This window comes from Prionailurus bengalensis, chromosome B1 (assembly GCF_016509475.1).
Source record: "Prionailurus bengalensis isolate Pbe53 chromosome B1, Fcat_Pben_1.1_paternal_pri, whole genome shotgun sequence".
NCBI lineage: Eukaryota > Metazoa > Chordata > Mammalia > Carnivora > Felidae > Prionailurus > Prionailurus bengalensis.
In genome coordinates, this window is record NC_057344.1 from 138,499,447 (window position 1) to 138,621,342 (window position 121,896).

Consider the following 121,896-nt stretch of genomic DNA (forward strand, 5'->3'; position numbering starts at 1 on the left):
CAAACAAAGTCGTATTCCGAGGTTTCATACGGACTTGAATATTTGGGGGACACCATTCATCCCCCACACGGCATGTGATGAAGACATATGGCTGTCCCATGTAAGATGCATTATGGTCCCTCATCCTGTGATAGCCCAAAACAAAATATTTGAGTCTCCTCTTACCAAGTCCAACGTAGTTTCCCTCCATACTTCCCCCTAGGAATGTCTGCTTACTTTCTGGGGTAGGGCAGGATGTTTCTGACATCATCCAGGACCCAGGGAGGATAATCCAGTCTCCCGAGAATCATGGAGACTATGGTCTGGATTTAGCCACTTCACAGTGTGAAGTTTGACCTAAGAGTTAGCCACCAGACGGCCCCATTTTGTAAGGGCAGCATTCACACAGCCACTTCCTGAGCACATGCCTGTCTCCTAAGGAACTGCCCTAGCATAGACTCAGGTTTTCATACTTACGGGCCTAGAGTGATCACTGGCACTTGTTCACACAGTACACAACACACTACCAGTCCTACTTCTTTCCACACTCAAGGTGATTTCATTTCATTAAAGACCCTTTGCCTTAACCTGACCATGAGCCTCAGGCCAGGGCCCTCGCAATCTACCCCAAAAGATTTCTCTAATGTTGAGTTTCAGGGATAAGTTATTGGAGTCCTGTCAGTTTCCCTTCAGAAGACCCCTGGGCTCCTTGGGCAAATGAGAGCACCTCCTTCCTGGAACGATTTGCACTAGGAGGCACTGAGAGAGATACCTGGGCTCAGTCACACAAAATGTACTGTCCTTCCCTCAGGCAACAGCTGCCCGACTGCCTTCGTACATTTCAGAACAAGTTAAGGACTACTAAATAATTCTTCCCGTAAAAAGGAAAGTATGTGTCAGGAGGCTGGTGTTCTCCTATAGACCTAGAGGTATCTGGCATAATTTTAATGTCCCCCCCCCCCAACTACCATCACCATGTGCTGCTTTTGAAAGTTAGCATCACATCATAATTTGCATACCACCCTCTCACAGAGATATACTATAACTTAGTTAACTGTTCCCATATTTTGATACATTTAAGGTGATTTCCCATCCTTAAATAACTTGGCTAAAAATCCCCATCCTCTTAATGAGTATTTATTATGCATTTTCAGGTGTCAGTCAATATTTTTGGCCCAAAGAGTCCAAAGGTCTTGTTTCTGAGGAGCTCACACTTTTGTGACAGAGAAGGAAGACAGGAAACCATTAAATGTGAAATGTATGCCCTCATAATTACAATGAAGAGAAATAAGGCGGAGCAAGGTGGTGGAGTCACAAGGGTTGCTATTCCAGATGGGATGAGTGGGAGGGGCCTTATCGAAAAGCTGGTTATGATACACGTGCCCATTCTGGTGAACTGGATCGGTTCTTTAAAAAGCACAGCAACATTCACATGAAGGTCTGTCTTTTTTGTTTTTATTGCTTGCTGGTTTCCTAACTGCATCACATATGAATATAAATAAATTGGAGATCTTTCCATTAAGTGAGAGCACCACTTACATCAACATGAGTGCAGTTTGCACCCGCAAATAATGAATAAACTGGATTTAAAAGGTAATGGCTGCTCAAAAAACTACGATTAGTATTATGTCTAGTTGATGAAATATGGTGAGTGGCCAGATGAAAGGAGACATAGAAAGCTATGAAAAGCAGCCGCCAAACCATGTTCAGTTTTGATATGACTGCATCTATTTGTAACCTATTCTTTTTTCTGAAGCGATTTGACGCCCTTTGCCCTTCAATAGTTTTGTCAACAAAATTGGTGCCAAATGAAGACCAGAAGAACTACCCAGACTCTAAAGTGAGTCTTTCACAACTTATTACAACTTACTTACTAAAAAGACCCACTCTGCCTTCAAAATGCTGTCTTGGATATCACATACTTAAATGTTTTTGTTACACTAACAACCAAGCTCTTCACCATTTTATACTTTAGTTCGGTCATGCTGCAACATTTTAAGTAACCAGATGTTTAAATGTTCTGCACTTAATTTTATTTTCATTTGTTTTGTTTGTTTGTTGTTTTTGAGAGAGAGAGAGAGAGAGAGAAATTGTGTGCAAGCGGGGAGGGGGCAGAGAGAGAGAGAGAGAGAGGGAGAAAGAGAACTTTAAGCAGGCCCCACACCCAGTGCAGAACTCAATCTCATTACCATGAGATCATGACCTGAGCCGAAACCAAGAGTCGTATGCTTAACTGACTGACCCACCCAGGTGCCTTCCTGCACTTAATTTTTAAAGTGTGTGTGTGTGTGTGTTCTGGTTATTGTCTAGTGTCGTGTAACAAATAACCCCAAAACTTCAGGGCTTAAAACAGCAATCATTTTACTGTGCTCACTTCCTGTGTAATAGGAATTTGGGCACGGTTTTGACTGGACAGTTCTTATGCCATTTGGTGCGACGACTACATCATTCGGTAGTATGCACCGAGGCTGTCACGGGGGTGGGTTGGCAGGTCCAGAAGAGCTTCATTCACGTGCTTGACTCCTTGGTGGGGAAGACTGCCAGCACAGAGCCAAACACAAGGCTAGAACCCGTGAACTGCAAGATCATGACCTGAGCCAAAACCAAGGGTCAGTCGCTTAACTCAGGCACCCCAACCTATATTATTTTAAATCAAACCCCAAACATATATTAGTTCATCCATTAATGCTAAGTTGTAAAGTGACATGATGAACAAATGACAGAACAACTTTTAGAGGGAAAATCTATTCATTTCAAAGGCTTTTCTTTTGTTAGTACCAAGTTGTTCTCACCTCTTAGAAGATGCCTTCTTGGGGCGCCTGGGTGGTTCAGTTCATTAAGCATCGACTCTTGATTTTGGCTCAGGTCATTTTCTCACAGTTTCATGAGTTCGAGCCCCGGGACAGGCTCTGCTCTGACCGCACTGAGCCTGCTCAAGATTCTCTCTCTCTGTCTGCCCCTCTCTCCCACTTGCGCTCTCTCTGTCTCTCTCAAAATAAATAAATAAACATTTAAAAAAAAGAAGATGATGACTTCCTTCCAAGAAATCACTAAGTATTTGAACAGCAAAGAGCGTCCACTTTCCTATGTAGCTTCTGATGAGACACGAACTGGACGAGGAGTCGGGAGACCTGGGTTAGTGTCTCAGCCACTGACCAGCTATGTGATAGTAGCTAAGTTGTACTGACTCCTCACTTGCAAGTCCACCTCCATCATTTCCATTCTGTTGTTATTCCTATTTTACAGATAGGCTTGGGAAGGGTCAGCAACCTGCCCAGGATCAAAGAATGGCAGAGGTAGAATCTTACCCAAATCATTTTGAGGCTCCATTTTCTCCTCCATCCGATGGAGTCCCAAATCCAACCTGTTTCATTGAAGAATAATATATTAAATGCTCAACAAACCTCTCTGAAAAAATTTCGAATTCTAATCACAAAAGCTTTTGAATCGATAACCCATTTTTATGGCTCAAAAATCCAAACAATATAAAATGGTGAAGAATCTGTCTCACACTCTTATTCCTGTTTATCTTACTCCCTTTCCCATTCTGTACAAGAAACCATCCAATTATTATGTACTTACGCAAATCAATGAATAACGGGAATAGTGCATTCTTATGTTCCCCTTTCTTCATATGTTCAGTCTCTATGGAAGATAATCCTGTGCCAGCAAATAGAGTTTCCTTGTCCTTTTTGGTAGCTGCCTAGTACCTTATGGTATAGATGTAGCATTGTTTATTTAACAAGTTCCCGATTCATGGACATTAGATTTGTTTCCCAATCTTTTGCTATTGCAGACAACACAAGCACAGAATTTTATTTTTGTGGAAAACAAAGATACGGAGTTCCTATGTGCTTATATTATAAGAGGAATAGTCAATAGGAAAAACTCTTAGTTCCCTGTTTTGTTCAGTGCTGTCATTCCTTACCCATTTTTGTTATTTAACACAAGACGAATTTTGTCAGGCTTAACTTAAAGAACATTTACCTTCTGGGGCACCTGGGTGGCTCAGTTGGTTAAGCATCTGACTCTTGTTTTCAGCTCAGGTCATGATCTCATGGTTTTGTGAGTTCAAAATCATAGGGTGAGATTCACCCCAATTGGGCTCTGCGCTGATGGTGCAGAACCTGCTTGGGATTCTCTCTCTCCCTTTCTCTCTTCCCCTCTTCTGCTCATGCTGTCTCTGTCTCCCTCTAAGTAAATAAATAAACTTAAAAATTAAAAAAAAAAGAACCTATACCCTCTAATGGTGTCTTTTTATCAGGAAGACCCGAGGGACCAGAGAATTAGAGCCCCGTGGATATATCACTGTCACTGTCACTTTTTACTAATCTTGTCCTGGGTTTGCTTATTTTAAAACTCTGCCTATACAACTAGATCCTTGTGAACATATTGGTCCAAGATCTTATTTATTAGAAGAACAGCTTCTAGAAAAATGTATCTTGGGATATGTGTTTCCTTTATCACAGTCCATACAATTATAAACCTATGCTGGATTGAGAAACGACATAATCCAGAGATGTCCATGATTGCTGACACAATGGAGGGAGGTAGGAAGCAAAATCCAAGGCAAAAGGCAGGTAGCTCATGATTTTAGGAGAACAGCTTCTCCCTATTTTCTTCTCCACTCTGTCCCAGATGAGGAGGAGATTCTAGAACTCCTTTTAAGTAGGTTGACTGTGTTGTGGCCTAAGTGGGTGTTACCAAAAACGTCCCCAGATTTCCTTCACCCCTCTTCTCTCTGTCCCTGTGTGAAAGCCTTCACTTTTACTTCTCTTTGTTACTGCCTAAACTTCCACCAATTACAGATTCACTTGGGTTAAAAGCACCTCATTTAAGAGGTAAATATCTTCAGTCATTCATGACTTAAAGTAAATTTACTTACTCAATTACCCTGTCCTGATACCCAGTGTGGGTCAGCCTTGTACTGAGGGCTGGAAGGCAGGGATGAGGGGAGGGGGGACGTGGGCAATGAGGTGGGATACTCATGGTAATTTTGGAATGGAGTTGGGAGAGACTAGTGGGAAGGGTGCGGCGGGGGAGAGACTCTGGGATGCCAGAATTGAAGAACTCTTCTGATCTTATTATTCGAAGGGGAGTAAGTGGAGAAGAGAGACATGCAGAAGAGAAGTCTGCTGGGCCCCAAAGAGGCATTGTCCTTTCTGTAATCTTTCCCAAGAATAGCCCTGCTTATTGGGACACAATTACCAAGAATGCATCAATTGCTTCCTCAGGATCTTTCCTCTGTATTGTTTATTTGTGTTTACTATTCCAACTGTAAGTTGGAATCTAGAGATGGCGGAACAAGGTACAATCAGAAAGTGACTACTGGTATATGTGGTTGTTTGGTTGGTAATATCCTCACTATCCTATTGGCACTGTGGTTTAGCCACAGAGTATTTTGTTTCATGGTTTGAATTTCAAAATTCTCAAACATATCATTACGCCCACAGCAAGAACATGAAGAAACAACTTAAACTAGAGCAAAGATTTTTTTTAAGGAATGGAGTGAGGGGAAGAAAAGCAATACACACATTTTCAAAGAACTAAGTTAACAATTTCCAACATGATTCAACAGCACAGAATCTCAGCTTCAAGCACATCTCAGTTCCCCATCCTCTCCTTTCCAAAGACTCCCCAAATGGCCTCAAGTCTTTAACAGAAGGTGCCAAGCTGCCCTATAAATGGCAAAGCCGCCTAATGCAACATCTGTGTTTTGACAGATCAACTTCTAGGAATCAGGGGGAGAAACATCGTGTAACGCCATGTGCAATGAACCCTTCGTGAGCCTGACAGACATTAAGCAATAATGCGTCCTGCTTCCCAAACTTCACCTGTCAGAGGTTTTGTTTTTAATTTTGTTTTGTTTTGTTTTGATATCCGCATATATTCTCTGGTCTTCTTTGGGTTTTCACTCCTCTTCTGTGGCTCCTGGCCATAGCAAATACTGTACACAGTCCTATCCTCCATCCTCTCCCCACATACCATAAATAGTATTTCTCCAACATCGACTCAATTTCTATTTTATATTTACATTGTACCTCATTCTCATGTCCCTTCTGGAAGACCCCCTGGCTGAGTTGCAGGAGGACAGATGGTGGCAAGTGCTTGTGGAGTATTTTAAGTAGCACTTGGACTCCTGTGGAGAACACGGGCCAAACTTCCGATGGCTTCTGACCAGGACTGCTTGGGTAAACTTGCTAATGGCATTTAACTTTCCTGTGCCTTGGTTTTTTCTTCTGTAAAATGAAATTCTAAGAAGTATATCACTTAAAAATAGTACTTAACATATAGCAATTTTGCACGTACCATCTCATTTGATCCTAAAATAACCCTGTTAGGGTGGGTATTTCTATCCACAAGCCATTTGACCAGGTTTGCTGCAAATGTTCCTGATTCCGGGCCCTGCTAGGTGCCACAGACACTATTGGTTCCTCTACGCTTTTCCTTCCTTGCCAACAGAATTCTCATCTTCCAGGTGTCCCTCCCTTGGGATAAAAGACCCTCATCTAGCTCAGTGGTAAGCCCTGAACAACCCAAGTCAATCGTGACTTTATGCTCTTTGCTAACGATTGTTCTTGAGGTGGCATATGACCCAGTTGTAGCTAATGAAACAGGAGATCAGGTCTGCTGGGGGGCTTCTGGGAAAGTCTTCTGGATCTAAGAAAGACACAGGTATGAGACATTCCTTCCACACCTCAAGCCTGGGGTAGAGGCCTAGAACTGTGGAAGCCATCTTGTGACTATGTAGGGAACTAGCCTGGAAGAAAGTCAACAAGTTAGGATAACAGAGGGAAAAGACAGAAGAACAAAAGACTTTGATGATGGAGCCACTGAATTAAGCAAGCCTAGATACACCTACTTTAGGCCTCCATGTTCTGCATGGTATGTTTGAGTATTTTGGCCCCAAAGAGACCACTGAACCTGCACCCATATAAATTTAGTACTCACCTAAGGTCCCAAGCAACCTTGCCTGTGCATTAAAATCACCCTGGGGACGGGTGGCTCAGTTGGCTGAGTGTCCAACTTTGTCTCAGGTCATGATCTCACAGTTTGTGAGGTCGAGCCCCACCTCGGGCTTGCTGCTGTCAGCACAGAGCCTGCTTTGGATCCTCTGCCCCCCTCTCTCTGCCCCTCCCCCACTTGTATTCTTTCAAAAGTAAACATTTTTTTAAAAGAGGTTTAAAAAAAATCACCTGGGGAGATTCAAGACATGCTGGCCTTCACAGAGGTTCTGACACAATTGGTCTAGGCTAGGGTCTGCAATTTGATACTTTTTAAAAGTTTTCCAAGCAATTTTAAAGTGAGCACCATTGGTCTAAAGACTCCAAAGGACACAGAAGATATATTTTAGGATACTTTTTCCTTCTTACCACTGTCCTGCCTCTCACCCCTCCCTCCCCCATCACGTTCTCAGCATCTCTCAAACAGGGAGATTATGCATCCTAGCTTGGCTGGGACAATCCTAGTTTATAACTGTTGCCATGATATAATTATCAGTTGCAAGCCCCCTTACCTTAAGAGATATCCTAATTTGCATGATTGGTCCCCTTACTTAAAAGGACTATTGGAGCTAGTTTAATCAAGACTCTTAACACCTTTTCCTTATTTTGGATAAGTGCATGCCTATTCCAGGGATGATAGGAGGCTTAAGTTTGCAAAGAACTCCATTGGCTTGCTGAAGTTTATAATAAGCGCTTCAGTCCCAACCCTGGAGGCTTTCAATTTCAGGTGGAAGACTGAAGGTTGCAAGAGAATCTCAGATGTCTTGTAGAAAGTTAAGTATTTCCTGAATTATTTTTAGGTGCTAAGCTATTTGTGTGCATGCAGTCCCATCTGAAGGAAGGGGAATGATCTAAATGATTTCCCTAGCTTCCCCCAAACCCCAGGATGTTCCGATAATGCACATTCTGCTGTAGCCCTTCAGAATTGGAAGAGGAAATTACACTATGAGAGCTGCTGAAGCAGAAGAGATCTCTTAATTTAAGATGCTGGAATGATATTCAAAGTGGAGAGCTGAAGCATGGAGCAAAGCAAGTTGAGAGGTAGGGAAAGCAAAACCAAGGGAAAGATACTGAGTTGTTTTGCTATGACCTAATGAAGGTTTCAAACCTTGTGCAGGATTAGCTAAGGCACTTTGGAAATCGTGCAAATAGATTAGATGTGGGCATCAGAGGGGGTCAGCCCTGTCTACCAGGGCAGCCAAATGGAGTCCGAATTTCACAGAGATCTGTCAAATCTTTGGGGGTGGGAAACAAACAGGATTTGGAGGATTGCTAGTTGGGCTCCAGGAAGTTACAATAAAAACTTGTAAACAGGAAGGGGCCATCAGAGCTACCCTCATTCTCTCAGGGAATACCTTGGATGTTTAGAGAAATCTAGATCACTCTGTGGGAGGGCAAAGCTAAAGGGCCTGAGGACTCACTAGAAACACTGGTCAGTTTTTAAAGAAAAGGAATTCTTTAGAATAAGATAATGAAAGGTGCCATGTAAACTCCTGGGTTCTCTGACACAAGTCAAGAAGGAATTAGAAACTGGAAGAGCAAGTTTCTTGCTGTTGCCCCAGAAGCAAGCGATCTCTCCTCTACCTCTAGGAGAGAAGCAGGGTCAACTTTAAGAATTGTTTCCATTATACACTGCTGTGTAACAAACCATCTCAAAACATAGGGGCTTAAAACAAGAACCATTTCTTAGGTCAAGATTAGGCTGGGACACTTTGCCTTTGCTCCATGTAGCATCTTCTAGGACAGCGTGGCTGACTGTGGATCTATTTTCAAGCTGGCCCACTCCCAGAGCTGGCAGGTTGGGGCTGGCTGTCAACTGAGAACTCAGCTGGGCCTAGAAGCCAGGGGCCTTGATTCTTTTCCACATGAACCTGTGGCTCCAAGTGGCTGTTTAGGAACCCTCACAGCATGGAGGCTGGGATCCAAGAGGGACAAATGAAGCTGACAGTCTTGGGGCACTTGGCTGGCTCAGTCAGTGGAGCGTGTGACTCCTGATCTTGGGGTTGTGAGTTCGAGCCCCACGTTGGGTGTGGAGATTACTTAAAAAAAAAAAAAAAAAAGAAGTTAACAGTCTTATTAAAGGCAAGTGTCTGAATGGGACAGCATCACTTTTGTTGTATTCTGTTGATCAAAGCAGTCACGGGCCCAGCCCATATGCAGAGGGGTGAAGAAATAGGTCCCGCCTCTCAGTGATGAAAGTGACAAAGACCTTGCCGCCATCTTTAATACACTTCATGAGCCCTGGAAAAGGTCAGCCCTAACATGTCAGAACAAATGGCTATCAAAGGAGAACTTGCAGGTTGTCAATGAGAAAGTGTCTGGTCCTACAAGGAGGAAGGAAAAAGAAACTTGGAAAGTTTAATATTTTTGGTGATTTGCTGAGGAGGAAGAAGAGACAAAGGCGATTTTTATTATCATTGCTATTGTAATTCACACTCCTGGTCTTGTTCCTAAATTTGTGCAGCCAGGGAAAGAATGCATACATATCTATACCCAAAGCTTCAGAATTTAAGGTTAACATATGACTTAAACTATTTAATTCAAAAATCTTAAGTTAATATTTACTAACTTGAATGCTTACTTAAAATATTTACTATGTCCAAGAGAGTGTAATGCATGTTATGTTAACTATCAAGTTTTACAAAACAAGATTTCTGTTCTCAAGGAGCTTTCAGTTGACTTAGCAAGCTTTGGTCAAGCATGTGCCAGATACCGTGGGAGGCGCTACCAGCTTGCAGATACAAAAATAGAAAACACCACTGCGGGGCGCCTGGGTGGCTCAGTGGGTTAAGCGTCCGACTTCGGCTCAGGTCACCATCTCATGGTCTGTGAGTTCGATCCCCGCGTCGGGCTCTGTGCTGACAGCTCAGGGCCTGGAGCCTGCTTCGGATTCTGTGTCTCCCTCTCTCTCTCTGCTCCTCCCCCGTTCATGCTCTGTCTCTCTCTGTCTCAAAAATAAAAATAAACATTAAAAAAAAAAAAGAAAACACCACTGCATCTGCCTTCACACAGTTCAGAGTATAGTAGGGGAAAGAGATATGAACGTAATATTATCATGTCACATAATAAACCTGGCTTGCGCTCTGTAAAAGATAAATAATATATGTGTATAATACAAAAATGAAAATATACAATCCAAAGTGTTAATTATAGGATTATGAGGGGACCTTTCTTCTTTATACTTTGTTTTAAAAAATTAACATTACTTAAACAATTTTTTTAATTTATTATTTATTTGGAGAGAGAAAGAGAGCACTTGAGCAGGGGAGAGCAGAGAAAGAGAGAGAGAGAGAGAGAGAGAGAGAGAATCCCAAGCAGGCTCCATGCTGTCAAGGCAGAGCCCAATGTGGGGCTCAATCTCACAAACTGTGAGATTATGACCTGAGCTGAAATCAAGAGTTGGACCCTTAATTGACTGAGCCACCCAGGCGCCTCAGCATTACTTTTAAGACAAAAAAATGATTTTTTTTTTATCAGTTCTCAGAACTGAGATGAAGTCTCTAGTTCCTCTTGGAAAGAGTAAAGAGAAGTTCACATCAACCTCTTGGAGGAGGTGACATCAAAGTCATGGCTTGAAGGGTGAATAGAAGTTGTGGCTACTATTTGTATTTTGGGGAGTGTAAACTTGCCTAACCTTCTTACCTGGGGGAAGTTCTTTATTGTGTGTGGTCCTGTTGGGTCCATAGAACTGTGTCCCCTCACGGGAAGTCAGAGAGGTAAGAGGCTCCGTTTATGCTTCTTTTCTTCTGGAAGTGAGAGCATGAGTGCAAAACCTGGGTTTAGTCAGACTCCTTCCGAGGATATTGAATTTAGAGCTGGAGGAGTGAAGACAGGATGGGAAGAATTCATTTGTAGGAGATTTGGAATGGTGCAATGGTGGTGACAGTGGTGGCTAATGGCAGCAATGGCAGCAGTGGTGGCAGAATCCTGTTAGATAAACAGCTGTATTTCTTGCTCTTGGTCCTCCTCGGTTCCTTCTTTCTGTCTGTATTCTAATCTTGGTTCCTTAGCCGCCCATTATTTTGTGAGTCCCAAAAACCCTTCCAGAAAATCCCCCCAAAAGAGCCAAACTTGGGTTGTGTTGTTTGAAGTGACTGAATGACACAGGAGTTAGCTAGGCAGGGGAGGAGGGTAGGTGAGAGAATCACAGTGTATGCAAGACAGAGAAGGCTGAAAGAGTACGGGTAGCACCATCTAGAAGGAGCAGCCAGACGTACGCAAATATACATATGGTAGGAAAAAAATACATGCTAATAAATACTTTGGGGGTGCAGAGGAAGGCATAATCACCTCCTGCTGGGTGTATTAGCAAAGATGTGGTGAAAGTTAGCTTGATCATGGGAGAAGAGGAGAGAAAAGAGTAGTTATTCCAGGCAGAAGAAAAGCATATACTCATTGAAAATATCCATACATGGGGCGCCTGGGTGGCTCTGTCGGTTGGGCACCGACTTCAGCTCAGGTCATGATCTCAAGGCTCATGAGTTCAAGCCCCGTGTCAGGCTCTGTGCTGACAGCTCAGAGCCTGGAGCCTGCTTCAGATTCTGTGTCTCCCTCTCTCTGCCCCTCCCCTGTTCATGCTCTCTCTCTCTCTCTCTCTCTCTCTCAAAAATAAATAAACATTAAAAAAAGTTAAAGAAATATCCATGCATATTTAGGAATCCAGTAGTAACGTAGTTAAATTTAGCAGCAGCGTGGAGGAGAAGCAAAGCAGCCTGTAAGGTTGGTGTGTACTAAACTCTACTAACATTTCGTTCTGGGACATAGACTTTGGACTTTACTCAGTAGGTAATAGAGAGACAAGGAAGGTTTGTGAGCAGGGAGTGCTGTCATGCAAGTGGCACTTTAAAATGCTAAATCTGGCGGCCGTGGATGGAATGGACAGTTAGGAAGCTGTCACAATAACTTGGGATAAGTTGCGAATGTCCTGAATCAGGCTGAAGGCAACGGGAATGGAAAGGACAATGTACAAAACATAAATAAGGATTTGTAAGCTGACGGCTTCTCTGCTTAAAAAAATTCTAAGAAGCTAGCTTTAAACACGCATATGCACACAATCACTGTGTTTATAAATGGGCTATATTTACATATATAGAGTATAACACACCACATATGCTGGCTGTAATTCTCTCTAACTAATAGAGCAGTGAATTTGTTCTATACATTATGCAAAACAAATAAAATAAATATAGCCAGGCAAAAATGCTCTGTATCATTCCATGGAAGTGGGTGCACGGGGTGCATACATGTGTGTGCATAAGTGTGTGTGTGCGTGTGTGTGTGCGTGTGTGTGTGTGCGTGGACTCAGAATGCAGTATGCAGCAAAAAGCTTAGACTATACATGGAATTCTCAAATTCCTCTACGGAATCACAGTTTTCTGTAACTCTGTTCTTATTGCAGTCTGGGTTAGTGATAAACACAAGGGACCATAGCCAGAGTAGGTGAGACTTCATTGGGACTGAATATAGAAAAAACCCCTGATAGTTCCAAGGACAGTGAAGTCCAAAAGGTTTCTTAACAAATACAGTGAGCAAAGGCAATTATATGATAGGCTGAGATTCAATTTGCAACCCTCCCCCTGCTATCCAATCAAGTTTATTGATTCTACCACCTAATTATATTTGAAATCTGCACCCTACCTCACTGTCACCCCCAAAGTCAGCTCAAAAGCACCTTCCTGACCGTGGAGTCCTAGTCAGAGTTAGGTCTCCCGCTTTCTCACAAAGGAGAGATGTTGGCCAACTTGTCTGCTTTCATGATACCCCCTTGCCAGGAAGTCTGTCCCCAGAGCCCTTTCTGAGTAAGTGGACAATAGGCTTCATGACTCTGCCCTCAGCTACATTCTGACCTGACTTAGGACTCACCTAATATATTCTCTTTATCAGGGATTTGAAATTAGGACCCAGTGACTCAAATTAACTGTAAGTGTTGGATCTGAAGGTCACGTAGGGTCTGGAGCTTCTGGAGCTTGGTATCATCTGAGGGAAGCCATGGTGAACCATGTGAAAACAGAGCAATGGGATTAGTCTATTGGGAGAGGGAGAGAGAGAGGAATAGGTGTGCCAAAGGAAGTGGAGATGACAGTCCCCGTTACCCTAGAAAGGATAAGAAACGTATATATGAGAGAGAGACAGAGAGAGGGAGGGAGATGGTGAGACTATTAGCTACTGTAGTTCCTGAGGTGTGTCTTTTTTTTAAGATTTTATTTTTAAGCAATCTCAATGTGGAGCTCGAACTCACAACCCCGAGATCAAGAGTGTGACATGCTCCACTAACTGAGCCAGCCAGGCACCCCTAGTTCCAAAGGAATTTTATATCTAGGAATTGCAGTTCTTATATCTTGAGGGGCCAAGATGTGCTTCCTCCTTGGGTTCTATGATATTTCCCCATATCCTTATAATGAGCCCTTCTTGATCTCAGCCAGTTTGAAATCATTCCTATTCTGTGCCCCCAAACATGCCCTAATTAACCATCCCACAGCATTTATTCTGTGCTCCGTCTTGGCATTTACCATATTATACTGTAGCTGGTTATTTGCTGTTTCCCTTCCCTATTGGGCTTTGAATTCCTTTGAAGGCAAGAACAGTGTCCTGTTCATCTTTTGGATCCCCAGCACTTGGGAGAGTGACTAGCATATAGCAGATATTCAGTAAACGTTTAAAAAGTATTTTTTAGAGTGAGGGGTCAACTCTTTCACAACTTGTGTTGACTCCACCTTATTGTAACTATTTTTCCACTGGTTTCTGACCACATCGACATTACACACAGGCAATTGCTTTTGAGCTGTTCTGCGAGTCTCAGAGTGTGGTCCTAGGAGCTGGGAAATACCAGACTCCTGGCCACAAGGGACCTTGAGAGGCTGTCATTCTATGAAAACCTGAGATACTTCCACAGTGGAAGATCGGCCACACTTTTTTATTTAAAAAACAGTTTAACTTCATAGGCCTACACACAATATTGTACAAATATCAATAAAAAGCTAAAATTTTAAAAATTTACCCATAAGAGCATCACTGCAGTAAAGTAACCTGTTTTCATACGTTCACACCCCCTTCTAGCCCTTGTTGGCATGTCTTATATATAACTTTTACAGGGTCATGGTGATTATCTAGATAAAATTATTTTTCTTTTTCACTTAATTCATCATAACTATTTTCCATGGCCCTCAAAGAATTCTCTTTCTGGTGATGGAGAGGGCCCTATTCAACAGAAAAAATGGGCATGTACCATGGTGAAATAATATATCATAGAGAAGAACGAACTGCTATAGAAGCCCTGACTGACTTTGTCTAGGGGTGTTTAACTTGCCATATCTCTTTCTAAAGAATGCATATGCTCCCTGCCTCCAGCAGTGCGCGTGAATATGCCTTGCAACCTCCCAGCCTCGGGTCATTACGAAAGACATTCAAAGAAGAAGATTTGCAGCTCCGCTAATAGGAATAAGTATCATTCACTGAATTCCTATCATGTTCCAGTGGTTTATGTATCTAATAAAATGTATGGCTCTAATAACATTCCCTTCACAACAGTACGAGGTCGTTGTTACTTCCCATTAGCCAGAATACGAACTGCCCCAGATTAGGTACGGAACCAAACTCTCCTGTGGATAGGATAGCACTACAGCTACGAGAATCCTTGTCAAACTCAAATCCTCTTGTCTCTGGGCATGCAACACAGGTAGTCTCTATTCCCTGTAAATGCCATGGCTGCTTTCCAGCAAGGGGCTTACAGGAAAGTCTTATATTGTTCTTAAAGCCTTTAGAACCCAGTTTTAAGCTTTTCCAAGGTATTCTTCCTCTCTTCTTCAACCCACACTATCAGACTCTCTTCCCAACACTCATGGCCACCTTTATGGGTTTAAAGCACTGTTGTTTCAGCAGATGGTATTTGGATCATCATCTGGAAGACCACTCTACTACAGCTCTGCCCCTGGAGTACTTGCATGGACACTGTGGTAGATAAGACCACATTCCTTGGCTTCTTATCACAGGTCAGGGTGATCTTTATAGACGGTAATGCTGGTCCTTTCTTCTTTGACATCTCTATTTCCAGTGACTGCAGTAACTGCACTCACATTTCAGTACGTAAGACTTTATCCGTGTACAAACACACAAACATTCTCATAAATGCTTCCTAGGTAAGGAATTATTAGCAATGAAACTGCATCTAAATAGGAAAAAGAAGCTGTCTTTGACTAGGCTCCCAAGAAGCAGTCCCTGAGACAGGGGTTCATGAGCAAGGGACTTATGAAGCAAATACTCTCATGAGAAGCCAGTGAAAGAAGCAGGACAGGGAAGTGAAAAACGTTGAGCGAGCGTGTGATCTCAGGTGCCTGTTCTGCTTCTGCCTGATATCCAGGGGGGCTCTGGAGGGTTAACTACACCTCAGAGTTTGTCTCCATCCGAACAAGGGACTTCGACTTTGGTACTCCTGAGCAGTGAATCACTGACTTTGTGCCACTTATGGAGATGTAAAACTATGTGCACTTTCGGCTCTCTGGGCTGGGGCAAAGCTGACCCACTAGCCCTGAGGAGTCCTCTGAAGAAGGTCACAGGTGCCAGATACTAGGAGAGAAGCAGGCAGAAGTAGGGGGATAGGTGCATGGAACCTGTAAAAGGCATTCCGCTTAGTAGAGAGTCCGCTCCAGAAGTCCATTGGGTAAGAGGCAATCTCTGGAAATAGATCTGGATTTGCATTCCAACTGCACTAATGGTAGATGTGCAGCCTGTCTCTCCTTGGTTATCTCCTTTGTAAAATGAGAATAACATCTTCTGGAGGAGATGTAAAGATTCAAGATGTTTTATTTGGAAGATTATTTTGTTGACTGTCGTAAGCAGGTCAATAAATGGTAGCTATTCGTTCTGATTTGATATAAAGATAACTTTTATTTATTTTTTCTTTAACGTTTTTTATTTATTTTTGAGACAGAGAGAGACAGAGCATGAACGGGGGAGGGGCAGAGAGAGAGGGAGACACAGAATTGGAAGCAGGCTCCAGGCTCTGAGCCATCAGCCCAGAGCCCGACGCAGGGCTCGAACTCACGGAGGGCGAGATCGTGACCTGAGCCGAAGTCGGCCGCTTAACCGACTGAGCCACCCAGGCGCCCCTAAAGATAACTTTTAAAATGTAGTCAGCTCTGGGGAACCATACACCCCAAAAAAATCTTTTCTCCTATTGTGAAATGTGCATAAATTGTATAGAGACATCGTATATATTTTTTCCATCACTTCACCTGTGTAGATAATTCCTTCTTTTTGGGAGGGCCATCAGTCTGGAAATCAGAAATAAGCCTCTTTTAAGCATGCAAACAGGAAGAAACTTCATTCTTGCTCACCAGTGCTTTTTATTTTTAACTTTTTATGACGAAAATCTTTGAACATTTACAGAAAGAGATAAGAAAGCATAACGAAAGCTTGGAGAGTTATAATGAATCCAGTTTCAACAATTATAAGCTCATGGTCAATCTTGTTTCATCTATGCCCCACCATTTCCCTCCTTCCCATATTATTTTGGAGCAAACACTAGATTTTGTATCATTTCACCCATGAATATTTCAACATGTATCTCTAAAAGGCAAGGACTCTTTTTTAACTTTAATCTTTAAATTTACATACAGTAAAACTTCCCTTTTGCAGAATGGATAGTTCCAAAAATGTTAACACATGGATAGATTCACGTAACCATCATTGTAAGATACAGAATAGTCCTGTCACCCCTAGAGGATTCTTTTTTTTTTTTTTTTTTTTGATCTGTAACCACAATACCACTATCACACCTTTAAAATTTTGACAATAACAGTGGCATCTGGCTGGCTCACTTGGTAGAGCATGTGACTCTTGATTTCGGGATCATGAGTTCAAGCCCCGCAGTAGGCATAGAGCTTCTTAAAAAAACTTGACAATAATATATACACTTTTAAGGATAAATATAGTCCTATTTCTCTACAATCATGAGATAACACACACAGAATCCCTTTTGCAAAAGAAATGTGTAGGCATTCATATGTATCATACATAGAACATGTTCTAAGCATCCTTCACCCTTGTTGCTGACAAGAGGTTCAAACAAACATGGCCCTTTGTAACAATTCATGCATTGTCTTTTGCAACAACAACCTTCCTGCCTAGTACAGATCACTTTCTTTGATAACATTGCATAGCATCTTCAGTTCTCCCATGTGCTAGAATTATCTACCTTAACATGACTGTTTAGATGTATAGAAGAGTGGAATTGTCTTCACTGGTTTAGGTGAATGAAACAGAGTCTTTTTTTTTTTTTCTGAAATAACTTAAATACCACCTTAATTTTTTTAAGAAGATAGTTTAGAATCTGAGATCTCGAAGGGAACTCAAAAGCCATTCACTTGGATTTTCCCATTTCTTTTTTTTTTAAATTTTTTTTTCAACGTTTATTTATTTTTGGGACAGAGAGAGACAGAGCATGAACGGGGGAGGGGCAGAGAGAGAGGGAGACACAGAATCGGAAACAGGCTCCAGGCTCCGAGCCATCAGCCCAGAGCCTGACGTGGGGCTCGAACTCCCGGACCGCGAGATCGTGACCTGGCTGAAGTCGGACGCTTAACCGACTGCGCCACCCAGGCGCCCCAAGGATTTTCCCATTTCATGATCGAGAAAAATCAGCTCAGAGAAGTTTAAAAATGTACTGAAGGTACACGGCTGGTTAGGAAAAGAGCTGGCGCCAGAACATGGTCTCCTGGTCTTGAGGGCTCTTTCCCTTATGCCATATTGTTGGCTGTCCTGTTTCCTTCATTATGCTGTCACCTGAGTGTGGGCTCCATCACCAGCTGCATAGCCATATGCTCTGAACGGCAATGAGGAATATTTTCAGCTGAAACAAACAAACAAATAGGTGTTTATGAAATGCCCAGAAAAGGCAAATCTGTAGAGACAGAAAGCAAATTAGTGGCTGCTACAGTTGTAAGAATGGGGATCACCTGCACACCGGGGCAGGGAATCTTTGTGGGGTGATGGAAATGTTCTAACACAGGTTTGTAGTGGTGATGGCACAACTCTGCAAATCTACTAAAACTGTATACGTGGGTGTACTTCATGTGCCTAAATTAAATTGTACCTCAATAAACCTGTTTAAAAAAACATTTACATACAGATACTTAATTATCTCTTATAATGAGAGGTCAGAAAGAAGGTGATTCCCAGCTTGGTTCAGCAGCAACACAATGTCATCAGACTCATGTTTTTATTGCGTTTTTAGTTTACCATCCTGAGCATGTCGGCATTTTGTCCTCATGTTCATCCTCTCTCATGGTCCCAACATGGCCTTTGCAACTCCACGTACACAACAAGAAGAAAAATGGCGTCAGTGAGTTCTTAGCTGCTGCCAGTCTCATTTTAAGAGGGGATCCCTCAGGACACCTGGGTGACTCAGTCAAGCGTCCGACTTCGGCTCAGGTCATGATCTCACGGTTTGTGAGTTCCAGCCCTATGTCGGGTTCTGTGCTGACAGCTCAGAGCCTGAAACCTGCTTCAGATTCTGTGTCTCCCTCTCTCCCTGTCCCTCCTCCACTCGTGCTCTGTCTCCCTTTCTCTCTCAAAAATAAACATTAAAAAAAAATTTTGGGGGTGCCTGGGTGGCTCAGTCGGTTGAGCGACCGACTTCCGCTCAGGTCATGATCTCACGGTTTGTGAGTTCGAGCCCCGCGTCGGGTTCTGTGCTGACAGCTCAGAGCCTGGAGCCTGCTTCAGATTCGGTGTCTCCCTCTCTCTCTGCCCCTCCCCCACTCATGCTCTGTCTCTCTCTGTCTCAGAAATAAACATTAAAAATTTAAAAAAAAAATTAAGAGGAGATCCCCCCAATTGACTTCTTCTGGTCTCTCATTGGGCAGAAGCAGGTCACATGCTCCCTATATGCAAAAAAGGTTGAGGATGTGTAAATACTAAATGGACATGAAGTTATCAAGATTGGCTTAGTGCTAGGGTTGGCCACGTTGCCTTTCTGAACCATAAAGAAGTTGGCCAGAAAAAGGCGGGGAGGTTAGAGATAGGTATCGAGTGAGGTGCCAAGAGTGTCTGCCATGCCAGGAGACTCCAAATGTGCTAAATACGGTATTATTTGTTCAAAGTTTTTATAGCATAATGGTTAAGAGCACAAACTCTGGAGAGACTGCTGGGATTCAGTTCCAGCCCCACCCAGCTCACTGTGTGACCTTAGGTGAGTTAATTATCCACTCTGTGCCCCTGTTGACTTCACTGTAAACTAGGGATACTAACACCTACTTGGGGCACCTGGGTGGCTCAGTAGATTAGGCGTCCAACTTCTACTCAGGTCATGATCTCACCGTTCATGGGCTCGAGTCCCGCATCAGGCTCTGTGCTAACAGCTCAGAGCCTGAAGCCTGCTTTGGATTCTGTGTCTCCCTTTCTCTCTGCCCCTCCCCTGCTCACGCTCTGTCTCTCTCTCTCTTTAAAAAAATAAATAAACATTTAAAAATAATAATAATAACACCTACTTCATACAGTTATATGAGATCTAAATGAGTTGATCCATGTAAAGTGCTTAGCACAATGCCTGACATGTAGTAAGCACTGATGAGTGATTTTTTTATGTATGTGTGTGGTTACATGAAAATGTGTTATTGTGGCATGCCTCTTATTCCACAAATATTTATTGAATATTTAATATGTACCGGGTAGCGAGCTAGACACTTAGATAAAACTATGAACAAGATAGACTGCTTCATGACCTTGCTGAGAGTAGATTCTTATGGGAGAAACCAATAATAAATAAGTTAATAAGTAAAGAAGATCATTATAGATTGTAATAAGTGTTGTGAAGGAAATAAACAAGGTGGTGAGACAGAGCAGAGAAAGAGCAACTGTCTTAAATGGGGCAAATAAGGAAGAATTCCATAAAATAAAGGGGAGATTGCATTAATTAACATTTTCTTTCAAGTATTACGCAGACACATGCCTGGGTATACAACAGAAATATGAATAGAGCTGCTCTTACAGAATAAGAAATTGGTTCCATTGCTCTAGTCTGCAAACTTTGGGAATGAGGAGGGGGCAGGAGTCTTCTTAAACTACCATGAGGCTGGTTTAGGGGTAGCTCCATGGGATGGCAACAGCAATGGTTGGGGAGAAGGCCACCGTGGCCCCACCAATTGCAGCTAAACCAAGGCCAGAACCCTCCCCCACCACTGCCACCAAAGACAGTCGATGGTTGTTTGGTGACAGTGATATTCCCTCCCCTTTTAGTGTTAGAAGATTTAATTAACCGCCCAAGACTGCTCTTGATTTTTAATCAGGTTTGTCTGTGTAAATCTGTTAATAGAAAAGGACAGGGGATATCACAGTGACTTGCATCAGCTCCATACTGCATGTGTGATGCGTGACCCTATATCTAAAATCACAGTCTGTGAGAGTTAGATCATCTAAGGTCCAAAACTTTAATTTACAGCGGAGACCCGGAGAATTTGGCTAGCCCAAGGTGACACAACCAGCTGATGGCATAAGAACCGACTTGTACTGTTCCCTGAGTTGTATGTTCCCTGACAGGAGGTTGCTGGGTGGAGTTTAATTGAATTGACTCCACTCCCGCAGGGGCCTCCTTCTCACCCAGCACTTGGGGGCCTGTCATGCCTATTTATAATGCAAGATGGCCTCTTGCCAAGTTGTGCTTGTGAATCCTGAACTTAAACCTAGTCTCACGAACCCACAAGTAGGGGGAGAGCAGACTGAGCCAGCGAAACGTTGAAGACAGCTTTAAAACAAGGATTGTTTTGTTACTTTCAAATACTGATCTAGAGTGACAGAGACTGTTAGCAAAGGGCAGCGGAGGAGAGGCCCAGCCAGCACCCCCAGGGGAAAGATCTGGTCAGCCTGCCTCTTGGAAGCTCAGAACTCTGTGGGTTTGGAAGCACTGTATGAAGGGAGACTGGGCAGCTGGCAGTGTGGAGATGGGATCTGCAGAGACCAGGGACAGAGATTGTCAGGCGGTAGTGTTGGACGCCTACCTTTCAATTAGTGCATTTGAGGGAGCAAAAGGTGAGGAAGCTAATAAAGTGTGTATTTGCAGTGCTGAGCAGCAGGTAAAGATTGGGCAGACTCACGCATTGGGGGCTGTGGTCTGAGACTGCAAGGCCTGGTTCTCAGGAACCTGTTCAGAAATGAACAGTCTGAGATTTGTTACTAATTTTGTCCTAGGAGACAGGCAGGCCCCAGGAGAGTTTGGAATTCCAGGGTGGATCAGATCTTGTACTGACAGGCCCCGCTCACCTTCTTTCACAGGACACTGTGGTTTGAACGAAGGTGGACGCAGCCTTTAAAGAGGAAAGGTTGGAAAGAGATGTGGGAGAAGGTAACAAAGAGCCTGGAGATAAGAGAGGACTTTGTTAGCAAGGGGCCAGTCCCAGCTTTTTAAGGGGGTGGGGTGGGTGGGGGAGATAGGAGTGTTTTACAATTCAGTGAGCAGTAATTGAGCACTTGTCCTGTGTGTCAAGATGTGTGCAAGGGTACTGGGGTATCTAAAGTTTGTTTATTATTTATTTTGAGAGAGAGAGAGAGAGAGTAAGCAGGGTAGGGGCAGAGAAAGAAGAGCAAGAGAGAATCCCAAGCAGTTTCTGCACTGTCAGCGCCGAGCCCTAAGTGGGGCTCAAACTTACAAAATCAAGAGTCAGACGCTTAATGGACTGAGCCACCCAGGCGCCCCTCTACTGGGGTATCTAAGGTGACTGAGGTACTAAGGTGAACAAAGCAGAAGCCCTCTTTTCACTGGCCCCAGCTCTAGTCTGAGTGTACGTGTCTGGAACTCACTTCTTTCTTCGGATCAATTGGTTCTATTCATCTCACTTCATCTTCAGAAGCACGGGGCCCGCCACAGCCCCAAGGTGTGTGTGTGTGTGTGTGTGTGTGTGTGTGTGGAGAAAGGGGGGGTTGTACTGGCAATTCATGGAATGTTATAAAGTTGTTTAAAAAACAACTTAGCTCAACTCACCTTTTCTGAGGGCAGTATTACCCTGATGCCAAAACCAGACAAAGACTTCACAAGAGTTATAGATGACTATACTTTGTTAAAAGTTCTTATTCATTTCACGTGTTTACTTTATTTTTCTGCACGGCAGTTTTGTTCCTTCAAATGCACTAATGTATCTTTGTGGATATGCTTGTGTTAACACGGCCTTAAATCCAATTCTGTTTCACAAATGCTGATTCACCATTACCATATACAAGGCATTGTATAGCTGACTATAAGAGTGTTCACCACACCACGTTGAAGCCCTCTGGTTATGAGTCTGACTGCCCCACCACACAGTAAGTCCTTGAAGGCAGCATTTTTCTGTAACTCATGCTGTGTCCCCAGCACTTTGCATAGGCCATTTCCATAGGAGTAAGCATTCGATACACGTTTGGAGAATTGTATGTCAAAATCTATACACAACTTTATTTTTTTTAACTTTTTAATGTTTATTTATTTTGAAGGAGAGAGAGACAGAAACAAGACATGAGCCGGGGAGGGGCAGAGAGAGAGAGACACACACACACAGAATCCGAAGCGGGCTCCAGGCTCCGAGCTGTCAGCACAGACCCCTATGCGGGGCTCAAACTTACCAGCCATGAGATCGTGACCTGAGCGGAAGTTGGATGCTTAACCGACTCAGCCACCCAGGCGCCCCACAACTTTATTTTTTTATGTTTATTTATTTTTGAGAGGGAGAGAGAGTGGGGGAGGAGCAGAGAAAGAGAGGGGCACAGAGGGTCTGAAGTGGGCTCTGTACTGACAGCAGTGAGCCCCATGTGGGGCTTGAACTCACCAACCTGAAGACAGACACTTAACCAACTGAGTCACCCAGGTGCCCCTGTACACAACTTTAATAGAAGGCTGAACATGTGAGAATGCCTGTAGGGGAACGGAGATGGGGAGATGCATTTGAGGTGGATTTAGGTGATGGGTTGGGGGAGGGACAATGTAATGGGAAATTAGGCTGGGAAGTGGATAGAATCAGACTGCAGCAAGCCCTAAAGGCCATGCTAGAGGGCTATAATCTAGTTTTGTACCCAGTGGAAAGATGGAAGTGGGACAGTGGAAGATCATTTTCATGTTAGATTTTAGAAAGAAAAATTTTTGAAAAGCCCATATGTGTATCAGTTAGGGGGTTTTCCATTGGGAGTAACAGAAAACCTGATTCCAATGAACTTACAAAAGGGACTTTGGTGGTTGTGTTGGCATCATGTTCAGACTGGCCTGTCTCATGGTTGCAAGATTGTTGCCACCAGAGCTATTTGCTATTTCTCTCAGCCTTTAATGAAAAATGCAAAGTTTCATTCTGATTAGACCAATTTAGGTCTCACTCCCCCATGCACACATTCTTGAGCCAGAGCCAGAGAAATAGGATTAAACTGATTGGGTTACTCCAATCGAGGCCACCTCTATGGCTAAGAGTGGATCCGTCCACCCAATTATGGCTACTGGCCAGTAGGAAAGGGTATTTGGAAAGCTGAGAAGGCAACCAATAACGTTCACTGTACTATAACAAAATAAATGTCTAAGAGTAGGGAAGAAATTTGTGAAAAGGAATGGCATGGGACAATTTGCCTGACTTTATTAAAATTATCAAAGTGCAACGGTATTGGCACAAAGAACCCAGAAATAAATCCAAGGTGACATTAAAATTAGTCCATGACAGGGGTGCCTGGGTAGCTCAGTTGGTTAAGCCTCGGACTTCAGCTCAGGTCGTGATCTCACGGTTTGTGGGTTCAAGCCCCGAGTCAGGCTCTGTGCGAACAGCTTGGAGCCTGGACCCTGCTTTGGATTCTGTGTTTCCCTCTCTCTCTGCCCCTCTCCTGCTCACGCTCTGTCTGTCTCTCTCTCTCTCTCTCTCTCTCTCTCTTTCTCTCAAAAATAAACATTAGGGGCGCCTGGGTGGCGCAGTCGGTTAAGCGTCCGACTTCAGCCAGGTCACGATCTCGCCGTCCGTGAGTTCGAGCCCTGCGTCGGGCTCTGGGCTGATGGCTCAGAGCCTGCAGCCTGTTTCCGATTCTGTGTCTCCCTCTCTCTCTGCCCCTCCCCCGTTCATGCTCTGTCTCTCTCTGTCCCAAAAATAAATAAACATGGAAAAAAAATTTGTTTTAAAAATAAAAAAAAAAGAAAAATAAACATTAAAAAACATTTTTTAAATTAAAAAAAATTAGTCCGTGACAAAGGTGGTAATTTGATGATGGCTTATTTAATTAAAAGTACTGTCATAATTATCAATTAAACTGGAAGGAGACCAAATTCAACCCTTACCTTGCAACATAAATAAAAAATTTCAAATGTGTCAGAGATTTAAAAGTAAAAAAGTAAAACAATACAAACATTAACAGAAAGTTGGGAAAATGTGTAAACTTGGATTGGAAGAGAACTTCCCAAGTGAAACTGGAAACTTATAAACTATAAAAACCTATAAGAAAAAGAGGGGTGCCTGGGTAGTTCAGTTGGTTAAACGTCCAGACTTTGGCTCAGGTCATGATCTCACAGTTAGTGAGTTTGAGCCCTACGTCAGGCTCTGTGCTAACAGCTCAGAGCCTGGAGCCTGCTTCAGATTTTTTTTTTTATTTTATTTTTTAAATTTACATCCAAATTAGTTAGCGTATAGTGCAACAATGATTTCAGGAGTAGACTCCTTAAAGCCCCTTACCTATTTAACCCATTCCCCCCTCCCACACCCCCTCCAGTAACCCTCTGTTTGTTCTCCATATTTATGAGTCTCTTATGCTTTGTCCCCCTCCCTGTTTTTATATTATTTTTGTTTCCCTTCTCTTATGTTCATCTGTTTTGTCTCTTAAAGTCCACATATGAGTGAAGTCATATGATATTTGTCTTTCTCTGACTGACTAATTTCACTTAGCATAATACCCTCCAGTTCCACCCATGTAGTTGCAAATGGCAAGATTTCCTTCTTTTTGATTGCTGTGTAATACTCCATTGTGTATATATACCACCTCTTCTTTATCCATTCATCCATCGATGAACATTTGGGCTCTTTCCATACTTTGGCTATTGTTGATAGTGCTGATATAAACATTGGGGTGCATATGTCCCTTCAAAACAGCACACCTGTATCCCTTGGATAAATACCTAGTAGGACAAGTGCTGGGTCGTAGGGTAGTTCTATTTTTAGTTTTTTGAGGAACCTTACTATTCCATACATAGTATGGAAAATAGCCATACTATTTTCCAGAGTGGCTGCACCAGCTTGTATTCCTACCAACAATGCAAAAGAGACCCTCTTTCTCCTCATCTTTGCCAACATCTGTTGTTGCCTGAGTTGTTAATGTTAAGGTGGTATCTCATGGTGGTTTTGATTTGTATTTCCCTGATGATGAGTGATGTTGAACATTTTTTCATGTGTCAGTTGGCCATCTGGATGTTTTCTTTGGAGAAGTGTCTATTCATGTCTTTGGCCCATTTCTCCACTGGATTATTTGCTTTTTGGGTGTTGAGTTTGATAAGTTCTTTATAGATTTTGGATACTGACCCTTGATCGGATGTGTCGTTTGCAAATATCTTCTCCCATTCTATCGGTTGCCTTTTAGTTTTGCTGATTGTTTCCTTTGCTGTGCAGAAGCTTTTTATTTTGATGAGGTCCCAGTAGTTCATTTTTACTTTTGTTTTTCTTGCCTCCAGAGACGTGTTGAGTAAGAAGTTGCTGTGGCCAAGATCAAAAAGGTTTTTTTCCTTTCTCCTTGAGGATTTTGATGGCTTCCTGCCTTACATTTAGGTCTTTCATGCATTTTGAGTTTATTTTTGTGTATGGTGCAAGAAAGTGGTCCAGGATCATTCTTCTGCATGTCACTGTCCAGTTTTACCAGAACCATTTGCTGAAGAGACTGTCTTTACTCCATTGGATATTCTTTCCTGCTCTGTCAAAGATTAGTTGGCCATACGTTTGTGGGTCCATTTCTGGGTTCTCTATTCTGTTCCATTGATCTGAGTGTCTGTTTTTGTGCCAGTACCATACTGTCTTGGAGATTACAGCTTTGTAATACATCTTAAAGTCCAGGATTGTGATTCCTCCTGCTTTGCTTTTATTTTTCAAGACTGCTGTGGCTATTCAGGGTCTTATCTGGTTCCATACAAATTTTAGGATTATTTGTTCTAGCTCTGTGAAGAATGCTGGTGTTACTTTGATAGGGATTGCATTGAATATGTAGATTGCTTTGGGTAGTATCAATATTTTAACAATATTTGTTCTTTCTACCCAGGAGCATGGAATCTTTTTCCATTTTTTTGTGTGTGTCTTCTTCAATTTCTTTCATAAGCTTTCTATAGTTTTCAGTGTATAGATTTTTTCACCTCTTTGGTTAGATTTATTCCTAGGTATTTTATGGTTTTGGGTAGCCTGCTTCAGATTCTGTGTCTTCCTTCTCTCTCTGCCCCTTCCCTGCTCATGCTCTGTCTTTCTCTCTCAAAAATAAATAAATATAAAAAATTTTTTAAAGAAAAAGAAAGAAGGAAGGAAGGAATTTTTTTAAAGATCAACTATTTCTCTTTGACCTTAGGAAGAAAGAAGAGGAATATTTGAACTTAAAAAAATTAAAAATATTTTAATGTTAAAAACATCAAAACCAAAGTCAAAAGAAAAGTGATAAACAGGAGGAAAATGTTAGATATGTAAGATAAAAGGCATTATTATCCTTAATGTATGAAGACTTCTTAAAAATTACATAACAGAAAAATATCAAGGAGGAAAATGAAAAGAAAGCATAAAATTGGCAACTTTAAAATATTTTGAAACAGTGATAACATTCAGTATTTGGTGGAATGTAGAGAAGCTGATATTTTCATACATTGATGGCGGGTCCATATCATTACAACCTTTTTGGAAATATATCTGGAAATATCTATAAATTAATATTTATTTATTTATTTATTTATTTATTTATTTATTTATTTAAGTTTATTTGTTTTGAGAGAGAGAGAGAGTGGTGGAGGGGCAGAGAGAGAGAGGGAGAGAGAGAATGCCAAGCAGACTCCTCACTGTCAGCACGAAGCTCAGTGAGGGCCTCAAACTCATGAAGTGTGAAATCATGACCTGAGCCAAAGTTGTACACTTAACCAACAGAGCCACCCAGGCGCCCTATTTAGGGTAAGTGTACATACATTTTGAATCAGAAATTTCACATTTAGGATTTTCTTTCGGGAATGAAAGCATAAGTACATAAGCATATATATCCAACACATTATTTTCTAAGTTTATTTATTTAAGTAATCTCTATGCCAACATGTGGCTTGAATTTACAACCCCAAGATCAAGAGTCACATGCTCTCTGACTGAGCCAGCCAGGTTCCCCAAAAACATTGTTAATGGAGGCAAAAAAAAAATTGAAACACACTAAATATTTATAAATAAGGCTTTGGTTAAGTAAATTGTGATACACCCAAATCATGAAATACTTACTAATATTTTATAAACTGTTAGAAAAAATAACTTAGCTCCACTCAGTTTTTGAGGCCAATATTGGTCCTTGATACCAAAACCAGACAAAGACATCACAAGAAAAGATAACTGCTGACCAGGATCTCTTCTTATGAATATATGCAAAAATCTTCAAGAATATTCTAGCAAAATGAATCCAGCAATATATTCAAAGAACTATCTACCATGACCAAGTGAGATTTGTGCCAGCAAGCAAGGTACCCCCAAACTCAATTAATATAATATGTCATATTAATAGAATAAAGGACAAAAATTATATGAGTATCTCAATAGACAGAGAAGAAAGATTGAACAAAATCCAACATCCCTTCATGACAAAAGCACTTAACAAACTAGGAATAGAAGGCAACATTCTCAACCTGATAGCGGCCAGCTATAAAACTCACAGCAACGTCATGTTCAATGGTGGAGTACTAAATGCTTTCCCCTTAAGATTAGGAGCAAGATAAGGATGTCTGCCCTTGCCACTTCTATTCAACTTTGTACTAGCAGTCCAATCAGAGCAATTAGACTGGCTGCATGGCTATAATTTTAAAAACAATTTTTAAAATAAACACAATAACAAGCACTGGTGGGAATGTAAAGAAATGGGGACCCTCACACACCACTGGTGGTCATGTGAAATGGTATAGCCACTTTGAAATGTGGTCTGGCAGTTCCTCAGAAGGTTAAATATAGTTACCATGACCCAAAATTTCACTCTTAGGTGTGTACCCAAGAGAAATTTAAAAACATATCTACATTTTAAAAACTTATACATGAAGGGCACTTGGCTGGTTCAGTCCACAGAGCGCTCAACTCTTGATCTACCCCATGTTGGGTGTAGAGATTACTTAAAAACAAAATCTCTAAAAAAACTTATACATGAATGTTCATAGCAGAAGTATTTATAATAGCCAAAAGGTAGAAATAATCCAAATGTCTATCAACAGATGAATGGTTAAATAAAATGTAGTACATCCATTCATTGGAATATTATTTGACTAAAAAAAATGAATTAAGTACTGATAGATGCTATGTGGGTGAACCTTGAAAACGTGCTAAGTGAAGGAATCTAGACACCAGAGACCACATATTATATGATTCCATTTGTATAAAATATCCAGAATGGACAAATCCATGGAGACAGAAAGTAGGTTAGTAATGGTAAGGGGCTGGAAGAGGTGTTGGGGAAAAGTAGGGAATGACTGATAACGGGTATGAGGTTTCTTTTTGAAGTGATGAAAATGTTGTATAATTAATTATGGTAATGGGTGCATAACTCTGTGTATATACTAAAAATCATTGAATTGTTCACTTCAAATGGATGAATTATATGGTATGTGAATGATATCTCAATAAAGCTGTGATTTCTTTTTTAAGTGAGTTAGCTTTATATCTATTGACTTGGAGAGATGACCTTGATACACTTTTAAATAAGAAGAGAGTTCTAAAGTAATATATATACTATGACTCCATTTTTAGGTTAAAAATGTGAAAATATGTTTGCATGAGCATGAAAAAATTTCCAAAAGCTATATACTGAGCTGTTAACATTGGGGAGTAGGAAGAAAGAGGTTGGAGACAATGGGAGGTGATTAACTTTTTCTTTATACAAATGTGGATTCTTTTCACTTTTTAATTGGGTATATAGGATCATGTATCAAAAAGAAGTGAAATAAAAGAATAAAATTAAACTATTTTAAAAGATCTTGGGAGGCAGGGAGAAAGGGAATTGGAGTAGGAGAGAGAGTGGAAGCAGAAGGAGGAAATAAGGTAATTGGGCTTGCTGGAGGTGATGAGGTCTTGCCCAAAAGCAGTAGAAATGAAAAGGAAACAGATTCCTAAGATTTCGTAAAATCTTGTAGATTTCTTGTAGAGCAAGAAATAGAACTTAGTTACTAGGTGAAGATGAGATCACTCGAAGAGAAAACGAGTTGTTGGTAATTGAAGATTCCAGGCTGGTCTACAAATAAGGAGATGTTCCTAGACTGGCTTTGAGTTGGAAGTATTGACTGGCTCATCAGATAGAGACCCATGTTAGATGAGTGCTTTGGGGGAGTCATCTGGAAAGAGGTAAAATTACACAGTGCAAGAAGAGACAAGACCAAGGGCAGGATATTGAAGACCACATTTCCATATGGGCGTTTCTGTGGAAGAATGAATATGTGAGGAAGTAGTCAGAGAGGAAGAAGGAAATCCAGGGGGTTGTGAGGACATGCCAGGAAGGGAAGGACCAGCTAGTTTCAAAAAGGACAGGGAGATGAAGCGGGGGTTTGTACAGCAGTCAGTGGATCTTGGTGCCTGGAAGGTCATTCTTTGTGCATCTACAAGGGAGCATTTTCAACAGAGGGTGTGGATTCCAGATTTCTGGGGGCTAAGAGTTCATCAAAGACCAGACTAACGTGGAAATAGCAAGTGAACACAATGTTTTTGAGAAATGTCTCATTAAAGGGAAAGAAAGTAATGAAACAGGAATTTAACTGAGAAAGCAGGATCTATGGAAGGTGTTGTTGCTGTTGTTGTTGTTGTCTTGAGATAGATAGAGAGAGAGGGAGGGAGGAGGAGCGAGTGAGAGAGAGAGAGAGAGAGAGAGAGAGAGAGAGAATCCCAAGCAGGCTCCATGCTGTCAGCACAGAGCCCAACGCAGGGCTTGATCCCACGACCCTGGGATCACGATCAGAGCTGAAATCAAGAGTCCAACACTCAACTGACTGAGCCACCCAGGAGCCCCTATGGAAGGCGTTTTTAGGATGGAGGAAATATGCCCATGTTTAATAGGCACTTGAGAAGGGAGGATTAGATACCTTTAAGAGAGAGTCTTGGGAAAGGACAGAAATAAGAATAACAACTGGTAGAATTAAGCTTGGAAACAGAATGCAAACTTTCATATTCTAAGAGTGGGGAGAGAGCAAGAAAGAATTATAGAAGATAAAAAGATACTTTTTTTTTTTTTTTTTTTGGTGAAGGGAAATTGAGCCTGTATCCAGGGGTGATATTTAAAATAGTTCACAAGCACGGAAGCAGCATCCAGCAGGCCACCTACTCTGCGCCATGTTAACTCTAGTTACTGATCATGACAAGGTCTGAGGGTAGAGGGTGGGGCAGCTAAGGGGCAGGCAGCAGAGTGGAGCAAGACAACTCTAGAGCTGAAGCCACATTTCTTGGGTAGAACTTAGAAGACTGACTAAGAATCATCGAAATTCCTCAAAACAGTCATTTGCAACAAAAGAATATCATGCTATAAAATGATTAATCTGTAGCCCTCTGATTTAGAAAGTATTTTTTTATCACATAAATAATGAATGGCTTCTATACACTTAATGCATGTTGGCAGAAGGTCTAAAAGAGAAGGGATTGAGCGAAATCAAAACTGTTCACACTGTCTGGCTTATTCTCTTGCTACAAAGCACAGTGTCTTAGTTCACAGAGGGAAAACGGGGTCGCAGTGAATTTCAGAACACAGAATCTGGTGTTTATTGGAGGCTTTCCCTCTGAGCACCAGTCACAGACCTCTTGGCAACTCTGCTCTCCCACTGGAGGACGGGAATGAGATGATGCTGCCTAGCACTCAAGAGAATACAGAGAAGTGCTTGGGGATTCCCACGGTTGCCAAGTACATCATATGGAAACCGTCACCAAGGTGATCATATCAAGCAGCCACATGTCAGCCCCCACAGGAAGGCACCCCTGTATGTGTTAGTCTATGTGTTGGAAATCTTTCTTCTTTATCACTCCAGGGCACTACAGATACGCTGGTTTGAGGCCGCTGGCCTGGTGGAGCAAACTCTGAAAAATTAATATGTCCTTGATCTAGGACGTGCTGCACGTGGCTGTAGCCTTTCAAAACGTCGACTTTTCTGACTGAGAGATGCCTTTTATCTAATTCTAGCCATTTAGATAGAGGTGAGGGATGTGTGGCAGACAACTATTTAATAGAAAGTCAAAGCAACATTTAGATCCATTTGGATGGGGGGGTTATTAAAAATGTTTAACATTTATTTATTTATTTTGAGAGAGACAGAGACAGTGTGAGTGGGGGAGGGGAGCAGAGAGAAGGAGACAGAGAATCCTAAGCAGGCTCTGCACTGTCAGCACAGAGCCAGATGTGGGGCTCGAACTCACGAAACCATGAGATCATGACCCAAGCCGTAACCAAGAGTCTTAACTGACTGAGCCACCCAGGCGGCCCCCATTTGGATGTTTTAATTTAGTATCTTCACTTCTAACTTTCTTGTTGGAAAGCTTAAGTTATAATGTATATACATGTGAAGGAATTTCTTGACACATGTCACTTGTTTGTAGTTTAGGTAAGATGCCAAAATAAGACATCCTCAGAAGTTTTTTTTTTTAATTTTTTTAATGTTTATTTATTAATTTTTTTTTGAGAGAGACAGAGACAGAATGCGAGTGGGTTAGGGGCAGAGAGAGAGGCAGACACAGAAGCAGAAGCAGGCTCCAGGCTCTGAGCTGTCAGCACAGAGCCCAATGCGGGGCTCCAACTCACAAACCATGAGATCATGACCTGAGCCGAAGTTGGACGCTCAACCGACTGAGCCACCCAGGCGCCCCGGAAGCTTTAAGGTATAAGGTGTGAGGTGGAATGCAATATATCTGAATGTACCACTGATATGTTGACCCAGCAGGACTCATGGTATAATCAGAAAACAGCCTTAGTCTCCTCCATCATGCTGTTCAAACCTGCTCTGTGGGGCTGCATGTTTCTCCTGCCTTTGGATAAATTAATGTGTAAGCCTTATGACTTTTGGGGTCACGCTCAAATAATAAAAAGTGTTTCTGATTTATTTTAGTCAAAAATACAGTCTTATATCAGTAATTAACATGTCTGGTACAGTGTCATAATAAAAAAACTCCACACTTCAGTGGCAAAGCGGAGTAATAGTAGGTTTCTTCTGTGTTTCTCCCATCCTGGGTCTTCTCCCCTCCTTTTCTCTCATGAAGCTGCCTAATCCTCCAGGGTTAAAGCAGGGAAGAGAGAGAGCCAAGGAGGCAGAAAGGCCTTTGGGGGGGGGGGGGGGCTTTAACTGGCATAGCTTCTCCAGCAATGGCAGATGTTTCCAACTGATACTTTCTTTTGTGGGCAGTTTTATAGGTTTGTCAGAACCACTCTCACCATTACCATCCTGCAGAGGCATCTCTCAACACCCATTTCCTTGACACAAGCAAGTTCATTTTGCCTGTGACTGGTTGCCTCAGATTCTTCCTCTGGGCCCTGGCCATCTGGAGACAAACCTCTGGGTTCTTTCTGCCGAGATCTCTGCCTTTCTAGGCAATCCTCATGGGTAGGATCAAAGTCCCGCCCACACTGTCTGCCTCACTCTCTTAGACTTGTCTTCCTTGGGAGTAATGACTTCCCCTACCGTGGCCTCTACCCCGTGTTCAGATCCCTCTTGCCAACTCTGGCCCTTTAAGATTTCTCAAGCATTAGGCAGACACCAGCCCATGGCAGTTCCCCAAACTGCAGGGAACGCGTGTCCTAAGCTCTCCAAGAGGTCTGCCTGAAGTACCTCTCACCAGACTTAAGGTGAGAGAAGAGCTCCCTCCAACATGCCCCTGGGGGTACATAGGAGGGATCTCTTAGAATACCTTCAATTCCTCTACGGAAACCCTTCTCTGATCCAAGCACTCTCACCAGCGTCCACCTCAACCTTTTCACATTTTCCAGGTAAGTGAGACATTAAGGAAATACCCCTTTGCAAGTCTTACATAGCGGTCCTGCACCTGCTTGGAATGTGAGAGGGGTTGACAGATATTATCTGGGTCCTCTGTCAAAATGGAAATGAAATAATAGCTCCAATTTAACATCCTGTTACCAAATGTATTCTCATTCTCTAATTACCCCTGTAAAGTTTCTTTACTAGGTAGACGTTGGAAAAGATCAAATGCCATTTCAACAAACTTTGCATGATTCTATTGTTTCTCAGAGATTACTTGAATTATCGCTGGTTGGAGAAGGGTTGGCAATAACTTTGTTATACAGAGATGTTTATTCTAACACGATATATTGCAATTCAACCAGCAGCAAGGATCCCACCACCCTGGCAGCGTTATTTATAAATTGTGCTTCCAGTCCCTTTTTCCAACTGAATGAGGGAAGTGATTTGAATCATAAACAACAACAAATTGGCTTCCTAAGAGAGAGGAAATGAGCAAAATATAGAATTTCTTCATAATCCTAAATGTTTTGTTGTGGTTTCAGCCAGCTAACAAGTTCTTTTCTATCAGAAAAACCATCACCCCTACTCAGATAGATGGACACCTGTGCTGTTCACCTGTTTGGTCAGCAGATTTGCTGGAGCAGCATGGTGTCAAAATCATGGTGCTGTGGAGCGATTATGTCTCTGTGTATTGATCTCCATCCTACCCCCATGGAGTTTATAGTTGGCATCTATCACCAGACCTTAAGCCCTGTTTGTTCTGTACTTAAGCCCTTTCCTCAAAGCCTGAAGCATTTTGGAACACTGTCAACAAATCATTTAAGAATACAGGATGAATCTTTCTATACATTTTTTAAAAAGACAACCAGTTCTAGGAAAGTATTTCGATCTTACACCCATACATGATTTAAAACATCGAAGGTCATATTGAGTACACAGAGAACAAATTTTAATGGGTAGGATTCCAAAAGCAATAAAAGAAAGATAAAAGCATAGGTAAACTTATGTTTTGTTTGTCATCCGTTCCCTCGAAGCTTCACTAAAACTCTCATGACGTTAACAGATCTGCTTATAGCACCCAGCTCTCCTTCACGGCCAGTATTTTAACATAATATTTCAGCTGTCAATATCACTGTCAGGAATACAATTTATTTCATGCTTTGGGTTTATCTGGATGGACATTGTGGAGATGAAGGTGGCAGTGATTTAGTGCTGTTGACAAATGGCACTGAGCCTGCTATCCTCACAAATTCCAGTTAGTTTCTTAAGCAAAAGTGGGCCTGGCTTGAAGTGAAAATGAAAATGTTCAAATAAATTAAACATAGTGCAAGATTTCTCAATCTTTCCATGGAGGAAAGGAAAAGTGAGGATATTTTATAAATTGGGGACCCTTTTTCCAGGAAAGGCAGTGACTTTAGTCATGGGCAGGTCAGAATCACCCATGGCTCTTTGTAAAAATACCCATGCCTCTCCCCTCCCAGCCCTCCCCGCCTCCCCAGGTTCTGATGTGTGTATCTGAGGTGGAATCAAGCACTTGTCTTTTTTAAAGCCTTCACTGGTGATTCTGATGTGCAGACACTGTTGAGAGGGACCACCAATTGTTTGGATGGATCCAGAAGTTTTTTAAAAATGGACTGGAAGAAGGTCTGGCTAGAGGGTTCCTCCAGGTACTGTAGACAGAAATGTGTGGCATAGAGGGGATGGAGTGGGGAGGTTCTCACATCAGAGCTGGGGTTCATTCATGGATGGGACTCAGGCAATTCTTTTTTTAAATAATTATTTATTTGGGAGGGGGAGAGTGCAAGTGAGGGAGGGGTAGAGAGAGGGGGGCAGAGGATCCAAAGCGGGCTCTGACAGCAGTGAGCCCGATGTGGGGCTGGAACTCACCAACCGGGAGATCATGACTTGAGCTGAAGCCTGCCACTCAACCAACCGAGCCACCCAGGTGCCCCAGGACTCAGGCAACTCTTAACTATGAGGACTCACAGATCACTTTGAGAGTCTGATGAAAGATACAGTTACTCTCCTCAGAAAAATACACATAGGCTAACCCCAGAAAAAATGTAGCACATACTCTCAAGGGCTTCTAGATGAGACTTCAGTTTTTGTTTTTGCTGTTTTAACAAGATGGAGAGATAACACTCTCCTTAGTTAAGGTAAGGTCCCTGGCCTCAAGAAGCTCACAGTCCAACAGCCAAGAGAAAACAGTAACAATAAATCAATGTACACATAGGTAAGCAAGGATTGCAAGAGTTGCAAGGAATGTTGGAGAATTTGAACCGTGTGCTTTGAGAGGCAACAACAGATGAAAAGACGGGCGTGGTAAGGGGGGGTCCCCCCAAAAGAATGGCAGTCCTCCTAAGGCAGGTTGATAAAGGAGGTCCTATTGTGGGAGCTCCGCAAAGCTGCGTTTGGAATAGAAATTAACGGTGAGCGTGCGATAAAAATGGCATTGATCCACGCTTCTTCTGGAGGTCACTGACAGGGTACCACTGGTAGGTTGAAGTCTGAGGTGGGGAAACTATTAAAATGCCGATGAATACAGTTTTATAACAGACGCAGACGAGACACCGGGAAGAAGAGAGCAAGCTGGCGCTGGGAGGGAGGCCTTGGAGTCCACTGTTCCTTGCAAGGGTCAGAAGTTGGCCCGGTGTTTGTTCTTTACGCTGAAAGAAAACCGCGGGAGAGCGCAGAGTGGCGGAGAACTACATTCAGCCAGTGGATATGAAAATGAATTTTAGCTGCTTTGTGCAAAAACCCTAGGTGTGTAGACAGGAGGGAGCCAGCCAGAAGGTTGCAAGAGGTCAAGAATAAATAACCACCAGGCGGAGGATCCCAGATTCTGCCCTTCCTTTTGTTGGGTGAGGAGCGCCAGGCAAACGCGTCCACAAAGGCTTTGGAAAGAAGCGGTCCGGCCGTCCACACGCAGCTCCAGTCCCGGGTAACTATTAGGGGAGCCGAAGGGCGGCGGCAGCCAGAGGCGCGGGGGCGGGGGTGTGGGGGACTCCGCTCTCAGTGGGAAGCCTCGCGGCGGGGACCCCAGAATAAGTCGGGGGCGGGCCGCGGCGCAGCGGGCGGGCGGGGGCGGGCGGCCGAGCAGATCCCACCCCTTCCTGAAGGAAGCGCCCTCCTCGCCGCCGCTGCCGCCGCCGCCGCTGCCTCCGCCGCAGGTCACGGCCCCGCGAGGCGACCGCGGCCCCGCCGCACCGGAGCAGGTAGGCGCGGCGCCCGCGGCGCCCCCTCCTCCGCCCGGGCCGCCGGGCAGCCAGTGGGGGCGTCGGGCCCGGCTCCGCGCTCAGCCCGGAGGCGGAGCCCGGGAGCGGCGGGCGCTGCAGCGGGGCTCGGGCGGCGGTGTCTTCCCGGCCGCGGGGGCCCTGCTCGGCTCGGGCCCCCTCCGGGAGCGCCCCGGGCGCGGAGCCGCCCGCCCGAGCCCCCGCGGGCGAGACGCGAGTGTCCGGCGGCGTCGCGTGGTCCCCGCCGGCTCTCCCCCGCGCGCGAGCGCGGAGCCGACGCGCCTCGGTCCCTGCCGCCGCCGCCGCCGCAGTGCTGTCCGCCGAGCCCCTGCGCCGCCCGCCGGCTGCGGTTCCGTCCCGTCCTTTGACAGGTGTCCCCACCCGCCGCCCCCTTCGGAACCCCAGGCCTTTTGTTGTCGGGAGGACTCTGGTCAGAAGCGACCCTAAATTTGGCCCCCGGGTCTCTCTGCCATTCGCTGTTCACTTTACCGTTAGCCAAGTCAGGCTGGCTCGGGGAGCGAGGTAGCCGGGAAGAAGGCACTAACTTGCTTTGCCCTGTGCACCGCCCTCCACTCTAAATGCACAGTCTGGCTTTCCTCTCCGGGGTGCACACTTGGAAAGAAATGGGGTTTTCGGTTTCTTCGCGGAGGCAGCGGGGGGGCGGGGGGGTGGTTACCGAGGCCGTTTGGTCATCCATTGCAATAAAAAAAGTGATTAGCTTTGGATTATGGAGAAAGACCTTATTTAGTGGTTTCCTCCTCCATAAATGAATCAAATCGAGAAGAAGAGTGTTTTTCCCATTTTAAATTACATATTCCCTTTTTCTCTACCCATCCCCGTTCTCTGTCCACTCTTCCCTCCAGAACACTTTATTATATCACAAACGCTCCACTGATTTTTTTGTCAGGTTTATTCCGGCCAGACCGTCTTTCATGGCTGAGCCAGGATTTTGACTGCAAATGGGAGAACATAGCCCAGTTGGGATGGAAGCCTCTCCTCGAGTGATCCCATTCCCTCTTACTTACTACATGCGAGGTCTTGTCTGAGAACCAAATATAATGATATGTTAAAAAAAAAAAAAAGTATTGGATCCATTACAACATAACAAAGCCAAATGGTAATATTAGTTTCTGCTTCTTCATTTCTCTGCTCGAATCAAAGGCAAGTTTTTTATAGTGCAGGGCTGTAACTCCATTCTGGGCTGCAGTTCATCATAAAGATAGGCGAATGTGAATATATAAACTCCATGGTAGCAGTTAATAAGTTGACCTACTTAAAGTTTTCAAGGAAAAATTGTTAGGCTCATATATGTGATATTTGCAGATCAAAGAATTTTTGTCTTAGCGCTCATGCATTAAATCCGAAACTTTTTTTTCTATGTGTCCTAGAGACACCATGTTTCTAAGATTAGCTATAGCTGTCATCTCTTAACTAGAAATGTGAGTTTAATCTTCAAGGCATAAGCACAGGAATTTTAATGGTGTATCCTTTATTTATACATTATTTAATAAATGTTTTGCAAGCTCTCCAACTTGGAAGCTCAAAAACTGGACATGGTAAATAAAAGGATAAAGAAAATTTGCTACCATTAATAACTGGTTGGTAGATGTTATGACATTGAACAAACATATTAAAGGATTTGGAAAGTGCATGTTTATTACATCTGCCTTTAGCCATAGGCAATTTGTTTGGATTATTTAAACTGATGTTGGTGTCTTTATAGCAATTGTTTAACTCACGTTATTTCTCATCAAATGCCTTTCACAGATTGCTTTGTGGAGGAGATAGTTTGCTCTGTGGAATAATTTTTTGTATGAACATAATAATGCCTAATGTTTAGTCTTTGTCCTAGAACGACCACAATCATGCTTACAATGACCTTGCAGGGTGGTTGTTGTTTTTTATACTCATTTTACCTGCTTTGTGATCACCAACAGGGACAGCACTTTGCTTTACACTCTTGTCTGCACCCCTGCTTTGTTTCCCCTGTGACCCAAGCACACCTCTGCAGTACAATGGCCAGATTAATAGGGCAGCCCGCAGTCATGAAAGAGGAAAAGCTAGCTGGCCCCTGCAATTTTAGCCATTTGCTTTCACTATAATCTGGCCACTAGGGATCATTTCAGTAACCAATTAAGCAAGACAGACACTGACAAGATAATGTATTACCTCTCAGTCTTCCCCTTCACCAGAAGGATCTATAGCACTCAGAATCCACACTCCAGTGGTAATTAGGTTCTGTGAGGCTCAAATAAGATATGTACTAAAGTTCTCAAAATGAGATACAAAGACCATTACCAAATCTGGGTCTAAATTCATGAAAAGTCTAGGAACAGACTCAGGTATGTAATACATATTTTCCTTATCCTAAGGGTAACAACAGAAGTGCATCCCTACTTATTGTAACTGCAGACTTTTCTTCCTGGATTGGACGGTGCTGTGTGTCTTTATGGTTTTTCATAAACTGCTCTAAGTACTTTCAAACTCGCTTATGAGTTAGTAGCACTTTAACAAGTCGTTGCTGTCACCAAACAGCATTTCCTGTCACGTTTGGATTTTAAAACATAACTTGCAGCAATGGAAAGTCTTAATGCAAAGAGATTTTAGGCCCGTTGGAATGGTATTTTGAGATAATAACAGAATCTTCGGGCAGTAGCCTTCAAATTTAATCCCACAGTGGTTTAAGTCAAGCCACCTCTGCTGAGTAGGGCTTAGAACTCTTTTCCCAAATAAGAAATGAATAGTTTTCTTTAAGCATCTGTAAATGGTCTTTCTCTATATCAGTACTGTCCCATAAAACTTTCTGTAGTGATGGAAATGTTCCATAATTTGTCCAAGGTGCTAGCCACGAGCTACATGTGGCTATTGAGCACTTGAAATGTGTCTAGTGCTATTGAGGAACTCAATTTTAATTTTTATTTAACTTTATTTGAATAGCCACACGGGGCTAGTGGCTATCATACTGGATAGTCCAGCTCTGAATTGTCTTTACCTGTTTCCTGTAGAGATAACATTTGATGGTGATTATTCTTTAGAAGAAAGTGGAAATAAGCAGTGATAGAACCAGGAAATAAGATTTCACTCTGTCATCCTGTTATTACAAAAAACACTAGCATCTACTCTAAAGGATGTGTTTGCTGAAGTTCCATTCCACTCTAAAAAAAAAAAAGTTTCCCTTTTTAATTTACAGATATTTGGTAGCCACAAAAAAAGCATCACCCAGAGTTGTTTAGATGCTTGGCCCCATGTGTCTGTGTTCTTGAACTTGCTTAAATTTGCTCTCTTGCACATTATAGAATCACTTATTCTTTTTTTTTTTTTTTTTTTTTTTTTTTTTTTTAATTTTTTTTTTTTTTTCAACGTTTATTTATTTTTGGGACAGAGAGAGACAGAGCATGAACGGGGGAGGGGCAGAGAGAGAGGGAGACACAGAATCAGAAACAGGCTCCAGGCTCTGAGCCATCAGCCCAGAGCCCGACGCGGGGCTCGAACTCACGGACTGCGAGATCGTGACCTGGCTGAAGTCGGACGCTTAACCGACTGCGCCACCCAGGCGCCCCTAGAATCACTTATTCTTAAAGTCAGTTTCTAGGGGTGCCTGGGTGGCTCAGTCTGTTGACTTTTGATTTCTGCTCAGGTCATGATCCAGGGTCATGAAGTCCAGCCCCACATCGGGCTCTGCACTGAGTGTGGAGCCATCTCTCTCTCTCTCCCCCTCTCCCTCTCTCCCCCCTCCCCCCTCCCCCCCCTTCCTCCCACTCCCCTCTCCCTTTCCCTCTCTCTCTGCCTCTGCCTCCTCTGCTGTGCATACACTCTGGCTCTGGCTCTCTGGCTCTCTCTAAAATTAAAAAAAAAAGTCAGTTTCTGCACTTTTAAATTTTTCCAGGGGAGGGACATTTGGAGAGAGGTAGGACGTAGACAGTGACGCACAACCATTCCCCCTTAAAATTCCCATAAATCTGATAAATGAGTACCCCTGCCTCAAGGAATGCCTAGAGCATCACTTAAGGATGCTTGAATACACTTAGGAAATGTTCCATATAATCCTTTGTTTTTTTGAGATTTACAATGCACAATAACATGGTGAAGCCTCTAAGATGAGATACATATACTCATTTAACTTTTTTATTACTAGTGTTTCCAAAAATTTTTCATATAACACTTACAGTATTTTTCAAATCATGTGTCATAAGTCATGAAATTGATTTAAAAGGTTAGAATCAGCATTTTAATTTTTTTTACTAAAAAAATTTTTTTTTAATGTTTATTTATTTTTGAGACAGAGAGAGACAGAGCATGAACGGGGGAGGGTCAGAGAGAGGGAGACACAGAATCTGAAACAGGCTCCAGGCTCTGAGCTGTCAGCACAGAGCCCGACGCGGGGCTTGAACTCACGGACCGCGAGATCATAACCTGAGCCAAAGTCGGGCGCTCAACTGACTGAGCCACCCAGGCGCCCCTAGAATCAGCATTTTTAAAAAATGAAATGGAATATGTAGTAGTAGAATAGGAATTCTCACTATGCGTCCCTCTGAGTAGGAGCTTGATTAACGAAATTTTTGGTTCTCCCACATGTGGCAAATACAAGGCCACAAGGAGCATAGTGGTTAAAAGCACTACATTAACAGGACCCTTGGGTTCAAATCCTGACTCTGCACTGCCCAATCCATATATAGTAAGGACTATATAAGCAGGCCCGGTGTTTGTAGTATTAATATATAAGTGTGTGTATCCTAGATCATGATGTAAAATACTGCCTCTGAAACTAGGCTTGGGACCCACTTTTGGAAAACACTGATCTGAGACAAATGTGATCATCAATTTTAACGAGCAACATCACTGAGTACTTACAGGGCCCCATGCTGAATGCTTTACATGTATTATTTTGTTTCTCACAACAGTCCTTTGATATATATAAGCACTGCCACAATCCCACAGTACCTATATTCCAGGATGTCATAGAAGCAGAATCTGGACCCCGGGCAGTCTGGTAACAGAACCCATTTAGTTCAACCCCCTCACCTCCCGTATTGCAGTGTAACAGTGATACATAGACGGACATCTGCAGACCTGTGAGGCTCAAGCATTATACAGCATTGCACAAGTACAGAAATGAGCAGACCACAGGTGTTTTCTGTGGAAGACAAGTCCTAAATGGTGAGAGGTGGTCATTGCATTATGTGTAAACTAGGAGAGACCTCTCTGCTGCCAATCCATGGCCTCTGAAAGCGAATGCCCTTGGTCAGGCAGCCTGGTGACCAAAGAAACACGAATGACCCTGAGACTGCCTACAAATTGTGCAGGCTTCCTTCCCTCCTAACCACTTGCTAACTTCTGCGTACTGGTTGTAGCAAATAGTCACAAATGGTCTAAATAGATATGTCCATCCCATAAATCCCCCACTTTTTGCTGCATTCTAAACTTTTCAGAATCACTTCTTGCCTGTAGGTGCTTCATGGTGTGTATATATATTTTATATATAATTGGCATATAACATTATATTGGTTGTGATGTGCAACATATTGATGAGATATTGGCATATATTGCGCAATGACTAAGGAAGTCTAGTTAAAGTCCATCGCCACATATAGTTACAAATTTTCCTGTGGTGAGAACTTTTAAGATCCACCCTCTTGGCAACCTTCAAATACATACAAACAGTTTTATTAACTATAGTCACCATGCTATATGTTATATCCTGAGGATTTATATTTACTTATAACTAGAAGTTTGTACCTTTTGATTTAAATTTTAATATAATAAATGGAAAACAATATTGTTTTAAGAATTTTATATAAAAGGAGATGTCTTAAAATTGGGTCTGGAAATCTTTTTTTTCTCCCCTAGTGTAATCTAGAAAGTAAAAGTAATTTCATTTTGGAAGTAGATTTCGGTTTTCCCTAAAGGTCAGACCAAATATAAGCGATCACATGCCCGTAGACTTTGTCAGGTAGAATAGGAGAGGCAACGGCTTGTCATTGTGGTTACTTTTCTTCTTTAAAAAGTACCGAATGTCCTTGAGACATTCAAATTTGTTCAAGGCTGCAGAGTCGTCCATCTCTGAAGACAGTGATACAGACTCTACCTGTGGAATACAAAGGAGTTCAGTCTTTGAAAAACCACTGAAGGTGTAACACTTTTAGGCAAGTGTAGACAAAGCTTAAGAAGTAATTGTGGGGGCGCCTGGGTGGCTCAGTTGGTTAAGCATCCAGCCTTGGCTCAGGTCATGATCTCACGGTTCGTGGGTTCGAGTCCCACGTTGGGCTCTGTGCTGACAGCTCAGAGCCTGGAGCCTGCTTCAGATTCTGTGTCTCCCTCTCTCTCTCCCCTTTCCCTGCTTGTGCTATCTCTCTCTCTTTCCCTCAAAAATAAATAAACATTAAAAAAATTTTTTTCAATTAAAAAAAAGAAGTAATTGTGATTAGCTGTGGCAGTAGAGGAAATTAGCCTGTAGTTTAAATGGTGTTATTTAATTCTGCAATAATTATAATGAATTATAATGGTTTTCAACTGAATGTAAACATAAATGTCTCCAGAAATAACATAGCCTTACATCAAACATTTCATTTATTAACAAAGTAGACTTCTTCCTGGGTTTTTTTTTTACACTTATAATGGCTTAGCTGCCAAAGAAATATTTTAAGTGGTAATAATTGGAAGTTTTAAAGAATAAATTAAAACTATACATAGCCGAGGTCACCTGGCTGGTTCAGTCGTTAGAGCATGCAATGCTTGATCTCGGGGTTGTGACTTCAAGCCCTATGTTGGGGGTACAGAGTACTTTAACAAAAAGACAAAAACAAAACTGTACATAGTCAAAATGGACATTATATTATTTAAACGGGGCTGGTTACTAAGACAGTCTTTCAAATTAGTTTTCATTCTATTGATTCATGAGTGGAAGGTGTTAATTAAGAAATATTGATGTCATTGTACAGCATTTCAAATAGAAATATTATTTTTTACTGAAGTGTTTTGTAAATTAGAATTCTGTAATGAAATTGTCCTGGAATTTCTAGGGGAAATATATCTCCTGGAATTTCTAAATTCTACTTTTCACTAAAACTTAAATTATATTTACATAGAAACACTAGTAACTAAGATATACCTACACGCAGTAGCAGGAACATTCACTTATGGATGACAGTTTTTCTTTCTTGTGGTATTATGTTCCCACATATCTTAGACTTATGTCATTTTGAAAATTTCACCAGTCCTGTCAATGACAGCAGTGTTCACAAGAACAATATTTATCGCCCTGTAATTTTAGCAGCTAATAGAATTGTTCCTGAATGAGCAGATTATTTTTTCTATGACATTTTGATTGGTGTTTTTCCATTTTCATTTGCGCTTATATGTGGCATAAGAATTGACTTCTCTGAAAAGGGGAGGGTTGCCATTTGTATACCAAAATTTTGATTGTCTCTGTATGCGTGTGAAAATAAAGACAACAGTTTTCCATTAACTGATTTGGGGGAAGGGATACTGTTGTGATCAAATGGTGGCCACGTGATCATCTTTTAAGATCAGACCACTGAACCAAGTGAGCGTACAGTTACAGGGTCATAAATTTGGCAATTCGGAAATGGTGTTCTTTATTAGCTGTTGGTCACCATTTGTGAAATCCTTAGCGTGGCCCCTGGCCCAGAGTAACTTTTTTATTTTCACTGTTACGGCCTATGCATATTTTACACTAGTTCTTGGCATACTGTCTCTGTTAAGGCTGACTTAACAGGACTCTGATGTTGAACCTAGGCTGACTTCAGTTTCGTGTATCTCCTGATTTCCTTGCTTGTGGCATGTGTACCTTGACTTTCCAGTTTAATCATTGTTTCTTTTGTGTAGGAATTATGTCACATAATCTTTCTGTATCCCACCCAGTTGTCTGAGGATGGAGGTTGGCAAACTATTTTGTAAATAAAGTTTTATTGGAACACAGCCGTGCCTGCTGGTTGCGTATTACCTGTGACTCTTTCTGTACTCCCGCTACAGAGTCAAGCAGTTGAAACAGCCCATCTGGCCCATAAAGATGAAAATCTGTACTATCTGGCCCTTTATAGGAAAAACTTATCAACCCCTGTTCATATGATACTCTTCTTATGGGATCCGTGAAGAAAATGTGGAAAAAATGGCCTATCATATATAGTTAATTATACACAGTTAATTGCTTCCTGTAGGAGCAGATTTCACATGTGAATGACTAAATGAGTGACAAATACTTCTCTCTTCCTATTGCACTGTCCATTGCCTATGCAAGAAGGTGTCATCACCATAGGCTTAGGTATCATATAGACCTGGGTCGCTAGCTGTGTAACTTTGAATAAATTGCCTAATCCTTTTTAAGCTATTATAGGTACTATGGCACCGCTGTTGGAAGATAGTCCTCTGAGCGTCCTGTGCATTTTGACAGGTCTTTACAAAGAGAGGCACGGACTGTGCTTTTGTCCTGGGTTGTCTTTTCAAGGATGTTTGTGTAATGAACAGTCTTGGATATAGAGGTAGTGTTGCCCTCAGAAGCAAGGGGCAGTCATACTTACATCTAGTATAATAGATTTGCGTTTCCTCAGGTCAGAGTTCCTCTCCAGGAATGCTGCTCACTGTGTGTGCAGGTATCACATGACCCTCTTTGTGGCACCTTGCAGGAATTGAGTTGGAGAACGGTACAAGAAAATGCAGGTACTCCAGCTACTGCTATTGCTGAGAGTCATAAAGTCCTTTGTCCCTGACCTGGGAGTCTTGGGTCTTAATGCCAGCATCCATGAAATGTGGCAGATAACTTGTGCAAATAGCATAAAATCCCAGACCTTTCCAATTCTCAGACACCTATTCTGTGGGGTTATTATGAGACTTGAATAAGGTAGTGAATATTAGACATTTAACACAGTGCCTGGCAGATAGTAAGTGCCCAATAAATGTTAGCTGTTATTATCTAGCTGGTTAGTAACTCTGAGGTATGAAGTTGAGTCCCAGTTTTGTGTGGACAACTTATATCTTAAGATAGTGGTTTTTCAAAATGTAGGTCGACAGAACTGTGAAAACAGTGAAGTAGATCAATTTTTGTAATGAAACAGAAAATATAATACAATAGAATATATTAAAGAATATGCAAGTGCAAAATATAGTAAGGATAAATATTGATTTGTAAAACCTTTAGTTTCAGTTATATACGTGTGTGTGTGTGTGTGTGTGTGTGTGTGTGTGTATTTTGGGCTGTGATATAAAATATTTTTGTTTACTGTCAATCGTGGTCAAAGAAGTTGGAAAGCCACTGCTGCCCTCATACATATATGGAACTATACAGAAAAACTTTTGTTCACGAGAGCATAGAATTCCTGTCTTAGTTCTCATTCTGGAAAAGGGGCATAAAAGGCTACTCTCCCTCATGTAGGTGTGACTGCTGAGAAGGAATGACCTGAAATTCAGTTTGTTTACCATCTGCAAACCATGTGGTTCATTTTGCCCATGATAGCAGAAAATGAACATAGCCACAGGTTATTTTCAGAAGGAAGGGTTTTTTGTGGTTATGTTAGCATTATCCAGTAGAACTTTCTATGTTAATGAAAATGTTCTGTTTCTGCACTGTGCATTACAGTAGCCACTATTTGTTGAGCACTGAAATGTGCAACTAAGGAACTGAATTTTTAACTAAAAATTAAAAAAAAATTTTTAAGTGTAAAAAAATTTTATTTTTTTTTTTAATTTTTTTTTTCAACGTTTATTTATTTTTGGGACAGAGAGAGACAGAGCATGAACGGGGGAGGGGCAGAGAGAGAGGGAGACACAGAGTCGGAAACAGGCTCCAGGCTCTGAGCCATCAGCCCAGAGCCCGACGCAGGGCTCGAACTCACAGACCGCGAGATCGTGACCTGGCTGAAGTCGGACGCTTAACCGACTGCGCCACCCAGGCGCCCCAAAAATTTTATTTTTGAGAGAGTGAGAACAAGACCATGAATGGGGGAGGGGCAGAGAGAGAGGGAGACAGAGAGAATCCCAAGCAGTCCCCATGCTGTCAGCACAGAGCCTGATGCGGGGCTCAAACTCATGAACTGTGAGATCATGACCTGAGCTGAAATCAAGAGTCAGATGCTTAACCAACTGAGCCACCCAGGCACCCCAACTAAAAATTTTAATTAGGATTAATTTAACTTTAAATAGCCATGTGAGGCTGTTGGACAACACAGTTTTATTTAGACAACACAAAGTTGTGGTTTCCTCCAGTACAATTAACCGTGTGGTTTGGCTTCTGATACCGTCCTAGGGTACAGCACCCTTCCACTGGGTTGTTCAAACAACCATTGACCCTTGCCCATGGCTGGCTTGGGCAATCATTTGGGTGAAGAAGTGCTTGAGGAGTTGCTACCTTGGACAGCGCCACACACCAGGAGAAAATGTCAAGGAGCTGTAGGTAGAGATTCTCAACCCTGGCTGTGCAGTAGAATCATCTGAAGAGCTGTAAAAATTCAGGCTGCATTTCAGACCAAATCAGACATTTTTAAAAAGTTCCCTGGGTGCTCTTTCATTCCGTCTGCTGTGCAGCCTGTGCACTTCAGTGCTCCATCACGCTATCACAGGCTTGCCTGTGGTCATATGGGCAGGGAAATGGGCACACGAAAGACAGTGGACCCCTCCCTTATCTTAAACAGAAAGGCTCCAACTTATCTTTGCTGTTGATTGCTGAGCTGTTTCCCACCTGGTTGCCCTTGCAACAGAGGTCCCCTTACTCAGTGGGACCAAAGTGCAGATTTGTGCATGACAGAATTGAGCTTCAAGGAAAGAAAAATATAGGCTCTTATTGACCAATTCACATGTCCAATGCTTTCCATTTATATATCCAGCAAACATTTATAGAGGCCCTACTGTATGTTTGAGGTAAAGTGTGCTTCTCAGTCTCATGGGGGAGACCAACATGTAAACAGTTATCCCTACAGCAGGGTAAGCATAATATAGAGAGAAGAATCATTATGTGCCTTGAGAGCACCCAGGAGCACCCAGGGTGACAGAGATAGTGACACCCAAACTGAGTCTTACGGATAAAAAGGAGTAGTCACATGAAGAAGGGGGAAAATGAACAAAAGAGCAGATACAGCCTGGGAGGAGGCCCTGGCTTAAATTTTCTGTTCCTCTAAAGGATGCCTGTTGGTTAAGTGTCCAACTGCAGCTCAGGTCATGATCTCACAGTCAGTGGGTTCAAGCCCCGTGTCAGGCTCTGTACTGACAGCTCAGAGCCTGGAGCCTGCTTCGGATTCTGTGTCTCCCTCTCTCTCTGCCCCTCTGCCACTCATGCTCTGTCTCTCTATCAAAAATAAATGTTTTTTTTTAAGTAAAAAAAAATTTTCTGTCTCTCTAAGATTGAACTCCATAAGATACCTTCCTCATAGAGAAGACCCTCCCTGCAGTTTTGCAAACCTCACGGGATATCCTTATCCTAACTGGGCTTTATCATTTATTCATTCACTCACTCATTTATTCATTCATTCAACAAGTATGGCGTATTGAGGTGTTACTGTGTGCAGGCATCATCTAGGTGCTGGTGATAGAACAGTGAACAAAACAGCATCTCTGCCCTCAGGGATCTTTATTGTCTATTGGAGAAGACCAACCAGAAATAGATAAATAAGGAAATAGTATAGTGTGTGACAAATGTGTTATGGAGAAAAAGAAAGAGTTTGGAAATACCCAAGAAAGTGCTCTGAGAACTAGAAGTCTCGTAGCATGCTCTTTCTCTACAAACTTACTAGCATTTCTTACCTCTTTTTTGAAACTAGACCTGGATCCTGCAATCATTTTCTTTTATTCAAGCCTGGCCATCCACCTGTGTCCATAACCCCATGACCTCCTACCTCTTCCACCACCTAACTGTGTCAACAAGACCTTTCACACCCACCTCCCCTACATATCACATCTTGTGTTTTCACTCCCTTTTAATGTTTTCTGGTCCTCTGTTCGTTCCTCCCATTCTTTTCCTCTGCCCCAAGAGAATCCATGTCTAATAATGACCTTGACCTTTTGGCTGACTGCTCTCTCACTCTTCCATATGGGCCACTGCATCAAAAGGTGTGTCATGCAAACATGGTAGACCACCTTCCACCCCTTCTCAGCACTCCTATCCATCAAGTTCCTAGTCACTTCATTCATTCCTTGAGGAACTGAGGACCAGGCTCCACGTCTCCTCTGCCTCCCTGGCTCCCCAACTCTTGTCATAACCCTTGACAATGATACCATCATGTAACATCTGACCATAAATCTGGCTTCAAAATCCCAGGACCATTTTAATAAGTTCACCTCCAGCTAAACCATAGCTGCTCACTCCCAACCCTCCACACAAATTCTTGTTCAAAATACTTTTCACATCAGAAATCTTTTTTTTTAATGTTTATTTAATTACAGAGAGAGCACGAGTGGAGGAGGGGCAGAGAGAGAGGAAGGAGAAAATCTCAAGCAGGCTCCATGCTGTCAGTGCAGAGCCCGACGTGGGGCTTGAACCCATGAACGCTGAGATCATGACCTGAGCCAAAATCAAGAGTTGGAGGCTTAACTGACTGAGCCACCCAGGCACCCCCTCAGAAATCTCAACCTCAGTGTCCCATTCTGTCTGAACATCACTATACATCCTTCTAGCTGTTCCATACCCTACTCCCTCCACCTCTTTAACATCACTGAGGCATCCAGTCTCTTGACTTCCTTCAGCTGCCCTAACTCTTCCTTATAAATGCAAATAGAGTCATATCTGTCTTCATGTCCTTTCCTCAGAGGATGTGGTATCCTGTTTTCTGCATGTTTAAGGCCACCACATTACCTGAATCCTGAGTACCATCTCCTCATGCTTCCTTCAAGACCTTTGCTCTGTATTCCTCTTTTCTGTGGTCTTTTATCTCTTCCCTTTACCGTCTCCTCCTGTTAGCGAAGCATTCACAGGTTACTTCCATAAAAATAATTCTCTTATGTTTAGTACATTAAGATCTCTACAAGAACATCTCTACAAGAACACTATACAGTCTTGTGAATTATTGTTGGAGGTATATAAATGTATTTCTCACACGGAAAAATGATCACAAAAATAAGTTTAAAAAGTATTAAGACAGGGGCGCCTGGGTGGCTCAGTCGGTTGAGCGTCTGACTTTGGCTTGGGTCATGATCTCACCGTTCGTGAGTTTGAGCCCTGCGCCGGGCTCTGTGCGGACAGCTCAGAGCCTGGAGCCTGCTTCGGATTCTGTGTCGCCCTCTCTGTGCCCCTCCCCAGCTTGCACTCTGTCTCTGTCTCTCTCTCTCTCTCTCTTGAAAATAAATAAAACATTTTAAAAAAAGTATTAAGACAGATTTATTGATTTTGTTTTAAATTTTTTTTTATTTTTGTAGTAAAATACTCATAATATAAAATTACAGGGGCACCTGGGTGGCTCAGTTGGTTGAGCACCCAACTATTGATTTCGGCTTAGGTCATTATCTCACGGTTTGAGACTGAGCCCTGTGTCGCATTCTGTGCTGACAGCCCGGAACCTGCTTGGGATTCTCTCTCTCCCTCTCCCCTACTCTCTCTCTTTCTCTCTCAAAATATAATATAATAATAATATAATATAATATGATATAATATAATATAATATAATATAACATAATATGTATAATATAACATATAAATAAAATTACTATTTTAACCAATTTTAAGTATACAGTCAGTGGTGTTAACTGTATTCACATTTTTTCACACTCAATCTCCAAAGTTCTTTTTTTTTTTTTTTTTTTTTTTTTTTTTTAGACCAGGAAGGTGGTATATATTTAAATCATGAACAGGATGCATTAGCTATGGATTCTAAAAACAACCTAATGAAGTGGGAACTCTTAATCCCATTTAACAGATGACTACACAGAGTTTTAGCAAATGTAAGAAATTTTCCAAAATTTGCAGAGCTAGTAAACGATAGTGCCAAGATTCAACCCTATTTTCTTTTTTGTTTGTTTTGTTTTTTGTTTTTTTAATATATGAAATTTATTGTCAAATTGGTTTCCATACAACACCCAGTGCTCATCCCAAAAGATGCCCTCTTCAATACCCATCATCTCCCCTCCCCGCCCTCCCACTCCCCATCAACCCTCAGTTTGTTCTCAGTTTTTAAGAGTCTCTTATGCTTTGGCTCTCTTCCACTCTAACCTCTTTTTTTTTTTTTCTTCCCCTCCCCCATGGGTTTCTGTTAAGTTTCTCAGGATCCACCTGAGAGTGAAAACATATGGTATCTGTCTTTCTCTGTATGGCTTATTTCACTTATTAGCATCACACTCTCCAGTTCCATCCACGTTGCTACAAAAGGCCATATTTCATTCTTTCTCATTGCCACATAGTACTCCATTGTGTATATAAACCACAATTTCTTTATCCATTCATCAGTTGATGGACATTTAGGCTCTTTCCACAATTTGGCTATTGTTGAAAGTGCTGCTATAAACATTGGGGTACAAGTGCCCCTATGCATCAGTACTCCTGTATCTCTTGGGTAAATTCCTAGCAGTGCTACTGCTGGGTCATAGGGTAGGTCTATTTTTAATTTTCTGAGGAACCTCCACACTGTTTTCCAGAGTGGCTGCACCAATTTGCATTCCCACCAACAGTGCAAGAGGGTTCCCGTTTCTCCACATCCTCTCCAGCATCTATAGTCTCCTGATTTGTTCATTTTGGCCACTCTGACTGGCGTGAGGTGATATCTGAGTGTGGTTTTGATTTGTATTTCCCTGATGAGGAGCGACGTTGAGCATCTTTTCATGTGCCTGTTAGCCATCTGGATGTCTTCTTTAGAGAAGCGTCTATTCATGTTTTCTGCCCATTTCTTCACTGGATTATTTGTTTTTCAGGTGTGGAGTTTGGTGAGCTCTTTATAGATTTTGGATACTAGCCCTCCAAAGTTCTTTTTATCTTGCAAAATTGAAACTCTGTACCCATCAAACAACTTCCTCCTTCCTCTTCCTTCCTCACTCCCTGGCATCCACCATTATGCTTTCTCTGCAAATTTGTCTAGTCTAGGTACCTCATATAAGTAGAATCATGCAGTATTTATCTTTTTATGAGTGACTTATTTCATGTAGCATGATGTCCTGAAGGTTTCTCCATGTTGGGTGCATTAGAATTCCCTTTTTAAGGTTCAATAGTATTACATTGTATGTATATGCCACACTTTTAAATGATTCCATTTTTGAAATTAGTAGTAGTATAAACGCACATTATATATTGCATATATATATATATATAGCGCCTGGGTGGCTCAGTCAGTTGAGTGTCTGACTTCGGCTCAGGTCATGATCTCGCGGTCTGTGGGTTTGGGCCCCGCGTCGGGCTCTGTGCTGACAACTCAGAGCCTAAAGCCTGCTCCAGATTCTGTGTCTCCCTCTCTCTCTGCTTCTCCCCTGCTCACGCTCTGTCTCTCTCTCAAAATAATAAACATTAAATATCAATATAATAAATCAATATTATATCAATAAATATTAATAATATCAATAAATATCAATATAATAAACTATATATCAAAGTTTTTTGGTGCAGAAAGATGACTTTATTAAAGAATGAGGACAGGACCCAAGGGCAGAAAGAGCTGCACTGGGGTTGGGAAGAGTGACTGTATCAAAATGTTAATAGTGGTTAACTCTAAATCCTGGAAGTTTGAATACTTTTCATCTTTTTCTTGATCTGTACCTTCTAAAGTATTTATAATGAGCCAAGGAGACAGACCTTCATCAGCTACAGTGGAGTCACCCCCATGATGGGTACCTGCCCTGCCCCCCTGCCCCAGCTCATCTTCCATCACTCCGATCTGAGCACCACAAACCCCTGCTTCCTGCATACACAGTGGTCGGATGCCTGGGAGCCCCTGCCCATGCCACTCACTGCAGCTGCATAGGAGACTTCCACATCTCTGAAGACTCAGCCCAGGATCATTTCCTCCTTGCTTGCCTACCCCCTGCCCTCAGTGCTGGGTCACTTTCCCCCTTTGGAGCTCCCTAATTCCCCATACCAATCTCTGGTGCTGTGGTTCTTTCCTGATTAACTATGAGCTGCTTAGGGGCTGGGACTCTGCATTTATCTGTGTATGCTCAGCAGTGAGCCTAGCAAACAAGCTGAGCAGCTTAGGGGGCTACTGGTCATTCAGAGGGGCTGGATCACGGGATGCTCAGAAATGAGGTTGGAAAAGTAGATGAAAGACTGGCCCTTTCTCCAGTACACACTGCTGCCCCTTGGATAAACAATGTAAAGATTTAAAAATACTTTACATTTTCCTAAAAATAAATTTGATTTTAATATCATTGTAAAAGACTACATTTTTATCTTAATGATACTGGTGAACTCTGGCCCCTGTCCTTGGTCACATCGATCATGCCCGATCTCCTATAGTGTTGGGCTTATAAACGTGTATTTGGTAAATACCTGTTAGCCTCCTTGATAACCCTCCTAGCTCCCTATGATCAAACCTCTGTTCCTTACATTCAGCTACTTTGACGGGCTGGAACAGGAGTTATTTGGGGGCATGGGAGGCCTTTATCCTCATCCCCCACGTTATATAATAGTGACTCGCTGCCTACACTACATGTGTGACTGATCCCGATCAGGACCCTTAGGAGACATGAAGAAGTAAAAAGATGTACACCTGGCATGGCTTTGAGCACCCTGGTGAGTAGAGACAGCGAATGAATGCTTGCTACCCTTGATCTTGCCAGCTACACTGGACTGGCAGCTAACATCGTATTGTAAGCAGCAGCTGTTCACACTAAGAAACCTTAATGGGCCACACAAATTTGGTAAAACACATTTCACAGGCTGGTAAAGTTAAGTAGTTTTGGATAGCTCTCTTACATATACAAGGGGGATTGTAGGCCTCTGTTAGGGGGCATGAAAGGGGCAGAAGGAAAGTGAACAATAGTTATAATTACTGGGGAACTTAATCAGTTGGGGCCACCTTCAGCTTCTCAACCCACAAGGATTTATATTGGATTTTCTTAAGGAAAATGGCCCAATGTGAGTGATTCACCCAAAGCATCTAAAATAATTTTAGCAAAAATTATTAATGATAGGACATTTAGTGTTTGAAACGATACATGTTTCAGCTGTTGAACCAATATGTGGTTCACTGGCCTGTGCTGTTTGCATCAGAATCACAATAGGGTCCTTTCGTGTTTCCATCTCATCCAAATCAGGCTCTTTTAGAGAAGCTTGGCCAGACTAGATAGCCCTGGTTATGATATTGTTGTATTGTTTTCTTTTCTTTTTGCCCAGTAGGCAACTAAAGGAAGTAACATGACTCAGATGAAGCGTTAGACTTGGAGATGTTAATGGCAGCCTTTAAGTCCAAGCCTAACTGCCCTCTATACCAGCTGCGTGCTTGAATAGGTTATTTAGTGTATGGAAACTTAGAGTTTCTGTTGTTCATCAGTAAAATGTGGATTTATTTGTCTGCCTTGCCGAATAGACTGTAAGGTTCTTCACAGTAAGGGTTGTGGCTCATACATCTTTAGCAAACCAGTACAGGTACTTACCTGCTAAGGTAAGAATTCTGCAAATATTTGTCGAGCAAATCAGATTCATCTTACTTACTTCATAGGTTGTTTTGAAGAGCAGGTGGGATGAACAGCAATTTAGTGTAGTGTTGACAGCACAGGCTCTGGAGCTAGTCCCCTGCGTCCCCATCCTGGCTCCAGCATTCCCAGGAACATGACGTTGGGCAGGTTACTGTCCTCTGTACATCTGTGATGGTACCTGCCTCCTACAGTTGTGCCTGGCAAGCACTGAGCAAATGCTCCATACATACCAGCTATTGATATGACATGTGAAAGGCTTTTCAAATTGCTGTTCATATGAAGGTGATATTTATTCAATGAGGTCTTGCCATGTATTGGACGCTCTGAAATACTTTCAGTAGTGTGTCTTTCCCTATCTTATCTAGTGGTGATTCCATTACGTTCACATTTTCTTTTTTTTTTTTTAACATTTATTTATTTTTGAGAGAGAGAGAGAGAGAGAGAAAGCACGCGAGAAGGGTAGAGGCAGAGAGAGAGGGAGACACAGAATCCGAAGCAGGCTCCAGGCTCTGAGCTGTCAGCACAGAGCCCAGCGTGGAGCCTGAACTCACGAACCACGAGATCATGACCTGAGCCGAAATAGGACGCTTAACCGACTGAGCCACCCAGACACCCCTATTTCACATTTTCTATATCCCAAGTAGGGTGTCTTTCATGTGGACCCTTCTTTTTTTTAATTCATTTATTTATTTGGAGAGAAAGAGTGTGCACGAGTGGGGGAAAGGGGCAGAGGGAGAGAGAATCTTAGGCCGGCTCCATGCTCAGTGCAAAGCCCGACATGGGGGCTCAAACATAGGAACCATGAGATCATGACCTGAGTCAAAACCATGAGTCGGAAGCTTAACCGACTGAGCCACCCAGGCAACCCTCACGTGGACCCTTTTAATGACACCCATGATCACCCTGATATAAAATATAAGGTTCAAAGAAAGGCTGCCTTGAGCTAGAACTGCTGTTTGCTCTCTTTTTCCATTGTCTGTTATACAGAAATAACTGTGGCCAAATCCCAGGCACTACACATTTTTAAAATTATGTTAAATAACAATGATTTCATATGTGAAAACACTGCAGTACTTTCCACACTGGTTTCCCTGCTTCCTTGAGTCTCTTGTGCACAGTGCTGTCTGCTCATCTTCCCAGCATTTCATTTTCATAATGGTCTCACCCACCCAGGAACCTTCCTGAGAAAGTATCTTATTTATAGGACCAAACCCAAGTACTCATGTTGACATTCAAGGCCATGCATAATCGGAACTCATGCTATCTATCCATGGTTTTATCTGTTGTTTTTTCTTCCCATTCCTCTCTACTATAGACTTTTTCTGCCCACTTCCCTGAACACAGTCTTGACTTCTTACTTTTCATTTTCCTGGTTCTCACTGCAAAATGCCCTGCCTGACCCGTTCTATTAAGGCCTACCTGCTTTTTCAATCCTACCTCTTGTTTTTTATTTATTTTTATTTTTTTTATTTTGAGAAAGAGTGAGCATAAGCAGGGGAGGGGTAGAGAGAGGGAGAGAGAGAATCCCAAGCAGGCTCCATGCTGTCAGTGTAGAACCCAACACGGGGCCTGGATCTCAAGAACCATGAAATCATGACCTGAGCCGAAGTCAAGAGTCAGGCATTTAACTGACTGAGCCACCCAGGTGCCCCAATCCTACCTCTTCTTGAACATTGATCGGCTTCTTCCTATATTTTTGCATTTGCTTATATTTAATTTACAGCTCTATTAGGTGCTGTTTAAAAATTCTCATTGATGACTCAGATTATTAACTTAATAATATTATAAGGTTACCAGTTAAGCATTGAGGAAAATTGTACTTGTTTTATATGCATAAGTAAAAAAAATAAATAAATAAATTAACATTCTCCTTTTGGCAGCTATAACTCCACCCCACTGCACATAAATAAAGCCCTGGAGCCCAGACCATATGCAGTAAAACAAAATAATACTGTAGAGCAAGCAGGGCTATATTGCTATTATGGGACTCATAAGTCACTACTTCCTGACTTTTATAATACATGAGACTATGGCTGCTTCAGTATATCAACATTTCTTCTCTATTAAGCCATGGATAGAGTATAGAATTAAGAGCCAGAACCATTTAAGTACATAGTGGGAATCCAGTAAATGTTGTGAACATGTTAGTCTGTGGTTTATTTTTGGGTCCTCACTGATGGAGTCTGATTTATATGTGTCCGTTCACTTCTCTGTACTAATATAGTACATCTTCCACAATACCGATATTTTATTAAACTTAAGATACAATGAAATAAAATTGTATTGCTAGAGGAGCGCCTGGGTGACTCAGCCGGTTAAGCATCTCACTCTTGATTTCGGCTCACGGTTTGTGACTTTGAGCCGCTAAGTAGGGCTCTGCCGTGACAGTGCAGAGGCTGCTTGGGATTCTCTCTCTGCCCCCCACTGCGAGTGCACATGCTCTCTCTCTCCCCCTCTCAAAATAAACATCAAAAAAATTGTATTGCTAGAGTACATATATATTCCATGAATCATGAAAAATCAACATCTTCTTCCTCTCCTTTCTACCCCCCTCCCCCCCCACCACACACACACACACACACACACACACACACACACCCCGCGGTCTATTCTTTTTCTTCCTCTCTTTCTCATCAATGGGCATCTGAAATGCAGAGTTGTGGGCTAGGAGCTGTGTGGATGTGTGGAGGAGTAAAATAGTGCCTTCTCTCTCTAAGAAATCACAGCCTAGCACAGGAGACACATGTGAACAACTGTGTTCTAACCGGAATATGAGGTTGAATTAAATAAAAGTAAATAGTTACATACACAAACCAGGGAAAATAGAAAGGGAAGCCTGGAAAGTATATAATTTACAACAAATCATACTTACTAAGTTTCTGGTATGTGCCAACCTCTGTGCTAGTTAATAATTTGTGGCTGTATCCTCACAGCAAATATTGGAGGTAAGTATATTAATCTACTTTTCAAAAATAAGCTGGAACGGACTGCAAAAGAGGCACAGCTGGGATTGAATTCTAGTAAATTGAAAGCTTTCAAGGGGTACTTTTAAGTAGCCACAAAGCCTTGCAGGGGCTTACATTGCCCTAGGGGAAATTAGGATTAAAAAGGAATAAAATGCAAAGAAATAACAGGCAGAAAAAAACAACTTTTTAAAGAAAATATCCTTCAGTTTTGAAGCCTCCAAAGTAATGAATGCTAATCTCTTCTTTATTAATTTAATAGCTGAAAGAGCAGGCAGAGACACTGAATGACTTGTTTTGTAAATCTCCAAATAAAACGAGTTTCTTCAGGATTATTAAGTAGATTTTAAAGAGGGGCATAGACACAGATTTCTATACGTAGTTGTGTTTCAACAGCTATTCCAGATGAACTTCAGAAACACTGTCAAATTCCAAATTAATCCCCTTGAGTTTTCTTTTTTAATTGAATTCTGGATATCTCTAAATTAATGTGGTGAGAATGACTTTCTTCACAGTTTTCTAATTAACCCTCCAGGAACATTTATTTAAGTTTTTGTGTGTCTCAGAGTTTTGTGGGGTTTTCCATGTACATCTCTTATTATAGATAGTCTTAGATATTTTATGGTTTTTTAATGCTATTATAAATCTTTTGTTTCCATTTTCCTGTATAATTAAAAGCTGTTTGAATTTTCATCTTTTATCCAACCCTTTATATGAACACTCATTAATTCCAATAATATTTTAATTAATTCTCTGATCCTGTACTAATTTTATTACAGAAAATAACTCTATTTCTATATTTCTTATAACTAGACCCCTTATTTCTTTCTTCTCTTACTGAATTGGTAAGAACTGCCAAAACATTGTTAATAATCATGGTAACAGTATTCATTCATGCTAGTTTTGCTTAATAGGAAGGCTTTCTTTTAACACCCAAGAACGATATTGGCTGATGGTTTGTAAGAGATACTCATTATAGAATCCTTCTATTCCTAATTTTCCTAGATATTTTGTAAGGGATGGGCACCAGATTTTATCAGGCGTCTTTTCAGGATCCTCTTAGGATTTTTCTTAGTTGATTTATTAACATTTGTATTACGTCAATAATAACAATATATCCTGGGATAGACTCTCCTAAATTATGGTTTATTTTTCTTTTAGTACATTGTGGGTTTTACGTGGTATTTTCCATTTGGGACTTTTTGCTCACATTATCCGTCAGGATTATTCATACACCTAAGTATGCATATTATAACACATGTGTATTTGGGGGTCACATTGTATATATATTTTTGTATTCTGACTTGTCTGTTTATGTACTGTAACCATTTTCCTGTCGCGTTAGAAATTTTTCAAAATGGGTGCCTGGGTGGCTCCATCGGTTGAGGGTCTGACTCTTGATTTTGGCTCAACTCATGGGGTCATGGGACCAAGTCTCGTGTCAGGCTCTAGGCTGAGCATGGAGCCTCCTTGGAATTCTCCCTTTCCCTCTGCCCCTCTCCCCTGCTCATGTGTGCTTGCTTGCTCTCTCTCTCTCTCAAAAATAAAGTAAAATAAAATGCTGTAGTCTTAAAAAAAAATCAATTCTTCAAAACATTTTAATGCCTGGACAATATATTATAGATATAGCTTATTTAACCCTTTCTTTGTTTTTTATTGCTTTAAGTTTTTCCTAATTTTTGCTATTGTAAATACTGCAGAGATGAAGATCTTTATATATAAGCCTTCATTCATATTAATGATTGTTTTCATCGTATATTTGTTTCCAAGTGCCACCACAATCTTAGTGGCTTAGGAGAGCAGAAATGTACTCTCACATAGTCCCGGAGGCCAAAAATCCAAAACCAAGGTGTCGGCAAGGTCATGCTCCCTTTGAAGGCCCAAGCGAGAGAATCTCTCCTTGCCTCTTGCAGCTTCTGGTGGCTCCTGGCATTCCTTGGTCTGTGGTAGCATCACTCCATTCTCTGCCTTTGTCTTCATGTGGACTTCTTTCCTGTGTGTGTCTCCCTGTGTCCCCTCCTTTTCTTATAAGGACACCAGTCATTGGACTTAGGACCCACCCTAAATCCATGATGATTTCTTCTCAAGGTACTTAATTACATCTACAAAGTCCCTATTTCCAGATAAGGCGACGGGTTAGGACTTGGACATGTCTTTTTTGAGGAAGACACATTTCAACTCCGTATACATTCTGTGAGTAGAAATACAAAGTGAAAGGATAGGAACCTTCTGAAGCCTCTTAATACTTACGACCAAATTGTTTTCCAGAATGTGTAAGAGGGCTTTGTTCATTTATCATCAGTGGTATAGGGAGTACCCATTTATCTACATCTACGTCTGCATTAAGTATTAACATTTTTTAAAATAAAATTGCCTCTTGGATAGAGTAAAAATGGAAACTCACTGTTTTAAGTTTTATTACATTAATTGTTGGGGAAGTTGACAAAATTTTTATGTACTTAATATGGATATTTGTAATTATTCTCCTATAAAATCTTTCTTCAAGCCTTTTGCCCATTTTCCTTCTGACACATTAGTTGCTTTCTTATTGATACTGTCATCATATATGAAGAGTATTAGCCCTTTGTCATATTGCTTGTAAATATTTTCCCAGTTTGTCACTTACCTTTTAATTTTACAAAAGTTTAGCCTTATGTAGGGTCATGGATATCAGTATTTCTCTTGTGATTTCTTCTTTTGTTTCTAAACTTCAGAAAATGCTGGGGCACCTGGGTAGCTCAGTCAGTTGGGCGACTGACTTCAGTTCAGGTCATGATCTCACCACTTGGGTTTGTGCCCTGCGTCAGGCTCTGTGCTGACAGCTCAGAGCCTGGAGCCTGGAGTCTGCTTCAGATTCTGTGTCTCCTTCTCTCTGTGCTCCCCCCCCCCCCCCCCCGCCACGATCTGTCTCTCTCAAAAATGAATAAACATTAAAAAAAAAAACTAAAAAAAAAGAGAAAAGAAAATGCTTCCCTATCCAGACATTGGCTAAATATTAACCTAAATTTCCTAACTATGCTGTAGTTTCAAGTTTTATATTTTACTCTTTATTTCACCTGGAATTGATTGATTTCACCTGGATCTAGATATGTGGGTGTTGCCCCCATTTTATTTATTTTTATCTTTAATTTTTTTTTAATGTTTGTTTTTGAGAGAGATTGAGAGCATGAGCAGGGGAGGTCCAGAGAGAGAGGGAGACAGAGGATCTGAAGCAGGCTCTGAACTCATGAAGTGTGAGAGCATGACCTGAGCCAAAGTTGGATGCTTAACTGTTTGAGCCACCCAGGTGCCCCTCTTTGCCCCATTTTAAAATTGATTTTTCCCAGCACATTTATTAAATAATTCCCGTATTCCTCACTAATTCCTTTAAAGCAGTGCTTCTCAAGCAGAAGTCATCTTTGCCTCTCAGGGACATTTGACAATGTGAAGAGACCTTTCTGGTTGTCATAACAGGGATAGGAATGCTCTGAGCATCTAATAGCTAAAGGCAGGGATGATGCTGAACATCTTACAGATGCATCCATCTGCCCCCCACGGCAAAGAATTATCCAGCTCAAAATGTCAATATGCTTATTTTTATTTATTTTTGAGAGAGAGAGAGAGAGGGAGGGGCGGAGACAGTGGAGACACAGCATGTGAAGTAGGCTCTGAACTGTCAGCCCAGAGCCTGCAAGCAGGGTTCGAACTCACAAACTGCAAGATCGTGACCTGAGCCCAAATCCTACGCTTAACCGACTGAGCCACCCAGGTGCCCCAAGAAACCCCTATTTTAAAGCTTATCTTAGACAAGCAGGCTGTCACCATATTAGATATTAGATGTTGGGGTGCCTGGGTAGCTCAGTCGATTGAGCATCCGACTTTTGATTTCAGCTCAGGTCATCTCACTGTTCATGGGGCTCTGGGATGACAGTGTGGAGCCTGCTTAGGATTCTCTTTCTCCCTCTCTTGCTCTGCCCATCCCCTGCTGGAGCTGTCTCTCTCTCTCTCTCTCTCTCTCTCTCTCTCTCTCTCTCTCTCTCAAATAAACAAAAATAATAAACAACTCAGTCCCCGATCAGTGCTTACATTTCCTCCCGCCTTTCTTTCTTTTTCCCAAATTGGATCCCCTTTTTGATGTTTCATTACATCTTTTTACATATACAACACATCTCCTGCCTGGAAATTTCATGGCCTGTCTCTGCATTCTGGTTTTAATGTGTACCATATTGTGAATGTTTTCATCTTCCTATTTTCCTGGTGCCCAGCATTCCCACAGACAGGCAGTAGGAACCCTGCTGAGGCGACCGGCTTAGTGGCTTAGTGCTGTGGGCTGGGTCCCTGCCACACGTTCTTTTCTCAAGACCTCCCCTGACTGTGACCTAGCGCAACCAGACGCTCAGAGAAGTTCCCTCCCGCCTTTTGCTTGTGCCCTTCCGTCTAACCCCTAATAGCGGCACCAGCCCGCAGGTCCTCGCTCCCTCTGCACCCCTGGGTTCCCTTCCCACGCGGACACCCGCAGGTCCTGCCGCCTCCCTCTTCTAGGATTTGCGCATGTTATCAAACTCTTTCACTTTCATACGCCTCTCCGTGGTGTTATTCCACGTCCGCACCAGGCTGATCGTCCCCCGTCCCGGGGGGGGGGGGGGGGGGAGAGATTTCAGGAACAATAATAATTCCTTACAACACAGTTGGCGAGGAGGATGGGCCGTTCTGAGTAAGGACGGAAAACCCCACGGAGATGCCCTTGGATGCTCGCCGCTAAAGACGTGGCTGTGGCGTCTGGGCCCCACCTTTTGGGAAGACTGTGGGTGTTTTTGAGCTCCCGTGCGCTGCCTGGTGTCGCCCGGGGCAGTGCTGCCCGCTGCCCCCGTCCTCCTAAGGTGCGGATTCTGCCCCAGCCCCAGAGGAACGTCCCAGGATCCCGCTTTCCAGCCTGAGCCCGGGCAAGGCGAGGGAAGGGAGGCGGGGGAGGGGGGGGGGGGTGGAGTCATCTTGTGGATCCTAGCCCCTCCGAAGTTGATTGGGACCCCCTGCGGGAGATCGTGACAGCAGGGTTCACTGGGGACCACCTGGAACTTGTCAGGTAAACGACCAAAAATAGCGTAAAAGTTTGAGCTACCTAGAGATAGGGAGATTTTGTTTAACAAAACAGAAGGGGGTGGCATGCAAAGGCTGATTATCCTGTGGTTGGAGTGCGCTGTCCTAGAGAGAGGGTACTGCCTGGAGACACCACTTCCCTCTCTCTGTCTTTCCTCTTATTCTTATCAACCAGAGATAGGAACTAAAGACCTAGGCTTTCAGGTGGCTAAAAGCCTAAAATGGGGGAGGGGGAGAAGGGGGCAAGCAGAGGTGGGGGGAGAGGGGAAGAAACTGCACCCTTAAGGTAGCTACAAGCCCAAGGGAGAAAAAGAAAAGAAAAACAGGAACTTTAAACCTTTTGTACTGAGCAAATGCCAGGTCTAGCAAACAGTGCTAGTCCTGGATTACTTATTTAAAAAACAAACAAACAAGAACAAAAAAACCCTAAATACAGGGAAAAAAAATAAATTTAAAGTATTATAATAAATAATGTGTATGTGTGTGTATAACTAACTTAAAACAAGTTTCTATAATTTGATGCAATTGGAAATCCAAAATTTGTATATAGTTTCTATATACAGAAAATTCTCTGTAACAGAAAGATAAAAAGGGTGCTGATTGGCTTTCATGTATCTATAACCTACGTTTTTCATTAACTTTAACATTTACTAAAATGCACCAGTTGACAAACTTCTTGGGCTTAATACTGGGGCTCAAGTTAGAGTTATACCTGGGCATCCTGCTGAATTTAAATATATTCCCTGATAATTTTTAAAAGGTAATAAATAAAATAGGTAACTAAAGATAAAATAGAGGAAAAAATAAGGATGCAACACTTTAACTGTAGCCTTGACTAAATTTCCCATACTCATAGTACTCAATGCCCTAAAATATTCCATGTTAGACACAGATGCTCTAATATAATGAATAATAAAATTAACATAAGTTTTTGTCCCTTTACAAATTGGCTTGATATGGGAATGCAAGCTGATGCAGCCACTCTGGAAAATAGTATGGAGCTTCCTCAAAAAACTAAAAATAGAACTACCCTACAACCCAGCAATTGCACTACTAGGCATTTATCCACAGGATACATGTGTGCTGTTTCAAAGGGATACATGCACCCCCATGTTTATAGCAGCACTATCAACAATAGCCAAAGTATGGAAAGAGCCCAATGTCCATCGATGGATGAATGGATAAAGAAGATGTGGTATATATATACAATGGAATATTACTCGGCAATCAAAAAGAATGAAATCTTGCCATTCGCAACTATGTGGATGGAACTGGAGGGTATTATGTTAAGTGAATTAGTCAGAGAAAAACAAAAATCATACGACTTCAGTCATATGAGGACTTTAAGAGACAAAACAGATGAACATAAGGGAAGGAAAACAAAAATAATATAAAAACAGGGAGGGGTACAAAACAGAAGAGACTCATAAATATGGAGAACAAACTGAGGGTTACTGGAGGGGTTGTGGAAGGGGGGATGGGCTAAATGGGTAAGGGGCACTAAGGAATCTACTCTTGAAATCATTGCACTATATGCTAACTAATTTGGATGTAAATTTTAAAAAATAAAATTAAAAAAAATTGGCTTGATAAATGGAACTCCATGGATCACCGTTAGGAGAGTTAATATAGCCCGAAATAAAATAGGACCTTCAAAGATGAAAACTTATTATATAAATCTTAATAAATAAAGGAGTGATTATCCCCACTGCTTCTCCATTTGACAATCTAATTTTGCCTGTTCTTAAATCTGAAAAATAACTAATGGTGCCTTCTGATGGATTACTGTAACCTTAGTGCTGTGGTCCCATCCACCAAAGCCAATATTACCCAATATTATTGAAATTACTGATTCTAGAGACACCTGGGTGGCTCAGTGGGTTGAGCATCCAACTCTTGATTTCAGCTCAGGTCATGATCCCAGGGTCATGGGATTGAGCTCTGTGTGGAGCCTGCTTGAGATTCTCTCTCTCTCTCTCTCTCTCTCTCTCTCTCTCTCTCTCTCTCTCAAATAAAACATTACTGATTCTATTTAATCAACAATTAGTAAATATTTTGCTCTTACAGATGGGCTAACGTGTTTTATTCAGTGCCTACTCAACAGTCTCCCAGTGGCAGTTTGTGTCCACCTCAGAAGGGACACAATATACCTTTTCTGGGTTGCCTGTAGGGTAATTTAACAGCTTTGCTATCACACAGTCTTTGCAGACCTTAACTACATCCACCTTTCTCCAGGACATTAAATCAATAACATCCTTTTTCTTTTTTTCTTTTATTTATTTATTTTTTAAAACGTTTATTTATTTTTGAGACAGAGAGAGACAGAGCATGAGTGGGGGAGGGGCAGAGAGAGGGGGAGACACAGAATCCGAAGCAGGCTCCAGGCTCTGAGCTGTCAGCACAGAGCTCTACTCGGGGCTCGAAGTCACAGACCGTGAGATCATGACCTGAGCCAAAGTCAGTCGTTTAACCAGCTGAGCCACCCAGGTGCTCCAGATAACATCCTTTTTCAAGAAGATTCATTCATTTGATATAAATATTAACGACACTTAGGTCTAATATCATTTAGTACTTTTGGGGTTCTGGTAACAACGTATTCCCTTAATTAAAATCAACAGGGGGATGCCTGCCTGGCTCAGTTGGAAAAGCATGTGACTCTTGTTCTGGGGGACATGAGTGTGAGCCCCATGTTGGGTGTAGAGATTATTTAAATAAATAAACTTTAAAAGCTTAAAAAAAAAATCAGCAGGCACTTCTATTAGTGCCTTCAAAAACTCCTTCACTGTAGAGGCTCCAGGAGGCTCTTTTCACACCTCCTAGAGTCTCCGGACCATTTATGATGGCCGCTGCTTGACCCAGGGTTTCTGATGAAAGAAACTGCTCCTCTCAGTCTCGTGTTGTACACAAATGACTGGCTACCTACTGGGCTGTCCTGGAAATAGAGACTGCCACAGACCCTGAGTCTGTGCCCCACCATACTCAGCGGCATCTTATGCTTTGGATTAAAACAACACTCCACAAGCTTGCCTTGTCTACTGAGGCTCCTTAAGACAAGATGGAGCCAAACCTGGACCCTCTAGCATATTCCACCTGCAGGAGGGGGTGGCCCCTGACCTCAGTTTCTTGCCAGATGCCAGGGTGCTAGAGGAGGGCACCATTCCCCAAACCCCTTGGCTACCTGGAGAGCCTCTTGGGATTAACTGAGTGAACAGCAGTGAGAGTTCATGTCCTATGCAAATGGAACTGCCAGCCATCACACATGCTGGATGTCAGTGGAATGTTGATGCTTTCTATCCCTTAGTCAGAATGTCCCTGATGAAGAATGGGACCCAAGGAACAACATACTAAGCCAAACTTCAGGCAGTCATCTTAGCGCTGAATGCCCTGACCAATTATGGCCCCATCTCCACATTTATTATGAGCTGTTGGACCTTTGCCTAAAAATTATCTCCTTCAAGGAAAATATTTTAGAAATCTCTTGCCTCACAGATAGCCAAAATATAAACCTAAAAACTCGTGTCTCTGCATATATTAAGGCCACAGTACACAGCTTTGCCAGGACACTCCTTGTTCCCTTCAGAGTTACAGACGTTACTGGTAGTAACTAAGACACATATTTTCACTTTTCAAAATACATAATGCTGAACTCTTGAAAGAGGGAAGTCAATAGAATTTTCATGATAGGTGCCAGATAATTGGTTTAATCGAGAGGCATATGGTCTTCTCAACTCCTCAAATACAAGTACAACAAACTCTAAAGTTCTTTATCTTGCCCCAGACCTTAATTTAATTTTATGAATGTTCAATCTCACCCCCATCTTATAGGGTTGGAGGCCAGATCAAAGGCACATACTCTCCTGGGACTCATTAACTATAGATTGTCCCACTGGCCAGACAGCTGGCTCCTCTGATAGGGGACCCATTTCAATCTGAACTTCGACCAAAAACTAAAACAAAATCCCTGCCGGGTGCAGCTGTACCCCCATTCTGTTGACTGTTCGTCTGATTACTGCTGGTCTGGTGCTTTTAGTGGTTTACAGACTGGAGACTCACAGTGATTCCAGTGGATACTCCCTTGGAAAGGAGAGCCCAATCCCACATGCCAGACATCATTGCCCTGGCCCAGAATCTCACAGCTAGAGACGACATGGCCCCAGGTGACATTGCTCCAATCCAAGACCTCACCGTTGGAAGTGATTTCACTTCTTACACTAAAATCTCCACCCCGGGGACACCTACAGCCCACCTCTCCTATGGCACAACGTGGACACAGGATATTTTTTGCTTTTCTTCCCGAGTTTGCTGTCTCCGTTGGCCCATGATTCTAGTTTACTCCTTGCTCTCTCCTAAAATGTACACCCTGCATTTCCATGCCTAAAGGAAAATTTGGCAGAGGTTACTAAAATTGATGGAGATCCTGCTTCCCTCAGAGGCACCTGCCAGATATCAGTCACTCCCCCCTTGACTCCCTGGGGAGAGGACCACCCACTCCCTGATGCCTTTTCCTTTTCTATCCACCCCTGCCCTAGCTTTCCACCACAATCTCTTGCCTTGTGTCTCCAGCCGTGACCACCATAAGCACTCTTTCCCCTGGGTTAAGCACAACACCTCTTGCTCACAGGTACATTATGCTCTAAATAATGACACCTTTCGGTACTATTGAAGTCCAGACTCATAGGCATAGCACCTTATGTATTTTTCCTTGTTGACTCCCCTGCTTGTTTTCCCTAATTAAGCCGTACCCCAGGGTGCAGTGGTTTCACTGGGTATTCCCATAGTTCTTTAACTACAAGGTACTTCCCCATTTCCATCAACCCAAGAATGCCAGGCAAAACAGATGATGTTTATTCCCATCGTATTAGGACTTGTCATAACCACAGGAGCAGCCAACATTAGCACCAGTACAGCAGCCTTTCTCAAACAAAATCAGATTATAACTGCCAACCAACACCTTTCACCAGTCTTTTCAAATCCTTTAAAGGCTACACAACACTTTGTCCCTTATGCAACAATTCCGTGAGTCTCTAACCCAAATGGTAACAGACTGGCCCTAGACTATTTACTAGCTAGGGAAGGAGGAGTTTGTCCATTCGGGGTACCTCTTGCTATAAGACATTATTAACTCTGGGCAGTACAGGCCAAATTACGAGAAATGGGCCAAGAGGCTAAGATCCCTCATAATGTAACCAACATCTTCTAAGAGATTCTCTTAAAATCAGAGATGACTGTTCTCTTGGCTATTGCCCATAGAGTGGGGTGGCACATATTCTCATCATATGCCTCATAGGACTTTTCCTAGCTGTCACCTTTATCAAAGTGTGTCTTCCAGTGGCTAAGTCAAGCTGTCCCACTCACTTAACATCTCCACAACCCAGATGCAAGTGTTATCCATCCCAGCTACTGTTGTTAATGATGTTAAGGCATCATAAGATCAATTGCATTATAACTTTTAAAAACTTCATATTTTCCTGATGCCTCAACATCCCTACCAACAGGCTATGAGTACCGTGCCCAGGCAGCCAGGTACACATGTGTGATAAAGCTAGTCCCTTCTCACCCTCCTGACTGTGACCTAGTGACATTCAAATGCACCAGTGAAATTCCCTCACTCCTTTTGCTTTTGATCACCCCTCTGACCCCCAATTAAGGCACTTGCCTATGGGTTCTCCCTCTCCCCGCTTCTTCTCCCTGCTCCCCACCTGCTTGGTTGAGCCAACTCCCTGGGCATCCTCCCATGTGGCCTCCTGTTGGAGTGCCATACCTCGGTTTTCTGGGACCTGTGAGTATAATCAGTTTCTTTCATTTCCATTCTTCTCTCCATGGTATTATTCTGGGTCCGCACTTGACTGATTAAACAAAACAAAACAAAAACCATTTAAGTGATATAGTTACTCCTTACACACATGTACCTGCGGTCTCCCCAGCCAAGTTGTTTTTATTTCACGTTGCATCAGATTATTCCAAACATATCCTCCATATTGTGTTTAAAAAGACGCAGCCGGGGCGCCTGGGTGGCGCAGTCGGTTGAGCGTCCGACTTCAGCCAGGTCACGATCTCGCGCTCTGTGAGTTCGAGCCCCGCGTCGGGCTCTGGGCTGATGGCTCAGAGCCTGGAGCCTGTTTCCGATTCTGTGTCTCCCTCTCTCTCTGCCCCTCCCCCGTTCATGCTCTGTCTCTCTCTATCCCATAAATAAATAAACGTTGAAAAAAAAATTTAAAAAAAAAAGACGCAGCCATTTTCTGGAGATGCAGTAATTGACACACGGAAACAATTTGACTTCTGTAACTTAATGCAGAAATCTGTCTTGGGACTCCTCTGTTAAGTTTGTTTGTTTTTTACAAAAGACCACATTATTTTTATTACTGAGGTTTATGATGTACCTTATATATGTACTATAAGTTTATGATCTACTTGACATATGTTAGGGCAGCCCCCTTATTGGCTTTCATTCTAGATGAAGTTTGAATCTTATTGAAATTTTATGACACCTACATAAAGCTGTGGTTGCTAAGCTTTAATGTGTACTAGAATCACTTGGGGAGCTTGGTAAGAAGACCGTTTTCTTGAAAACCTACCCTTCCTCCTCTTGTGATTCTCTTAAGTCTGGGTTCAGCCCAAGAATCTGCATTTTAGTAAGCATCAAGGGATTTTAAAACAGTCATCCCTACAACCCCATTTAGAGACAAACTGCTGCGAGTAATTTGCACAGAATTGACAACTTTTTACCGTCTCTGCATGTATTTGGGTCTTCCTTTTACCTTTTAGCAAAGTTTTTCCTTCAAATGTTAACATCTTGCACACTGTGAATGTGGGTTTTTTTTCTATTATATCTTGTAATTGTTATTGCTAGTACACAGGAAAGCTATTGATTTTTAGATGTTTGTTTTTTATCCAGCCATTTTGTTCACTTCTCTTGTTAAATCTAATAGTTTTTCAGTTATACCTTATGCGTGGGTGAGGTGAGGGTGAGAATGGTAAACCAGCCCAGCATCAGGGAACACTTGATTTTGCCTCCTCCTTTATAACATTATACCTATTATATCTAGTTTATGTGTCACTGCATTGTCCAGAGCTTCCAGAACATTGCTAAATAAACACTCAGAGTCCACCCTTAGTTTGTTCCTGATTTTTAAGGCAATGCCTTATCATGATTCCATGGTTAAGAATGGCTCTGGCTATTGATTTTAGAAAGATCTTTTAAAATTTATGTTAAGGAAATAGCTTACTATTCCTGATCTTAATGCTGCTGCTGCTGCTGCTGCTTCTCCTCTGTCTTCTTTTCCTTCTCCTTCTTTTCCTTCTTTTCCCCTCTTGGGTTCTTTTCCTGGGGCCCTATAAATTGGGATGACACAAGGTTGATGAACAAAAGAAAACAAACCAGTTTATTAGCATGTGAATCCCACTTACCCTTGGGAGGTCGCAGAGATGAGTAACTTGAAAGGGTGGCGAGAGCTTGACGTCTAATATAACATTGTATGTCATGTATACCTCAGTAAGAAAAACAAATTCGGGGTCTATATATCTAACCTCCTAGAAGAGGGGAAGAAGGGGCATTTCCAGAAAAGCAAACAACTTTTTGGGAAGACCAGGGGGCCCCGGGGAGAATAGACAGGAGTCCTGCTAATGTGTGACAGTGTCTGGGTGTAGAGTCACTCCTGGTAGGGGATTTATATGACAATTGAGTTCTTTGGGGAGGCTCTTCTTGTAGGCAGATAGGATTTCAGGAAGTCCAATGCCTTCACCTTGAAACAATTCTTATGTAAAACAGTCATGGTTTGAGGTGGCATATCCTGATCCCCTTCAAGTCTTACTACTTAGTGCCTTTCAGTGTCTAAGGAATAATACTGTTTTTCTTTTTTTTTTTTTTTTGTTAAGGATATTAATAAAATTCTTAACCCATCTTCACCCTTCTGAAATAACTCATACTTAGTTGTGGCTCATTCTTTTCATTTATTCTGAATTTTATTCCCTACAGCTGCAGTCTCTAACTGTGAGATATTTTCATTCTAAAAAGTAGCTTGCCTGCCAAACTACAGTTGTCAAAACCAAGGTTTTAAAGATTAGAGTAAGGCACTGGCTTCAGTTTTAAATATGAACTAAATTCAGTAAAGGGAAAGTTCTAGGTGGCAAGCTCTTCCCAAACAAACCAAATTTGGTGATATTAAAACCTGTGCTGATAGAATGGCTAAAATTAACAACTCAGGCAACAACAGATGTTGGCGAGGATGCGGAGAAAGAGGATCTCTTTCTCACTGCTGGTGGGAATGCAAACTGGTGCAGCCACTCTGGAAAACAGTCTGGAGGTTCCTAAAAAAATTAAAAATAGAACTACCCTATGACCCAGCAATTGCACTACTAGGCATTTATCCAAGAGATGCAGGTATGCTGTTTCAAAGGGACACATGCACCCCAGTGTTTATAGCAGTGCTGTCGACAAGAGCCAAAGTATGGAAAGAGCCCAAATGGCCATTGATGGATGAATGGATAAAGAAGATGTGGTATATATACAATGGAGTATTACTCGGCAATCAAAAAGAATGAAATCTTGCCATTTGCAACTGCATGGATGGAACTGGAGGGTATCATGTTAAGTGAAATTAGTCACAGAAAGACAAAAATCATATGACTTCACTCATGTGGAATTTAAGATACAAAACAGATGAACGTAAGGGAAGGGAAGCAAAAGTAATATAAAAACGAGGAGGACAAAACGTAAGAGACTCTTAAATACAGAGAACAAACTGAGGGTTTCTAGAGGGGTTGTGGGTGGGGGATGGGCTAAATGGATAAGGGGCATTAAGGAAGACACTTGTTGGGATGAGCACTGGGTGTTATTCATAGGGGATGAATCACTGGAACCTACTCCTGAAATCATTGCACTATATGCTAACTAACTGGGATGTAAATAAATAAATAAATAAATAAATACAATTTTAAAAATTAAATTAGTTAATAAAAATTAAAAATAAATAAATAAAACCTGTGCTGATAGGTAACTTTCTTCCTGATTCATGTTCTCTAATTGTTCAGAAAACATTTTTGTGATTTCATAATTCACCGAGAAACTGCACATGCTTTGAAATCTCCCTTGTTTGTTTTTACAAGTTTGGCTAAATATTCCTTAAACTATGGCCATTTAAGAAAATTAGTGAAAAACTTACTGGCATATTTTGCAGAGACTGCCTGATGAATGATCCATGTATAGAGAAGATGGAGTGAAGAGATCTTTCTGATCCACTCAATAGACATACCTATAAGATCAAAAAACAACAGTTGTTGTTGTCTAGTTTTTGTTTGTTTGTTTGCTTAAGGGCGTAAACTGTGGATATGTTAAAAAATAAAAAAAATTGTCATTTTTAGCAAAGAATTATAAAACTTTATGAATTTTTATATCAAAAATACTTATTCAAATACTTATTCAAAAATGTGAGAGTTGGTATCTTCTTATTCAGAAATAAAATTAGTCTATAGTGTTTTTTGTTTTTTTTTTGGAGATGTACTCACAGTTTTTGGTATCAGAAGTATTCTATTTTCAAAAAAATCTGGGCAGCTTCTCATATTTTTCCATGTTCTAGTATAATATATTTAGCCTTAAAATTGGCTCTTTCCTTAAAAGTTTGAAACTGTTAAAGGGTAATATTTAGAATTTAGTAAATTCATGACTCTCTTAAAGATACAAAAAGGAACACGTGTTACAGACTTTATTGCAGTCATTAATCAGTAATGGAACCAGGCAGGTGTTATAACCAGCTCAAAGAGAATTTTTAAAAATTTATATAGACCAACAATGTTGAATTATAGATAAGCAATATTGAAATGAATGAGTAAATGTGCAAATGGACACAAAAGTGGTTTTGTCACAAGGGAATCAATTGAACTTCTACCAGACAGAACAGAATCTGCATGTCTATAGATAAGAATTATTTTGCCTTGCTCTCAGTTACTTAGAATTTACAGTTGTAAGATAGCTCCCGTAGAATCAGATAACAAGGGGAGCTCTTCTCTAGATGATGCATAGTTTTCCACTGAACACAATTTGTTTTCCTACAAAAATGACACATTAGCACAGCTAAGGAAATCATTCATTCAACAAAAGTTTGCATGTGTATCTAGTGCCAAGTAACTTTTCAGTTTCTTCCTGAATTTAGTCCATTTGATTCTGATGCCTGCTAAAATTTGAGAATCCTGGAACTAGTGAGTTTCTTATTCATTCTTCATGGCCCAGCGTCAGTGTTACCTCATGTGCAGAACCCTCCCTGATCCTCTCAGACAAAATTAATGACTTCCTCTTCTGTTTGCCCATAGTACTTTATTCATGCCAATTATATAGCACTTATTTCTTTATAGTTAGCTAAGAGTCTCTCCTCCTCCACAGGTTATAAATTCTAGGGTTATTATTGATCTTTTTATTTTCTTGCAGCAAGCACAGTGCCTGGCATGAAGTTGACATATATTACAGTATCACCAATAACTTTTATTTTTCTGCTTCCATGACCCCTTTTCACTCTCTCTTACCTGTTCTTTCTCTTCCTTGATCTTGGCTTCTGGGTATGAATAAATCATCAGTATGAGATCTTTCCATCCAGAAGCAAAGTTTTCATTGGATTCAAGGTTTCAACCCCTTCATGTCTGTCAGGCAGGGTTCGAAGAGAGAAGCAAAACCAGAAATGGAGATGTATGGGTACAGAGATATATTAAGATCGATTAACAGGGATTTATACAGAGATATATTAAGATCGATTACAAGGATTTAAACTTGCACAACTGTAGAACTGGTTGAACTGTCTGTGCAAAGCTATTGTCTTCACTTCCATGCTGAGCGTGACGTCCGCTGGGTAGACACTGTGAAGGGAAAGATTCATGAAGAGGGGTGTTGGGGAAGTCAAAGGAAAACTTGATCCCAGAGGTGCACCATGGAACTCATGAGGACGGACTGGGGACCGGGTCACTTCTCGTGACTCCAACCTTGATGAAGTGGCTGTCCCACCAGAGAAGCCGGTGACTCCATCATGGGAGTAACACACTACTGACCCAGCAGTTGGAAGAGTTGAAGGGGGATCTGGGCAAACGGGAGTAGCTGCAGGCCCAGCGGCTGTCCTGCAGCAAGAAGGGAGCCACAGATGAACAACCATGTGTGGGAGCTACAAACGCACCTGTCCCAACCTTCCAACATAAAAACAGAAAGGCTCTGTGCATCTAAAATTATCCCAGAATAAAGTTTGGTGTTTTTTTTTTTTTTCTGATAACTAATGCTTCACTTTCACCTCTAAATCTCGTGAAAATATCTCTTGTGGCCCACTCTTACCCAGAAACCTGCAGGGAAGGGAATTCTGGAAAACCTAAAACCACCACAATATCCACGTCTCTGATTCTGAAATACCTGAGCTTTACTCCCTGAACTGAAAAACCTGAAATATGGGCAATATTTTTCCCCAAAACCACTGTGAACTGGTGGTGAGGGAAAACCTTTTGCCGATTGGCTGGTTCCAGAAAGATGGGTTAAGAATTACATGGGGGAAGGCTAAGACATCCCAGAGGAGACACATCATGATTCTCAACAGAAGACCCTCAGTCACCAGTAAAAGGCATTATTTTGCTGAGTATATTGTCTTTTCTGAGGTAAGATAGATTTTTGAAAGATCATCAGTAAGATTTAAAAGCAAAGCCATCAAAATTAATTAATCAGAACATCATCCACACATGATAGTTCACGGAGTGTTTTCGGTAAGTGGTGAGTGAGTTTAGTAGGATGTGGTGGGCAAGTCCTGGAACTCAACTACTTACTGGCTGTGTGACCCTGAACAAGATATTAAACCTTTGCAAGCCTTTGTATTCTCATTTGTAAATTGGCAATAGTAATGGTCTCTACCTCGTAGAGTTCTTATGAGGACTTGTGAATTCATATAAAAGGCTTAGCAGAATATTAGGTGCGTATATATTAACTGCTGCCAATATCTTATCATCATTGTTGTTGCTATTGTTATTTTATTATTTACTTAGGAAATACTTCCCAGGCAGGTTGATTCCAAAATCTCACTGATACCTTTGATCACTCAAAAGTGGCAGGCCAAATTAGCGGATAGGACCGTTAGAAGAAATTTGCTGTAGTTATTTTTATGGTTCCTTTAGATTCAAATATAGTCGCCCTTGTCTCCTCAGCCCCAACCCCAAAATGCATTCCTCCACTTGCCTGTGAAAGTTCCCTTTCCCTTGTCTAAGAAACGGGCTTTGCAGCTTTTCTGTACCACCTGCTTTTACCAGACGTTGAGCAAGGATGGTTTCAGGACCCAGAGTGTAAGGGCTGGAGCCACAGCCACCCTGCCAGTTCACTACGTGGGCAGCTGTGTGTGAGGTCGCTGCAGTCACCTGACCCACTGTCAGGTCCCAGCCGGAAGGAATGAGATGAGGTTAAAGTGATGGTCGATGGCCACCCTGTAGCAGAGTTTGGGGACTTGTGAGGCCACAGAAAAACAGACTGGTGTCCACCCACAGCCCTGGGTGTCATTTTATCACAGTAAACAGGAGCTGTTAAGCACTTCTCTGCCTGAGAGAGAGAACTAGATAGCTCTTTATCTCTGTTGAACAATAAAAAACAAAGAATGGAATGTTATCCTTTAATTAAAGAGCTATTCTAACCCCTTTCCGTATCCTATCACTGAGTCTTCATAAATCTTTATCTCCTATGAATGAATCTACAGTCTCATTTTCTTCTCCCACCCCCATCTTAATTAGGTTTTCTGCTTTGTGACCATTTTAATTGTAGAGAAATCACTGAAGTATAATTTGGAAATGATAGTCCCTTCTGGTTTTATCACTCAGTTTCAGTATTGATTATTGATTGGATCCCCAGAACATACTTTGATTTACATACCTCTGTTTTAGAACAAAATCTATGGATCCCATCAATGTGACTTTTTCTCCTTTACCAAGCCCAAGCTGACTTTACTCCAAATGCAAAAATCCCCTCAGTGGAAATAAATTAACAGGTTTCTGTTCATCTTACCTCGGATATGTGTTTATGAATGAAACACATCAAGCATTCTTTCTGCTTTTGCCTCTAGACCCACCCCTCCCCCCAAAGTATTTCTGAAATCCTGAAGTATAACTGAAATCCTCCTCACTGGCAAAATAGGTTCATAACTGAATTGTGTTTCCATGGCTTTGTTCAAGCTCTCCCTCTGCCCAGAATGCCCTTTCAGCTTTGTCTGCTTGGTGAATTCCTGGAAGACCATCTTAAATGTCACCTCCTCCTCTAATCTCTTCCCAGCTTCTTCAGTTGGGAGTATGCAGCCTTACTTTGCGCCTGGTAGCTTGTTTGGATTACAGACATTGTTACATTTGCATTTGTAATTATTTAATTGTGTCTGTCTTCTCTCGATGCCTTGGGCAGAATCCTTGCCTTCATAATTGTACCTTCTCCAGTCACTACCCAGAGCCTTCTCTGACGCAGGGAGGCACTTGGTAAATAATTGTTGGGTGGATGTAAATACAATCTCCTTTTTTTAGGTAGGTATGTAAATAAGAAGGAAAGACATAATAAAGAAGACAATGACTTAGATATTTTTCTGAAGGAACTAGAGAAAGTGCAAGTAATTCGTTTGCAATTTAAAAGAAATGAGCTATTCGTTCACAGCTAGAGGATGAAATTCAGGGCTCCCAAGACACGCTTCCCTCTTTGCAAATGTATACTGCCTACCTGAATGTATAATGAATGTCTTGAAGAAAGTAAAAAAAAAAAAAAAAAAAAAATTTTTTTTTTTTGCTGTCCCTAAAAAAGAAAATCAAAGAATAAAATGGTACTTCAGAGAAAATCTTAGCTTCTGCAACCTAATTTTAAGTTACCACCATGCTTTAAGTATTGTGTTTTAATAAAATAGGTCATTTTGACCCAACATGCTCTTTGCCCTCATTCTTTTTTTTTTCTTTCTTTTTTTTTAGTTTATTTTTAAGAGAGAGAGACAGAGACAGAGAGAGAGCGTGAGTGTGGGAGGGGCAGAGAGAATCCCAAGCAGATTCTTCGCTTGCCACCAGCAGGAGTCCCACACATTGTTTCCCCTCATTTTTTTTTAAGTGTTTTTTTTTTGTTTTTTTTAAGAGAGGGAAAGAGCATAAGCAGGGGAGGAGCAGAGAGAGAGGGAGAGAGAGAGAGAATTCCAAGCAAGATTCACACTGTAAACACGGAACCTGGGACGTGGGGCTTCAATTCACAAACCATGAAATGGTGACCTAAGCCGAAATCAAGAGTGGGTCGCTTAACTGACTGAGCCACCCAGGTTCCCCTTTCCCCTCATTCTTTTAACATCATGTAGAATGCTTCAGGACCAGGCAGTTGGGGATCCAATGGCCTCTCAAGACAGTACACATATTGATTCTATGCATTAAGATGCCAAAATTTCTTTGTACCCCAACTCAATGTAAACCATCTCTTTATCTTTGTAAATCTTCCGTTTAATACTCATCAGGAAAGAAAATTGTGCATGTTAGGGACCCCTAACTGATTTCCAGAACATATTTGGTGTTTTATTTGGTTCCAGAACATGTGGTGTTTTATTGGAGCTTACTCCCATCATGTCAACCATTCCAAGAATCTTCAGTGTTGTGGTCTCTCTACCTTGTCTCACCTTTGGTCAGTTGTGGATTTTGGTGAGGTAACAAGGACCAGGCACACCATGGCTAGCTCACCATTCCCAAGCAGAGAACTCCCAAAGATAAGTGTCTTACACACAGGCATGGGGATCCTTCCTGTGGCCTCCTCACCTCTTTCTCTACCTGCCATGTCTTTATGTTTCTGGACAATACTGTGAACATACAGTGAAGTTAATGCTCCTGAAACACTGTTTTCACCTTCTTGCTCAATAAAGTGATGCCCATCCCCTCCCACGCCCACCTTACCTGAGAATGTATTCCCCACAACCCCCTTCCTAAGGTGCCGGGCTCCACACAGCTTGACTACAGACGCCTCACCCCCCCCCCCCCCCCCCCCCCCCGCCGAGCCCTGCCTCCCACCTCACATCTCCTCAATCAGATGCTCCTCACATCAGTCCTGCTGCCCCACAGACTCTTCTTCACAAATATTTTCTGTTCCCTTTCAGGCAGTTTCTCTGTTAAGAGCTTTTCATTCCCTCTCAGTATGTTGCAATTCTGTTTGTCCAAGACCCAGTTCAGATGCCACTCTCTCCACAGACCCTGTCCAAATCCCCATAGTCAGAATTAATCACTCTTACTGTAGTGTAGACATAGATCTTTGTTTTCAGTGTATGCATAGCAATGATCAGGTTACTCCTTATCCTGTAGTTATTTGTGTCCATGTTTATGTTCCCTTGAGCCAAGATTGCTGCTTTTGTTTTTGCTCTTTTAATTCTGATATTTCCCATTTCCAAGCATAGCACCTCTCATTCATTCACCAGATATTCATCGAGCACCCTACTACGAGCCAGGCCTCGCTCTAGACACTGGGGATAAAACAGGAAACAGAAGATAAAATTTCTACCCTCACAGAGCTTACATTTAGTGAAAGAAGAAGGTTTGTTAATAAAATAAATAGATACAATATAGTACCAGGTGCTGTAGAGAATAAGGTAGATAACAGGCCAGTGAAGGAAATTCATGACCTGGTTTAGGCTCAGGTCATGAGCTCATGGTTTGTGAGTTCAAGCCCTTCACTAGGCTCTGCACAGGCATCGCGGAGCCTGCTTGGGATTTTGCTCCCTCTCTCTCTGCCTTTCCCCCGCTTGCTCTCTACTTATCTCTCAAAATAAATTTAAAAAATAAACTTTAAAAAAATAAAATAGGGGCGCCTGGGTGGCGCAGTCGGTTAAGCGTCCGACTTCAGCCAGGTCACGATCTCGCGGTCCGTGAGTTCGAGCCCCGCGTCGGGCTCTGGGCTGATGGCTCAGAGCCTGGAGCCTGTTTCCGATTCTGTGTCTCCCTCTCTCTCTGCCCCTCGCCCGTTCATGCTCTGTCTCTCTCTGTCCCGAAAATAAATAAATGTTGAAAAAAAAAAATTAAAAAAAAAATAAATAAAATAAATAAAATGGGTTTTCAGGGAGGCCCTCCCCAAAAAGGTACCACCTTGATGACGATTTGTGGGGGTAAGAGATCAGCCATATGCATTTGTGGGAGGTAGTGTAGGGAGGTGCCAGAGATATCCAAGGTCCTCATGGAGGCCAGAGTAGCCGAGCCAGGGGCAAGTAGTGGACGAAGTCAGAGGGGAGTGCACCCTGAGGTTGGGGTCTGGGTGTTTACCTTAACAGGGAGTTGAGCTAAAGAATGTCATGATCTACCTGATCTGTGTTTTAAAAGGATCTCCTTGGCCACTGTGGTGAGAAGTAGCCAAGTTCAGGATCATTTTTAGATCAGGATTTCCTGGCACATTAAATGTGGGTGTTCGAGAAATTGAAGTGTCTAAGGTGACCCTGCGGCTTTTGGTCTGAGAAGTAGGGAGGATGGGGCCGCCATTAATGGAGAAGTAGAGACTGCAAGTTTGGGGGAACAAGATCAAAAGGACATCAGTGTCTACTGACTCTTAAAGGTGCCCACAGTTGGTTAAGTACAAGATTTCACACGTACAGGTATGGGGCAACAAGCCTGGGAGGATGTACATTTAACTGTTAACAATTAACTGTTTCAGGCATGGCATTGCTGGGGACTTACACTTCCCATTTTCTGACTCTTAATTCCACATGCATGCAATCCCCCAAGTCCAGGTGATTTGAGGGGAGCAAGATGCGTAAGACTGGCCTGGGCCTCGGTGTGTGTAGGAAGAGGGCAGAGAGCAGAGCAGGTGAGGGTGAAGTAGGGTGACCGCACCCCATTAGTCTGCCCCCGTCCCGGGCCTCGGCTCTGAGCCTTGCACGTTTCCTTCTTCATTCACCAGAAAGCTCAAACCCTGGAAGCCAACTGACAAGAACCACCAGAATAGAAATGTATTCACTGTGGATTAAAGTAACGTTATTTGCTTAGGAAAATCCTGTCTTGGCAGTAACTCCATCCAGAAACCCATATTGTAGGCCCATAGATGACTTGGTAAATTTGGATTGGTAAGTGAGGATATTTCTGTCAAGCAAGACTAGTTTGGCGAATTGCTATTCTTTACTGTCAGGTTGTTTATCATCCTCAGAATCAGAGCAGCTTTGCCCCTGTCAGGCAGTGTTCAGACACGCTGAGAACTCTAATGGTTCACCCTTCTCAGTGAAAGTTCACTGAGTTCATTCACACAAGCAAGGAACAATTCACGATGTTAGGGGGAGTGTGGCCGATGTGAGACTCTGAATAACATGCTATAAATTCCTTCTCTATGGAAAGAGAACAGGCTATTTCCTGATGAGCTGTTTCTGAAAGAAAACTGTTTCCTCAGGCCGTCCTTTGCAAGGGGACCGAGGACTGCGGAGCCGGTGAAGGTGAACTACAGGTTCCAGAGCTGGAAGAGAGAAGTAGCACAGGCAGGGGGCAAGTCCCGAAAGGTAGAACCGTGTTCTTCAGTGTTTGTTGTCCTGCACCCGGGCAACCAGGCCATGGTGGGGGAGAGGTTGTTGGTCCAGGTGCAGTGAAGGGACAGAGGGAGGAACTTGGGGGAGACTGCATGTGTGTCTCCCCACTTCCTGTCCCGGGAGAGGAGGGGGGCTTCATCCGTGACCCATCTTCACGGGAAGGGAGAGACGCGCCACAGAAGGGAGCTGGCATGTGAGTGGCCAAAGCGACCGTGGGAGAGCAGCGTCCTGCATGGCTAACGCAGGACCAAAGCCACGGTATCGTCGGTCTGGTGACGGGACACTGGATGGCCACCAAGGGGCCCCCCAGCCGCTGCTTTGGACAGTTGAGAAACATGCCGGTCTTCTCAGCGGCACACTGACAAGCCTTTGGCTGGCTTGTGTTACGGCTCTGTGTGCTTCACTTCGTTGCTTTACTGAAGAGCCACCTTTATCGGTCGTTTTGGTCGTTTTGCTCTGAATCCTGCAGGCGCATCCTCACTTATACCCTGTAGCCTTACAGTTAATGTCAAGGGACCTCCTCTGTGGGCACGAGGGGTCAAGGAAGACGGAGAAGGCTGATAATTTATGAGGTCTGGTCCAGGTAGATTTTTGGACAGGGAACTGTACGAAGTGAGAAACTGCTTTAGGTCACCTTGTACAAGGTGCGTGGATGGCAGCCTGGCTGCGGAAGAACAGGCATCAGGCGGTTAACTCCATTTTACGAGTCCCTGGTTTCCCTGGTTTTCATTCTGGTGAAGTTTCGGGGAGTCTGGGCTCTTGAGTTGTTGATTCATACTTCCTGCTGTGGGAGGGCTGCGGGACGACGTACGAACTTCTTCAGCACCAGTCCAGACCCCGCAAAGTAACCTCTGGCCCCTTATCTTTCGTGTGGTTGTTGTCTTTCTAAAGAAGTCATCAGCATAATTTCTGAGGGACCGTTTGGAGGATTTTTGTACAGGGGCGTACCCTGCGTCACCGACAGAACATAAAAAGCCTCTCCTACATTCTCTTTCAAGTTCCTCACTGAATTCCTAGTCACCGTGAGGCTGGAATAAATCTATAGTTCTACTTGTTTCTCTTGGATCACAAGTGGGTTGGACATCAGTGATATTAAAACAGCTATTTATAATAATAGACTTCCAATTATTGAGTGCTTGCCATAGGCTTATAAAAGAAACTTATATGTATGGATTAATGCCCTCAATCCTCATGGCAGACAACCCTAGGAAATAGGTACTATTATGATCCCATCCTATAGAGGAGAAAATCGAGGCTTAGGGAGGGTAAGCAATTGGCCCAACATCCCCCCGCAACTAAGTGGCAGAGCCTGGATTTGAAACCGGAGAATCTGGATCCAGGACATGGGTTCACGGTTCTGGCTGTGTTCTGCATTCCCACTCCGTTGGAGAGTGGCTGAGTTATCATTAGGGCCATCACCTTTGGTGTAAAGCATCCACTGAGCAGCTGCCAATCTGCTGGACGAGGACATCCAAGTTCAGGGTTTGGGATTTGAGGGTCACGTGCAGTAGCCTAGCGTTTCTCCGCGTTAGCATTGTACCACTAGCCATATAGGATTCTGCCTGAATTTCCTTCTCAGGCCCCCATCTCTTGAACTTTGTGGACCTATCTGTCCTTTAGGGCTTTCTTGTTTGCTCTGGTTTGTTTAGTGTTTAGTTGCATCTCTTCATTGAACCAGCCTGAGGCGCTAGTGTCAGAGAGTAGCAAGAGAGAGTCAGCATCGTGAGGAGTCATAGGTTTTTTTGGCACTTGGAACTGGGACTGTGGGCCAGAAAAGTTTGCTGTGATGCTCTTTCAAAGCTGTAGGCTGGGGACTTTTAGGCACAAAGATTTCATTTTCAATTAGCTGTAGTCGGACGCTTTAGAGAGTTTTTGTGTGTTTGTATTTTGCCTTAGGGATGGGAAGGCACATGAAGTAATTGCATATGGCGGAGGATCTAGAAAAGAGTCTTTAGAGCTGCTGCATTAGGCATGTTGAGAGTAAACACCTCATTGCCATCTGTGAAGTAAAATTAATGATGTTACCCAGCCTTTTTTATTCATTTGATTCCAGATCTATAGAATGCAACTAGACCTAGCTCTTTAGGGGGAAGGTATGTGTGTATTTATAAAACTTTTGTGATAATTATATATGAAAGATAGGTCACTGCTAAGTAAGGAAGCCATTCCCTTCCTTAATCCTTCCACAGACTTAGAGGAACCACCTCTTTGCTCGGAACATCTGATTCACCAGGGAAGAATTCTAGTAAATTATTCTTGCCTGAGAATCCATGTATCTCTCGAGTCGCTCATGGACAGGGTGACTTTGTCATTTTTATATGGACTAATGTGGAGTATTAGATAAGGTATTTGGCCTGTAAACAGAGCATCTCTAAATGTATTCAGAGTATCTGAATGTCAGCTGGAATAAAAGATTCAGCTGTTGTAACAAGCTGAACAAGAATAATGTGGCTTAAAAATGAAGTTTGTTTTCTTTGTGTGAGAGGGTCTCCTCTCACTGGAGGAGGAGAGGTTCATGACCGCCAGGCTATGCTCAACATAGCTTTTTTCTTGCAGTCATCACCATCTCAGCCCGAGGGAAATGAGTGTTTGGGAGGTGTGTGTGCCGGGCTGGGAAGTGACACACATCTCTTCTGCTCCCTTCCCATTGGCACGAATTTAGTCACATGGTTGCCTCACAGGGCAGAGGGCTTGGGGCAGCCAAAGGCCTTGTTCTTCTTCGAACACTGGGGAGGAAGGGGAGAATAGATTTTCCTAGACAGCTGACAGTCTGGGCACAGTCAGTCCCTCCGGCCACCAAATATCAGTGAATATCCTATTTCCCAATATAGAATACACTCACTTCATCCCCAGGGAGACAAACAAAATCCATCCATTAATGCACCACCTGAAAGTCCATGATCTCTGGGTAATGCACTGTCCTTTCCATCAGGTTTGGGTGTGGTTCCTAATGATCTGGCAACCTGTGAACTGAAAGGCAAGTTATCTCCCCTCTGCACTCACACTCACAGTCCGTGTCCGATGGTAGAACAGGGGGTAGAAAACCACGATTAAAATTGCCATTCAGGGAGAAGATATTTGCAAACGACATATCAGATAAAGGGTTAGTATCCAAAATCTATAAACTTATCAAACTCAACACCCAAAAAGCAAATAATCCAGTGAAGAAATGGGCCAAAGACATGAATAGACACTTCTCCAAAGAAGACATCCAGATGATCAACTGACACATGAAAAAATGCTCAAACATCACTCATCATCAGGAAATACAAATCAAAACCATCAAAACCACAATGAGATACCACCTCACACCTGTCAGAATGGCTAACATTAACAACTCAGGCAACAACAGATGTTGGTGAGGATGCAGAGAAAGAGGATCTCTTTTGCACTGCTGGTGGGAATGCAAACTGGTGCAGCCACTCTGGAAAGCAGTCTGGAGGTTCCTCAAAGAATTAAAAATAGATCTACCCTATGACCCAGCGATTGCACTACTAAGTATTTACCCAAGGGATACAGGTGTGCTGTTTTGAAGGGGCACATGCACCCCCATGTTTATAGCAGCATTATCCACAATAGTCAAAGTATGGAAAGAGCCCAAATGGCCATCAATGGATGAAGGATAAAGAAGATGTGGTATATATACAATGGAGTATTACTAGGCAATCAAAAAGAATGAAATCTTGCCACTTGCAACTACATGGATGGAATTGAAGGGTATTATGCTAAGAGAAATTAGAGAAAGAGAAATGACTCCTATGACTTCAGTCATGTGAGGACTTTAAGAGACAAAACAGATGAACATAAGGGAAAGGAAGCAAAAATAGTATAAAAACAAGGAGGGGGACAAAAACATAAGAGACTCATAAATATGGAAAACAAACAGAGGGTTACTGGATGGGTTGGGGGAGGGGGGATGGGCTAAATGGGTAAGGGGCACTAAGGAATCTACTCCTGAAATCATTGTTGCACTATATGCTAACTAACTTGGATGTAAATTTAAAAAAAAATAAATTCAAGGGGCTCCTGGGTGGCTCAGTTGGTTAAGCACCCAACTTCGGCTCAGGTCATGATCTTGTGGTTTGTGAATTCAAGCCCCGCGTCAGGCTCTGTGCTGACAGCGTGGAGCCTGGAGCCTGCTTTGGATTCTGTGTCTCCCTCTCTCTCTGCCCCTCCCCCACTTGTGCTCTGACTCTATCAAAAATAAATAAATGTAAATTAAAAAAAAATTTTTAAATAAATCCAATTAAATGATTTTTAAAAATTGCCATTCAAAAGAGGGGAAAGGAATGCACACAGCAGCCCCCAGCCCATAGCAGTGCTGGAATCCTGGAGCAGGTGATGGGAAGGCTCCCCACCCTGGCAGAGAAGGTTCCTGATGGTACCCCAGATATTCCCTTCAGGGGGACCCCCTTCATCATGGCTCTGTGTGCCCCTTGGCCTTGCCCTTGGGGAGCATCTGCCTATCCTCTTTAGCCAAATCTAAAGTGGGTGTTGGGATATGCCCCATCTTTGGTGACTATACAGCTTTTGCAATGCTTTAATTGCCTGCTGGTGCGAATTTGGAGGTCTGAGAGTGTAGCGGTCACACGGTTTTATTGGCTTGGCTGTAGCACCTTCACAAATACCACAATTCCCTCAGAAACTCTGCTGGCTTCTGATCTGTTAATTTTCAGGCAGTTCACATACCAGCAATCTCTCCCAAAGTTCTTTCCAAGTCATGGGTCTCAAGCTTGCTTTATTTCTTTGCTTCCATGCTTCCTTCCTTCAATTTAATGGCAGCTGTACTGGGGTCTCTGAGACAAAAGACTTTGGAAAGACGGCAACATGCTTTTTCTCATCTCTAATCTCATGCCATTTGAGGTGCAGAAGCCACTGGCTTTACCAGCCTTTCAAAGCTCCAAATTTCTAAACTCCTTCCTTCTTTTGCATCTGTCTCTCTGCAAAGCAGTCTCTTCTGTCCTAGGCTAGTCTCTTTCTTATAATTCATACTAAGAACAAGAACAGATAATTCACATTAATATGCAGTCTCTCTTCAGCCATTTCTCACAAAGTTATAAGCAAAATAAGAAGATGATCTGCTCTCCAAGTCAGACATACCAGGTGACAGTTTTGTTTTCTTTTCCTCTTTCTTTCTTTCTTTCTTTCTTTCTTTCTCTTTTCCTTCCTTCCTTCCTTTCTTTCTTTCTTTCTTTCTTTTTTCTTTTTAAAGAATCAAGAAACTTTGTTTTCTCAGATCAGGGTTTTTTTAATGTTTGTTTGTTTATTTTTGAAAGAGAGATGGAGTGTGAGCAGGGAAGGGGCAGAGAAAGAGGAAGGAGAGAATCCCACGCAGGCTCCATGCCATCAGCACAGAGCCTGACACAGGCTCTATCTCACAAACCATGAGATCATGTGTGACCTGAGCCAAAATCAAGAATCGGAAGCTTCACGGACTGAACCACCCAGGCGCCCCCAAGACCAGATTTTTGCAAGATGTTTTCCTTGTGTCTATTTTTTTAAATTGTGGTAAAATATCATAACATAAAATCTACCAATTTAACCATTTCGAGTGCGTAGTTCAGGGGCATGAAGTACATTCACACTGTTGTGCAACCATCACCACCACCCGTCTCCAGAACTCTTTTCGTCTTGCAAAACTAGAAACTCTGTACCCATTAAACGTGAACTCCTCATTCCCCCTTTCTCCCCAGCCCTTGGCAACCCATTCTACTTTCTGTCTCTATGAATGTGACTACCCTGGAAGTAGCCTAGAAGTGCAGTCATACATTCTTTGCCCTCCTGTGACTGGCTTATTTCATTTAATATAATGTCCTCAAGGGTCAGCCATGTTGTAGCATGTGGCATAATTTCCTTCCTCTCCAAGGCTGAGTAACATTATATTGTATGCGTAGACCACATTTTGTTTATCCATTTGCCCATCGGTGGGCATTTAGATTGCTTCCATCTTCTGGCTCTTGTGAAAAACGCTGCTGTGAATATGGATGTGGAGCTATCTCTTCAAGTCTCTGCCTTCAATCCTTATGGTATATAGCCAGAAATGAAATTACTGGATCATATGTGAATACTATGTTTAATTTTTTGAGGAAGTTCCATGAGGAACTTCCACGCTGTTTTTCACAGTAGCTGTCCCATTTTATTTTCCCAGCAACAGTGCACAAGAGGTTCTTTGCCACCACTTGTTACTTTCTGGGGTTTGTTGTTTTTTTTTTTGGTGGCTTTTTTTGATAATAGATATCCTAATGTGTGTCTTTTTTTGATGTGCTATTTTTTATACTTATTTTTATTATGGTGAAATATATATAACATAAATTCTGCCATTTTAACCTTTTTTTTTTTAATGTTTATTTATTTTTGGGACAGAGAGAGACAGAGCATGAACGGGGAGGGTCAGAGAGAGGGAGATACAGAATCTGAAACAGGCTCCAGGCTCTGAGCTGTCAGCAGAGCCCGACGCGGGGCTCGAACTCACAGACCGCGAGACCATGACCTGAGCCGAAGTCAGACGCTCAACCCACTGAGCCACCCAGGCGCCCCTTAACCATTTTTAAGAACACAACTCAGTGGCATTAATTACACTCATAAAGTTGTGCAACCATCACCACTCAATTTCAGAAGTTTTTCATCACCCAGTTGGTGAAGTTTTTCAAAGTAAATTTTAGACATTGTTACAGTCAATCCCTAAAGGCTTCGGTATGTGTCTCTAGAAAATAGAGACCTTTTCCTATATAACACAATGCTATAATCGTATGATGCTACACTATTATCCTATGAATACTATTCACTCATATCCATTGGAGAGAACCTACAAATAGGCCCCTCCCCCCCCCCTTACTTGAGAGGGAGGCTGCTAATTAGAGTGTAGCTGAGCAGTCACTTGCCCGGTTATAATGGGAGAAGGGAGAATGGATTCTGGTGCTTTCCAACCTACAGTAATAATGTAATAAAGGCTTAATTGATTCACATTACAAGAATTTTGGTGTCTGGTGATATCGAGAGCTTGGGGCAATGTCTTGATGTTGTTATCAAGGAGTCAGTTCTTTTCATCTTCTCCTCTGCCATCCTCAGTGTGTCGTCTTTGGATCTTCGTGTTTGTTGTCTTATGGCTAACGGCTATATGGTATATTTTAACACCAGCCTCCCAAGTAGGAGAGGAGAAGAGTGGAAGAAAAGAAGCTTTTCATTGTCAGGGATGCAAACCCTTCCCATTTGCTATTCAGTAAGCGGACTGCCCCTTGACTCTTATTGGTCAGGTTCAAGGGGTCTGGGAAGATACTCATCAAAGGAGTGAGATAGCTATGGTTGGCTTACACCAGTTATGACTTACACCAGTCAGGGATGAACACATTGCAGTCCTGAATAAAAGAAGACTCTGTTAGCTAAGAAAAAGAGGATCAATGACGGGTGGGTTGGCAATAAATCTGTCACGTGGGCGATATTTTGAAATACTGTTAAAGACGTAAGTGAACTCCGGGGAGAATCTTGGCATAGAAATTCTGAGAAGATATTATCAAACTGAAATACTGGCAGGAGGGGATTCTTTCTGGGATTACTCTATAAATGGTGTGGGGACAGTGTCAACCATCTATTTCTGAGAGAAAGAATTCTTTGGGCCACTAGCATGAGAGGATCCCTGTAGTGATCTGTCAGTTGAATGATGGTGATTGCTTTTAGAAATCAAGAGAGCACTGGGGAAAAACCAGTCACCGTGGTTTTACTTACAAGTCATCATATTCTTGGGCACCTGGGTGGCTCAGCTCTGGTGAGCGTATGATTTTGTCTCAGGTCATGAACTCGCGGTTCGTGGGTTCAAGCCCCGTGTCAGGCTCTGTGCTGACAGCTCAGAGCCTGGAGCCTGCTTCAGATTCTGTACTCCCTCTCTTTCTGCCTCTGCCCTGCTCATGCTCTGTCTCTCTTTCTCTCAAAATTAAAGAAACATGAAAAAATTAAAAAAGAAATCATCATGTTCTTTTGGAGATGGTAATATTTTGTAGAAATCTTTTACTAATTAATATATCGTCTCTTGCCAGTGCTCATGAACATTATTTGGGGACAAAATTGACCTCATAGATTGAAAAACATTGTGTACATCCCATTAAAGAAAGCCATATATCTTAGGGTGACACCAGGTCACTCAAACTACGCTTTCCCAAACTTAGGACTTAGTGAAAGCAGAATTTACTGTCAGCATAAGAGCTGGTTGCCCATGCTGATTTCTATCTGAGAGCCTGTAAACATTTGAGCAAAACAAAACAAGTAGTTCTTGTCATTACCCCTCATAATTGTAAATGAATTACAAAATAACACAAGCCTTTCACATTTCTCCATGATACAACTGGAAAATAAGATTCCCAGAAGGTTAAAAAAAAAAAAAAAAAAGCAAGGATGCTCATGGTTCACAGACACTGTGATAATCCCAGTTTTTAGTGAGTGACTCGTTAATCTTTCCTGTTCCATTCCAGCTGGCCCTGAGAAGAGAAAGAAAAATTGCTTTGGCAGGGAGCTCATTTCCTGATAAATTACAAAGTGAAAAAAAGATTACTGAAGATCCCAAACATCACTTGCAGCAGAATATAGTTAACATTTATTGAAAAGCCATCAAATGCTAGGTAGTTATCAGTGCTTTAAGTATATCTCCAACCCTCATAAAAACCCATGAGTAAGCACCATTATTATTCCCACTTGACTGATGAAGAAACCGAGGCAAAGAGAGGGCTTAACAACCAAGCTCGCACAACCAGTCGGTAGCACCAGGACTGGAATTGAAAGACGTGGTGAATCTGGCTCCAGAGTCCTCGAGCTATAGCTACCTCCTCACTGTTAGCCTAGGTTGTGCAAAATCCTTCTGAATCATAACAGACAAATCCTTTCCAGCCGCAGAAAATATTATCTCAACTTCAGGGTCATTTTATTATAAGTGGTTTCACACCAGTAAGGTTTCAAAATGTATAAATGAAGATGATCCAATTGGGCTTTACTTTTCCGTTTGTGGATTGGAGGGGTTTTACCATCGCCTGATAGAATAGGAAATTTGTCTTCAAGGCGTATCACTGGGAACAGAGTGGTATATTCTTTGACTTCAGTAGCTTCATGAGGTTCTACTGTAAGAACCATCTGTTTGGAATTTGATGATAAAAGTACATCATAATTATATGACCTCAACTTTATCAAGACCCCTTTTTCAAATCAGTTAAAGTAGTCGGAGTCTTAGGCGTCCGAGTTAAAGTGTGCTTAAAGTAACACTTGGTTTGCTTCCACGAGATTGTAAATTTTCAAATGGCCAGGTATTCTCTTGAGAGTTTACAGCTAGAAGACTTACAGAAGAACAGAAGTGTCAGCAGTGGGAGCCACCACAAATGTTTGATACAGTTCAGGTTCTGAGGAAGAATGAAAGCTTCAGGGGGCAGATGGGGATTTTCAGCTTCTGACTCTGTGTTGAAGAGTCTCACTCTTGCACAGAGTGGGTGAAAGAGAGTGAAGATCACTCAAACTTTGGGAATATTTATTGGGAGAAAAGAACACACAATAGAAATGTACAGAGAGTACAGAGAGCTAAGTATTGGCTCTCTAGGAGGATTTGACCATCTGGATAACAGCTTTGCAAATCATTTGGATAAATGATACCATTTGGAGGAGAGCCTCCCAAACCAAATCTAAATGCCAGAACCCTTTCAAGAAGGTTTGTGCAATTTTGGCTCTTTTCCTCCTTTTATTAGAAACTAATTAGGTGCCATTGTTCCAGATATACTTTACCATTTTGGATGTGGGAACAATCCTAAATTTTTTACTATGAAGTATTATTGGAATATAACATCATTGGAGTAAATAGTACACAGAAATAAAAAAGAAGTATAATTCAGAATGCAAAGATAAAACTCTCTTGGGAGTATGGAGTATTCCTTCCACACTCCCCCCTTTCCTTAAAAAGTCAAGGTAAAATGTACTCTCTTAGCTGGTAGGTACTGTGTTGCTACAGCTCAGGGAAAAGAGTGGAATGTGCCCTTGCTAGGAAATGTAAGTAAAGTTTAGTGACATTTTCTAATGGGACTGGAAGCAATGGACCAGTTTCTTTTAATGGTGTTTGGACGGAGAGAAGAAAGAGACTCATCTCAGTTTTAACTTTTAATTCTCAGATAAGATTGAGGCAGTGAAGAGAGTTAATTTAATCGATCTACTCATTTATTCTTAGCAGAGGAACTTCCAGTCCAATATCGAAACTTTTCGATCCAGAACAGCTCACAACGTATTAGGAAACCTAACCAAAGCAAATGTTATTTCCTGGCATCTCCAGAATCCTCCTCCAGCACTGAGAGTAGAGAATGTGTCGGTGTTGTTTCTGTACTGCAGATTCTTTGGTCACATTATAAGCTGCGTATGGGCTAAGGAAGGACAAACAAATTATTTTGGACAAGAAAGGAAAAATATATGTAACAGAGTCCTCTTCTTCGGTTAATACAGCCCTACCAGGGAGGGAGAAAGAAGTAACGGGACCAAGATATGTCAGATGGGGCACTGATAGGTTAACAATACCAGAAACTGGTCCGGAAAGCTTTTTACTCTCATCTTCTGGTCTCCATGATAACACAAAGATGGATAGGAAGGAGATATAGGGAAGAGAACTTTCCCCACCTTCACATACACACTTCATTGTTCTGTTCTTAAGCTCATATTTGTCAGTTGCCAAAAGAACCTGGCATAGTAGAGTGTATATGACCAAAGTATATGTTCTTCATTACAAGAATCTTCCTTTACTTATTTCAGAAAACTGACTTGGATCATCACATATTTCCTAATCCTTGTCAAAGTCATTTGTAAACTGCCTAGGGTCTAACCCACTTCAGTAAGACAATAGAGATCTATAGTTTAAAAAGACACAGCTAATGGTGCCTGGCTGGCTCAGGCAATAGACCATGTGGCTCTTGATCTCAGGGTCATGAGTTCAAGCCCCATGTTGGGCATAGAGCTTACTTAAAAAAAAAAATGTATGGGAATGCAAGCTGGTGCAGCCGCTCTGGAAAACAGTATGGAGGTTCCTCAAAAAACTAACAATAGAACCAGCAATTGCACTACTAGGCATTTATCCACAGGATACAGGTGTGCTGTTTCGAAGGGACACATGCACCCCCATGTTTATAGCAGAACTATCAACAATAGCCAAAGTATGGAAAGAGCCCAAATGGCCATCGATGGATGAATGGATAAAGAAGATGTGGTATATATATATATATATATATATATATATATACACACAATGGAGTATTACTTGGCAATCAAAAAGAATGAAATCTTGCCATTTGCAACTACATGGATGGAACTGAAGGGCATTGTGCTAAGTGAAATTAGTCAGAGAGACAAATATGACTTCACTCATATGAGGACTTTAAGAGACAAAACAGGTGAACATAAGGGAAGGAAAACAAAAATAATATAAAAACAGGGAGGGGGACAAAACAGAAGAGACTCATAAATATGGAGAACAAACAGAGGGTTACTGGAGGGGGTGTGGGAGGGGGGAATGGGCTAAATGGGTAAGGGGCACTAAGGACTCTACTCCTGAAATCATTGTTGCACTATATGCTAACTAATTTGGATGTAAATTTAAAAAAATGAAATTTAAAAAAAATGTAAACTTTTGCTCTGCAAAAGACCCTGTTAAGTGCTAAGACCATTCAATGGGGGAAATGAGTCTTTTAAACAAATGGCTCTGGAAATGCAAATGAATGAAGTTACTTGCACCATGTGCAAAAAATTACCTCAGAATGGATCAAATACCTAAATAGGAAGAGCTAAAACTATAAAACACTTACAATAAAACTTAGGGGGAAGTTATGTTGGATTTCACAGTAATTTCTTGGGTAGAATACCAAAAGCACAGACAACAAAAGAAAAAATAGATACAGTGGACTTCATCAAAATTTAAAACTTTGGTGCATCAAGGGACACTATCAACAGAATGAAAAGGCAACTCACATAATGGGAGAAGAATTTATAAATCATATATCTGATAAGGGATTAATATCCAGGAATTAATGAATATATGTTAATATATAAAGATCTCCCACCACTCAACAACAGTAAAACCAAACAACCCAATTTAAAAATGTGCAGGGGCGCCTGGCGGGGGGCTCAGTCGGTTAAGTGTCTGACTTCACCTCAGGTCATGATCTCATGGCTTGTGAGTTTGAGCCCTGCATCAGGCTCTGTGCTGACAACTCAGAGCCTGGAGCCTGCTTCCAATTCTGTGTCTTCCTCTCTCTCTGCCCCTCTCCAGCTTGCTCTCTCTCTCTCTCACACACAAACATGAAAAAAATTTTTAATACAAATGTGCAAAAGGTATGAGTCGACATTTTCCCAAAGAAGAAATATAAATGGCCAATAAGCACATGAAAATATAATCAGCATCACTAATCATTAGGGAAATGCAAATCAAATTCACAATGAGATACCCCTTCATACCCATTGGGGCGGCTACTACTAAATAAACAGAAAATAAATATTGCTGAGGGTGTGGAGAAATTGGAGTCCATGTGCATTGTAAAATGATGCAACAATTCTGGAAAAAGCTTGACAGATTCTTTAAAACTAAACATGCAGTTATACAACCCAGTACTTGGCAATCGTGGGCATTTAGTCCAGAGAAATAAAAACTTACATTGGCATGAACACCCATACACTAATGTTCTATAGCTTCTGTATTTGCAATAACCCAAAACTTGAGGGGTGCCTGAGTGCCTCAGTCAGTTGAACGTCTGACTCTTGATTTCAGCTCAGGGCATAATACCAGAGTCATGGGATCCAGCCCCATGTTGGGCTTCGTGCTGAGCATGGAGTCTGCTTGAGATTCTCTTTCCTTCTGCCCATCTGCCCCACTCATGCGTGCTCTCTCCCTCTCTCTCTAAAATAACATGGGGCCCCTGGGTGGCTCAGTCGGTTAGGCGTCCGACTTCGGCTCAGGTCATGATCTCGGGGTCCGTGAGTTCAAGCCCCGCGTCGGGCTCTGTGCTGACAGCTCAGAGCCTGGAGCCTGTTTCAGATTCTGTGTCTCCCTCTCTCTCTGACCCTCCCCCATTCATGCTTTGTCTCTCTCTGTCTCAAAATGAAAAAACGTTAAAAAAATTTTTTTTAATAACAAATAAACAAACAAAACTTGAAACAAGCCAGATGTCCTGTAATGGATGAATAAACAAATTTGTAGATCCATACCATAGAATAGTACCCAATGATAAAAGGTACCAAACTACTAATGAACACAAACCTTTGATGAATCTCCAGGGAATTGTGTTGAGTGACAAAAGCCAATCCCAAAGGTTGCATATTATATGATTCCATTTGTATAACATTTGAAATGATAAAATTATATAAAGGGAGAAAAGATTAGTGGTTGCCAGAGATTAGAAAGAAGGGTGTGGGAGAGGAAAGTGTGTGTGCTTATAAAAGGGCAACAAAAGGAATTTTTGAGGTGATGTAACTCATGTCATATTGACTCCCCTTTTAGGAACAACTGTATGTTTTATAAGTTGACTGTGGTGGTGATTGTACATATCTACTCATGAAAAATTGCATAATACTAAATACACACACAGAAAGGAGTACATATAAAACTGGTGAAATATGGATGAAGTCAAGGATTGTATCAATGTCAATATCTTGGTTGTTGTACTGTAGTTATACTGGATGTTACCATTGGAGAGATAGAGTGGAGGATATACGGGATCTCTGCGTGTTATTTCTTACAACAGCATGTGAGTTTGCCATTACCACCCCCTGCCCCCCAAAAAGGCATAACTAATGTGAAAATTCTGAAGAAGCTCCTAAGTAGTTCCACTGGAAGGTAATAATACAGTTATCCATCGACTTACTCTTTTCACCTCCAACGCATCCCTTTAAGTTAAGAAAGGGCAATTTCATCTATCATTAGGCAAGCAATACAGTATGGTTTTCCCGGAATTTGGATGCAAGTTTGCTGTATGAGAATTAAACTAGTAAAGATAAAATAATTTAGGAGGGTAGCCACTAGCCACCTTAGATGCTTTCACGATAAAATAAGAAGAGCAATGCATATTGAAAGATATCAGTTCTAGTTGGCCGGGCTGCCCCTTACAGAGCATGTATTATGTGTGAGGTGCTCTTACCTGTGTCGTCATTAATCCTCAGCACAACCCTACCAAATAGAAGTCATCACCACAATTACAAAGGCTTAAGAGATGACATAACTTGCCAGAGATCACACAAGTACTGAGCGACAGAGGTGGATTTCAGTCCAATGCACTGCCATACCGTTTCCGTTCCACTAAACTGCTTCCCTTTAAAGGAAATGAGCGCATAAAACTATTGGAGCTTGATGCCACGGTCTTAGAATTATCTCGATAATTCTCTTCATTCTACTTTCCTGCTTCCAAGTTTTGATTTCCCATATAGCTGTTCCTATAAGGGAAACCAGTGTGAGTATCTGTCCATTTGGCAGTTGTATTTTTCACTGTAATTAACCAGTTGGCTTTGGTTTATTTACCAGTCTGTTGTAAAAATGGTTAAGAGGGGTGAGTTCCTCATGGGCTGATGATTCTGGGTACATTGGAGCATTCTGTTACTGCAAAAATCTTGGGCTTGGGTTACCTCCAGAGTACTACCACCCTGTGAGGCCTCAGTCTTTGAGGCCTGTTTTAAAATTCGGTCTTCATGGGGCGCCTGGGTGGCGCAGTCGGTTAAGCGTCCGACTTCAGCCAGGTCACGATCTCGCGGTCCGTGAGTTCGAGCCCCGCGTCGGGCTCTGGGCTGATGGCTCGGAGCCTGGAGCCTGTTTCCGATTCTGTGTCTCCCTCTCTCTCTGCCCCTCCCCCGTTCATGCTCTGTCTCTCTCTGTCCCAAAAATAAATAAACGTTGAAAAAAAAAAATTTAAAATTCGGTCTTCATGCAGCAAGATGGGGAGATGGTATTACAGATTTCAGTAACTAGCCAAGGCCCATAGAGTTGATTATGGGCAAAGCTAACGTCGAAAACTAGGTCTCTTGACTCTTATTCCAGTGTAACCATTTCATCTGTACTCATCCTGTCAGAGCATCCTATTAGGGGAAGATCTAGAATAGTTGGTTTACATGGTCAATCAACATTCCCATTTTCTGTACTCACTCTACTTCTTGGCTAATGATTAAATTATTTTTTGTTAGCAAAATTGATAGCTTTGTTATAAACCCACGATTTTCTGGACATAAATAAATGAATAGATACTGACTTGACTAGCCATAGTGGGTATAGTTAAAATGTTCATCATCCTTCTACATTATATAAACTGGGTAGCCATGCATCACCAGTTCATACAATCGCTTTTATATATTGTATAGACTGTTGTGTATAGTTATATTCATTAGACTTTACCTCAGTCATGTCCACCACCTGGTGTCGTACCTGGCACAAGCAGAATGTCAATACTCGAGAATTGGATTGGATTGGATTAGACTGGATTAAATTGATTGAAAGTGGCTCTAATGTCTTTCATCTCCTAGATTCTGTCATTTATTTAACATCCCTACCCAGATAGCTGTTTAGACTACAGCGTGACTGTTCAAAGGCATATTATTAGGGTCAGGTGTCTGTCCCCTCACCTGAAAGATCTGCCTTATCAGGTAGGTCAGTTCTGATAACCAAGACCTTTCTGACACCTCATGGCCATCCTCAAGGGAGGGCCATGTGTTTTTCTCTAACCTCAGTATTTGGAAGGTCCAGGGAGTGTCAGCATGCAAAAGCAAGTATCAGGGAGGCGCTCAGATATGTGGCAGTGCTGGTTCAAACTTGTAACAATCTGTTACAAGTTGTGGTTCTCCATAATAATCACCCAAAATAATGAGCAGTGATACCTCTTTAGAGAAACCTATTAATTACATTATTCTTCTGTGTGTCGGGTCTGTGTGCCAGGTCGCTTTCTCATAGACACTCTTACAGCTTAGCTTCTCTTACTTCATTTTTGTGGGGAATTTTTTTATTCATTTATTTTTGCTTTCAGATATAACATCCAGAATGCCTGGCATCTGCTCTTTTTCCCCCTGTGTTCGTTGGAGTTCATTTAAAATTATACACAATGCACTGTTTTCCAGAACATTCATCTTTAGAGTCTTCTGAGATAGTTGCTCAATAACATATCATGAGAAAAGTTCAGATTTGCAAAGCATTTGTCATTTCCTCCTGAACTGCTAATTTATTTAGTAACCATTTGTTTCCAGGACTCTTGTCTGCCAAGCTGTAGGCATATGTACATGCCAGATCCATAGAACCATAAATCCATAAATGTTAATAATAGCACTAAAAGTAGATTGGAATAAGCCTTTGGTACCTAGCCCTTCTGAAAGTCCTAGCCCAAGCCCTTTTGTCCTTTTTAAAAAACATTGATGCTTGTATAAGGATAAATGTGTTTGTGAGAAACTTCCCCTTTGTTTCTCAACTAAGGCTCTGGAATATTTAAGCCAATTCTAGATAACAATCATCCACATTAACTGCTCAAGGGATTTCCACATGAGTAAGTGGCAGTAATTGATTTGGATCATGATTTCATAAAGTACTTTCAGTTTTTATTCATAAATTCTTTTCAGTTAGAGTGAACTTCCTTTCAGTCCTGAACGATTGAGATAAATTTTTGCCTTGGTTATTAATACCTGTTGATTTCATTTCAGTGGTACAGGCATGGATGGGAAGAAATGCAGTGTATGGATGTTTTTACCTCTTGTATTTACTTTGTTTACTTCAGCTGGATTATGGATAGTGTGAGTATTCTCTTCATTCATTATTTAAGGACTTGGGTTGCAATGTAGATAGGAATGTAGTTTTGATGTAGAAACGTGTTTAGAAATACTTTAAAATAATGTTTACTAATTCAACCTTGCTAAAGTCTCCATTTCTCTTCCCTCCTTCTGTTACCCAAAGTAAATAGCTAGAGTGAGTAATAAATAATGCAAAGCAGGTAGTGAAGACTGCTGGTCTTATTTTGTGTTCCTGTGTTCTTTCAGTAACGAACATTCTATAAACTGATGATATGGATTCATTATTTGCAAGATTTGCTCATTATACTAACATGCCAAAGATTCCACTCACAGTCCAGTTCATAGTCCAGTTATTGTGTGTGACTGGGCTTGGTATGTTTATAAAATGGGTATCATTACATTATAAGTCTTGGCTTATCACAGAACACTCCTACACTTGCTTATTATTTCAAGTACTATTTCCCTTCCGGCAAATTATTTTGGTTCCTTGCAGTTCACTAATAGAGGTGAACACATACTCCTGAGAAATTAGAAAATTTGAATTCTAATTGTACTTCAGTTTGCCCAAGGTTATAAGGTCTCATTTCTTTGTTTTCCAGTTTCCAGATTATAATGATTACCATTAATTTGGGGAGTGTTTTAAAAATTAAAGAAATAGTGTTAGTAATCACATTTGAACTTTAAAGAGCTAAGTGATCTATAGGTAAACATAGTAAAAGGTGAAAGAGTCATGCGATCTGAAGAGAAACCAGAGTATAGGTAAACATAGTAAAAGAGATTTTTCCCAATTAAAAAAAAACAATGAATATGACTTAATGTGGTTAGTCTAGGCATTCTGGGAAACAAGTCTTTTTTAAAAAATGTCTTTGTTTTATAAACTTAGGTTGTTTTTTCTTCACAGATACTTTATAGCTGTGGAAGATGACAAAATTTTCCCATTAAATTCAGCTGAAAGGTAAAGTTGATCTCTGGGTAATTGATTATTTATTAATAGACTTAACAAAAATTTTGCCGCTGGTGAGGTTAGACTGTGCACTGACTGTACTTTAACTTGTGTTTTTTGTTTTCCAGGAAACCTGGTGTGAAGCATGCACCATATATAAGGTAACTTGATAGCTTTCCTCTGATCTGTTGGATCTTACAGGTTGAGAGAGTATCTTAGTTTGGGCTACTGTAACAAAGTAGCATAGACTGGGAGGCTTGTCCACAAAAAGTTATGTCTCCCAGCTGTAGACACTGGAGGTCCATCAGGGTACCAGCAGTCAAGTGTCGATGAGGGCCCTCTTCTGGGTTGCAGATGGCCATCTTCTCATCGTGTCCTCATGCAGCAGAAGGAGGATGAGACACTCCTCTGGATTCTCTTTTAAAAACATTTTTTTAACATTTACTTATTTTTGAGAGACTGAGAGACAGAGCGACAGAGCATGAGAAGGAGAGGGGCAGAGAGAGAGGTAGACACAGAATGTGAAGCAGGCTCCAGTCTCTGAACTGTCAGCACAGAGCCTGATGTGGGGCTCGAACTCATGAGCTGTGAGATCATGACCTGAGCTGAAGTCAGACACTTAACCGACTGAGCCACCCAGGTGCCCCTGGAATCTATTTTACAAGGGCACTAATCCCGCTGGGAACGGCTTCTACCCTCATGACCTAAGTAACTCCCAAAGTCCCCACCTCCTAATAGTGTCACATTGGGAGTTAGGATTTCAACATATGAATTTTGAAGGGACACACAGACATTCAGTATATTGTAGGTGACAGATTTTAATACAATAATAATAAAACATGTCATAATTTTTAAGTATTGCAGGTGATGAACCTCCTGCAAGCTGTGTGTTTAGTCAAGTTATGAACATGGCAGCATTCCTAGGTAAGAAGAAAGTAAAGAATGCTTTACATGCTTTGGTACATTTCTTCTTTATTTCTCCCAAACCTATATCAAAAGCATGGTTAGCTTAGTTGATAATTGGGTATCATGTCAACATGCTGTAGCTGGCTTTTTGTTTTACCTTACATTTTCACCATCTTCATCGTTTCAGTGTATTCTTGACTTTATTTATTTTGCCGCATGAAATAATATATTTCACGTGCCATAAAATCCAGCATGAGAAGAATATAATATTGTATAATACATTTGCATTAAAAAGAATGCCACACTTATTTCTTCACTGGCAAGGATGACAAATGCATAGGCTTTGTGATAAATCTTGATGTGTGTAGATATGGTCTTTAAATCTAAAGGTCAACATTAACATGGGTGACTCAGTCTCCCGCACACAAATGCATACCAAGATGACAAATGGAGATGTAGGTTTAAAAAAAAGGAAGAAACCTTTAGTACTTATGTCTGTTCCCAGTTCCACACCTTTTCTTCAGGGCCCAAGACCATCATTTCATATCCTGTCCCCTTTGTTCTGTGAGTGCTTCCCTGAGGGTCGAGGGAACCAGCCATGCTCTCTGTCCTTGTCCATGTTGACCTTGTATACCATCTCCCCAAGGCCAGTCTCCTCAGTGTCTTTCAAAGCATCAGCTAACTATCACCATCGGCATGCTGTGGGTGATGGGCCAGTGAAATTTTCAACAAAAGTTTTCTGGAAATGGTTCTTTTGGATGGTGAGAGTTTCACTCCAAGTAAGAAAGAACGATGATGTTATTCCTGAGGGAATCATCGGCGTTTGTGGCATCTCTCCCCCAAAAGGTGACCCGTTATTTAATTTATGTAGAACTCCACCCGCAAAGAGTTCCACTCATTCTTAAGATGCTGTTTTTATTTTTAAATTTTTTTAATGTTTATTCATTTTTTTTTTAATTTTTTTTTCAACGTTTATTTATTTTTGGGACAGAGAGAGACAGAGCATGAACGGGGGAGGGGCAGAGAGAGAGGGAGACACAGAGTCGGAAACAGGCTCCAGGCTCTGAGCCATCATCCCAGAGCCCGACGCGGGGCTCGAACTCACAGACGGCGAGATCGTGACCTGGCTGAAGTCGGACGCTTAACCAACTGCGCCACCCAGGCGCCCCTAATGTTTATTCATTTTTGAGAGAGAGAGAGAGACAGAGCATGAGCGAGGGAGGGGGAGAGAGAGAGGGAGACACAGAATCCGAAGCAGTCTCCAGACTCTGAGCTGTCAGCACAGAGCCCTGCGCAGAGCTCGAACTCATGAACTGTGAGATCATGACCTGAGCTGAAGTTGGATGCTTAACCGACTGAGCCACCCAAGTGCCCCTTAAGATGCTATTTTTAAATGTTTGCTTTGGGAAACGAAAGTCCTATAAAACCCCCTGGAAAATCAAGGGAGACAGTTGGTCCAACATGCAACACAGGCACAATCTTAGTTTAGAAGGCTCAAGACATGAGACACATGGAGAATGTTCCCAGTGAGGCCCAAGAGGCCTCTCTGGAACCTGCAGAGTTCGACGAGAAGCACACTGCAGGGCTTTCCTGCGGTTAATAAGATTCCTCCCTGGACCTAACTCTATTTGGGTCAAAGCCTTTCACCACCCAGGCTTCCCCAAAACATATAGCCCATTTGTCTAAGCAGGAAGTGTCTATCAGGCATGGGCTGCTATGCCACCACTAAGGAGAAGGTTAGATATAACCCTAATGCTGACATTGCTGAGTCTTTGAAGAAGCTCTTCTCTTCATGCCCTCAATAGGCAGCATTAACAGGATTTTAGCTTTAATAGGATTTTCATGTCCCAGCTATTCCCCAACTCTTCAAAGGGCGGTTCCTACCGCAGCTGGTGCCCATGTGGGCACCAGTGCCTGCCCCAGTCAGGCGAGTTTTGTCTTCACTGCCTTCAGCCTCAGCTACCATGAGCTTTAACACTCACTCTTTTTTTTCTACCCTTGACACCACTTTTCTGAAAAGACCTAATCATACCAAAGCATAAGTGACTGCTGAGGAGATCTCTGCATTTAACAGAACGCAAAGCCCTGAGAGAGGATCTTGAATTGCAGGGTCAGGGACCTTTCCCAGCCAGTCTGCAGTCACACCACACAGGCCTGCAGGTTGGTACCTAGTCATATGGTCTTCCCCACGGGGTGCAATAATACCAGTAATTAATAGCAGTCATTTATATTCCAGGCACAGTGCTAAGTGCTTTGCAAATACTACCTCATCTAATCACGATACACAGGAGACTGTCCTTATTAAAAAGCTGTCACAAGCTGTTTGTCCTCCATTTGGGCTTTAAAGAAACCAATGAACATGTTGGAAGCTACATATTGCTTCCCTCATGTTCTTAAGACAAATTGATACTTCCCAGTTGTCTTTAGTGTGTAATCTTAAAAATGTCAATTTGCACAGCTCGCACATTTATCCAGTTATAAAGCTTATGTTAACTAATTGTAAAAGCATTTCCAAAAACAGTAATGAAAACAAGTTCCCCTCTTCCAGATGACATTCGTCATCATCCTATTCCCTGGTCCTCCCCTGTTCCAGCAAGAAGCACTTAATAAGCCTTTACTAGCTCTTGCTCTGAGGTATTGCAGTATCCAGGGTTTATTCTTTATTATCTTCCATCATTTGTAGTGCCATCTGGTAGACACAAAACTGATGAAGATTAGTGTGCAGTGGGAGGAAACCAACAATTATTTATTTATCAACTCTGGGAGTGAGGAGGAATCCATTTACGAATGATTCTTGCTTGAAATGGCGGAGGCCTTACATTTCCCCAGGGCTGTCCCTGCCAGACCTCGGACTATTACTTTAGACGGCATAACTGACTTTAAGAAACAACCTGGACTGCCTATAAATCATTGCTTTTTTGGCAGCCGTATGGATTATAATTTACAGTCTACAAATGAGCCAGTGTAGCATGTATTAAAATCAGTTAGCAAAGATCTTCTGTCTTTTTGATGTACTAATCAAAGATCAAACTCAATTGTTTTCTCTACGCAGTTAGTTTTGCACTTTGTCCTGAATCCACGCTTTCGATCTCTCCTGGGGAGAAAAGAGACCTGAGACAAATTTCTTGAAAGGAATATTCTTTTCTGCCAGGGAGAGGTTGTGAGGATAAAGCTGAGAGCTGAATGATTTCGGTCACCCAACAGCAGCTGTTCCCTCTCCTTCAGCCGAAGCACATTGATTCCCGTGTTCTATTGCGGTCATAAATAGGAATTATTGATGCATAAACAATAAAACTAAACAAATCAGAAAAGAATTTGGCCAGGCACCAGTTTAGAACTGCAATGAAGAGCTGCTATTTTGAGTTTGAACTTTAAAAGCCCAACAAAGGGCGCCTGGCTGGCTCAGTTGGTGAATCATGCAATTCTCGATCTCAGGGTTGTGAGTTCAAGCCCCACATTGGGTGTGGAGCCAAATAAATAAATAAATAAATAAATAAAACCCAGTTAGCCTCAAAAGAAAAAGGTTAGTAAAGAAAATAAGCAATTATTCTAATATCTGTGTTTTTTTTAAATAGATAAACAGGGGACACATACAGCAAAGGACTGTTCTAAATACCATAAACAACAGAAAGGTGGGTTTTAAAAATCTTTTCTGGGGTGCCTAGGTGGCTCATTCAATTGAGTGTCAGACTTGATTTCGGCTCAGGTCATGATCTCACGGTTTGTGAGTTCAGGCCCCACGTCTGGTTCTGCACCAATGGTGTAGAGCCTGCTTGGGATTCCCTGCCTCTCTGCCCCTCTCCTGCTAGTGTTCTGTCTCTCTCACATTAAAAAAATAAAAACTAAAAAACTTTAAAAATTTTTAAAAATCTTTTCTAAAACTATTCATGAAATCTAAAATGTTTAATGAAACTAAAAGATGTATCTTCTGATTAGAACATCAATGTAGTTAAAAAAAAAAAAAAGTCATCATATATAAAGACGGCTTTGAAATCACCCCACTGCCAATAAGTCTTTTTCAAGGGTGTATAAATCACTACTTGGTTGAAAAAAAGACTTTGTAACCAATAATCTGAATCTGCCTCCATTAAACCTGTTAATAAAACTGTTAAAGGACCAGAATCTTACTAATTCCAGCACCTTAAACCTTCACCTAGAATCTTTTTTTTTTTTTTTTAAATGTAACCCTCTATGCCCTTCATGGAGTTGGAACTCACAATCCTGAGGTCAAGAGTCATATGCTGTCCTGACGGAGCCACCCAGGCACCCACAGAATCTATTTTTAAAGGAAATTTTGCCTAGTCCAAGGTGATTAATAATGGGGTTAATAGGTAAAGAGGGCATAGTGTGGTGTTGGGACTGTTGTTCTGGAAGTTAAGAGGGTTGACTCAAATTCATGTCTCCGAGTAGGTTTCTGTTTCCTGCTTAATTTCATCATCTGTTCATGATAAAATGATTTATCATCATATTACAAATGGGAAGGCTACCAGTGCTGGGACCAAAAGATGATACATGTCCTGTGTTTCCTGGGCAGAAATGACTAACAGAGAATGGCCTGACCCTCATCATCTGGGCACAGTGGACCAAATTGACTGGATGGGTCAACATGAAGAGCCTTCTGTGTCTGCTTCAGCCATGTTTTAGGGCTTAAGCCAAATTCTAGTACAATCCTATCCCCCCAAACTGAATGACATCAAGATGGTTGCCAGAGCAAAACTTTTCACTAGTCATTTTTAAAAGAAATGTGCTGCCTTGGTATTTTGTCATTAGGCCCTAATATCCATACACAATTAATAACAAGTGTCTCCCATGGTGCCCTGTGTTGAGGCTTCTGGTCTTAATCTAGTGACCTCTTTATCTGATGATCACTTTGTGTAAGAGGGCTTACATGGAGTTTCTCCTCTCCTTACTTCCTCCTCTTATTCCCATCCTCAAAAGTAGCAAGACGTTGTGCTGATTTTTTTCATCCTCTAGGATACTTGTCACTATTAATAGACTTCAGATATAACTTCTAACTAGGTCATTCAAACCATTAGGGTTGGACTATTGTCAGCTCAAGTGTATCATTTACTAATTCTATGACCACTAGTGGGAATTAGATAAAATGTGAATATACTAAAAGCTAAATCAGACCTGAACAATTTGACATTTAATAAATTATGGTTTATTGTTACTTTGTTTCTAAAATCCAAGTATTTTTTAGAATGTTTATTTATTTATTTTGAGAGAGAAAGAGTGAGCAGGACAGGGGCAGAGAGAGAGGGAGAGAAAATCCCAAGCAGGTACCATGCTGTCAGCACAGAGCCTGATGCAGGGCTCTGTCTCATGAACGAGGAGATCATGACCTGAGCTGAAATTAAGAGTCGGATGCTTAACTAACTGAGCCACCCAGGCGCCCCTCTAAAATCCAAATATTAACCAAGTTGCATACCACTCTTTGATCGAGGTACCTGGAACTGAAAATCAACTTGCTGAGCTTAACTTTGTAGCTTGAAACTATGAAATTCAGTAGATTTAGGAAATGCAAATTTATGGATGGGTTTTCTTTATTAATGACTATTAATAAGGGCCTATAATGAAGATAAAACATTTAGCAAATAATTACTTAATTGCTGTATCAATAGGGTAATTCTTGGATTTCTAATTGTCTTCCCTGCTAAACTTTAATGTCAAAATAAATTGCCTTAGGAAGTAGTAAGTTCATTTCCTTATATGTAGATATAGTTTATATTAACTGCAAGTATTTTTTGTCTTGTTTGTAGACTAACCTCTCCCAGCACTTTGTACAAACATGAAAGTATCTCTGCACTAAGCCATTAATAAAAGGGGATTCTTACATGAGTGGCTTGAGTATGGGCTGCCCTCAGGGTTACTATTAGAAGTCAGGCTTGAAATTTAGGTAACTTCCTTCATTCTCTCTCAGATTCCCTCATAACAATATGCTTCAAAAGATGGGGTGGTCTTTTTAAATGAGTAATTACCATCATAGAAGAATTGAGCTTTATTAGTATAATCAGTGTGATTTTTAGTACATACCAAACTCCCAAATTGGCCATGTTAAAATTCAGATTTCGTAATTTGGTTACTGTAACTGCTCTAATTTAGGTCAACTGTCTTTGTCCTTTGACAATGGATACCTCCGGTAGAATTAGAGGGAAGAAGGGGTAAAGCAGTAATGAAGGGAGCTGTACACTTGCCTTGTCTTCCTTCCTGTCCCCGAGAATGATTTCTGGTGCAGGGACCAGCAGGTTTGTCTAGAGGTGGAACCGTGTCTTCTTTCCTCTGCTTTCCTGCCATGTCTGTTCTGACACAGTTAAACTTAAGGATGGTTGAATTAGTGAATTCTCGTGCCAGCTGTCTTTATCCCTGTCTTATTTGTTGTGTCAGGCCTCTGCGATGTTCTCCTAAGCCAGTGTGTCCTGTACTGACCTGGTGTTGAAAATCCCGAGGACAACGCTAATAGCAGCTTGTCACCCTTGCACCGCCCGATAACATACAGCCCCAGCGGCTTCAGCCCCTCTCTCCTTCCCTCTTGTTAGGCATGATAAAACATCCAAATAATCATAAGCATTGCATGAAAAATTTCTTTTTTTTTTTTTTAAGTTTTTCTTTTTTTTTTTTTCAACGTTTATTTATTTTTGGGACAGAGAGAGGCAGAGCATGAATGGGGGAGGGGCAGAGAGAGAGGGAGACACAGAATCAGAAACAGGCTCCAGGCTCTGAGCCATCAGCCCAGAGCCTGACGCGGGGCTCGAACTCCCGGACCGCGAGATCGTGACCTGGCTGAAGTCGGACACTTAACCGACTGCGCCACCCAGACGCCCCTGAAAAATTTCTTTTAACAATTGCCTGTCGGGGTGCCTGGGTGGCTCAGTCGGTTGAGCGTCTGACTTCGGCTCAGGTCATGATCTCACGGTTCGTGGGTTCGAGCCCCACGTCGGGCTCTGTGCGGACAGCTCAGAGCCTGGAGCCTGCTTCGGATTCTGGGTCTCCCTCTCTCTCTAGCCCTTCCCCGCTCATGCTCTGTCTCTCTCTGTCTCTCAAAAATGAATAAAGTTTAAAAAAAAATTTTTTTAATTGTCTGTCACTTCAGAGACTTAAAAATGTACCTTGACGAGGGGCGCCCGGGTGACTCAGGTGGGTTAAGCATCCGACTCTTGGTTTTGGTTCAGGTCATGATCTCACAGTTGGTGGGATCGAGCTCCACGTCAGGCTCCGCACAGAGTGTGGAGCCTGCTGGGGATTCTCTGCCATCTCTCTGCCCCTCCCCTGCTCGTGCTTTTTCTCTCTCTCAAACTAAATAAATAAACATCTTAAAAAATAAATACAAAATAAAAATGCACCATGACAAAAACTTTAATCTTGCTCGTTGTGGCTTTAGAAGAACTCTGCCTCACAGTCTGGCTGTGTGACTGAGATTTTTAAACTTTAACATTTTGTTTTGTCCCCAGCACTTGTGGTAGCTGTTCTGCGCTTCATACAACTGAAACCAAAGGTTTTAAATCCATGGCTGAATATTAGTGGATTGGTGGCGCTGTGTCTGGCTTCCTTTGGAATGACCTTACTTGGTAATTTTCAGGTACTTCCTTTGGCCTTCTTCACCTCTTTCTTACCCTTCACCTGTATGGGTATCATAGCCGCGGATTCTGCACAGATCTTTTCAAAAGTGCTAACGGTGGTTCCTGATAAGCACAGGTTCTCCAGCAGTCAGCCCTTCTGGTGTTCAGCCTGGCCTGCCTACATTCGAACTGCGTATGTGAGGGTGCTTGCCGCATGGCCACGGGAAAAGGAGCTACTAAAATAGCTGTGCAGGGGCACCTGGGTGGCTCAGTTGGTTGGGCTTCCAACTTTGGCTCAGGGCATGATCTCGGGGTTTGTGGGTTCAAGCCCCCCACCTCGGGTTCTGTGCTCACAGCTCGGAGCCTGGAGCCTGCTTTGCATTTTGTGTCTCCCTCTCTCTCTGCCCCTCCCCCACTCGCACTCTGTCTCTCTGTCTCTCTCTCAAAAATAAACACTTAAAAAATTTTTTTAAATAGCTGTGTATTTTATACAAAGGATTTCAAAGTGCTTTATGCTTTTTTTTTTTCATAACAAATTGTCTCCTAATGTAACTTTCTAGAAAACTAATAGGATCATTGCCTTTCTAAAATTAAACACTGAACATCCTTTTTGGATGAAAGCTTGCATTTCATATTAGCAAGCTCGTGTGGGAATCAAGTTTGAAAACCCAGAATTTTGGGGTGTCTGGGTGGCTCAGTCGGTTGAGCTTCTGACTTCAGCTCAGGTCATGATCTTGCGGTTCGTGGCTTTGAGCCCCACGTCAGGCTCTGTGTTGACAGCTCAGAGCCTGGAGCCTGCTTTGGATTCTGTGTCTCCCTTTCTCTCTGCCCCTCCCCTGCTTGTGCTCTCTCTGCCTCTCTCTCTCTCTCTCTCTCTCTCTTTCAAAATACATAAACTTTAAAAAAATTAAAAAGGGGCGCCTGGGTGGCGCAGTCGGTTAAGCGTCCGACTTCGGCCAGGTCACGATCTCGCGGTCCGTGAGTTCGAGCCCCGCGTCGGGCTCTGGGCTGATGGCTCAGAGCCTGGAGCCTGTTTCCGATTCTGTGTCTCCCTCTCTCTCTGCCCCTCCCCCGTTCATGCTCTGTCTCTCTCTGTCCCAAAAATAAATAAACGTTGAAAAAAAAAAATTAAAAAAAAAAGAAAGCCTAGAATTTCTCTAGAACATCTATGACTTGTGTAAAGACACACTAACTCTTCTTCCCAGAAATTTAGAAGCCCAAGGTCACTACATTTAAGAATAATTTCCCTTGCCAATACCATTATCCAACTCTTGACTCGAATGACTCCACTTGTGAGATAGACAACCAACTGGAAGAGTACTTGTCTGGTTTCCCTGCCTGCATTCTCTTCCCAAAGCCCTCCAGCCTGTGCTTTATACTGTGTTTAGAAACCTCTTCCCTGCAATCAAACATGAATCCTGACACTTCTCTCCCTGTCTGTGGAGTGAAATCCAGATGGCACAGGCATTCAAGAAAATATGCTAGTGGATTTTCTAAGACTGTCTCTTGTTCGAACCCTCAGTCCTGATAATTGATTAAACCAGGAAAGCTCATTCCCCAGCACTTCTGGCACACAGTAGCAACTGAATGAGTATTTTTGAATTGATGGCTTCTTTGACAGGCCATCCCACTCGTTCTGTTCTAGGTCTCATCCCGTATCAAGCCAGACTGACTGACCTATTGCTCTGCTCTGTGCTGCTGGTTCTGGATGTTGTAAAATGCTCACTATCCATTCTCTCAACCAGGGCTTGGATGGAAGTTACTGAGTAGACATTTTGTTCTTTCCTAAAGTCCAGAAACTTGAAGTGTTTTGGTGAACCACAGATGCTCAACACCACTTATGAAGAACACTTTCTAGAATATCTACAGAGAATACATAGGAAACCACAAGTTAGTTGCTTGTGAAGAAGCCAGGTGGCCAGTCTATGGTGTAGACAGACTTTTCCATCCATACTCTTTTTTTAATTTTTTAAAGTTTGAACCAGGTAATTCTATTATCTATTTTTAAAATCAAGTTTAAACTAATAAATGAATAGACTGTGTATAGTGTGGACAACCAATTTCCTAAAAGTAAAATTTAATTTGAGGAATCGTTATTTAAAATGAGTTTTGAAAATATGCCTTCCGAATAAGAAAGAAAAAAGTGGCTTCTTCCAAAGAAGAGGAAAAAATACTACAGCCAAAAACAATAGAAAAAGTTGTCAAAGGAAAGCAATATTGACTTGAGGCAACCATTATTCCCAGAAATGTCAAACAATAAAACATCTGAAGGCAATGGCAATTCAAAACAATATTTTACCATGTTGTAAGAACCATCTCTTCAACTATAGATTTTATTTTCCCACGTGTAATTAAAAATATATTTATAAAACAAGGTGCCTGAGTGGCTCAGTCAGTTAAGTGTTTGTCTCTTAAACTCAGCACAGGTCATGATCTCAGGGTCATGAGTTCAAGCCCAGCATTGAAAAAAACATACAGATGATAGAGAGATTATATAGATACAGATCATTGCTAAAAGTGTTTTAAGTGACCAGTATATTTTTTAGTGTTTATTTATTTTTGAGAGAGAGAGAGAGCAAATGGAGAGAGGGAGACAGAGGAGCTGAAGCAGGCTCCAGCCTGAGCTGTCAGCACAGAGCCCGATGCAGGGCTCAAACCCAAGAACCGTGAGATCATGACCTGAGCTGAAGTCAGGTCTTAATCAACTGAGCCACCCAGGCACCCCAGTGACCAACATATTTTTTTAAATCAGTAGGTAATGGAGAGTTTACATTTTTAACCTTCAAATGAAATAACCCGAATGGGTCTCCTTTAACCTATTAATTCTATAAAAGCCTTGACCAGGAATCGTCAAACACTAATGTCATTTAATGGGTCTACAAATATGGCAAAAGCTATTAGGTGGCAATTTTCTTATAAGAGGAAAATAAAACAAAATCCCATTAACAATGAATTGATCGCATTACGTAGGAATAAATGTTATTAGCTGTCTATGACAGTAAAATCTTGACCTTCTTAGAATTGGTCCTCTTCAATCATTAAATACACAGCCAGATCCCAAGTCTCATTTCTCAGTCTGGAAAACAAAGTTTGCAGTGTATGTTTGTAGAAACTGACATTTCTCTTTTTTGTGTAACTCTCCTGCTTTTTTCTTTGACTTCTCCACGCTTTCCTGGAAATTAAATTCAAGGAATAGATTACCACTGCCTGAGTGGTTATTCTAAACAAATGTTTTGAGGTTTGGAAGTGCTGTTTATCTCCCTTTCCCCCTCAGAGTTCAAACCATTTGACAACAAACACAAAGAGCCAGCAGAGATGAAGGATTCTACTCTTTCCAAAACCTACCATCCCGTTATGGAGATAGCACTTCACCTATTTTTTCTCCCATCATGTCTTTTCTAAATGGGCCTCCTTGTCATTACCTGTTCATCCCTTAGCTCACGAATGATGAAGAAATCCATAATGTTGGAACTTCCTTGACCTTTGGATTTGGCACATTGACCTGCTGGATCCAGGCTGCATTGACACTCAAAGTCAACATCAAGAATGAAGGGCGGAAAGTTGGTATTCCACGAGTTATTCTCTCAGCATCTATCACTCTGTGCGTGGTCCTCTGTATCCTTTGAATGTGAAAAGATTCTTTGGTAGGGAGATTAAAACACACATATGTAGATGAGAAAACTGCCATTTCCGATTAGTTAGCATGTGCTGTCAGATTATCTCAAAATCTTAGACAAAATAGGTAAATGGATATAAAAACAAAAACTCTCAGACCTGAAGAGATAGAGAACTAAAATTAAAACAAGCTCTGCCTTCTCAAAATTGTTTCTATCTGTAGGAATGGTGTCATGCATTCTCCTTGTCATTAGTGATGGAAAAGATTCCCTGTCTGAAAAACACAGAATGCATAATGGGAATTGTGATTTTTTTCCCCTTCCATCTTAAAAAAAGTTAATTTATGACTTTATTAATGGCCCTTTTATTTCGTTTAATTTAATTTGTGAAGGAGAAAATGTCAGGCCTCTGATCTCACACTCTGGAATTCAACTTACCCGTTAAGTAACAAGGAAAGAAACCAAAAAAAGGCAGAGGAGAGCGCTTCTGCTTAACCCCAAACAGATCCCAAAGAGACTAGTCCTGGAGGGAGCTCAGTGACCCCACCTACTGGTAACATGGCCCAATAGAAGCTGGCCAGTTCCAGGGCGCCTGGGTGGCTCAGTCGGTTAAGCATCCGACTTCAGCTCAGGTCACGATCTCACGGTCCATGGGTTCGAGCCCCGCGTCGGGCTCTGGGCTGATGGCCCAGAGCCTGGAGCCTGCTTTCCGATTCTGTGTCTCCCTCTCTCTCTTCCCTTCCCCCGTTCATGCTCTCTCTCTGTCTCAAAAATAAATAAACGTTAAAAAAAAAAAATTAAAAAAAAAAAAGAAGAAGCTGGCCAATTCCAGTGCAACCAGTCAGATCAGCCGATCATTCCACTGGGAGGCATGATCTCAAGTGTTCACTCCAATAGGGTCTCCTCAGGAAACCAGAGAGGCAGGGAATAAGGTTCCTAGGTGGTAGAATGTGTAGCTAACCCAATTACACATCTTCGGTCAAGTAATAGCTAACATTATTGGGCACTTATAATGTGCTAGGCATTTTTCTAAGCACATTAATACATTAAATGTATCAACCCTTTTAATCCTCATTTAACAAGTATGATAGTAAGAACAGAGATTAATTTATCCAAGATCACACTCTGTATGCAGTGATCTCGACTTAAACTCAGGCACAGTTCTTGAACTCAACCCCAAACCTTCTTGCCTTAGGGAAAGTGGCTTTAAAATATGAAAATATTTATTGTTCAGAGACATCCTGTAGTTACTGGAGTATTGGGGATCTTTATTTCTTCTTCCCTCACTAACTGCCAAACATTTAATTGTTTGTTTTCAAGTTCTTCAGCACATTAGAGAACATTTAAGGGCTAGAAAATCAAGCCAGAAATCTTGCTGACTGCTAGGCACGTGATGAAATATTTTATGAGTAAAAAGGGCAGAATTCTGCCAGGGTGAGATTTGAAGATCTATCCTTTCCTCATTAAGTAATAATATTGCTTTGCCAGTACTTTCAGCCCTCAGTGGGAAGAGAATGTACAGACTTTAAGTTATTTTGAGTTTTCAGCTTATACCAAACAATTCTGCTCCATGTTGTTTCTGAACATTTGGAACCCTGTCTAGGTTCCCAGGTGAATGGATCCAGGCCTCATCAGGAGAGCAAAGTTTGGCTGAAGTAGTTTCACCATATTCTTTTGCTCTCTGAAAATTTCCCAAGATTTTAAGTCTGGAGATAGCACTAATTCTAAGGGAGCATTTCTGATTTTTCTTTAAAAATGTATTTAGTCTTTGGCCTCTTGGCTTTTCGCTGAAACATGCTTTGAAACATTTTCCTTCCTAGCTCCAACCTCATGTATGCTGTGTGTGTGTGTGTGTGTGTGTGTGTACACTCAATATATATTCAGGCATAGGAGTCTCCTTTGTTTGTTTTAATAGTGAAAACGAGACAGAAGAGGAAAAGGAGCCACTTACACATTAGTAGCACTGCAGAGGTAAAGCTTATATGTAGGTAATTGGTGATTTGATATGTTCAAAATTATTTCTGCAGATAAAATGATGACTATAAAGCCATAGTCATTTGCAGTGATTTTTTTTAAAACGAGAAGTTTATTTTTCTGGCCAACTAATTTCTTTGGAATTTTAATCCTCTTGGTAATCTCACAGTTTAGAAGGTAGCTGTAGAGTTGAAATCTGGCCTGGCAGCCAGAGCCCTTGTATTCGAATCCCAGCTGTCCCAGTGAACATCTTTGTGACCTCAGGCAAGTTACTTAACCATTTGGCCTCAGTTTCCCTATTTTTAAAAATTTTTTTTTAATGTTTATTTATTTTTGAGACAGAGAGAGACAGAGCATGAGGGGGGAGGGGCAGAAAAAGAGGGAGACACAGAATCTGAAACAGGCTCCAGGCTCCGAGCTGTCAGCACAGAGCCCGATGTGGGGCTCGACTCACGGACCATGAGATCATGACCTGAGCCGAAGTCGGACGCCTAACCGACTGAGCCACCCAGGCGCCCCAATTCCCCTATTTTTAAATGAACTGATAACAATAGGATTGTTGTGAGGATTTAGATTTTCTGTGAAAGCACCTAGAAGCACGTCTGGCACAAACGAAGAGCTCAGCAATGTTATTTCGTATTATTCATGCAAGTGTTGTGTTCAGGAAGCTGTCAAGCTAAGTTTTGCTGATGAGGGGGCGGAGAGTAAGACTTTTCTTGTAACCTGTCCTTGTCCAGAAAAGAGCCCGGTTTGAATGTGGCTTATGGGGGTACTTTCCTTGACTGCTCCTCCCCAGATTTCATCCTCATGGCCCAAGGCATCCACATGTATGCAGCCAGGGTCCAGTGGGGTCTGGTCATGTGCTTCCTGTCTTATTTTGGCACCTTTGCTGTAGAGTTCCGGCATTACCGCTATGAGATTGTTTGTTCCGAATACCAGGAGAATTTCCTGAGCTTCTCAGAAAGCCTGTCCGAAGCCTCTGAATATCAAACCGACCAGGTGTAACCCACCAGTTTTTCCTTGCCAGCGAGGTGGGTGTGGTGGAGGGAGGGGCCAGCAAGATACACCCGCAGGACTTGGTACAGAGCCTCATAACACATTTTACACACACACACACACACACACACACGTTCTTGGCCACATTTGCCAAATGAGCTTTTCAGGGCAAGTTGTTTCTTTAACGAAAAAGCACAAGCCCTTATGTGTCGAAATACACGCTGTTACACTGAAAATATATGCACGACAGAGCAAGAAGCTTGTGCATGATCACTTCTCTTTTCCCTCTGTCTCCCAGTTCTCCCTGCTCTTCTCATTCTCTTCACACATTTCAGGCATTGTGTTCCCCCTACCACAGGGTAGGGCAGGCCAAATGTAACATGGGAATAATGCCAACTCCCAAAGTTGCCTTCAGATCCAAAGGGCTTGGAACCAGCTCATGAGGAAGTTCTGCATCCGGCGCTTGAATAGATTGAGTATCATCTAATTGGATGGAAACTGTACAGAGACGTGACCCCGTGTAACCTGTTGAATGGCATGGGGTCAAGAACTTCCCCACGAAAACTCCCTTCATCATCGTTCCGTGGTTGGCTGTGCAGAGTCAATGAAAGGAATAGGCTGCAAGCCCACTACCACGATTTGGACTTTATTGTGACTGAGAAATATTTCCAAATGTGAATATTTGTAGGGACACGGTCTGCCAGGCACGGAACAAGATGGAGGCAGCGAGGGCATGGTTTTGTTTTTGCTTCCATAGTATGCTAGGCACAGCTTTTGTTTTATATTTCATGGTTTGCCTTCTTTTTTTCTTTAAGTAACTACCATGGGTCTCTCAAGGCCTCGTGGACAGAGAAGATGTAGGCCAAATGCAAGAGCTGAACTTGTTTCAGGTTAACCATGATGAAAGGAAAAAAAAAAGGTCACCTGCAGGCTTACTTCGCTGCTTTTATGTTTGAAGCTAAGAAAATGTTCACAGAAAAGCACAAAGAAATATTTGTGGAGGTAATAAAAAGAGCTCCTGCTGGACATTATAAAAAGAGTCTTAGAACACTTGTTACAAGTCAAGATCAAGGAAGAGCTTAATATGTATCTATAGCTACGATTTAGTGTTTTGGTGGGGGGTGGGGGAGTTAAGGGCTTTTTCATACTTGGAATTTGTAGAAACCAATTAAAAGATTACCCTTCCCCCCCCAAACAGACTGGCATAGCTGATGCTCTACTGCCCAGCACACCTGCTTTCTACCTGCTAAGAGTTTAGAACACAGACCGTAGGCCTGGGCTTCATAAAGAGCAGAATTCTTAGTTCAAAGTGTCTTGGAATGGGCCAAGTTGGCGGACCCTGTGTGAGTGCGCTTTGTTTCAAGAAGTCCCCACATTTACTTCACCGGGGGCTGGAATCTCGTGGAATATAATGTGAAAAAAAAACAACACAAAACAAAACTGTTTTTTAATTCAACCCGAACTCAGATTCTTGAGGAAGGGGTCCATGACTTTGCATCTCTGTAATGTCTCTCTGCCTCCTAGCCCTGTGCCTAGCACATATAGGTGCTCAGCAAACGTCTGTTCGGTAGAATTACTGGTCATTCAAGCATGGGAAAAAGGAGTATCCGAGAAAGATTCAAAGATGAAAGAACAGATGGCTGCTTCAAGCGAGACAGGAGTGGAAGAAATCCTCGAGAAGGGGCAGGCGGGGGTGAGAATACCTACAAGAGACGGGTAACACGTGAGGAAAAGAATCAAGCAGAGAGCATCCTCCTGGGAAAAAGGCATCTTACTGTAAATAGTCCAAGGTGACATTTATTATTTTGGAATACTGCTTTTGGGTTTGTTTTTTTCATTTTTGTATCTCAAAGATTTTACCAGAAAACAAAGATTTCTGAAGTTTTCTTTCACTCTACACAATCCAAATTAAACAGCTTTTGGTGATGCACTGTACATTTTCTTAAGAGTATATCTAATAGCACATTTTAGCAGAATCAAGCAGTGACTGGCATTATTCATCGGGATCTGACCACTAAATAAAATTCTTTTATGCAGAAGTATGATTTGTCTCGTACACCAGCATTTCTTCTGTAATGTCGAAGCATGTGTAAACTCCATCAGACAGTCTGTTGAAAATATACTTCAGTGTTACGTTGGTAGCCTATTTCTAAGGTGTTTTCCAACACCAAAAATCAATTCTCTGATTCTTTAGACATCAACTGGATGTCCTACAGTTCAGTTCAATTCTGACACAACCCAGGGTTATTGTTAGACCCTTCAGGTTTAAGGGCTCCGTTCCACAAGACTGCCCTCACTCACTTCAGATGCCAATCACAAGTATTAGGTCCCAGGCTACCCACACTTCTGTCCAACTTAACTGTAAAATTAGGGGGGTTCCCGCTACTCCCTTCTCTTTTAAGTTGGATAATTTGCTAGAATGGCTCCCAGAACTCCAGAAAACGCTACATCTATCTGCCTGCTTATTGTAGAGGCTATAACCCAAGAACAACCAAATGAAAGAGACAAATAGGGTAAGGGGAGGGATGCGGGGCCTGCTATCTTCCCAGCATTAGAATGTGTTCACTGACCCGGAAGCCCTCTAAATCTCCCTGTTCAAGAGTTTATAGAGCTCGGGTGCCTGGGTGGCTCAGTTGGTTGAGCGTCCGACTTCAGCTGAGACAATGATTTTGTGGTTCCTGGGTTGGAGCCCCGCGTTGGGCTCTGTGTGGACAGCTGGGAGCCTGGAGCCTGCTTTGGATTCTGTGTCTCCCCCTCTCTCTCTGCCCCTCCCCTGTTCACGCTCTCTCTCTCAAAAATAAACATTTTTAAAAATTTGAAAAAGAGTTTATAGAGCTCAGTTTCCAACACCCTCCTTCCATCTGCTTCTAGAGGCCGGTCAGGAGGTCTAATCACTTGGTCTTTCTGGTGACCAGCTCAACCCTTATTGTAGAGCTGTTTGGGGGCCCCACGATAAGTGACCTCATTGGCATAAACTCAGGCTCCTTATGAAACAAAAGTCACTGCTATCAGGAGATTTCAAGTTTTAGCAGCTCTAGGGCAGGAACCTAGGACAAACACCAAATATATTTTTGTGTTATACCACACATGTAAATACAGATCAAGATTACAGAACCTTCTAGGAATTAAGAACCACAGGACTCCTCTTGGAGGCCAAGACCAGGGAATCTGCATTTGGAATGAGCACCCCTGGAGTATCTAACACAGATCGCCTGGAGAACAAACTTTGAAATACACTGAACTTCGTTTTGGTAGTCTGACTAGGTCTCTTGAAGAAAAGTTCTCTCCTAAATTTTTTTTTATTGATTTGAGAGAGAGCATGAGCAGGAAAGGGGTAGAGCGAGTGGGAGAGAGAGAATCCCAAGCAAGCTCCATGCTGTCAGCCCAGAGCCCAACTCAGGGCTCGATCTCATGAATCATGAGATCATGACCTGAGCCGAAACCAAGAGTCCAATGACTGAGCCACCCAGGCCCCCCAGGAGAGAAATATTTTTGAAACAATGTTAACGTTTTAAAGGTTCAGTTGTTTTTTATTTAATGGAGAACTGACAGCGAGATGAAGTTTTACCACCTGTGTTATTTCCTGGGTTTTCTTTGCTGCTGGGATGGGAAAGTAAAACTTTCATATCCTGGATTTTGTAGTCTGTTGGTTGTAATGGAGAGTGGAACACCAACGTTTATTTTTGCTTAGACGTTGTGTCAGTCCGGATAGGTTGGGTTTTGCTGTCCCAAAATAAAACGAATAAAACGAAGGTTCATTTCTCCTACTAGATGTGTTTCCGGGGTTAGCAAGGGAGCCCATGGCTAGGACTCAGACCCTGGCTGATAGGGGCTGTATCTCAACATGTGCTTCCACAATTGCCAGCAACCAAGAAAATGTGGCAGACTGCTCCCTGGTTCTTAAGATTCTGCTACCAAGTGACATCACTTAGCTTACATTTCATTGGTTAGGGCAAACTGCACAGTCGTATCTGAGAGTCGCTCTCCCATGTGTCCAGATGGGTGGAATTTCTGTGAACAGCCCAGTGACTGCCACAGGGTTCACCTTACGTTTTTAAGACTTCTTTGGTCATTGTCATTCCCTTGAAGCAGGAGTAACAAAGAATCAGTAAAGAACCATCATCATACAGAAATAGGGGAAAGGCGCTATCTATGGAGTTGACATAGAGCACCAAATTACAAATATGAAGAACCATCCAAATAATAAATGAGAGAAAAGCAATTCCACTGAACCTAAGGACAGTCTTGACCCCATCTACGTTGTGTTTCTCCCGAACAATGGGAATCAAGAGTTGGGAGGAGAGAAGAATTCTGCATATGAAATAAGTTGGATTTCACAATCCTCAGCTTCATATCAGTTCAGATTCCAATTATACTCTTCCAAGAAATAGCAAATATCCAAATATGAAGTCCAAAGAAGGGAGTATGGGTGAGAAGGCTAGGTCTCTCACTGGAAAAGCAAAGATCTTTTCATCAGCATAAAATATGCTTTTATTTCTCCTATCTTTAAAGATAAAAAAGTCCCCAGGGCGCCTGGCTGGCTTGGTCGGTGGAGCGTGCTACTCTTAATTTCGGGGTCATGAGTTTAAGCCCCATGTTGGGTGTAGAGATTACTTAAATAATAAAACTTAAAAAAAAAAAAAAAAGTCCCGGGGAGCCTGGCTGGCTCAGTTGGTAGACCACGCAACTCTTGATCTCAGGGTCATGAGTTTGAGCCCCACTTTGGGCATAGAGATTACTTAAAAAAAAAAAGTCCCTATTTGTTGTCTCTAGGCCCTCTGTCCCAGTTCTCTCTTGAACCCACTCCAATCATTGGAGCTTGCTTCTATCACTTCATGGAACTGCTTTACTCAAGTTCTCCAGAGATCTTGTGATGTTACATACGATGATTAGTTCTTTTACTACCTTATCTAGACCCATAAGCAATACTTCACAATTTGATCAATCCCTACCTCCCTTCTCTGCTTAAAACATGTTCTTCACTTGGCTTCCAGAAATCGTTGCCTCTTAATTTGCCTCCCGCTTCACTGTCCACACCACCACCTCCTTTGCCGGGCCTTCTCCCTGACACCCTCACACTGGAGTGTCCCACGCCCCAGTCCTTGGAACTCTTCCCTTCCTTTCTACGTTCATTGTGCTGGTGACTTCATCCAGTCTTCTTGTTTTAAATATCGCCAGATGCTGACCTCTCCCAACTTCGCCAGCCTAGACTTCTCTCCTGTATATTCACCTACCTGTGTGACATCTCCACTTATCATCTAGAGTTTAATAAGCCCTGATCTTATCCCCTTAACCTCATTCCTCCCAGGATCTTCCCATCTAAGTTAAGGACAGCACATCTTTTAGTTGCTCAGAGTGAAACCTTAAATAGGTAATCTTAAAGTAGCTCTTCATTCTCTCAGACCCCACGTCTGTCAGCAAATCCAGTCTGCTCAATCTTCACATTATTCTAGAATCCATGCACTGCTACCCTGTGGTCCAGGAACCTCCCATCTCTCGTGGGCTCTTATAATAGCCCACAAAAACTGGTCTGTCTGCTTCCATCATTTGTCCCCTTCAGGCTGTCCTCAACACCACAAAATGGTCTTCTTAAAAGCTAAGTGAGATCATCACTCCCTTGCTTACAACCTCCCAATGGCTTCTCTTGTGCTTAGACTAAAAACCCCAATCATTAAAATGCCCTGCAAGGGCCAGTAAGACCTACCTTTCCACCTTTCATTCCCTCTGTTCCAGTCCCTCAACCTTCTTATGTTTCTCCAACAGCCAGGCATGCTCTGACCTCAGGACTTTTGCACTCGATGAAATCTCTCACCCTCTTCACCTCCTCCAATGTTATCCTCTCACTGAGGCCTACCTGACCTCTAAAACTCAAGCCCAAACCAGCACTACTACTACTCTTTCCAGCTTTATTTTGCTTGCTAGCATTTTCTAAACATGGTCCTGGGTTAGTTAAAATTCTAACATGCATAACACTGTTTAACACATTTTACTTACTTTATTATGTCATTTTCTCTACCCCTAAAATGTAAGCTCCATGAGGGCAGGGATTGTGTGTGTTTGTTTTGAGGGCACAGATTTTTACCTGTCATGTACCTGAGGTAGAGCAGGGCCTGGACTCAGATCCCCTCAACCCTAACCACCAAAATCCAGCATTCCTGCATAGCGATGCCCCTTGAGTAGTACATCCTCTAGAATAGCTAAAACTCTATGCCCCTTGATCAGTAATATCTTGCAGGAATGCTCACTATGGAGACTCGTCAAGACTGGACCAAACTAGGGGTGCCTGGGTGGCTCAGTCTGTTGAGCATCTGACTTCGGCTCAGGTCATGATCTCACAGTTCGTGGGTTCAAGCCCTGCATCAGGCTCTGTGCTGATGGCTCAGAGCCTGGAGCCTGCTTCCAATTCTGTGTCTCTGGCTCTTTCTGCCCCTCCCCCACTCAAGCTCTCTCTCGAGTGTGCTCTCTCTCTCTCAAAAGTAAGTAAATTTAAAAAAAAATTAGGAAAAAAAACCCAAAAAACAAAAAAACAAACCCAGACCGGACCAAACCAGTCTGTGCCAAGATGGACCCCAGTACTGAACTTTTATCTACTTTCTCCCTCATTGTAATACTAAATATCATGCCCAGATCTAACATGCTAATGAGACATAAGCCGCATGTAGAAACATGTTCTGTCCACTGTGCCTGCCCACCCAACCTCCTATACCTCCCCACCCCAACATGTTTTGATGTTACCCCTTTCTCACCTCAGTCCCCTGGAAAACTTTCCCCGGCCTTTGTTCTGAGAGTCAGCCTGAAGGACACTTTCCCTTTGTGCCGTTTCCCTCATGCATGAGCCCTAATACAAGCCTTGCCTGGAATTCCCTTTTGGCCTCTTGTCAATTTCTGCTGCTTTAGAGAGCCCCGGGACCCGAGTCTGTCACACACCTAGTAACTAAAATAGTGCCTGGCACAGAGTTAAGTGCTTAATAAATACTTGCAAAATAAATGAATGACAGTAGCTGCCCTCCTCTTTTCCTTTTCTCGCTCTCTTTTTTAAAGATTTAATCTCTTAAATATGGGCTGCTCAACAAGGCATTTAGGAGACAATGGTAATGTGGTCAGATTTCAGAGGATGCAATTATTCCCTGGCTTCTTATAGCAAACAGCTTTCTGTGTCGTAAGGAGGAAGTTCTAGATTATAAAAAGGGTTATTTCTTATAATGTCTGTAGTAACTAGCACATGTTAAATACCCACGTTCTTAAGAGGGCCTGAAATAATCCTTACACAACTCTGTGTGAGTACTGGACTTCCTCTCGTGCAGCTTCACAAAAAAACAGTGGGGCTAGCTTGGTTCGTGCCTGATGAAAACTGCATGTATTTCGTGTTTTTAAGACAAGACGCTGAGCTGACCCTGTAGGCTCTACCCAGATTTTTGAATTGAACTCATCAAAAACTCTCCAAATGCCGTTTGAGTCAGGACAAAGAAAAAGCTGTAAGTTGTTGAATGAATATTTCCATAGAAAGCAGAACAGAGGGATTTATTTAACAGTCACAATTAGAATACTATCTAACACCACTCAATTTCTGTAAGCCAAATTTAGATTTGCAGCCAGGGAGACTTAAGAGGAGCTGGAGGAAAAGGGCTTGGACTGAACACAGGGACAGTCGATTGATGGGCTAGCAATATTTCAGAGAGAGAGACCGGGCAGTTCACGTATTGCATTGCCCTGGGAGGAGACAGTGGTCTCTAAATACAGGGGACTTTTGTATCCTGTCTATAATTCTGTTAGGAACGGGATGGAAGGAACACATTTGTAAGGCACTAGCAAAAAGACAATGGGCATCACTTGTTGCCTTTGTCAGAAGGGGGAAGGGAAAGGAAAAATCAGACACTCTGCAGTTCCAGTCCCGGATGATTGGGAAGATGGCGACACTTGTAAAATCTAGAACAAGAGATGCCACTGTGTGGAGGGAGGGAAGGGTGACTAATGAGATCATCTCGATGCTCCTAACCGCAACTTGAGCACAGCCTCTTCACAGCCCAGCTACACTGAAAGGGATGAAAAAGGCTGTCCACTGCCTGGTACCATTTAATTCACTTGGCGACTGTTCCAGTTACTGTTGATTGCTGAACAAATTACCAGAAAATGCAACAGCATAAAATAACTATTTATTATGCTCACAGATGCTGTGGGTCAGAAATTCAGACAGGGCACAGCGGGGACAGCTCATTTCTGCTCCATGATGTCTGGGTCTCAGCTGGAAGACTTGAGGGCTGGAGGCTGGAAGTGTCTGAAGGCTAATTTATTCCTGTCTGAAGACTGAGTCTGGCCGTCAGCTTGGGGCCCTGGTTCCTGTTGACCTGGTCTCTCCAGGTGAGTGAACTTGGGCTCCCTCACAGCGTGGTACCTGGCTTCCCCAGAGCAAGTGTTCCAACCCTGGCTCCTCAGAAAGGGATATGGGAGCTGTAGCCTTTTTATAACCCCGACTGGAAAGTCACAAAGCATCACCTCAGGTGTCCTCTTTTGGTCGGAGCAGTCCTAAGCCCCCACCCAGACTCAAGGCAGCAGGAGACAAACCCCCACCTCTTGGTGGGAGGAGTGTCAAAGTCAACGTGAAAAGAACATGTGGGAGGACAGCGGTGAAAATAGAGGATTAAGGAACACCAAAGTCCTGCCCTCCAAAACACCAGTATATACACTGGCAAAAACCACCAAAATCAACGCTTTCAGAATTCTGCAAACTAAGTAAAAGCTCGCAGGAACCAGGGGCATGCTTAATCAAGAAAAGCTAGCTGGGGGCACCTGGGTGGCTCAATTGGTTGAACATCCAACTTCGGCTCAGGTAATGATCTTGTGGTTCGGGAGTTTGAGCCCCACATTGGGCTCTGAGCCAGTGGTACAGAGCCTGCTTGAGATTCTCTCTCTCCCCCTCTCTCTGCTCCTTCCCCACTTGTGTGTGCTCTCTCGCTCTCTCAAAATACATAAATAAATTAAGAAAAAAAAAAAAGCTAGCTGAATCTCAGTAAAAATAGCTTTGTGGTGTTTTAACTTACCCTGGTCCCATTCCAGGCCCCCAGCTCAGTGGTGGCCTCAAAAGTAACAGTCTGTATTTCTAACACAGAAAAGAGTACCAGGAGGGGCTACAGGGTGGCTCAGTCGGTTAAATGTCCCATTTCAGCTCAGGTCATGATCTCACAGTTTGTGACTTCAAGCTCCGCTTTGGGCTCTGTGCTGACAACTCGGAGCCTGGAGCCTGCTTCAGATTCTGTGTCTCCCTCTCTCTCTGCCCCCAACCCATTCTCACTCTGTCTCTGTCTCTCTCAAAAATAAATAAACATTAAAAAAAAAAAAATTAGAAAAGAGTACCAGGAGAGAAATGGACCTTATTCACTAGGAATTGTGGTTTTGAACTGTGTGTGTTAGGTTGAGCTGCTATAACAAAAAACCACAAACAGGGTGTTTTAAACAACAGAAATTTGTTATCTCACACTTCTGCAGGCTGAGAAGTCCAGGATCAAAGTTCTAGCTGATTTGATTTTTGGTGAGAGCTCCCTGGTATCTCTTCTTCCTCTTTTAAAGACATCAGTCCCATTCGATTTGGGCCCCACCCTTATAACTTCGCTTATCTTAAATTACCCCCTAAAAGGCCTATCTCCAAATAGTCACATTGGAGGTTAGGGCTTCTCAACACACAAATTTGAGAGGGGTGGAGGTGGGGGGCATGAGAAACCCAGTTCAGTCCATAGCAGCCTGTTCGGTG

General features: G+C 42.1%; 1 protein-coding gene and 1 non-coding gene across 3 annotated transcripts; both read left to right on the plus strand.

Moving 5' to 3' along the window:
* The first annotated feature begins 35,944 nt into the window (after positions 1–35,944).
* On the plus strand, positions 35,945–114,193 carry TMEM150C (transmembrane protein 150C). 2 transcript variants are annotated; one of them, XM_043572358.1, is made up of 8 exons: positions 35,945–36,037; positions 96,073–96,162; positions 97,061–97,114; positions 97,231–97,263; positions 97,959–98,026; positions 105,460–105,587; positions 109,005–109,182; positions 111,952–114,193. In XM_043572358.1, exons 2-8 carry the CDS (start codon positions 96,083–96,085, stop codon positions 112,158–112,160), a joined length of 750 nt encoding a protein of 249 aa, XP_043428293.1. In that variant the 5' UTR covers positions 35,945–36,037; positions 96,073–96,082; the 3' UTR covers positions 112,161–114,193. The 2 variants fall into 2 exon arrangements, with proteins under 2 accessions (XP_043428293.1, XP_043428294.1); XM_043572359.1 differs by lacking the exon at positions 35,945–36,037 and adding an exon at positions 36,218–36,311.
* On the plus strand, positions 104,868–104,952 carry TRNAR-UCG. The gene has a single exon. It is a non-coding gene; the product is annotated as a tRNA-Arg (tRNA).
* Positions 114,194–121,896: the final 7,703 nt, after the last annotated feature.

Bases quoted from the DNA above. Each gene is read 5' to 3' on its own strand.
- TMEM150C (XM_043572358.1), top strand. From the start codon at position 96,083: ATGGATGGGAAGAAATGCAGTGTATGGATGTTTTTACCTCTTGTATTT. The intron at 98,027-105,459 runs GTAAGAAGAAAG...TTTTGTCCCCAG, and splicing joins GAACATGGCAGCATTCCTAG to CACTTGTGGTAGCTGTTCTG. The intron at 105,588-109,004 runs GTACTTCCTTTG...TTCATCCCTTAG, and splicing joins CCTTACTTGGTAATTTTCAG to CTCACGAATGATGAAGAAAT.